We start from the raw sequence: 118,544 nt of genomic DNA on the forward strand, positions 1-118,544 counted from the left end.
AGGACAAGGTCCAACCGTTCAAAGCAACTAATGAACCATATGAATTAGGAATCTGATCTTGACCCCAAAACCAGCTCTATCTTCTTCCCGCTAGTCATATGGATGACCCACCATCCCCTAGAAACTGAACTGGGAGCCAAGATACCACTTTGTGTCTTGTGGTCCTTAACATAATCTACTGCATAATAACTGCTGTTTGTTCTACACCCTGCCTTGCTGACCCTGAGCTCTTCAACATGAGATCTGTGATCTCCTTAGCTTAGTGTTTCCAGAGCCTGGCCCAGTGCCTGGTTCTTCATAGTTAGTTATAGATTATTGAGCTCTGAAGGAATCAATGAATTCCTGAGAGAAAGCATTTCCATTCTCCCTGAGATATACTCATAAGCTAAGTCACCATGGTCCCTGCCTTCCTAGAGTTTATATCTTGTCCTGCAGGATCCTTGTACAAAAAGCCCTTCGTGCAATTCAGCCACTTTAACATAAAGACCCAAGACCCTACACAGTCCACATAAACTCAGAGACTCCTGTGGCCCTATTTCCCAATGCACATTCCCCAGGGCTCTCTAAGTCTGGTACTCTTAAAGATCAGTGGCCATCCAGGAATTAAAGATTCATCAACCCCCACTCTCTCATCCTTCCTTTCCCCAAATCGTATTTTCACCATGTTTCACTGAGTCAAGGTCATTCTAGTTATCTCAGCTGCAAAGTTCACAAATCCCCCAAACCACCCACTTTTGAGATTTATTGTAAGTTTGGGGTTCCTAAGACTACCTTTAGCTTTGATAATTCACTGGAAGTCTTTTTAACAGTAATCATTAACATGTTAAATACATATGCCCTTTGACCTACTAATACCTCCTCTTTGAAATAATCCAACAGAAATACTCTCACTAATGCACCAAAAATACTTTCAAAAATGCCCAAAGAGAAGCAAGTTTCTTCCTTACAGCACGGTCAAGTAAAAAATCAGAAATAACCTAAATGTTAATCAGTAGAAGACAATTTTAAAAATATGGTGTATTCTTTTTACATTACAGTGTATCAAGACGTCTTTAAAAACAGTAAGATAAATGTATACATATTATATGAAAATAGTTCTAAGACATTTACAAAACAATGTACATAATATAGTTGTATTTAGGTGGACAGAGCTAAGTGTGTGTGTATTTATGTTCTCGGAATGGTTATAAATGCAGAGAAACATGCCAGGGAAAAAATTGTTCACGATGGTACCCTTTAGATAAGGAATTTTGAGGAGGGGTGAGTGAGAGAGTGACTTTTACTTTTTATTCCACATACACTTCTATTCAGAACTTTTTACAATGACTGTATTATGTGTGTGATGATTTAAAATATCAGATCTTGAAGTTCCCGGGTTTTCAACTACGTAACTTAAGATCAATCCATCAGTCAGAGCTTTCCAGAGAAACAAAATCAATAAGAGATACATAAACATAGAAAGACAGATGAAGACGGAGATAGAGATAAAGAGACTTATTATAAACAATTGGCTCAAGAAATTATGGAGGCTGGCAAATCCAAAATCTGCAAAGTCAATGTCTCAGCCATTAGGCAGGAGAATTCTCTATTACTCCAGGGAGGGTAAACCTTTCTGTTCTGTTCAGGCCTTGAACTGGTTGGATAAGCCCCTTCCACCTTGGGAAGGACAATCTGCTTTACTCAGTCTACTGACTTAAATGTTAATCTCATCCAAAAATACTCTCACAGAAACACTCAGAATAATGTTGAACCAAATATCCAGGTGTCCTGCAGCCCAGTCAAGTTGACATATAAAATTAACCATCACACTCAATGACCAAACAATCATTGTGATTAATCTATTTATGGACTGGTTTTAAGAAAACAAAACTTTGTAATCCAAATATGTTATTCAAGTGAATTGCTGCAACAGTTTTTAGAAATAATAATCCATTTTTGTTTTTTTAATAATAAGTTTTAATTTTAAAATTCGATTAAATTTAAAAATATCCTTACCCTTTGACACAGCATTGCCCAGTGTTCTGAGTTCAAGTATCATCTCACTAAGCAGTCTGCCCTTTCTGCTTCTTTAGAAAAAGTGAAATACGCAAATCCAGCTCAGAACATTGATTTTTGCTTCAGCCTATCAGATTTTGGAGCCCCACATTCCCCACGTGGTTGTCCTCACAGCTGTTAATCTTAGAACTCTGAAGGATGTAAGTCATGGTGTGGTCTCAATCTCCAAAGTTAGCATTGTAGTCACTAGTTGTGGGGCTGAGTGGTCGGTGATAATGAGGCCGAGGAAGAGGATGAAAGTTTGAGGGTTGCAGAACAAGAAAAATGTTTGAGCCTGCTGGAGGGGAAACCAGGGAGAACGAGTCACGCTAAAAGGTGGTGGGGAAGGAAAGGAGGCAGGAGAAAGGTTCACGACTCTAGGGAGTATGGAGCCTGAGTTGGTACTGGATATGGGGCCATGGAACAAGGGACCTCTAAAGCTTAGAGAAAGATCCAGTGTTTACAAGGACCTCAAGAAGAAAGGGTAAGAATAATGGGTGACAAAAAATTGAGTCCTCATTATGTACCAGACACGCCCATGAATTATCTCATTGCTCACAACCACCTTGAAAGATAAGTACCATTGGTGTCCCCATTTTTCAGATGAGAAAACCAAGTTTCAGGTAGAGCTGGGATGTGAACCCTGGACTGAGTTCAAAGCCTGAACTATTAAGTATGCAAACAAGTAACCACATCAAGAAAACTACTTGAAAATAAGAATGACTTTTATACATTCCTACTGAGAGAGGCCGGTAAAGGGAAGAAAAATATAGGAGTGGGAAGCCTAGAGAAGTTTGCCATCTTGCAGGCTTCTGGAAGGGCTTCCTAAATGCAATGGACCTACAGTATTGATAAACAGGAGTAATGATGCCCACTGCTAGAAGCCATGTCTCTCAGCCTTGCTGAGAATGTCCACCAGAAGTATAGAAAACTCCTTGGGGCCTGTTGATGAAATGCAAGTGTGAATCCCAGAGCCGGTGATGACAGCCAAGCTGGATGGAGTTCCAGACTTGCTTCCTGAGGACCCAGCTCCACAATTTAGAAGAGATGCCAGGCCAAGATGCAAAATGAAACTATGCAATTGGCATCAAGGAGACACAGCAGTGTAACTCCCAGTGAAAACTTAGGGACTCCAGGTCTAGGAGGTGGTGGATATGCATCATCTCCTGAAGTTCCATAACCAATGAGTGATGCAAAACTTCTATCTTTGATCAGCAAATGTCTGAGCAATCTGTGAGCATCCTTTCCTGGGTGCAGGCTCATCCTGGAGAATGGCAAGGAGATTGGCTATAAAAGGGGGATTGGAAAGGGTTTTCAAGGATGGCTGATAAGCAACCAATGAGATGGGAAATTCTGCTTTGGGATTTCAGGAAAAAAGAAAAGATTCTCATTTGAAACTGTATGGGAAAAAGAAATCAGCAGACACCAAAGAGAATACATTGCCTTTATTTCCCACCCATCTGAATATGGCCTGTGTTCCTGTTGGAATGAATCTGTGACTGGGCTTTTAACAAGCAAAGCCATTATTCTAGGCCTTTTCCTGTCTCTCTTTCTCTGAAAGGCAAAAAAACTGCTTCCCCTTCTATGTATATTTCTCCCCCTTGAACTTTCACTTGCCAGAAGAGAATCAGCCAGTTATTGTTTATTTATTGGCTGTGATGACTTTCAGGTTCAGGTTAAATAGGAGGAATGTGATATTCCCATAAGGAAGCTGGAGCCTCTTAAAACAATACATGGGACACCAAATAACCTCATGGACCCACATCTGAGTCAAGAATCAGGAACCAAAGAGTACAATCCACATCAGGGCTCCTCTCAGAATTTCCACGTAACAAGGATTCTGCTCCTCCAGTCTCAGCATGGAGAAACAGCTCCATCGGTGCAGAGAAGCAGAGCCATCTCTCTGACACCAGTGATGTGGGGTAGGAAACAGGGATCAATCTCTGCTTCCCTGTGCCGGAACAAGCTGCTTCTGCATGAGAAACCAATGAAGGAGTTTTCCAAATTGCAGGAGAAATGCATCAATTAATTGCCTTATACAAGTGAAATAAATATAAATTTGTCTTATACAGCAGTATCTTATACATAGTGTAAGTCAGAATCTGATTTAGTGTCAAATTATATACTGAGATTTTTATATCTGATTTAACAATATATCAAAGTGTTTTGGGAAAAAGAAAAAAGGAAACATAATGACTTCTAGGTGCCCTGCCACCTAGTTTGTGAATTACATCTATTTTGTGAATTATAAATATAGAAATATAGAATTTATAGATCTTATAAATATAGAAGATCAAATTTTAGGCTTTAATGATAAGGTAATTTGTGCAAGCCAATGTTCCCTTTAATTTTTTAAGTTGTGCTACATTGGCACTTCTAAGAACAAGTGCAAGTGATGAAAGTTTAGTATTGTGATCAGAAACTTAAAATCAACTTGTCATTTTAATGACATGAACATTCTCAACTAACCACAAAGGAAATTGTTTTGACAAGGCAAAACTTCATTCTGCAGGATTTTTTTCTATTTCCTATTGTTGGGTGTCTGTCATGTGTAATCCATATCAGTGCTGACAGTTTCCCTGATTCTGTGTGTGGTAAAATCTACCACACAGGTTGCACACGTCCACACACCCACTCACTGGACCACAAGAGATGAAGAGCCTAGATTGGATTTCCCGTGCCCCAAAGAGTTCCCCTTTTTCTTGCCCTGTCCCACCTCCCTTCACGACTTCCATATAACGTTCTATGAGTCTTTCTGGCGGATCCTGTTCTAGTTGCCTCTGGTGATTCCTTAGCACATCTGTGTGCTCTCTTCTTGTGAGCATAGAGCCTTGGGGATCTCACGCTTTGACCTCCGCTTGCTCCACTCTCTGCCCTATACTTCTTTCCTGTCTTCCATCCCAGCCAGCACAATCCAGCACAGGCAACAGCAGTCAGATGCACCGTTAAATGTCTAAAAGTGCATCAGCCTCATTCTAACTGATGCTTTCAAAGCATCATTTCAGATTTATAAGTCCTTAGCAAAGACTTTGGTTGCCTTGTGTTTTAATTCTATTAATAATTCTCAGCTTACATCAAAAGCCAACTTTTGGGTCTTAGCTTCTGGAAATTTTACTCTCATTCCCTTCCTCAAGTCTCAAAGGTACCATTTTATCTTTCACATCCAGCTCCCCTATCTTTTCTCAATGCGTTGGTTCTTCCTGCCTTGTTCTTCTTTCTGCTCTTAGTTTGTCACATCTTTAAAAATCTGCTTTTTTTTCCTGGCTGCAGTCCAGTTGCCAATTCTGCAAACACATTTCTTTTGAGCACGGTAGCACCTGTCATATATCTTACATACTTTTTTGTATACATGTATATAGTGACACAAAGTACATGTATCTTTCAAAAGTAGTCTCTTGAGCACTTAATTCCATAAAACCTTTCACCCCACTTGAGGGAAGAAAAAAAAAGTTGGAATTCCATCAGGCTGAACTTTTAGATACTTTAGAACTTTTAGAAATAATATGAGCAATATGTGGTGCTTAATGAAAGACTGTGGAGTTTCCTATTTTTCTATTATTGCAACCATTAGTGGCTTTCCAAGCCTTAGTTGTGTATTTGCCTCATGAAAAGTGAAGCCTGCTCGGTTCCTCCCAGAAGAAGCAGTGCAGAGAAATCATGCAAGAGATCATGGAAGCATAGGCTTGGTAGATGAGTCATTTTTCCCATTCTTTAGGGAATTTGCTGTAGGATCCCACAGTTATTCACTTCCTTGAAATTTCACGATAATGTGAGCAAGAGAGATTGTCATCCTTTCACTTTTTTTCTCAACTTTCTTATGGTCCCAAGAAGATTTCAAGCTTTGTTCCATGTATTTGGCATGTCCATTACCAACAGTTTTACCCAATTTTGTCTCTCCGAGTCATGAAAATCCTGAGGAATGTGGACTGGACTGATCTAAAAATCAGAGTTTTTCAGAGTAAAGCTCAGCTATTTCCAGCAAAAGGTCCTGAGCACAGGAAATATCAGTACCTAATGCACATTATAACACCTTTCTCATTTCCTGAGACTATGCTAATCTTAAAAGAAAAGGTTGAAAATTCTTTAACATTGAGAACTTTTGTTCCTCAAAAGATACCATCAATACAGCAAAAATAAAAGATGCACACTGAGAGAACATATTTGCCACACATATAACCAACAAAGGATTGGCATCAATTGGTGATAATATATAAAGAAATTTTACTGATGAATCAATTGATAAGAAGAAAAAGATAAACATCTAATAAAAAATTTCACAAAATATATGATCAAGCATTTCACACAAAACCCTCCACATATAGCCAGTAAACACATGAAGAGATATTCAGTCTCACTAAGAATGGAGAAATGCGAATTAAGAGCATTTAATTTGGAAAAATAAAGTCTGATAACACTAAGTTTTAAGGTGGATATGTAGTGATTGGAATGGTTATATATTGCTTTGGGGATGTAAATTGGTACAATTTATTTTTGGAAAAAATGATATCTTGTAAAGTTGAATATTCATAAACTCTAATGATCCATCAATTTGAATTCTAGTCATATACTCAAGAAAACTTCAGCACATGCGTACCTGGAGACACTTATAACAATATTCCTAGCAGCATGGTCCTTAATTGGGAAAAAAAAATCCTGGAAACAAAACAAATGCTCAATAACAAATGAGATAGTAAGAAACATAAACGGTGGTGTAGTCACATAATGGAATATCCATAGCCATGAAAATGGATGCATGGATGTGCAACAGCATAGAAGAATTGCAGTTACATAATATCATAGGAAAAAGCATGTCCCAAAAGACAACATTTAATATGATAGTATCTTTATATAGTCTGAAAACAGAGAAATTAATGTACCATTTAGGCATAAGTGTGACGTGCGAGCATGTGTGTGTGATTGTTAAAAAGTAATTTAAACAAACAACAGACGATAAACAGAGATTCAGACAATGGCTGCTTCTGAGGAAGAAAGCAAGGGTGGAGTGATGTCAGGGAGTTCATGGGTAGGTGTAGGTTATTAATAACATCCTAGCTGTAGGGTTATATAGTGGTTTATAAGTGTCCACTGCATTTCAAAAGGAAGGAGAGAAAGAGGTGGGGGAGGGAGACAGGAAGGAAGGAAGTGAGAGATGACTGACCTCGCTTCTATGCATTCCTGCTGTTTGTTGCAACCATAGACAAATGACCACTCATAGCATTTCATCATGAAACTTCTCAGGTAAACATTAGCATTGTTCACTGTGATTCAATTGTCCTCCTTTTGGAGGCACATAGAACACTGTGCTTCTTCTGTCTGAAGTTAAGCAGAGCCATGTGACTTGGTCTAGCCAAGAAACGTAAGCAGGAAGTGTCACTTTCAGGCTGAAATCTTGACAAGGCAGGGCAGGAGTCAAGGTACTCCTTTTCCAGCTTCAGGAAATATCTAAAATAGGCAGCACTGGCTTGTTGGTATGTTTATAGGTGATGAAGAAACTGACATTAGAGGTTAGAAATATGGCGCTTCTGTGTTATGGTGGCATGAAAAATGTGAAATCCATTGCCTGTGGTCTCAGGAAGTATGTTATAAACCTACTGCACTTGAGCTCTAAGAGAAGACATTAGTGAAACAATGTCAGCCCTGTGAGCCAGCTGCCTTGGCTGCCTTTGCTAATATGTTACAAAAGAGACGACCTTGAGAAAAAAGATGATCTGTTTTGCAGGCAGGAATGAAAGGAATACTGACTCTGTGACTTCAGCAGGTAAACGATATGGAAAAATTTCCTTGATAAAACATCTTCGATCAGGCCACACACACACACATATTCACATAAGCACTATATGTATATATGTATGAATACAACTCCCCAAATCCTTCTCTCCATCCATGTCAGTCAACAACGAGTATTTACTATTTGGTGTCTCAGACATGCAACATAGTGACATAGTGACACAGATACAACCTAGCAGCTGAGGGAGCTGAGAAAGATTGTTCCTACACTACATATCAAACTTCTTACATTTGACTAGCAAAATTTAGGGGAACAAAACAGTAAATTTTAAAATTATATTTACATTTAATAATATTCCAGATGTTCGTTCCTTGGGGGTTAACACAGGGCTTTATCCTCTGCCGAATACTGATTCGATACTATCGAGGCTACATGGCCAAAACGTACACTCAGTGACTTCTACCGAAAAGGTGTGTAACTGCTGGGTCAGACCTCTGGCAGTCCTGAAACCCGGGCCTGGCAGGGAGTTGTTGTGATTGCAACACAGGTTTGCCATGTCCTGATGCTCTGAAATACAGCACTGTTATAAGTTCCAAAATAATATTTGGGGTATAATAACATATGTTAGTGTTTTTGAAAAGTATGAAATCTGAATCAGTACATCTTAATATATATCCAGAGAGGTACATTCTGCAAAATTTCAAACTGAATAAAACTGCATTCCTTAAAAATATTTCACTATATCCATCCCTTGCTTAAAAGCCTATCATGGTTTTACCCCAGGAAATACACCGGAATTTCAATCTTGAAAAATATCATGGTGTACTGGAATACTGAAAGCGTGTTTTGTAATCACAACATTCCGGTGGCAGGCCCAGATTTTAGGCTTGGTTCTGGTCTATTCCTGCCATTGTTGTGTTGTTTTTAGTTCTTACTCCTAGACATCTGAATACTCTTTTCTCGTGTTAATCCATCTGGACCTATTGAGTTATTTGATTCATCTGAGGTGGGCAGAAGGAAGACCAAAATCTTTGGGACTGGTGGAAAGAAGCTCCTGGTGGAAGAGATGAGGAGAAGAAAAAAGAAAGGCATAAAATAGGAGGTCTAGTGAGTAGTTGTAAATCATGTTATCATAAAACAAACACTGAGTGAGCTCTGAACTCACATGAGTGCCTTGACCCAGTACCTTGAAATTCTGATTTAAATGTTCCGGTGTGGGGATTGGGTATCTGTATTTTCAAGAGCTCCACTAAGATGCAGCCAGGAATTGGAAGGACTACGTAAGGTCTCAGTCGCCACTATGGAAGTGTCCATGCATGTGACTGCTTCATAGGAGAGCTGAGCATCGGCCAGGGATGAAAGTAGCACTCCTCTCTCAACAGAACTCTTTGTGCAGCCTGGAGAAAACAGAAGAAGAAAAAGATAGACGGATGGGTTAGAAACATGTTCTCTGTGTTGGGAAGAAAGTTTCTCACAGTTTTTATACTAGAAGATACAGAAAGAAAGAAATATTACATAGAAACTCAGTGCACAAAAATGAATACCTCCCCTATTACAAGCAACAGAATTGAGCGCTTTCTTTTCTACTTTTAAAATGAAACCTGCGGTCCAGTACTCACTAAACTGATTTCACAGCTGACTAATTGGTTCAGACTGCAGATTGAAAGAACTATTTTTTATCAAATTTGGCCTTTTGCAAAATCCCAGTAAAGAATCTTAGGTCTCATTCTCCTACGCTGATCCTTTTTCACGCTCTTCTTTACGCTGGCACACAGTGTGAAGAGAGACTCTTCTCTCAGGAGAAGTTGGAAAAAAAAGTGAGGAGACTGTAATATAACTAAAACTAATGCTTTTTCACTTTCACTTCAGAGTTTTGTGGGTCATCTATTGAGAATATTCCTAGATATAGTGTCAGGTGCATCCTGGCATGAAATCACCTTCAAAGAATGCTGGTGTCCCTGGGACGAAAATGAGTGGGGCCCTAGTTACACTCCTTGCTCTCTTCTTGCTAATTCCATTTTGAGTTTCTCCTTTTGAGGTTCTTTCCTCAGTCCCTTTGGAGAAGAATTTCTCTGTAAAGGCTTACTCCTTCCTAGCTAAGGTGACCCAACAGCATCTACTCCTGTTGACTCCTCCAGATCAGAACCTTTCCTCTCACCTTCCCCAAATGGATGGAAAGGGCCTGAGGCCTGGGTTCCAGGGCCAGGGTGGTCAATAACAGGTCAAGTGGCTTCCCTTAGTCCTTAGCCCCTTGGCAGCACAACTCCTCAACTGTAAAATGTGGACTTGGATATATTCTGAGGTCCCAGTTGGCCCTCACATTCTAGGACTCTCCCATGCCTGCCCCTCCTCCTCAGAGCACTGGGATGTGGAGTTAAAGAGGGTGTGCTTCTCTGCCAAGGGTCCTCTCATTCCAACAGCAGTCTGTTTCTGAATGTGGGGGATGGATGCTAAGCACATCCCTCCCTGGGAGGGGTGGGAAAGCCATCACTTTGCTGCAGACTAAGGGGCTTCAGGAGTGAAGTGGCTGCTGAAGAAAGGCTGGTAGGGGTCTGGCTAAGGCTCTGCAGCTGCTCTGAGCTGGGATGTCACCAGGCTCCTGGTGGGGTGAGGACAGGGTGTCCCTCGATGCTGCACCACAGCCTGGATGGAAGTGCAGGGAGGTGTTTCTTCTACCTTGTGGCTCTCACTTTCCCCTTCAGCAGCCTGTGCTCCTCCTTCAGCTCCTCCCCTCAACAGGAGCTCAGCGTCCTGCTGGCCTCTGTCGCCACATAGCCATCCCTCCAGGCTCAGCTATCAGCAGGACCTGACAAAGACTCACATTGGATTTTTTTCCCTCTGTCTCTGTCACATATCAAGTACTTGCGGAACTGAGAAAAGATATTGCTGATTTGAAAGAACCTGCATCATAAAAAGTAGCTTTTCTGCTTGATGAAAAATCTAAAACAGCAAATCAAGCCCAAACAGAACCGTGAAGGGATCCTTTGCTGAGAATCAACATCACAACCACAAAATACTCTTCTTTTTTTGTTTTTTTAATCACCCAAAGGCCATAGTTTACATTAGGGTCTACTCTTGGTGTTGCATAGTCTGTGGGCTTTGAAAAATATATGACATGGATCCACCGTTATAGTTTCATACAGAATAGTTTCACTGTTCTAAGAATCCTCTGCGCTCTGCCTATTCACCCCCCCTCCCCTCAAACTGTGACAACCACTGACCCTTTTACTGTCTCCATAGTTTTGCCTTTTCCAGAATGTCCTATAGTTGAAATTACACAGTTTGTAGCCTTTTCAGATTGGCTTCTGTCACTTAATAACATGTACTTAAGGAACCAGGAGCAACTGGCAGAAGACAACATGACAAAGCGGGCGTTCTGTGCCACCAGCTGGGCTGTGCAAAGAGCAGACAGCACTAACTATGCAGTGCTCTTGCTGACAATGTTCAGCCTGAATTCAGTCATGAGGTAGTTCTGAGACAAGTGCAGAATTTACACCACTGAACAAGACAACTGGCCTCACCTCTACAAACAAGGTAATGTCACTGCCACCTAAAATAGCAAAAGTTTTTTGGTTCAAAAGGACTAAAGAAAGCTTTTTGGTTGTTTAGAACCCAAAAAGTCTCTTGCCCTTTTTGTCATCTTATTTGGGTGACATTGACTGTTTGAAGAAAGACAAACAGTCTACATTGTGTACTTGTCTGACCACTTCCTCATGACTAAGCTCAGGCCGACCCTCTCGCCAAGAGCCCTACGTAGTTAGTGCTGGGTGCTTCCTAGTGGAGCCCACCTGGAGACCAAGAATGTCCGGTGTGTCCACCTCTGTGACTGCCGTACTAGCATGGGTCACGTTGTTATGGAGGGGCCTACGAGATCTGTTCATTGTAAGGGCACATTTTTTCCTTTCTATAATGAGTAAGTAATTTGGTGAGTGGTACTTTGAGAGTGTGTGAATATCCTCTTTTCTAAAGATCTTTCTCTAAAAATTTTACCATCCATTAATGACCCCTCCTGTGTGTCAATTATCATATTCGTATTTGTACATTGGAAATTTTCTAATTCAGTCTTTCCCATAAACATGTATTTGCTGGCATTGTACCCTGAAAAAGAACATTACCACCCCCTTCCATAGCATTAAACTTTTTGTTTTGACTATCACTGTGGACTCATGTATTTTTTAAATTCAGTGTTATAAATCATTATCATCATGAATCATTGGGTGAATACAAATATAAATTAATAAAAATATTCTTTCTCTTCTTCATATTTATATCCCAAACTCACCCATATCTTTTGGCCTATATTAACCATGCACAGTAGATTGTATTTACTATATTTCTTTCTCTACCTTTTTTTTTCTAGAGAACATGTGATTTCTCGATTCATTGTAATGTTTTTATACAGAATATAGACTATCTTAATTGATTTGTATTGAGAAAATGGTTCCCATTGTACAAGCAACTCAAAAATAAATCATCACTCTGCAAACTAGCTTTTCGCCACTGAGGAAGTTCTGGCTAGGACCTCAGAGATGTTTAATAAGCTTGATACATAATTACTCAATGTATGACATTGGTATTAAGGATATTTTTAATAGCACTTGAAATCATTGCAATATGACTTTAGGCAAGTCTCTTAACTTTTATTAGGTTTCAATGACCTCAGTTTAAGAAGCATCTGGATAACTTTTTTTCCTGCGACAGAATATGCTTTTGAGCTCCCTCACACAGCAACATCATCCTGCAGTTTGTATGGGGGTGTGATGGAGGTGGGGTCCCAACTTTGAAAAGTCATCTGCCCGGTCCTTCCTTCACTCAGTCATGAAAGCTTAATGGAACACGTGGAGGTTGTGGCCATCGTCACCCTTGTGAAACCACCAGCCTAGACAATCCCAGCAGAGTTACAGAGACACACACATCAGGAGGACGTCCCACATTTCAGCCTCACCAACCGTGGGTAGGATGTACGTTAGGAGATGACTCTGTCTTGTGCCACACCTCTCTTCCTGACCCCAGATGCTGTGCCACTAAACACCACTGTACATGTGTGGCGTATATTCTTTCTGCGCCTGGTCAGGGCCTGTATTTTCCCACATACTTCAGACAAACACAAACATAGGTCACTGGTGTGTACCTACACAGGCAGATCCGGCAACACTGTTGCACAGAAACTGCCCTTCCATCCACTCCTGTTGAATATATTGCTTGTCCAAAGGCAGATACAATTACATCATCTGATTTACTACATGTATTCATGCAGATATATGTGAAATTTTTATATGCCTTTGACAAGTAGAAGAGATCCTATGGAACTGTAATGAAACTCGTAAGTTACATACACAGAATTCAATTTTTATAGAAAGTAAAAATCAAAACAAACTACACATATCAACGGAAGTTGAAGTAAGTAGACGGAGATGCCAAAATTCACTTCAAGTTATATGAAACCCAAAATGTTGCTGTGGGGGGAAATGGAGTCAACATTATATGGGATATGTTAAGAATAACACTAACAGGTGGTTGGGATAGATATCTTTGGTTGAATTAACTTATCACAAGCTAAGTAGAGTATATTCTCAAATTGACTCCACACTCTCAAAGGGAATGAAAAATTGGTAGAGAGTAAAAGAAAAACGAGTAAAGTTTTACATAATTCTTTGAGGAAAAGCATCGAGGACAATTCAAATTGAAACAGATTGATGCATGACCTCAATAGATGCCTCAGTAAAAGAAAGATGCTGAGAAATGTGGCTGCCTCAATGTTTTTCTCTGCACCTCCAAGCCTGAACAAGGAGAAGTTCTCAGATTTGAGAAAGTGTTTGGAAGGATCAGCACAGGGAAGCCAAAAGCTGAAAGGCGCTGAGAAGGATGGTCTCCTTCCTTAGAGACCTTCACAGAGGATCAGAGCAGCCTTGGAGCTCCAGCATAGAGAGCCTTGTGCTTTGTGGTCAGCAACTCTACGGTGGTGTGGGGTCTGATAAAGCTTCCTGACTTACAGATGACCTCATTTTAGGGGACCTTGTTTCCACCAGAAGAGAAGAATCGCAGCCTCTCACCTCCAGCGTTATTAAGAACAACTTTGTTTTCAATAGATCGGTTTGTTGTTCACTTATTTCTCCTCCCACCCACTTTGGGACCCTCCACTTCCTCCTCAAGGCTGTATCTCTCCTTGCCTCCCACCCACAGTCATCTCCAGAGCCCAAATGACTAAGGAAGCAGTTATCCAGACGCCACGCAGTAGGGCTGGCTCTTCTCTTGGGAGCTGCCTTTGTGGGGCCATGTTCAGATGGGGCCTCTTTAGTGACCTGACATCTTTAAACCATTCTTTCCATTCAGCTCATCCACATGGATCTGGAGAAAACTGGGTCATTGATAAGATGCCTCATGCATCTCTTCCTCATCTCTTTCCATAGAAGAGGCAGTAACTATGCTCTTCCAAGAAAATATTCTGGGGGCCAGCCTGGTGGCGTAGTGGTTAAGTTCGCATGCTCCGTTTCATCTGCCCGGGGTTCACAGGTTCAGATCCTGGGTGCAGACATACACATCACTCATCAGGCCATGCTATGGAAGCATCCCACAGACAAAAGAGAGGAAGACTGGCACAGATGTTAAGCTCAGGGTGAATCTTCCTTAAGCAAGATTGGCAATGGAGGTAACCTCAGGGCCAATCTTCCTCAACAACAACAACAAAAATCCTCCCCTGAGTGCTGAGAACCTCCAGCAGTAAGATGAGAAGAGATAAACCAGAGCTGGACAGAAAGAGCTAAAGGTTCAGATGGAGGAATCTACTCTGGGCCCTCCCGGTAGGATCCCTTCTCTGAAGGAGCGAAGCTTCCTGCCAGAAGCCACCAGGGACAAAGGACTTGCACTACAACTGCTGAGTCCTTCTCCCTTGTTTGGTTTGCTGTATAGGTCTTTACTTTCAGGTAAAATTCACTATACATGCACACCAAGTACATAATTCACATTATAACTTTTGAGGGCCCTGGGCACTTTGTCTTCATGGGTCCCTTCATGCATAAACCATTAAAAAGTATATTCTACCACTGTTGGTATAAAAAAATGTATTATTACTATTATATGTTAAAACATTGTCTTTGACCTAAAAGAACACTGCTTTTCATCTGATTTTAAAATAAATTCAAACATTTTCCTGTGCCTCTGGTGTGGATCCCTATGGCCCCCTGTGTGCCATCATGAGATGGAGGAGGAAGGGGAGGGGGTGGAGAGGGAGGATGTGGGAAGAGTAGGAGGGGCAGAGGAGGAGGAAGAGGGGCAAAAGGAAGAGGAAGCAGAAGAGGATGGAGAGCTCAATGCCAAGGAGATGCAATTCCCTGGCCCCAGAATGGCAGCCCCTGTCTCTCTGGAACTCCCCCTTACCAGATTCTGCACACCACCACCACCCCCCCCCCCCCGCCCCCGACTCTGGTCTCTCTTCCTCCAGCCTCCCTTCTACCCACAGGAGCAGCCTCTCATTCCTCGTCCCACGCCCTGATCCTGAGGATTCTTTCCTTTTCCACTCAGTCTCCCCAAGCTTAGGCCCAAGTCCTTCACCCAGAGCAGGACTGTCCCCTCCCAACCACCGGCTCTCCAGGCCTTTACGTGCCAACCTTTGTCTTGTGGTTCTGCAGAGTCCAAAGCATAAACACCTCCCAGGAGAAAAGGAAGTGTGGGCCAGGTCTCCTCGTGGAGTCATGGGTCCCCCTGCTGAACTGAATCCAGCCATCCCGGCTCTTTCCAGTTGGATTTGTGAAGATGTCAACATTGAATGAGCGGGGAGAAGGGACACAGAAAACACACTGATGAGTACTTTAACATGTACTCATGGATGTACCTTCCATCTGTATATCCAATACATCACCTGCATTCAGTTTTGTTTTATTCCATTCATATGAATTGGATAATCTGCATGCTTTGCTTTATACATTTTCTTTTCTTTTTTCTTTTTTTCCTCAGAAGTCTTGGATAGGCATAACACAGGACCCCAGAATTTTTGTTGTGTAATCTACCATGCCCAGGACACCTGCACAAGAAGGACCATAGGCTTGTTGTGTGAAAGATCCACAGACTATAAACAACCAAAATGTCCACCATCAATAGAATGGATAACTAAGTTGTGGTCTATTTCATTAGCAACCACAATGGAAGAATCACTGATGATTGTTAAATACATAAGTCTTAGTGAACAAAGCCAGGCAGGAGAGAATATATGCTATATGATTACAGATTAAAATCCAGACCTGTGAGGAGTGTGTAATAAACAAAATTATCAAATATGTGAACAAAGAATGAAACATCATGAAAATAAGGTTGAGGTTACTGCTAAGGCCAGGGAGGGAGATGTTATCAGGAAGAGGCATGTGGGAAGCTTCTGGAAGCCTCGTATGTTTGAGGTATTGATCTAGGTGGGGGTTATGTTAATTTATAGCCATAATTTACATTTTATGCAGCCTTCTGTATATTGTGTTACACAATTAAAGAAAAACTATCATTCTGTCAATGTACATCATGCCAGGAAGCGCAAACTATGCTAAGTGAGCAGTTGGGTTATCTTCATCTGCACAACACTGTGAGGTGTGGGGCACCATTACAGCCATGTGACCCACGAGGAAATCATAGGATGTAGCCCCTTGTCCCAACCAGACCAGTGGTGGCACCAGGACTGGAGGAGGCCATGTCTGACAGAGACAATGCTGGCAACCACAGCGCTGACCTATCGTCCCTGGACCAACAATGGTATCTCTGAGGAGCTTGGAACCCAGTGCATTCTAGAGCCATGGAATGAAGTGTCAAGCTTTTTGGAGTAGAGGTAGGAATAGAGAATTTTCCTACCTCGAGGAGCCTTTCAAAGCAGGAAGTGTGTGTGATAACCATGGCAGAGAAGGGAACTTCCCAGTTACCCCCAGGTATTATGAGGGCCCGTTGGGCAGAGCTCCTCAAGGACAGGATTGCCAGAGCATTCCAAATATCTCAGAGCCATTAGACAAGCAATGCCCAAATGCAGAGGTGAGGGGATGGTGGTCTCCAACAGAAGTCAACAACCTGGGAAAGAACATACAGCCAGAGAAGAGGCAGAACCTACAGAAAATGGCCTGAGGTTCCCAGCAGCCACTTTCTCAGGTGTCCCCAAAAGCTCACCCTCCATGGAAGCACATGGGAGAAACACACACACACTCGCTCTCAGAGCAACAACAAAGGAAAAAACAATAGCTGATGCCAACAGTAGCAAAGCAGCAGACAGTGGAGACAATGGACCTGGCCAAGGCTGTTCTTCTTTAGAGTCTGTGGCAGGCTTTACGCAATATACGGGAGAGAACCTCACTGTCCACAGCAGGGAGTCAGCGGAAGAGCTAGAGTGGTAAATTTGAAAGGAAGGAAGAACAGATGGGGAAGAACCAAAAAGTAGAAAACGGAGCTAGAAGCTCGGGATCAAGGCAGCTCTCCTGGACTCCCAAATAGAATAAAACCCATACACCATAACTCCCCACCACATATTACAAAGTCAATTTGGTAGAGTCAGGAAAATGGCAGAGAGAAGAAAATATGAGGGATAATCGAACCAGCTTACCCTCAGGAAGCACAGCCATTTGGGGGATATCTGGGGAATTTGAAAACTTGCTTTCTGCCGCCCTGGCATACCCTTACATTCCTTACGCCGTCCACTCACCTTCTCTAGAACCACCCCCACCGCCCTGCCCCCTGTAGCCCCCCAGAGCTCCTCTACACAGAACTTGCACTCAAATTCATGCAACAGTCCTTGACTCGGTCCCAGTGGCTCAGGAAGTCTCCTAGAGCAGGAGTAACGGACGTCTAAACAGCTGGCCCCGGAGCCGCGTCATCCACATGAGACACGCTCCACGCAGGACAGCGCCGGCGTTACTTTCCTTCCGGCCCATGCCCCGCCCCCTGCCCACAACTTCCCCGCCCACTCCACCTTCCCAGCCAATGGCGGTCAGCAGACATAACAGGAAGTGACGTCCTCACCCTCCAGGTTTTGGCTGCCTGTAGAAGGTAAGGCCTCCTGTCTGTTGTTTTCTCTTCATCCAGAGATAAACTTTGAAAAAGAGCTCTTGAAAATGAAAAGCACAATAGTAGCGTAAGAACAACAACAACAAAGATTTGCAGGATCATGCCGAGGACGTATGCCAGAGATCAGAGCGAAAATTTTAAGGGACTAAAAGGGGAAGAAAGCTACTCGCAAAAGGCGGGTCTGGTAAGTCCATGTTCGAGGAACAGGATTTCCAGGAACAAAGAGCTGTTACCACAGTCACAAGCTCACCACGGAGAAGGAATTGGGAGCAGCATCCCGCAGTTTAGTGGGAAGAGGCAGGGAGGGAAGGGCCACACACCTTTGTGGCAGGAGACCCCACAGAGCATGCCAAGTCCTCCATGCCTTTGGCCTCGGCTGCTGGGCACCAAAACCAGGTAAAGGCCTTTGCTACAGGATCCAGAGAAAAACATTCTAAAACACTATTTAAATTGGGTGGGATAATGACATCTTTATTTTGATTAATCTCTTTAAGAAATTGACACTTAATTTAATTAATTGTTTTATTGTGGTAACATTAGTTTATAACATCATGTAAATTCCAGGTGTACATCATTATATTTTGACTTCTGTATAGACTGCATCGTGTTCACCACCAAAAGTCTAGTCGCCATCTGTTACCATACACACGTGCCCCTTTACCCTTTTCACCCTCTCTCCATCCTCTTCCCCTCTGGTAACCAACAGTCTGTTCTCTGTATCTATGAGTTTGTTAGTTGTATCTTCCACATATGAGTGAAATCACTTCCTTTTGAATGTGGGTACATGAGAGTACTGTAACTTTGTCACCAACAAAAAATTCCAATTCTTATGATATCACGTTATGGTAGCTATAGATATGTCCACAGGATTCTTGGGCTCTTTCTCTGGAGCTGGCCAAATGTGCCAAGGCAGAAGAGCCCTGGCTGAGGAAGCTTGGGGCTAGAGAGACGTTGTCTAGAGGATCAGTGCCTGCCTTCAGCTGGGTAATCCATGAGCTCCTTCATCTGTTAACTGAAGGGTTGGTGGTTCAAGCCCAGTTGGTCATACTGGGTTTTGACCGATTCCAGGTTCTTTTCAGATCTGCTTGGGCTGCACATTTTCTCTTAACTAGCTTGTCTCTTAACCTTATCCTCAATCTCCGTACTTTAAATCAGACGTGGAAAAATCCTGCTTGAACTTGCAAGGTTCATGTTAGTTACTGAAGGGGCTTGGTAGAAAGAATTTTGTTTTAGGGGTAACAGCAAGTTTTGGAGTTCCAGAGCCTACGTTTCTTACAGACTGTGTGAATAATCTTTCTTCCCAAGGCTGGGTTTTTACAGCTGCTCGTTTCTGGAAACCTGATGTCAATACCCTGAAGTTAAACCATCAGGAAGACACGTCTTATTGAACAAGTTGCATTTTTTATTCTTTGCAGCCAGAAAAAACACACCCCGTGGTCTAACCTATGAAAGGACTTGGGCTTCGGTTGGGTGATTTGGGGAGGATGGGAGGAAGCAGAGTGTGCCCCCTAGTGAATAGTGTGGTCCGCACGGGCAGTTCTATGATTGGAGTAAAGAGGTAACAGTCATTTCCTATGGAAAGAGGAGGGTATTTGGGATTTTGTAGATTGCACAGTGAACTTGCCTTTGTCTGTGCCTGGACAGAATTATGAGATAGCATTGTTTTGTCTCATTTTTATCTAGATTTTGGAGTAATCTTGTGTGAGGCTGATGTTCTACGTCTGAGGTGATTTCTGACAGGAGAACTAAACAGTCAGGCTGTGTGTCAGAGCAGTGCAGCTGGGCAGCATAAGCTATTTTCTATCTCACTGGAAATCCCTAAAATAGAGAAGAAGGCAGAACACTCCAGTCTCACAAGCTGTAGGGGCAAACCTGGCTGGGTAACAGTGTGACTTTGACGAAGTTTCTTGACTTGTCTGTGGCTTGATTTCTCCTTTTAACATGTGTCGGATAGGAGTTCTTCCTGCCTGGTTTGTCCCAGGTTTACATGAGACGTGCGGGTGAAGCGTGGAGCCCAGAGCCTGGCACATAGTGAGTACTCAGCACATAGTAGCTCTTGCCTTCCATCCCTATCAGCATTTCTTTGATCTGCCTTGTTCTTTTGAACAGCTGCGGGCCCTTTCAGCGTGCGGATGGAGCATGACGAGTCAAGGTTCTCCAACTGAGGAACATGAAATTGGTTCCAGTGTTTATTTTTACAAACAGTGCTGCAGTGGACGTGTGTAGATCTGTATTTATACATCTCCATCACCGCCTGTGTAAGTGTTTCTCTAGTATATACTCCTGGAAAGAGAATTGCTCAGTTTAGAAATATGTTTGTTTATTCCTCCCCTGTGGCCTTGCAGCGAAGCTTTACCAATTCATATTCCGAATTATTTAGGAGAATATTCTTGTCTCCACCCTCTTGCCAACACTGGATAGCATTTATTTTTGCCAACACCTATCACTTATTTTTGCCAACAATTAACCCCTTATTGAGAGATTTACCCAATAACTACACTCATTGGCATAACTTATCTGACATCCTGGGAAAGCTGAAATCAATATGATTTTTCTCTATGCTCTTCTGTTTTCTGACTGCTGTGTTCTCTCAGATGATCTGGGCCAAGAGCAGTGAAAACATATCCCTCTTACTTGTTGGATGCTACTGCCTGTGGGTTCACACGCTGTTCTGGATTTTGAGGGTGAGGGGCTGGTTCACAGGAGAGGTTTGAGGTTGGGCTTACCTAACTTCCCTTGACAGACAGGCCAGGCTCGAGCAATTGGGAACTCAGTCATTCTGAAAAGTGAGGTTTCCACGATGGGGCTTGAGAAAAATACAAATTGGTAAACAGAGACGTTTGAATTTTCATTAGAATGAGACTTTAAAAAATAGATCTTTTCTGTATTCCCAGTCCAAATAAGTGGGGAGATTGCATTCAAAGGACTTTGTCTGGGGAACTTGCTCTAGCGGCGGCTCTCTTGCTCTCCTTGAATTGGTCCGCCCATGCTGGTAACTGGCACTTGCTATAACACCTTGTCTGGCGAGTTCAGGAGAACAAGGAGCTTAACATAATCTGCAGTAGGAAACAGAGACAGCTGATGGATTCGTAGACATTGTTACGTGGAGTTAAGTGTTGTATCCTCTTTATTCTTTTAGAGGTCTGCTTGGTAACGTGAAAGAGACGTTCGTCCAGTGCCTGAAATACCCTTCACAGTGTGTTCCCATTACAAGGGCTTGGGAATAGTCACCTGAAGTGAGCACACCATTTCTACCGTGGTCTTTGATTTTTTTGCTTTGTAGGGATTAGCATACATGTTTCTGAAAATTGAAAAGTCAGGAGAGTAGAGGTAAGTATCTGAATTAGTTCCTTATTGATGCATATTAACAGATTACAGAAAGAGTGGTGTGAAACATCACACATTTGTTGTCTCACAGTTCTGTGGATCAGAATTCTAGAATGATGTGGCTGCGCTCTCTGCTGACAGAATTGGTTGGTATGTCCTCCCCACCTGAGTAGGTCTGATATCGATCATGTTGTGGTTCTATGTCACCTGAGAGGCTGCCCTCATGATCCATTGTTTATCCCTGTCCCTCTTTATTAATATGATTTCTGGCAGTCACGGCATCTTTCAGCTCACCAAGGTGGCTTAGGAGAAAGCCTAGCTCTGTGGAACCCCAGAACTGACCTCTGCCATATGTTTCTCCAAGAGGAGGCTAAAATAACAGAGGTCTTCATCAAAAATGACTCCTATGAGGGCTGACATCCCCCAGTGATCAGAGCAGAGGAGAAAATCAAAGGACAAGGGAGACACTAAAAGTCCAGACTGGGAAGCAGAGTCCTCTTTGCGTCCCACATCACTTAGGAACTCTTCCTGGACACGGGGACGTTTCCCATTGAAAGGTGACCTTGGACAAGGGACGTGCAGTGCTCAAAGCTGAGTCATTCTTCTTACCAATGGGAGTCTCAGAGTCTCCATCCTAGGCTTTTTAAAATTTTTAAATGATGAGGCTTTTTCCTTGTATGAGAATCTCCTTGGAATTTTTGTCTGAAATGTAGTTTCTTGGGCCTTGTCCCCATAAGTTTTAAACAAGCACCGCGTTGACTCTGACGTAGGGGTTCTTTAGCTCTGCAGCTGGTGCCCAGGGGTTAGAGCCCTGTCTGCTGCTTGATATCACGTTCAATCATCCAAAACTGTAGTGGTCAATGCAGCTTCTGGACTTTACATTCTACATTCTTCTCTCTTGTACAGGTGATAGACGTGCTCAAAGCAGGCAATGAAATCATCCACTGAAGCATGTGTGGTCCACGGTGGAGCTGGTGTTTGAATCTTCCGCTGCCTTTCCTCAGGCTGTGTCTTTATTGCTTCCGCTCACACCTGGAATAGGATTTGAGTGGAAATGTGATTGGAGTAGAAGGCATCAGGGAGGGTTAGTTATTCTTGGAAACTGTTATTTACCCATTTGATAAATATTTACTGAATGGCTTCTCTGTCAGGCCCTTGTGGAGGCACGGGGGAGATGGGGCGAATGGGTAGACAGAGTGCCCGCTCTCTGGAAGATGAGCTTCTGTCACGAGAGCCAGACATTTTACAGATAATCATATAAATAGATTTTAATTTTGGCTGTGATAAATTTTATTTAATATTTCTGTGTTCCTTGGTCCCATGGTGTCAGCCAGGTGTGAAAACTGACTGAATATTAATAATAGGACTAAAGAACTGTGGTAAAAGATTTGTCCCTGGAAAGGTTCTTCAGCCGTTTTTGTTTGAACAGTGGAAATCCTCATGTTTGATCCATTGGCTCCTGAAATTCAGCCGTGGGTTCCTGGAGGGTGTGGCAGGCACTCTGGATGGGAAGCTTGTGACCAAGGCTTATGTGGGGGCTCTGCTGTTGTCAAGCGTTGAGGGAGTGTGGGAAAATCCCCTCTTCCCTCCGGGCCTCACTTTCCCCATCGGTAAGATAAGGTTGTTAGTCAAATTCTCCAATGTCCCTTCCTGTTCAGTTTTCTCTGAGTGCGTGGGAGACTGAGATGTGTGTGGAATGTGCCCTGGGAACTGCGGGTGAGACCTGGCCTTGGTCCCTTCTCTGTGTGTCTCCTGTAGGAGCCTGAGCTGAGACCACATCTTGAAAACACAGAATTGAGGGAGCAGATGGAAGAAAGAAAGTCAGCAGGCTTGGAGGATGATGATAACCCAAAGAAGATTAAGGTGCTGGTGGAGAAGGTGGTTGGCAAAGGAGGTGAGAATAAGGACAAGTTGAGTTCAGAGAAATCAAGGGACACTGAGGAATGAGTACAGCATCCTCCACTCCTCAAGGAGCAACCTAAGCTGAGCAGTGAGGACTGGGAGAGTAACTTACTCCACAGGGAACCTGTGCAACAGCCAGGGAGACCCAAGGATGGATCAGGTTTGGTTTCTCCTGCTGGGGAGCACCAATTCCAAGAGGAGGAGGGTGGGACCCCCGAGGCTCTTCACCAGACCCCAAGCCTGCACTTCAGAGCTGCCCTCACAGTGGACGCCCTCCAAGCAAATGTGGGCTTAGAGGGATAAATGGTGTTTGGAGAAGGGTTGGAGATGTCCATTCTTACCTTAAGCAGTTGTGCCCTCGAGTCAGGAGGGGCCAGGGTAATGGGACCCTTGCATCTGAAGCAGTGGTAGTAATATTCTTTTGCATTTATGGTTGAATAAAGCTTTAGCCACAATATCTCTTAAATATTTGTTGAGTGCCTCATTTTCCTTATGCTGTGATAAGGACTGGGAGTTCGCCTATTGGTAATATTTCCCTAAGGAAATCAAAGCAGTGAGAGGAAGAACACGAACAGATGGTTTCAACAAAATGATAGGTGGTCTCAACTGGGGAGTTGCGGCAGCCCAGATGATGGGAGGGTAGGCCAAGGCCATCTCTTCCTAATGACAGAGTGAACCATTGTCAGGAATCCCTCAGGACAATCCGTTCTCCATCAGAGCTCACCACAGATGAGTGTCCTCAGACATGGAGAGTGTAGGGCAGACCCCATCCTAAGCAAGGTGATTTGCTACATCTTGGGAGAAAGCAGAGCATCCCTGACAGGACATCGGGGACAGGAGTGTTGTTGAGATGATTGATGATTTGCAGCCACTTTTATTCAATCCGTTGCACAAATGTTGCTGAGAGCCTCCTCGAGTGCTTGAGTCGGTGCTAGGGGTCATGAACGCAGAGATGAATCAAAATTATCCCAACTTCCCGGAGCTCTCGGTCTAGTACCAGGAAGTCTTGAGAAGTGTAGTGGTGGTGGATTCCTTGGAGGAAGTGGCCAGTGCTACCCAGAGATGACCTCAGTGGTTTTCCTAGAACCCCTTCTGCTTTTTCTGACAGCTGGATGACCTGTCCTGACCCACGACCCTGAACCTCAGCCAGATTGCAGCTTCTCAGAACCAATGCCTGGACTCCATGTTGGCTCCAAGCCCTTAACACTGCCAAAGTCTCCAGAGGAAACAGCTGATGTCACAGCTACTGACTGTGTCCTGGCCAGCTGGAGAAATAAAGAGGCAAGTTAATCCGTCCTTTTCTTATTATTTCTTATTTTTCATTGTTTCTTGACGTAACTTTGGTTTTGTCACATTTTATAGATTTCAGGTATACATCATTATAACTTGACTTCTGTATATACTACATCGTGTTCACCACCAAAAGGTTTCCATTCGCTACCATACAAATGGATGGATTTTAAAGTCATTATGCTACATGAAGGAACGCAGACATGAAAGAATACAGGTATGGTTCCATTTACATAAAGTTGTTAAAGTGCCAAGCCATCTGTAAGGACAGTGGTTGCCTGGAGCTGAGGGTTGAGGGGGTGACGGACTGCAAAGGGACAAAGGAATGCTGTGAGATAATGGAAATGCCCTGCACCTCGATTGGGGCAGTAGTTTCATTAGTGTTTACGGCTGCTGAAATGCACCGAATTGTGTACTTTAAAGTGGTGCGGTCTATTGTACCTAAGTTGTACCTCAATGGCATTCATATAGCAATGTACTGTATTTCTCCACATTAGCACTGAGTATTTAGAAAATGAAATTCAATAAAACACAATAGAGATTAACATTCACACATTCACAGTCATTAAATGCCTAAGAACACATATAGTGAAGATCCCTGAAAACTGTTTTTGAGAGAAATTAAAGAACACCAGATAAATCGAAAAATGTATATCAATTTCATAGATTGGAAGATTCCAAATAGTAAGAATGTCAAATCAAGATTGTTCCAGTTAATATTGTAGCAGGCATTGGCAGGGGATTTACCAGCTATTTCTAAAATGTATATGGAAATCAAAGTACCTGTAATAGCCAAGACAACCTTGAAGAAGAATTAACTGGAGACACACTTACTAGATTTCAAAAGAATTAGAGGACACACTCTACTAGATTTCAAAACTCACTTTAAAGCTACAGTAATTACCACACTATAGTATTGGTGGAAGTAGACGCCACACAAATGTATCATGTGAAAGACCAGAGTGTAAGAAATTGACTCCCACATATACAATTATTTGATTTTTTAAAATAAAGTCACCAATACACTTCACTGGGATAATAAAAGATGTTTTTGGTAAAAAGCTCTAGAATGAATGAGTATTTATTTAGAAATAAATTAATATTCACAACCACCTTCTACCACACATTGAGTTAATTGGAGATGTGAAAGTTAAGATTATAAAGGTTTTGAAGGAAAAATGGAAATATTCTCATGAACAAGGAATAAGCAAAGAAATCTTAGACATAACACCAAGACACTCATGGTGGATGAAAATTTGAAGGTCAAACGAAACTGGTTTCTAACGCTCACTCCTCTCCTCACTAGACTGTGACCTTGGAGTATTTTTTTAACCTTTTTGAGCTTTTTTTCTCAAAAGGAAAAGGATAAAACCTGGCTAATAAGATAGGGCATAGGATTAAATATGGTCACTTGGACAATAATAGATGCTAAGAACAAATTTGTCTCTGAGTCCTCCTTTACCCACTTTAAATGTGTAGACAGAAAGCAATTGGCAGAGAACGGACAAGATGTTCCAAAATAAGTATTTTTCCACCATTTCTAGAAAGCAGTCATGGATATAGTACAAAGAATTAGAGGGGGGCAAGAGTCTTTTCAACAGCCATCCCCAAACCCAGACGCAAGGCTAGTTTCTCTCTAAGACCAGAGATGGAAGTCTAGACCCTATCCAACCCCCACAGTCTTCTCTGTCTGGAGCGGAATGAGGAAGTCCACTAGGTTCAGAATAACCTGGACCCTTGAGTGTTCCTCAGAAAGACACTCAATCAGTTCTTCAACTCCAAAGATATTGAACAAATTTTGAAACCAGGAGAGGTCAAGGAGAAACTGAAGCACATGACCAGGACTCTCACCTGAGTCAAAGCCAGGATAGTCATAAATACGATTTCCCAGATCTCTGCAACGGCACAGGGATGTTCCTTTGAAGTGACTGGCAGACATGTGAATATCGGTCAGGAGGGATCCATATCAATTTATAGGACTCCAAATTCAAAAATATCCCTGTACCCTAACCCAGGAAAGTTCTTATTCAAAGCAATGTGGCGAAGAAAGCATAGGTGTAAATCTTTGTAGTCTTTGATTAGATAAGGATATCTTAGATGTGACAGCTAAAGCAAGAACAGTCAATGAATAAATAGATAAATTGGATTTCATCAAAACTGAAATCTTTTGTGCTTCAAAGGATGCTAATAAGAAAGTGAAAAGACAACGCACAGAATCAGAAAAAACAGTTGCAAAACAGATATCTGACATGTGTCTAGTATTGACTCTTACAAGTCAATAATAAAAAGACAATCCAATTTATCAATGGGAAAAGGATTTGAATGGACATTTCTCCATAGACGATGTACAAATGGCCAAGTGGCTCATGAAAAGATGTTTAACATCATTGATCATTAAGAAAACAGAACTGAAATCCACAATGAGATACCACTTCACACCCACTAGTGTGGCTGTAATTAAAAGATGGGCAACCACAAGTGTGGAGGAGGATGTGGAGAAATTGAAATCCTCATGCATTGCTAGTGGAAATGTAAAAAGGCGCAAATGCTTTGGAAAACAGCATGTCAGTTCCTCAAAGTTACATACAGCGTTGACATAGATGTAGCAATTCTACTCCTGGGTACATAGCAAGAGAATTGAAAACCCACGGTCACAAACAAACTTGCACATGAATATTCACAGCAGCATTACTCATGGTAGTAAAAGTGGAAACAACCCAAATGCCCTCAGCTGAAGAATGCACAAAATGGAGTATAGTCGTAAAATGAAGTCTTATTCAAGGATAGAAAGAATAAAGTACAGATACCTGCCAAAATGTGGATGAACCTTGGCAACATTATGGCAAGTGAAGAAACACCAAAGGCAACGTGTTTTATGATTCCGTTGAGAATAGATGTCCAGAGTAGGCAAATCCATACGGGGAGAAAGTAGGTTAGCAGTTGCCAAGGGCTGGAAGAAGGTGAGGAATAGGGAGTGACTGCCAATAGGGACGAGTTTCGTTTGTGAGGTAAAGAAAATACTCCAGAATGAGATGGTGGTGATGGTGTCACAACCTTGTAAATAGACCAAAAAGTCACTGAATTGTACACAAAACGGAGAATTTTATAGCCTGAAAATTACATCATCATCGTAAAGCAATGTGTCTTTGCACATTCCCACGTCCTGTATTTTCATTAGCAGCGTGTCCCAAGTTAATAGTCAGTGGCCAGGATAGGATGCTGTTAGCCTGTTGTGAAATACGTCAGATGGAAATATATCGGATGGAAACATTAAAATCAGGAAGTTTTTGGTAGCAATGAGGTATAGGCAGGAAGCACGTACGTGGAAAGACCTGACACAGAGTGAATTGGAAAATGTGGGAGGGGGTTTGGGGTGGAGGGGCACTCTACCTGACACCTGGCTCCAGCACTTAGAGTGAGGGCACTTTGGGCTAGTCTCAGACCCTCTCTGTGTCTTGGTTTCTTCATCCGCAAACCAGGGAAAGGCCACGCTCTCATCACAGATCGATCGTGAGGATTAGAAGTAGTATGTATGTGAAATGCTCATCCCCAAAACTGTGAGGAAGGTCGATGCTATCAGTAGGTCCTCAACCTGACTGTACATCTGAGCAACTTTAACAATAGATTCCAGGCCCCCTCAGCCCACTGAATCAGAGTCACTACAGATGAAGACTCTGGACTTGTATTTGTACTAACTCTTGCAGGTGATGGTTTTTTTTTTTTTTAAAGAATTTAAATAGCTTTAATTCCCCAAACCCAATAAAACTAAATGCAAGGTTGTTGAAGTTGTTTTTACATTTGACCATGGAGTCATCTATGAAAATCAAATGTTTCAACTCAGAACTCTGATACACAGGAGTTCTAATGAAATAGTGAGGAAAGTTGTAAAATGTTGATACAGGAAGGCTCCAGACATAAGAAGCAACGGTGGGCTAGAGTTTGGGCTGAGAGGAAAGATGGCTTCCTGGGAAAGACAGGAATTCCTTCCACATCAGGCCTCAGCAGCCACAGAGTAGAAGGCACTGGCAGGAGAGCTGGCACCGGAGATGGCAGAGATCTTCATCATAGAGTCCTTGGTGGCCTCAGAGCATAGTTGCCCCTCTGGTTATCTGCAGTTACCAGATGACCAAATGGCAGGTGCACCTTGGTGACCAGAGAAGTTTCTGGAATGCAGATTTCAGTCCCCTTGGGGAATTCCCAGAGCTATTTCAAAGGAATTTGAAGAGAGTTGGGGTTCTTAAGAAATTGGTAGGAGTAGAGCCAAGAACATTCGTCTTTGTAGTATCGTTATAAGTCTTCGGTCAAATCCATTCTTCTTGGTTTTTCAGTGATCTTATTACCACTTGTTGTGAGCCTATGATGCTGATAGAATTAATATTCCAGGTAAGCTTAACATTTTAACAGGGTATTCCTGTGGGATGTTTTGATCCAAAGAGGTGAATTTTTAATGGTATAAATTTAGACGCTGCAAGGGTATGCCTCAGCAGAGGACCATTTCCTTGTGACCTCTAATTTCTCGCAACAGGTATTCCATCTCTGCTTGTCATATATTTTCTTTTTCTGTTAAATTAATTTTTATTGCAGTAATACTGGTTTATAACATCATATCAATTTTAGTGTACATCATTATATTTCAACTTCTGTATCGACTCCATCAGATTCACTACCAGAAGTCTAGTTGTCATCAGTCACCCAGCATATGTGCCCCTTTACCCCTTTGCCCTCTCCCCTCCCCCCTTCGCCTCTGGGAAACAGCAATTTATTCTCTGTGTTTATATGTTTATTTGTTGTTGTTGTTGTTGTTTTATCTTCCATGTATGAGTGAAATCCTATGGCATTTGACTTTCTCCGTCAGACTTATTTCGCTTAGCATAATACTCTCAAGTTCCCTCCACGTTGTCAAAAATGGCAAGATTCCCTCTTTTTATGGCTGAGTAGTACTCCATGGTGTGTGTGTGTGTGTGTGTCACATCGTCTTTATCCATTCATCTGTTGATGGTCACTTAGGTTGCTTGCAAGTCTCGGCTGTTATGAATAATGCTCCCATGAAAATAGGGGTGCATAAATCTTTTGGAATTAGGGAGTTTCTGTTCTTTGGATAAATACACAGAAGTGGACTACCTGGATTATATGGTAGTTCTGTTTTTCGTTTTTTGAGAGATCTCCATACTATTTTCTATAGTGGCTGCCCCAGTTTACATTCCCATCAGTAATATATGAGGGTTCCCTTTTCTCTACATCCTCTCCAACACTTATTTTCTTTTTCGTGATAGCCATTCCGACAACCATGAGGTGATATCTCATTATGGTTTTGATTTGCGTTTCCCTAGGAATTAGTGATGTAGAACGTCTTCTCAGGTGCCGATTGGCCACCTGAATACCTTGTTTGGAAAACTGTCTGTTAAGATCCTCTGCACATTTTTTAATTGGGTTTTTCCTGTTTGTTTTGTTGTTGCTGAGTTGTATAAATTCTTTCTATACTTTGCATATTAACCCCTTATCGGATTTATGATTTGCAAATATCTTCTCCCAGTTGGTAATGGTCTTTTCATTGTGTTGATGGTATCCCTTGCTATGCTTAATATCCCAACAAATAAAAGGGGAACAGTTTTGTTTTGGTGTTTTTAGACACACACATAAGAAAGAACGGTGAGAATTATGCTTCGATATTTTTAGGAAACAGGTCGCTATCAGCAGAAGGGCAGACAGCTATTGGGAGTGGTGGCTGAAGGGTGGTCCCCATCAGTGGTGGCCTTTGGAAGAGACCAGGCAGCCTTGGGTATCAGCACGGCCTAGGCAACTGGAAGGCAGGGGCTCCTCAGATTCCATGACACCCCCACCTTCCAATTCTGTTATTGCAACACCAGACCGTTAACTGGCGCACTGAGTCCTCTCTCCATCACTCCTGTCTGACTCTGAGCTACAGGTGGTGCTTGGGGCTCCGAGCTCTGAGATCTTCAACCTTGTTGTGGCAGTTACAGACTCTCAAGTGTTGTGGGGTATTGATCAAGTTGTCCTCAACAGTAAGTTAAGAATTCCCGTTTGGTGTAGTCTCATTTGGTTACTTTTTCGTTTGTTTCCCTAGCCTGAGGAGATATAATACTCAGCAAGGTACTACTAAGACCAGTGCCAAAGAGTGTACTGCCTCTGCTTTCTTCTAGGAGTTTGTGGTTCCAGGTCTTACATTCAAGTCTTTAATGCATTTTGAGTTAATTTCTCTGTGTGGTGTAAGATAAGGGTCTACATTCGTTCTTTTGCTTAAGGCTGTGCAATTTCCCTGGAACCATTTATCAAAGAGACTTTCCTTTCTCCTTTGTATGGTCTCTGCTCTTTTGTTGAAAATTAGCTGTCCGTAGATGTGAAGGTTTATTTCTGTGTTCTCCATTCTGTTCCATTGATCTGTGTGTCTGTTTTCCTGCCACTATCATGACGTTTTGATTAATATAGCTTTGTAGTATATTTTGAAATCAGGGAATGTGATCTCTCCGGCTTTGTTCTTTTGACACAGGATGCTTTGGATCCAGGTGAATCTTAAAATGATTGACTTGGGGGTAGGAAACACTGAACCGTATCACTTTTATGCAAAAGACAAAAGCAGGACAGAGCAGAACAACAAGGATATTTTCGGTCAAGTCTCTAAAGCAGGGGAGAAACTGTTGGAGCACTCGAGAATGGAGAGGACCTGGCCCATCTGATTTCATTTTAATTTCATCCGTTTTATAGCAGAGACATGAACCCTTGGGAAGATATCCTGAGGTAACTGAGAGTCCACCTTGAAAATGGTGGGAGCCCTAATTTCAAATTCTGGCTTTCTTTGAATAGAAGTGAAAATTAGATTTTGCACATGGATGAGACCAGTCTTCTCTGAGTCTCTCACCTTACGAAATAAATCCTATTATTACTCATTAAACATCAACAGTGACATTTAAGTAAGAAAATCTTAGAAATATTCTAGCCACCTAACAAAACACCAGAAAGTTAGCAAGCCCAACTCCATTCGAGTTCAGTACAGTTGGGTCCACTAGATCACAGACTTTGAGATGTAAAGAAAAGAATGTCGGGTCCAACTGACGCCAAAAGAAAGATCTCTTTAAAGCTTTACATGCATCTCAAACACCAAATCCTTCCACAGTGTGGTTGGAGGATGGTGTAGGGTAGAAAGAAGATGAGCTTCAAAAGCGGTTGATGCGGTCCTCTGCCCTTTACCTTGACATAAATGCTCAGTGGTACTTGGGCAGAGGCATCGCACCCTCAAATCAAAGTACTGGAGCAGCTAAACTGAAGAGACCAATGCCACAGGGGGTCTCCCAAGTCTCATCTTCACAAGACCCAGGTGGGAACAGATGACAAGAGTGTGAAGAGGGCGTTCAGGGTACAACTTTCCCTCCCTGCCTGTCCTCCTATTCTCAACCTCAGCTTCTCTGTCTCTGAACCCCATTGCACATGTCCCCTGTGGGTGATCGACCATCCCTGAACCGTGACCTTGAAATTCCACGTTCTGGTAGAGGAATATAACCGCAGGTCAGTAGCATGACGACAGCTCAAAGGGATCTGTCCAGCAACAATCCATCAACACTGCTCCGCATCCCTGATCTGTTCCAAACGTGAGTGAACTGAATGAAGACAAGAAATAGCATCAGGTTGACAAGTGTTTGCAAAAGAAAGGGCCACTACGTGTATTCAGGATATGCTCATAAACCACTGTAATCATTTTCAGAGCTGGAAAAGAGCTCTTGTGGGACTAGAAGGCATAATATATGGATATCCGTAAGCAACAAGTAGGAAAGATAGTGTTTACAGACATTTAAAAAGTAACAACCACAAAAGCGGCCCACACATAGAGAAGGATTTTAGGAGGTAGAGGTGTCACACTGACTTAAGTTTGAAGATAAGCCAACATGCTGCCCTAGTGAGGGGCAAGAAGTCGACACAACACAGGGATGCAGCAAGAGGAGTATTGTGAGTCAGGACAGAGAATAATTTTTTAACGAACTATTCATTCACTTAGTATTACACTCTGCTTTTGTCCCTTTTAATGGATGTAGAAAAAACTGGAGAAAGCCCAGCGAATAGCAGCATGAGAGTCTAAAAGTTTGCCATCTTTCACGTCTGGGAAAACCTTAAGATCGGTTTACATTTAGAGAGAAAGTGGGGTGACTTCGTGACGGTGCTTCAGAAAACAAACTTTGTTGGGACACTGGTTTCTCTTTCTGTTTTGAGATGCACACAGGAATGGGCACTGAGAACTATGCTTAGATATTTTCTGGAAAGAGACAGGTCGGTAGTGTCACCACGAGAGTAGACAGCTGCTTTGGGGTGATGCCCATCAGCAGTGGCCTTCAGAAAAGGCCGGGCAGCCTGGGGTAGCAGCAGGGCCTAGGCAACTGGAAGGCAGGGCCTCCTAAGATTCCATGACACCCCCACTTTCCAATTCTGTTATTGCAATGCCAGACCGTTAACTGGCATGCTGGGGCCTCTCTCCCTCACTCCTGTCTTACTCTGAGTTACAGGCGGTGCCTGTGGCTCTGAGCTCTGGCATCTTGAACCTTGTTTGGCAGTTCCGGACCCTCAGCTGTTGTGGAGTGCTGATCAAGTCATTCTCAACTGTGAGTTAAGAAGTTTTGTTTCACGTAGTCCCATTTGTTTCTTCTTTCTTCTGTTTCCCTTGCCTGAGGAGACATGATAATCCAAAGGATACTGTGAAGACCAATGTCAAAGAGTGCACTGCCTATGTTTTCTTCTAATTTTCTAGTTTCATGTCTTACATTCCAGCCTTTAATGCATTTTGAGTTAATTTTCTGTGTCGTGTAAGATAATGGTCTGCTTTCATTCTTTTCCATGTGGCTGTCCAATTTCTCAGTAACATTTATTGAAGAGATGTTCCTTTCTCCACTGTCCGTTCTTGGCTCTTTTGTCAAAGATTAGCTGTCCATAGATGTGAGGGTTTATTTCTGTGCTCTCCATTCGGTTCCATTGATCTTTGTGTCTGCTTTCTTTCCAGTATCATGATTTTTTTTTGAGGAAGTTTAGTCCTCATCTAACATCTGCCACCAATCTTCACCTTTTTGCTGTGGAAGATTGGGCCTGAGCTGACATCCGTGCACATCTTCCTCTATTTTCTTTTCTGTAGGACCGGTGCCACAGCATGACTTGTTAAGCAGGGAGTAGGTACACACCCGCTATCCGAACTGGTGAACCCTGGGCCGCTGAAGTGGCACATGTGAGCTCAAAGCACTCTGCCTGCCAACGGGCTGGCCCCGTAATGTTTTGATTAATAGAGCTTGTAGTATATTTTGAAATCAGGAAGTACCATACCTCCAGCTTTGTTTCTTTTGTCTCAGGACTGCTTTGGATGCAGGTGCTTATTATAATGATTGACCTGGGGGTAGGAAACATGGAGCTGTATAACTTTTATGCAAAAGACAAAAGCAGGACAGAGCAGAACAACAAGGATACTTTCAATCAAGTCGCTAAAGCAGGGGAGAAACTGTTGGAGGACTCTAGAATGGAAGGGGACCTGGCCCATCTGACTGCATTTTAACTTCATCCATTTTATAGCATAGACATGAGGCCTTAGGGACATACACCTCAGGCACCCGGCACTCCACCTTGACAACAGTGAGAGCCATAATTTCAAATTCTAGCGTGCTTTGAGTAGAAGTGAAATTTACTCTTTCTGCTCATCGATGAGACCAATCTTCTCTGAGTCTCTCACATTACAAAGTAAATCCTGTCATTCTTCATTCAAACTTCAACAGTGAGGTTTGAAGTCAGAAAATCTTATAAATATTCTAGCCACCTAACAAAACACCAGAAAGTTAGCAAGTCCATTCCAGTTCAGGACAGTTGGGCCCACCAGACCGCAGACTTTGAGACATAAAGAAAAGAATGTCACATCCAACTGACACCAAAAGAGAGATTTCTTTAAAGCTTTTCATGGCTCTGACACACCAATAGGATTCCACAGTGTCGTTGGAGGATGGCATGGTGTGGGGAGGAGATGAGCTTCCAAAGCAGTTGATGCGGTCCTCTGTCCTTTACCTTGACATGAATGCTCAGTGGTACATGGCCAGACCCATCACGCCCTCAGCTCGGCCGAGTCCAGCAGCTAAACTGAAGAGACCAATGCCACAGGGGGTCTCCCAAGTCTCCTCTTCACAAGACCCGGGTGGGAACAGATGAGAAGACAGTGAGCAGGGCATTCAGGACACCACTTTCCCCTGCCTGCCTGTGCCTCTCTTGTCAACCTCAGCTTCTCTGTCACTGAACCCCATCACACACATAACACTGTGGGTCATCCACCATCCCTGAACCGTGACCTTGAAATTCCACGTTCTGGTAGAGGAATATAACCGCAGGTCAGTAGCATGACGACAGCTCAAAGGGATCTGTCCAGCAACAATCCATCAACACTGCTCCGCATCCCTGATCTGTTCCAAACGTGAGTGAACTGAATGAAGACAAGAAATAGCATCAGGTTGACAAGTGTTTGCAAAAGAAAGGGCCACTACGTGTATTCAGGATATGCTCATAAACCACTGTAATCATTTTCAGAGCTGGAAAAGAGCTCTTGTGGGACTAGAAGGCATAATATATGGATATCCGTAAGCAACAAGTAGGAAAGATAGTGTTTACAGACATTTAAAAAGTAACAACCACAAAAGCGGCCCACACATAGAGAAGGATTTTAGGAGGTAGAGATGTCACACTGACTTAAGTTTGAAGATAAGCCAACATGCTGCCCTAGTGAGGGGCAAGAAGTCGACACAACACAGGGATGCAGCAAGAGGAGTATTGTGAGTCAGGACAGAGAATAATTTTTTAACGAACTATTCATTCACTTAGTATTACACTCTGCTTTTGTCCCTTTTAATGGATGTAGAAAAAACTGGAGAAAGCCCAGCGAATAGCAGCATGAGAGTCTAAAAGTTTGCCATCTTTCACGTCTGGGAAAACCTTAAGATCGGTTTACATTTAGAGAGAAAGTGGGGTGACTTCGTGACGGTGCTTCAGAAGACAAACTTTGTTGGGACACTGGTTTCTCTTTCTGTTTTGAGATGCACACAGGAATGGGCACTGAGAACCAAGCTTAGATATTTTCTGGAAAGAGACAGGTCGGTAGTGTCACCACGAGAGTAGACAGCTGCTTTGGGGTGATGCCCATCAGCAGTGGCCTTCAGAAAAGGCCGGGCAGCCTGGGGTAGCAGCAGGGCCTAGGCAACTGGAAGGCAGGGCCTCCTAAGATTCCATGACACCTCCACCTTCCAATTCTGTTATTGCAACGCCAGACCGTTAACCGGCGCGCTGGGGCCTCTCTCCATCACTCCTGTCTGACTCTGAGCTGCAGGCGGTGCCTGTGGCTCTGAGCTCTGTCATCTTGAACCTTGTTTTGGCAGTTCCGGACCCTCAGCTGTTGTGGAGTGTTGATCTAGTTGTCCCCAACGGTAAGTTAAGGATTCTTGTGTAAACACCCCTCTGGCCTGATGAAACCTTTTTGTTTTTGCTTGTTTTTAACTCGTTATGTGTTTGGGATTCTCTGCCCAGTCTCTGGCTCTACCTCTTCTGCCAACATCACCATGGCCGTGTGTCCTCACGCTTTGTCTGATCCAAGGGCAGAGGTGACCCTCCAGGAGTCCAACCAGGAATTGCGTTCACAGCTGGCACAAAGCAAGCAGGACTTCCAAGCCCTCATGGAGGAATTCCTTGTATCCGAAGCTGCTGCCTACTCCCTGGCCACCGAGCTGCAGAAGCACAGTAAGTCTCCCAGGGCCGTGCTCCCCAGATGGGTGAGTGATCCCTGTCTGCCCTCTAAGACGCTAAAATTTCTCCAGACTTTATCCTCTGGTCCCTTTGTCAAAATAACTTTCATTCTGACCACAATCCAGGAAAGTCAGAGGTAGGTATTTTGCCCTCATTTTGCTGGGGATGGAGAAACTGATGCACAAAGAGTTTAGCAACTTTTTCAGATTTGCAGTGTGGCATAGGGCGGCTTTAGAATTCGAGTCCCAGACATCGATTGCTGGTGCAGCCACACAATTGCGTCTTCCTCTCAGGAAAGGGCTGCACTGTTTCTCTCAGCATCCTCTCTGTCCTTTACCACATCCTGCATCGCTCTTGGCCTAAATGTCTGGGACAAGTGAACTCCCTCAGTTCAAGCTTCTCTGAGGTCCCATGGGCAAAGCACTGTGCTACTTACAGTGGGAAAACAGATGATAGTAGCTGCTTTATAGGAGCTTAAAGATGAATATGCTCCTCACCGAAACTGTGCTATCCAGGAGTGACACCATCAAGACAGGGAATGCCCTGGTGAGAGGGAAGCCCTCTCTTCCAGGGCACGGGCTCTTCTTCCTGAGTCTGAGGAAGACGTTTGACACCCTGTGGTAAGGTTGGGGCTGTTTCTATGGAAACCAGAGAATCTGTCCCACCACCTGTATCTCCCTCTCAGCTGGTGAACCCTCAGGGATGCAAGGCAACCAACAGGTCCAGGTGACCTTGAGAGTCTGGGCTATGAGACCTGTGGCCAAATTGAGGCCACAAAGTGAGGTAGGTGGGGGAGACCACCAGCCCCAGGAAAACTCAAGCCAGTGTGTGAGGCAGCCCCTTCCCTGCCCCAGTCAGCCTCAAAACTGGAAGCTCGATTGCCTGCTCAGTGAGACTGGGCTGTAGTGACGACAAGAACCGTGACAACCAGGGCATGTGCACAGCAGAGTGTTTAGAAGGATCTTGACAACTCGGAGCCTGAATTGGGGTCGTTTCCTACAATTGCTTTTCAATAAGCCATTGAGGGGGGAGTAACTAAAATGACTGACACAGAGAAAATCAAAGCCTGCCATTTAAAAACTGAAGAGATGAGCTTTCAGGAAAGGACAAACGAAGTTTTATTTACATCCTGCCTTAGAATCACAGCGTAACTGTAGGAAACACATTTTGAAGCTGATGAAGAAGAAAGATATCACTTAAGACCTGGGTGTCAATGTAACACGGTGCAGTGGTGAAGAGCATGGACTCTGGGCCAGTCTTTCTGGGCTCCAATCCAAGCTGTGTGTCTTTCTGTGCCTCAGTTTCCTCCTCTGTTAGTACGGTGCTGTCATGGTACCTACTTGTTTGAGTTGTTGCAATGCATCACATGGATGATTTCTGTAAGTCCCTGTCACAGGGCCAACACTATTTGTTAGTTCTTCCTTCTATTGCTTTTAATTTAACACAAACTTTCTTAGTATCTGTGCACGTTTCCTTCAGAAATTTATGGGCAAATGCATAATATTTTACAGGGTTGAATCCATATAAATGTCTTTATCTTGGATGTACTTGACCTTGAAATTCTGAGCTCAAGGGAACCAACAGTCAGTAGAGTCCACCGGGCCTTCCCAAGCACAGCGCCTGCTTGGTGTTTTCACTTAAGAGGCTGCGAGGCTTGGTAACGTGACTAAGGCCCACGACTCAGGGTCAGTCTCAGGGGATGGGAATTCTGCCTTTGTCAAATAGAAGTTAATGTATCTAGTTACTTTCTGTGCCTTGGAGCTTCTCTTTCCTCAGCTCTAAAATGGGGAGTAACCCAATGCTGTGTAGTAGTTTGGAGGCCGAGGAATAAGATGCGGAAATCCCAGTGTGGAGCCTGGTACTGGGCATGGACCCTGCTTCCTCCCTTGAAGGCAGTGACCACAGCAGCATGGCCAGCTTTCCACTGAGGCAGGGCTCTCTGTCCTTTTTCAGAGTGTGGAGAGTGCAAAGACATCATTGAATCCGTGCTTGGGGACAAGCTGCCTTTTGAGGAGGGGAAGCTGGCAGAGGAGTCAACGCTAGCCAAGAAGCTCAGGTAAGGAGGGCTGTGTGGGGGTAGGCTGGTGGGTAGCTGTGGGAAAAGCTGAAGTGGGGCAGGGAGCAACTTTGGGCCAAGAGAAGGCAGAAATGTACACGGCAGGCACTTGTGTTCAAATGTTTATAAAGCAACTAGGGAAAAGTAATTGGAAAATTATGGACTCCAGTTATCCAGAGGCTCACTTACTCTTTTTTTTCAAAACTATAAATTTTTGAACTGAAATTCACCAAACACGAATTTGCACAAATTGAGGTGAACAATTCAGTGGCATTTAGTACGTTGACAGTGTTGTGCCATCACTCGCTCATTTCCCTTTAATCACAATCACCGCCTGTCTCACGAGGGCTTGTTGTGTTTTCTTTCTAAAGAATTCTGTCTCCTTGACCCTGTCATTCTCGTGTTCTTTCCAGCTAACCCAGCTGTGCTCGTGCACATTTCTGTGTGTGGCTTTGTGTCCATTCACTGCAGAATGCACCATGTGTATTTCAACATAGAAGCGGGCATGGCTGAAGGGGGTAACTGAAGAGACACGTTTTTAAAACAGGTTTAGGAAGACACCTGGTTTTGTTGACAGCAGGAACAATGAGTAGGATGTCCAGGAATCTGACAGGAGCTCTCTCTGATACAGAGGAAACCTGTGATTTACCTTCCTCTTTCTCTTTGCCACAGGCAAGTCGCCACACATCGGCCAGAATTCTCTGAGGACTCCTTGGGGGCAGTTCTCACAGAAATCTTGAAAATCTTTAGAATCTGTCACTCATCCCTTTGGACTCTCAAGTTTTCTCTTCTGTCCCACCTTAGGGAATCCAATCTCCTAATTCAAGAGCAGGAGCAGCAACTGGCCTATCTGCGGCACAAGTTACAGGAAGGGCGAGAAGTGTGGGCCCTGCTGAGTCAGCACCTCAATGACCTGCTGACACACAACGGCTCTGATGACCACCAAGGGCAGGCCTTCCGCCAGCAACTGGCTGAGGGATATAGGCTGGCCAAGCACCTTGCCCACATACTCGGCCCAGGTAAGGTGGCCACAGGCCCTCACTGCACTGAACTTCTCCAAGGTGCCTGGCTCACAAGACCCTCTACACCTCCCCTCGTAATGTTTTGACTAGCTGTCCCAGTTTGCGTGTTGCACTTGGGACCATGGTAGGACCAGGACTGGCTAGGTGGGCGCAGAGAGCAGATATGCCCAGGGTGGAGGTCATAGTGGTGCAAGTGTCGGCTTCCTTCCTGATGGACTGTGACCTTTAGGGCAGGAGGCCACACCTACCTACTGTCAGAGGACACAAAAGAGGATGTGACAGGAGGCAGCTTGTTTGAGTGAAAAGAGCCTTGGACTAAGGGTGGCCATTCCCAGGCTCCAGCCTGAGAGCTGACGGTACTAACACTGGGTGAGAGATTGATTTTTACTTCATCTGTATCAATCTCCTCAGCAGTAAAATGGATCCAATAATCTGTTCACGGTAGCTGTAGTCATCAAACGTAGGAATGTCTATGAATGCACTTGAGAACAAAGCAAGCCTCTCGCTCTGTGGGGTTGGGCAAGGTACTGGATGTGGTAGAACTTGGTGGTAGAGAGTTTAGACTGGAGACCTTTCCGTAGAGAGAATTTCCCTCCACAACACACAGAAGCCAACTTGGAGGGCCCTTAAAGTCCCCAGATGAGGGATGTTGGCTTGGGTTCTTTCTTGTCTCCTTAGAGAAAGGACGAGGTTCTCTGTGAGAGCTGGGAAGGGATATAGGGCCTGTGCCTTTGGCAGGATTTGTGGCAGAATGGAGCACGCAGTCGCAGAATTCAAGATGGAAGCTGGACAAGTACCCAGTGATATGAGGAACAAAAGACAGCTTAAACTTTTGCCCAATTTCAGGCAGAGTCTGCAATGATGGTGATCCAGCGGATCACAGACACACCGCCTGGTAAATCAGAAATCCATGCTGGGGCAATGCTTTCAAGACAATGCACTAGGACTTCAAGACCATACGGACTCCTGCATAGATATTTATGTCTCTATGGCTGTTGAGGTCACTGCGTTTATAGAGGTTAAAGTGGGAAAGAGCTAACTGGACATTTCTGAATTTATTTGCAGGGAATAACGAAGACAAGGAAGATGAAAAGACACAAGGCACACTGACTCACAGGTGACAATGAATAATCTGGTGCCGGTAATGGGTGGGGAAAATGTGGAGACGGTATCAGAAAGAACAGTAAGTGAGGGGAACAAAGTCACAAATGCCAGAGGCAAGAGAAGGAAACGTGGAGGTTGTAATGATTTAATTCACTCAACCAACAAGGAAAAGGCTCTGTTAACTTCAATGTTACTCATCTCTATGGACCTGTAAGTCTGACACAAGAGAACGCAACACCCTTAGGAAATCATGCACATAGAGAAAAGCTCTATTCTCTCCTGCAAGAAAAATCAGGGTGAGACGCATATCTAACTGCTACACATTAATGATGGTCTCTGGAAGGAAGTAAACTAGCAGTGCAAAAACTAAAGGGATGATTAACCGCATTAAACAACAAAAATGGAGTGAGATGAGAAAAATGTACCTGTTCTGTAAACAGTCAGAGAAAGAAGCATAGAATGGAGACCATCATGGGGATTATACAATGAAACAAGAAGGGACTTCATTTGAAGGGGAAATGTGATGATCTCAGGTATAGGGACATCAGGAAGTGCTCGCTATCCCCGTTTCCCCATGCAGACAACCACCAAGTGTCCCTTTCCCAGAGTGCTCTGTGTTTCTCACCGTGGTCCTCAGATGGGCCAATTCCGTGATCTCTCTTCAGTGTGGTCACGTGCAGTCAGATGCCGGAGGTGTGCTCATCTGTCAGCGGATGGCGTGCGCTCTCCCGTTCTCTCTTTTTTCCGTCACCCAGCGGAGGACGCATGTCTGCCTCTGCCCAGTTGCCATTCCCACGGTGGCGGCTATTTCCCGGCCAAGACGGTCATTCGTGACCAAAGTCCGCATCATGCCCCAGTAGGGAGAGAGGCAGACCTTGCAGCTTCCAGATTTCTAGGAGTCGACAGTGGTGCCAGAGCCCAGGCAGGGTTCACTTGGCAGCTGTCTGTGCATTTCCACCAACTGGATGCAAGAGTGTTGATGCCGCCTTTAGGGTCCTCTGAGTGGGTGGGTGTGTGATGACTCTTGTGGAGTGGAGGCGCTCGTACTCCTTGCTCAAGAGCTCATTTTCTGCTCGGTGCTCTGAGCAAGCTCTGCTCGCTCTCTCCTCCTCTGTCTCTGTCTGTGTGTCTGTCTCTCTCCCTCTCTCTCTATGTGTCTCTCTCTGTTTGTCTCTCTGTCTCTGTCTCTGTGTCTGTGTCTGTGTCTGTCTGTCTCTCGTCGGCTCACGCTGGATCGCTCGCTCTCTCGCGCTCTCTGTCTCTCTCCCTGCGCGCCCCACCCCCCGGCCCTCTCTGTCTCTGTCTTTTTCCAGCTCTCTCTCCTGTTCCCACTTCAACTGCAGCCTGGCCCGAGCCAGAGGAGGATTGTGTGATCTCCCTGGCTGAGCCCTTCCCATTGCTCTTCTGCGAGCAGACCCTTCCACCTTCCAGGGAAAGCAGCTCTAGGAATGTGTGTTTCCCAAAGCCGCTTGTCTCCACTTGAGCCCTCCCTCCCCCCACAGGCTCGGCGGGGATGTGCCGCCCACGGTCGAGCCTCCGCTCCCGAGAGCGTGCCTGGAGGAATACTCCTGGACATGTGCCACGGATGTCGGCCAGTCCGAGTCCTGCTGGACTCAGTCGAGCAGTGCCGTCTTCTGCTTCCAGGGCCTGGCCGTCTCCTCCCTGGCAGACACCCCCAGTGAGTATTGCCGCTGTGCAGGGGATAAGGCTCCAGCTGGACTCCCTGGGCGGTCCGTGTCCTTGGCATGCCAGCCCTCTGGCTGTGCAGACAGACACATTGAAGGGAATCAGGCTGGAGGACGGAGTTGGAAGCACAGACGGGAGACGCTTGAGGGAGCTGCGCTCCCTTCCTTCTTGCCAGGATACGCCCAGGTGCCCCTGGCCCCAGTGACACATCACGGGACCCAAAGCCGGCAGGACAAACTCAGCTCCCCTGTGCCGTACGTAGCGCCAGGGCAGGTGTCTGTCAAACGTCCCCACTGGCGTGAAATGTCTCCTCGCACCTTCAGTGCTCTAACTTTCACGCCTGAGGCGTGTCCCTCCAGATTCTAGGCCCACCCCGTGCGCCTGGCCTCCTTGTGGACATCTGCCTCCGAGACGCCTCCCGGGCTTCACTCTTCCGGGCCCCACTCTCCGTCTCCGTCACGTTGGCCTCTCTTCCGAAGCAGTCCTCGGAAGAACGCCCCTAGCCACCTGTCCCGTTTCCCGTGCTCCCGTGTTTCCCGCGTGCGAGCCTAGGCCTTGGCCTTCTCCCAGCCCACAGGGTGGCCAGTGTTTCTGCGGAGCAGGGGGCGACGATGCCTCTGGATGCCAGGGTTTGTAGAGTGCAGCCGGCCTTCTCCCCTCAGGCGATGAGTTCGACTCGAGCCTCCACAACTAGTGTCCCCGCGCAGAGAAGGCTGAGTAGCGCGGCACTTGTGCGAGCAGGCACTTAGGCTGGTGCCCCAGAAGGTGTGAGCCCTGTGAGCCCCACGCCTCTTTGGCTGTTTTCCCAGACTCGGGAGAGCCTCCTGGGCTGAGGGCCTCCCCGATCGGGGAGACGCGGCCCGCTGGCTCAGGAAAGCCAGGCCGGCGCTTTCACGAGACACCGCCTGAGGTCTCCTGGCAGATTGCTCTTCCCGTCTGCCGTTGTCACGCTGAGGATGTGGAGGTCCCTGGGCTGGGACTGGACACTGGATTCCCAAGGGTCGAGTGGGGATCTGCTTAGTGTGACTGGCCCCGTGCGAATTTCTTTCCAGGCCAACACACCGATCCGGAGGACGACGGGGGCGTCCAAGACGGCCTGTGTTGCAGGTAACTCGGAAGAATCCCGGGACTCCATTGGAAGGGGCCATCTGGGCATCTCCGATCGAGGGAATTCAGCGAGCGCTGACTATCCCCGTTTCCCCCATGCACGCAACCGCCAAGTGTCCCTTTCCCAGAGTGCTCTGTGTTTCTCACCGTGGTCCTCAGATGGGCCAATTCCGTGATCTCTCTCCTGTGTGGTCACGTGCAGTCAGATGCTGGAGGTGTGCTCATCTGTCAGCGGATGGCGTGCACTCTCCCGTTCTCTCTTTTTTCTGTCACCCAGCGGAGGACGCATGTCTGCCTCTGCCCGGTTGCCATTCCCACGGTGGCGGCTATTTCCCGGCCAAGACGGTCATTCGTGACCATAGTCCGCATCATGCCCCAATTGGTGCTAAAATACATCCGAAATTCCAGCTTTCTCTTCGTTTACCCTCATGCCAGAGTCAGTTTACCCTTGGCTGCTTCGTTTATGTCCTGCCCACTTTATGCAATACTGTTCATGCCACCCTTCTTCTTTTCTGGGTTTACGTTTTTCATGTCTCTCGTCTCCTGGTATACTCAATCCTCTTTCTCATCACATTTTTTCCCTCTTTCTCATAATCTTTTCTTTTCCTCCATCCTCTAAGCTATGTCTGCTGGGTCCTTGTTCCACTTGTCTTTCCCTCTTTCTCTTTTTCTCTCTAATGATCTCCCTCTCTCTCCTGTTCACTTTCCAACCACACTCTCTTCCTAGACAGGGCAAGTTTCCTTTTTCTCTCTTCATAGGTGCCTTAATTCTGTTTTAGGTGATCCCACTCTCATCCTTCCCATCCAAACCGTCCCTTGGTTTTTGTCTTTCCTAATGCCTTTTTTTTATCTTCACTCATCTGTACCCCAACACCCTCAGCAGCAATCTGCTCTATATGAAAGATAATGGATTCCCCAAGGACGCTGTGAATAAATATTTTGTTTGTTGTTCCACTGAACATGACGTGTCCTCCTCCTACAGACCTTACAGTGATTCTTCATTGTCATTTGACAGACACGAAATCTTCCAAACCCTGGATGCAGAGGGTGAGTACTCCCACTGTAAATGGCAGAAATTCCTTGAGGTTTTCTGGTAATGTCTATGTTCATTGAATCCAGCACCCTGCATTGGCTGAGAGGTGCATCCCTGCCAATGGGTTCTGTAGACTCCTTCCAGTTTGAGTTGTGCTCCTGAAGTTAATTTTAAGAAGCATCCTGTGGTCAGATAATTTTCTTCTTCTAGTCTCAACTCCTGTCACCTGGCATTTCTCACAACTGCAGACTGTTCCTATCAAGTCAGGTTCAAGAGGGGAAATAGAGGGATAATGGAAAAGTCTCAGCCATCATATTGTTACCTGGAGGAATTTGTGAAAAACATCTCTTTTTCATCCTAAGAATTCTCATACTCATGGAATGATGTTGCTACTTGTATTTCCTGAGTAGTTTTGTACAAACTCTCTGGCTTTCCACACAGGTTTGCAGTCTGCTCAATATTTGCAACATGTATTACATGGTTCCCAAGCTCAAAGTTTTTCCCCTGGGGTGCCTACCCGCTTCTGAAGCATTTGGATATGAGATCCTGAACACCAAATCCTGCCTGTTTCTGTGTTTTCAATGAAGCCAAAGCTCTCATTCTGATTTTTCATCCTCCACCAATGGCCATGGGTTTCGTCCTTTGTGCAACACCATTGATTTATTCCGTGTGGAGGTTGTAGTTTCAATCACGTGTCTAGTCTCGGCGGTATCATCTCATGTAAACTATCAACAGCCTGTGTACCTGATGGGGGTATTGGCCTAATTTATGAGCAAAGCACACAAGCTTCCCTATCCTTTATCTCCAGAAAAGTCCTCCCTGGTGAGCAAGATCCCACTGGGGCCGCCATTTCCTCAAGCAGGGAGATTCAAACACAGTTTTCATCTCCTCTCCCGGAGGCGATCTTACGGACTTCTCTTCTGGCCGAGGCGGTTGGATTGTTAGGAGCCTTTACTCATGAAATCATCTTGTAGGAAGAGCCAGAAACTCTGTGGTGTTCCTGACTCTCTCTGACTATTTTATAGTGAAATCGACCATGAACAATTTGTCCTTCAACCTTTTCGGGTCAGTAAGTGCCTTTTCACACTGGACCATCCTCTTTCCTGTTTCCCGTTCTTCCTGAGGTGCAGAGAATCGAAGGCTTTCTGAGGATCACAACAATTCATGACTGAAAATGTCACACAGGTCTTTTGTGTCTGTTGTGTGCCACGCCCCTCAGCAAGTGAGCTCCGTGGACACTATAACCCATTCGGTCCTCACAGAGCCACTCTCAATAGGTGAGGTATCTCACGTTGGAGCCGAGGGCACTGAGGCTCAGCAAGGTCACTTTGCTAGCCCCAGACCCCCAGTCAGTGCACAGTGTGACTGTGGCCCCCGTTTGGCCTGACTCCCCTGCTCAGGCTCTGTCTCCTGCTCTCAGCAGTCGGAACATCAGGGACTAAGCGGGGATGGTGCTCACCCTCTTCCTTGTGCTTTGTTCCAAACTATGTCAAATAATTTTAAACTTAAACAGAAAAGTTGGGAGACTCATCCAAAGAACTCCTGTTTCCACTCATGCCGATCTGCCAGCTCCTACCCTCTCAGAGCACTCCGTCCTGTGAGCAGAGCCAGCGGCTCACCCAGGCCCTCCCAGGGGAGCTGCAGCTCCATGAGGAGCTCTCTCCATGGAAAATCAGCCAGGGCTGAGAGATCTGTCTCACCAGCCCCTGCCCTCGGGGCTTTTCTGCTCTCACTTAGAGTTGTCCTGCCGCCGTTGTAAAGCTGCACATCTCTGTCTCGGTTACCCTGACAGCCAGGTCTCGGTCCCCATGAGGAGGATGAGAAATGCTCAGACACACGTCAGAAGTGAGATGTGTGTGATGGGGCACGGCCTTGCCAGGCCATCGTTCAAAATGCAGCAGGAAAGGACAAATTGCCCCATGCAGATGGGCTGAGATAAGTGAAGAGATCACCTAAATTCTACACGGACCCGTCCTGTGTTGGGGTTCGCTGATGACAACATGTAAACACTGTGTATGGCAGCAGAGGGGCTACAGGCAGTACAGGGTACAGCCCGAGAGAAGTCCTTGTGGAAAAAGACCTGGAAGCCAGAAGAGGCATGTGGTGCAGGGCTGGGGTGGGGGCTGGAGGGCAGGCTGATTCCAGAGGATTTATCTAAGGGAGGTGTGGGAAGCGATGCTGTAGAAGAAAGAGGGGCCAGAAGAGAGAAGGAGGGAGTGCAAAGGAGGTGCAGAGTTGAGAGTGTGTAGCAGAGAGGGGAGAGGAAGTTCCCCCAGCAGAGCAGGCACAGGATGGGGCAGGATCTGGGGTAAGAAGGCGGGTGAGACATTTGCTGGTGAGAGAGCATGGAACCAGGGAACGCACCTTGAGGGAGGCTGGATGGAGCACGGACAGGAGTCAGGAGAGTCTGTGATCTGGAAGACGAAATGGCAACAGACACACAGAGACATTTCTATGGAACAGTGAACCCTTGGTGAGAATGAGGATGGCTAGAGGGCAGGAGAGAGGGGAGCCCTCGCAGTGCAGAGCAGGCCCTGCGGGCCAGGAGCCCGCCTGAGTCTGACCTGGACTGGCCTGAGGCTATTTGAAGTCTTTGTTAGCCCCCTTTCTGAGAGTATGTGTTCATTGCACAGTCAAAATATACACGTTTATTAGGGAGAACTGCCCAGCCCCCACCGAGGGGTGTGGGACACAGGATTGAGCGCTCTCTTACCTCCCTGAAGAACCACAAAGTCTGACTCTGTGGCACTTCTCTGTCCCTAAGTTTCCAATCGGGGACTCAGACCTCTACTACATGTCCTGTAGCTGCCGGTGCCCTGCGTGGCTATAGATATTTACATGTGTGGGTGGGTGGAGGGCAGTCAAAAATTACAGACAAAGCTGCTCAAAAGGCCGCAGAACTTTACAAAACTTCGGATAACTCGGTCCCTGTTCTACGTTTTCCCAAATGTGTCTTCTACCGGACCTGAAGACTTGTGGCCGTACTTCTCTCCCTGTTCTTTTATACTGTGGGTACACATCAACATCGCTTTCTCCCCCATGTCCTAAGGCCTCTCTAGAACCTTCTCTCTAAGCTATAGGACTAAGTTAATGAGAACAGATTCACAGGCATGACTTCATCCTTCCATCCAAAATCCTCTGGACTCAGTGGGTTTCTCACTTCTGGGACACTGCATCCTGTCACCTGCCATCTCAGCATCCCCAGGGACACACGTGAAGCTGACAGCTCCTTCATGTACATGAGGTCTGCCTTTTTGCTTTGGGTTGCTGGGTGGTCTCACTGACAGGCATGGACATTAGAAATGGGTGGGCTCCCAGGGCTGAGGAAAGGAAAGCTGGGATTGGTCCCACTGAGCCCTCTTCTCCTGTCAGCTCCCACCCTGGAGGCCAGTCACCGAGGGCCTTTGAGGACAAACTGGAGTTTCCAAAGGCCAGAGCTGCAAGCTTCACAGACACAGCTGCAGCCAGGCACCCAGGTGACCAGTTATCTGCTGCTGCAGCTGGACCAGTTGGACTGTGGTGATGGCAAAGCCAGGCTTGGCCTTTGCTCCACCACCTGGAGCTTTAGAGCCCACGATCCCTTCAGAAATCAGTGGCCGCTCTTCCAAGGTGAGAGAGAAAAGGGGAATACGAAGCTCTGGTCCATTGTTAGTCGTCAGAGGGTGGGAGCGGGGAGGTGATGGGCCTCTCCCACACCTCCTGGCAATCTCATCACTACTGGGTAGTGTGAGTAAGATCAAAGAAAGAGAAAATATGAAAGTGTCGCCATTGGCCTCACCTCACCCATGGACTTTCAGTGGCCTTTCTTGTTCTGGCCACTCTGCTTATTTGATGTCCCTCCTGGGTGGAGGATTAAGTCCCAGTACGATCAGGAATAACAATGGATCCTGTTGGCTGTGGTTTTATTTTTCAGGACTGGGTTTTGATGCTTCCCTCAGAGGAAAGAAAGCTCCCAAGCTGGAGGGTGATGCTCTTGAGGGCTCAGCTGCCTTAAGTGCCCAGAAACAGAAGATTATCAAAAGAAAACTGCTCTTCAACAAGTGGAGGATAACATGCAATTTCCCCAGCCTTCAGCTGAGGGTACTGAGGTAATCACATCGGTGGCTCTTAGATGCACTTATGCCTCATGGCTCTCTAGCTAAGATTCTAGCTCAATCTCCCGCTGTCTCTTCTCTTCCTCATTTGTTCACGCCAACAGCTGATGCGACCTCTGTCTGGCCTTCCCTCTGTTTTCCATGGGGGCTGCCACCCTGCCAGGCCCTTCCAGCTCCATCTCGTTTGCCCTCTGAACTCTGCTGTGTTCCTGCCGCTGCTGTCCTGCTCTGCTTTCATCTTAGCCACGGGGAAGCCTCAGCCCATGGTCCTCCTCATCACAAGAGCATCACTGATGCCGCTGAACACAAGGCACTTTGCCTGAAATCACACACTTTCTTCATTTCTTTGCCTTCCCTTCCCAGCTTCCCCAACTCCACTGCCTCTTTCTTCTCAATGAATCACTCACACATGGATCTTCCTCCTGAGTCATTTCGGGAATCTGACCTAGGACAACCCTTAACTGTGGACCTCTCCATGTGAAGAAGAAGAAGAAGTGTTAAAACTGAGGACAAAGAGCCCAGATGACAAAAACCAAATGAGAACCTGGGTCACAGGTGGGAGTGCTGGACTGGCCTGGAGCCAGCTTTCTCCTCGGCCCACATGTGCAGGCCTGTGCTAATGTGCATGGGGCTTCCAGGGACTCAGCATCCTCACGTCAGGGCCTCATTGGAGCTGGCATTAACACTGCCCTGTAATAAGCACCTGGTGAAAATTTAATTAAGATCAGTGCCTTGACCTCCCACCTGGCGATTCTCATTTAAATTGTCAGGAGTGGGGCTTGGGCTTCAGTAGATTTCAAACGCTCCCCAGGGATTCTAACATGCAGCTAGACGTGACAAGGACCATTCCTCTACGATGATCTCAGGTTCAGAATAGAAATGCCCAGAATGTGTGGCTGCTTCATTAAAAAGCCTGAATATCCATCAGCCATTGAGGGGATTTGTATGCCTCTCTCAACAACACTATTTGTACAACGTGGAAAAAAGTGAGAAGATAAAAGAGGTAGATGAATGGATTAGACTTCTGACCTCCCTTCTTTGAGGAGAGTTTCTCCAACTTTTCTGAAGACAAGCTAAAACAGGAAACGAGCATTTCATTGAAACCCAGTGCACAGAAAACAATACCTCCCTTATTACACATAATAAAATTTAGTATTTTCTTTAATATTTTTCATATAAAACTAGAAGTTCCTATTCCATCCAATTGATTTCAAGTCCCATGCGTTCAGCACTCCAGTTTGAGAATTTTAGTATTGATCAATTTTTGTCGTTAAGTAAAAGCCCCAAAGAGAATCTTTATGCTCATTCCCGTAAAGAGAACGTAATAGTAAGTAACAGCTGAAAGTCAGGAAAAGATTGCATGTTTATGCTTCTTATGCCATTCTTTCCACTGGCATAAAAGACTAAAGGAGAATCTTGCCCTATGCAGTGCTTTGTGGGGAATAAAGGGGTGGGGTGGGAGAGAACATAGTCAAACCAGGTGCCTCATGCTTCCCCTTCGGAGTTTTTGGTCTAGATCTTGAGAATATTCCTAGAAATGCCCTAAGGTGCATCCTGTGTGGAATCAACGCTAAAGAATGAAGGAAAATGCATGGGGCCATGGTTACCGTCCCTGCTCTGTTTTTGTTAATTCCATTTTGAGTTTCTCCTTTTTTGGTTCTTTCCTCAGTCTCTTTGGAGAAGAATTTCTCTGTAAAACCTTTTTTCCCGTTGAGCCAAAGTGATGCAACAGTGTCTGTGGACACCTCCAGATCGGAGCCCTTCCTCTCACCTTCCACAAATTATGGAAAGGGCCTGAGGCCTGGGTTCCAGTTCAAGCGTTGTGCCCCTCCTCCTCAGAGCACTGGGACGTGGAGTTAAAGAGGGTGTGCTTTTCTGCCCAGGGTCCTCTCGTTCCGTTCCGACAGCAGTCTGTTTCTGAATGTGGGGGGTGGATGCTAAGCACATCCCTCCCTGGGAGGGGTGGGAAAGCCATCACTTTGCTCCAGACTGAGGGGCTTCAGGAGTGAAGTGGCTGCTGAGGAAAGGCTGGTAGGGCTCTGGCTAAGGCTCTGCAGCCACTCTGAGCTGGGATGTCACCAGGCTCCTGGTGGGGTGAGGACAGGGTGTCCCTCGATGCTGCACCACAGCCTGGATGGAAGTGCAGGGAGGTGTTTCTTCTACCTTGTGGCTCTCACTTTCCCCTTCAGCGGCCTGTGCTCCTCCTTCAGCTCCTCCCCTCAACAGGAGCTCAGCGTCCTGCTGGCCTCTGTCGCCACATAGCCATCCCTCCAGGCTCAGCTATCATTGGGACCTGCAAAGACTCACATTTCATTTTTATTTTCTCTTTCTGTCTCTCAGATACCAAGATCTCTGGAACTAAGGAAAGATATTACTGATTTGAAAGAAACCGCATCACAAAAAGTACCATTTTCACTTGATGAAAAAAATCTGAAACAGCAAATCAATTTAAAACCCAAACAGAACAGTGAAGGGATCCTATGCTGAAGATCAACATCACAACCACAAAGCACTCTCCAAGGTTTTTACTGCAAAGCCTGCTTTGATGGGAAAAATCCCAGCCCTTCAGCCTCCAACTGCGCTAAGTCACTGAGGAGACCACCGCCTAGACCCACACACGGTTATGAGAGACCTTAACCCTTGCTGCTCTCAGTTCCCGTCCTGCACATCAGCGGAATCAGGAGCAACTGGCAAAAGACAACATGACAGACCGGGCGTTCTGTGCCACCAGCTGGGCTGTGCGAGGAGCAGACAGCACTAACTATGCAGTGCTATGGTGACAACGTTTAGCCTGAATTCAGTCATGAGGTAGTCCTGAGACAAGTGCAGAATCTAGACCACTGCACAAGACAACTGGCCTCACCTCTACAAACAAGGCAACGTCACCACAAGTAAGATAACAAAAAGGAGAAGAGACTTTTGGGCTGCTAAACGACTAAAAAGATTTCTTTAGTCCTTTGGATCCAAAAACCTCTCCTCACCTTTTGTTGTTTTTGGTGGTGGTGACATTGCCTTGTTTGTAGAGGTCAGGACAGTTGTCTGGTTCAATGGTCTACATTGTGTAGTTGTCTGACCACTTCCTCATGACTAAGCTCAGGCCGACCCTCTTGCCAAGAGCCCTACGTAGTTAGTGCTGGGTGCTTCCTAGTGGAGCCCACCTGGAGACTAAGAATGTCCGGTGTGTCCATCACTGTGGCTGCCGTACTAGCATGGGTCACGTTGTTATGGAGGGGCCTACGAGATCTGTTCATTGTAAGGGCACATTTTTTCCTTTCTATAATGAGTAAGTAATTTGGTGAGTGGTACTTTGAGAGTGTGTGAACATCCTCTTTTCTAAAGATCTTTCTCTAAATATTTTACCATCCTTAATGATCCCTGATGTATGTCGATTAACATATTTGCATTTATACATTGGAAGTTTTCTAATCCGTTCATACCTATAGCCTTGTATTTGTTGGCATTGTGCCATGAAAAAGAACATTCCTTCCCCTTCTATGCTATTAAAATTTTTGTTTTGACTGTCACTGTGGACTCATGAATTTTTTAAATTCAGTGTTATAATCAGCATCATCGTGACTGACTGGGTGGATATAAACATAAATTAAGATAAACATTCTTCTCTCTCTTCTTCATAGTTACGTCCTACAGTCTCCCATACGTTTTAGGCTGTATTACCCACCTGTAGTAGATGGTATTTACTATTTTCTGTTTCCATGTTTCTGTGTGTGTGTTTCATTTGATATTTAAGAACTGCGTAGCTAGTGCTGTATATTTCACTAAGGGTTTTTGATATCTTAGTCCCTTACTAACTTGTCAAACTTCTAATAATTGCTTTACGAGTTTGAAATGACATCTTTCAACTGCAAACTTTTACCACTGTGACCATCCAGGACATTTGTTCTGTTTTTCTCGTTTCTTCCATCCTTCCTGGCCACTTCTCATAGAATTATTTCAACCCAGTTAAAGGAATACCATTGACACACTGTTTTTCTCCCCTTGGCCCCTTCCAGATTTCTGCTTTAGATCTACAGTTAAATACATTCAATGACGACCAGCTGTTCAAAAGTCCCAATTTCCTCAGTCCTCTCTTGTTGGGTGGAGTTCATCCTGAAAAGACTCCTCAAGATGGAAGCAGGACTCCCTGAGCGTTGTATGTGCCACACTCTTTTCTGCTGCCTTGACACAGGGACAGCTGGGTGACTATGAAGTACTTGCCCACGATGACTGTCACTGAGTTTTTATAGGGTATTGTCCCGCATTGTTGTTCTGTTGAGGTGTAGACGTAGATTGATTTTCTCTCTATTGTATGTGAATTGGCTTCTTTGAGGAGCAGAGAGGGGTCTGGAGCTTCACAGGAAGTTGTTTCCTTTCCTTTAAATCTGTCAGTTCCAGGAGGCGAGGTCTTAGCGTTGACCACCCCAGTTCTGTTTCTCCCCGGGATCTAGACTTTCTCTCTGATCCTTTTGCAGCATCTTTTCTTCATTTCTCTTCTGTTTGATGCTTCCATTTCTTTATTCTGTGTCCCTTATAGTATTTTTAGACAGATATGTTGCCCTTATGAACCTTGTCATTTAGCCTATTTTTCAGAGAATTTTCTTTTTCTCCCATTTTCCCCTAATTTCTGCCAAGTCTAATTTCTCATTTTCTGTTTCTTGTCCACTTCTCTTTTGAGTTGTGTATTTCTTATGTGGTTTTGTTTTGTTCGTGTGTACAAATGCTTTGTTGGGCACGTTTAACTCAGATTCATTGTATGTCATTTTAGAGTTTTCCTATGCTGTGTGATTGATCTGGAGAGAAATCCTTTCATGAGCTGAAATTTTCGACTCTCTATTTCTGTTCTTCTCTTCTGTCACCTTGGAACACATGTCTGCTGTGTGATTTGCATGTCAACATGCCTAAGTTTCCCTGAACGAGAAACCAAAGTTCTATGTAGGAAGGTTGGGTGCTTTGAGTGGCTAAGTTGATTTCTCAGGTCTGGGTCTCTCTCTTTGGGGCGATTCTAACGGACATAAGGTCTGAGGGGACAGGCGTGGCGTGTTCTGATTCTGAGGTCCTATTTTCTTCCAGGAGGACCTTTAATTCATACCAGTTGCTTCAAATAGATTCGCAAACACTGCCAATTCGAATTGAGAACCACAGGGCTTTTACTGAACGTTTGTTTTTCATCTAAATCTCCTCCTCTAACACCAAGCATTGTGCGTTAAGGACACAGGGAGTAGTAGAATTAGAATATCCCACAACGTTTGCTTTTCCCACATTATACAGACACACGAATAAAGATGATAGCAGCAACACCACTAGCAACACGATTGAGAAAAGTAGCTTTTGGTTTTCTTACTGTCCTGGGGTATAGATAAATTATTGTTTTAAAGTCTCGTGGAATAGTTCTAATCCATTTGGTTGTTCTATAACATTTTTGCACAATTAGGTTCATTTGTTACATTGTGTTTTCAATGTCTAAAGGCCAAATGTTAAAACTTTAATTCGGTTTTATATGGTTTGCAACTCATACCTAACCAAACAAAGTATATTCCAAATAGTCTAGCCTTGACACTCAGATCTGCAAACTCCTCCACGGCCCGGGTGGAGGTGAAGTAGGGACTCCTGGTCTCCACAGAGGCTGGAGTCTGTAGCCAGGATTCCTCTCTCTGGCTGAGTTTGGGAGGAAAGGATGAGATTTCCCAGAGTCAGTTTCAAAGCTCAGCCTAACAGCAGTCCTAGTGTCCAATGGAGACTCAGGAGCTAGAAATTCTGCATAAGATCTGAACAAGTTAGACTAGAATATGTTAAAATTCTGAATAAAATAGACTATTTGAATAAACTACAGTACTTCCAATTCAGGTCTCGACCTGTCCACCCCAAAACTAAGACACAGTCAGTAATGACCCAGTTAGCGCGATCACAGGTTCTTGTACCTACAATGTCCTCACGAACGGACCATCAGTCCTGTGAACACTCCTCGTGGTCCAGGATGTAGTGGACGCAGCTTCTGCCTTTTACCCTGAAGCCCCGGGGTAACCCTGACGACGGGGTGGCACTGGCTCGGTCGCTGGGTCCCTTGATGGCGATGCAGAGGCCTCCGATGCTGAGCGGCTGGGCAGAGCCCCACGAGGCCCGCAGGGGCACCCCAGGCTCCGGTCACCCTGATATGCCAGCATTGTCCCTGTGGACGGCGCCACTGAGAGAACCCGCCTCCTGCGTCCCCGCCGCCTGAGGAAGAGGCGGAAGAGCGCCGGGACATGGCTGGGAGGCGCAAAGGACGGCAGAAGCAGAAGGGATGCGGGGACCCAGAGCGGCCGGCGGCACGCGGAGCTCCCTTCCCAAGACGGAACCTTCCTCTCCCGAAAGCAGGAGGGAGGGGGACACAGGGCGGGACACCGCGTCCCCCTCCCTCCGCGTCTAAGGCGCGAGTTTGCTTTCCAGGGGACCCTCTGTCTGCGGGCCGCTGGAGGAAAAGTGGCGGGGGCTCGGCCTGATGGGACAGTCCCGCTGAGATGTGCCCTCGGGTCGCTGGAGGCCGAGTCCTGAGTGCGCGCGGCGAAGGCACCGAGCGGACGCCCGGGGAGCGCACGGCCTTTCCAGTCCCCGCGGCCGGGACCCGCGCCGCCGGGCGCCGCCCTCCCCCCGGCCCCAGTGCGGTTCCTCCGCGACGGAAGGGGTCGCCCTGACTCCCGTGCTCTCTGCCGTCTCTCTGGGTTCGCACGTCGGGGAACGAGATAAAATCCATCATAGCGACAGGGAAGGGCTTTTAGGCTTCCCCGAAATCCACCTGCTCTGCCTGGATCACTAGAGTTTCCTGCTCTGCGGTAAATTATCTGGCAGGAAAGAAAAAGTTCCTTTCCTTTTCTTTGCAGTTGCCCTCTTCCCACTGCCCTGGGAGCTCTGATGATCCCCAGAACAGGACCTGGGACTTCCTAGAAGTGCCTCTCCCTCCTCCTCTTGGCGCCCGCGCACCCCCCGCGTCTTCCTTGCTGTCTCCCTCACCACCCCTTTTCTCCAGCTCCCTCCATCTCCTCTCCTTCCTCCATGGTACCTCTCCTCCCCCTCCCCCTCCCCCTCCGTCTCCTCCTCGTCCTTCTCATCCCTTTCTATTCCTCGCCCGCCCTTCCTTGCTGTCTTCCTCACCACCCATTTTTCCCTCACTCTCTCCATCCTCTCCTCTCCTCCCTCTGCTCCTCTTCCCTCTCCTCCCTGATCCACCGCCCCTGCGCCCCCACCGCACACGCTGTCCAAACCAAGGTAGGAAGGGGCCACCACAGACCACCACAGACTGAGAGGGCGATGAGGGATACATGTCTCCTTGGTGAGAGCCCTCTGGGGATTCTTGCTGGAAGACAGAGTGAGGTGGCCCCAGCTGAGTGGCGGAGCGTCCACAGCCAGTCCTCGAGGCCTGGGGAGGACGGGCTGATCCAAGGTGACCCCGTGCCTGGGGTGACCCCTATTTAAATAGGCAGCCTCTGAGGGACATTGAAACCAGTGGGAGACCTTGTCCTCGGCCAGCCTTTCCGGTGGAAAGCCCACGGCGCCTCCTTGTGGCCTCCGCAGGGACGGCGTGCTGGGATTCGCCTCGCCCAGGATGCTGCAAGGGCTGGTCCAAAGAAAACCCATCCTAGCGCCCCATTTAGACGGAGAAGGTCCGCTTGGACAGAGGGGCTCACCAAGAGACTGTCTCCAACTGCCCTGCTGGCGGTGTTGGGAGCTTGGTCTCCAGACCGGGGGCGCTGCCGACTCCCGGGTACGAGAACCTCCGGCGGAGTCTCAGTGCCTCTGACTGCTGAATCGTCCTCCTGTGGCGCGCCAAGAGCCGCCTTGCCCAAGGGAGAGCTCCCAGTCCAAAGGGCAAAATCACACGGAATTGCCGGCTTCTATCTGAGACAGACAGGCCTCCTCTACTGTGAATGGGATTCGGGATTCGAACGGAAGCTGCCAGAGCCCCTACACCTCGCGCCGTGAGCACAGCGCCACCCACGACCTGCGGCGGTGTGGTTGGGTGTACCCAGGTGACAGCGTTTTCTTCTGGGCTCTTTCCGTAGTGGCTGTATCTGCAACACTGTCTCTGTTTCTCTCTCTCCCCCGTCACTTTCCCTCCCTCACCTTCTTTCTCCTCTTCAATTTCCGGGTTCACCCCCACTCGCGCCCACCGCATCCCCCAGACTGAGGCCCTGCAGGGTCCTGGGTGGGAGCTCAGTGCGGTTGCAGGTGGTGCCCTCTAGATGTTTCTGCAATCGGAACATTTCTATGATTCAGCTGCCAGCATTAAAGTTTTAAACAACGGCCACTTTGGAAAGCCTTTCCCATCCTCCTGTCCCGGGGTTCCTCTAAGACTAAAAACACGTAGTCCACAGTGAAATGTTTGGTCCCTCCCGGCACCCTGTGGCGAATGCCTTCCTTAACTGAGCATGTATTGGGTACCAGGCCCTCCTCCAGGCGAGGGTCTGCATGGTGAGCAAACTCCAGTCCCTGCCCCGTGGAGCTGTCCTCTGGAGGCCAGGAGAGGGCGACAGCGCTTTGGCGGCACAGCCCGCTGGTGTCCTTCCCACGTGTGTCTTCCCCTTCCCCGGGCCTGGGGGGAATCCAGGTGAGCGTGACAGGTGAAGTGCAGGGAAGAATGGCAAATGGATGACTTCGGCGCAAGAGGCTGTGGTCTCACCTGAAGCGAGGCGGCTTCAGAGGTGGTGCTTTGACCTTTCAGGCAGCAACCTCATCCTTTGTCTCTCACTTTCTGCCCTCGCTCTCCCTTGCTCCGTGGGCGCAGGTGGGGCAGCGGCCGGATCTCAGCCCTGAATAGTCACCGAGTTCTGCTCTGCGCGGTGTTTTCTCCTGGTCCTTATCAGATGCCATTGGTCTCTCTGCAACATTTGGGGCACCAAAGCCAACTTGACCTGCCTGATGCAAACATCTGGATTCCAGGGGAACTACCAGGGCCAGTGGCTGAAGGCACAAGCATCGAATCACCAGCTCTTCAGACTCCAGGTTGGTGCCACTCAACACTAGTATTAACCACACCATTACAGGATGCCACCCACACGTAGATTTGTGGGTGTGGCATCCTTACTTTTGTTTTTTAATTAATAGACATTTTTTATTGAGGTAACTGTTTATAATATTGCATAATTTAAGATATACATCATTATGTTTCGATTTCAGTGTACACTACATCATATTCACCACCCAAAGACTAACTACCATCTTTCACCCTACACATGTGGCCTATTACTCCTTTCTCCCTCCTCCCCTCTGGTAATCATACAGTATTTGACTTTGTCTGACTTATTTCGCTTAGTATAATACCCTCAGGTTCCATCCATGTTATCACAAATGGCAAGATTGCATCATTTTTTACAGCTGAGTAGTATTCCATTGTGTATATATATACCACATCTTTACCCATTCATCCATTGATGGGTGCTTAGGTTGTTTCCACGTCTTGGCTATTGTGAATAATGCTGCAATGAATATAGGGGTATAAATATCTTTTTGCATTTGTGTTTTCATGTTCTTTGGATAAATACCAAGAAATGGAGTGGCTGGATCATATGGTAGTTCTATTCTTAATTGTTTTAGGAACCTCCATGCTTTTTCATGGTGGCTACACCAGTTTACATTCCCACCAGCAGTGCATGAGGGTTCCCTTTGTTCCACGTCCTCTCCAATACTTGTTATTTCTTGTCGTTAATTACAGCCGTTCTGACGAGTGTGAGGTGGTATCTCATTGCAGTTTTGATTTGCATTTCCTTAATAATTAGCAATGTTGAACATCTTGTCAAGTCCTTTTGACTGTCTGTGTTTCTTCTTTAGAAAAATGTCTGTTCCGATCCTTTGCCCACTTTTTAATTGCGTTGTTTGTTTTTCTGTGTTTGAGCTGTATGAGTTCTTTATATAGTTTGGATAGTAACCTCATATCAGATCTAGGATTTGCAAATATCCTCTCCCAGTGAGTGGTTTGTCTGTTTGTTTTGTTGATGGTTTCCTTTGCTGTGCAGAAGTTTTTTAGTTTGGTCCCATTTGTTCATTTTTTCTTTTGTTTCCCTTGCTTGGTCAGACACGCTATTCAAAAAGATACTGCTAAGTTTGATGTCAAAGAGTGTACTGCCTAGGTTTTCTTCTAGAAGTTTTATGGCTTCAGGTCTTACATTCAAGCCTTTAATCCATTTTGTGTTAATTTTTGTGCATGGTGTAAGATAATGGTCTGCTTTCATTCTTTTGCATGTGGCTGTTCAGTTCTCCCAACACCATTCATTGAAGAGACTTTCCTTTCTCCATGTATTTTCTTGGCTCTCTTATTGAAAAGTAGCTGTCCATAGATGTGCAGGTTTATTTCTGGGATCTCAGTTCTGTCCCATTGATCTGTGTGCTGCTTTTGCGTCAGTATCACGCTGTTTTGATTACTATATCTTTGTAGTATGTTTTGAAAGCGGGGCATGGGACACCTTCAGCATCATTCTTTTTTCTCAAGATTCTTTTGGCTATTCAGGGTTTTACATTGTTCTCTATAAATTTTGGTATTCTTTGTTCTATTTCTGTAAAAAGTGTCATTGGGACTTTGATAGGGATTGCATTGAATCTGTGGATTGCTTCAGGAAGTATGGATATTATAACTATGTTAATTCTTCCAATCCATGAGCATGGAATTTCTTTGCATTTCTTTATGTCTTCTTTGATTTCTTTGAACAATGTATTATAGCTTTCACTGTCTAGGTCTTTCACCCTTTTGGTTAAATTTATTCCTAGCTATTTTATTCTTTTTGTTGCAATTGTAAATGGGATTGTATTCTTAATTTCTCTTTCTGCTATTTCATTGTTAGTGTATAGAAACACAACTGATTTTTGTCTGTTGCTCTTTACCCTGCAGCTTTACTATATAGACGTTACTTTTTAGAACAGTTTTGTGTTGACAGATAAATTGAGCAGATAGTATAGAGTTCTCACATACCCCCTGTTCTCCCTCACACAATTTCCACTATGATGGCATCTTGCATTATTGTGGTACCCTTGTTACAATTGATGAACCAATATTGATACTTTATTATTAACTAAAGCCCATAGTTTACATTAGAGTTCATTCTTTGTGTCACACAGTTCTATGGGGTTTGACAGATGCATCGTGTCACGAATCCACCAGCACAGTGTCATACAGAATAGTCTCACTGCTCACCAGTCCCGGCGCTTCCCTTGTCCACCCCTCCTCTCCTCCTCACAAACCCACGGCAACCACAGACCTTTCCACTGTCTCTGTGATTTTGCCTTTTCCGGAATGTCCTACAGTTGGCATCATACAGTGTGTAGACTTTTCAGACTGGCTTTGTTCACTCAACACTATGTGTTCAAGGTTCCTCCACGTCATTTACGGCTTGATGGCTCATTTCTTTTTATTGCTGAACACCATTCCATTGTACAGATGTACCTCAGCTTGTTTATCCAGTCACCTAAGGAAGGACATCTCGGTCCCTTCCACTTTTTGACAATTATGAAGAAAGCTGCTATAAGCACTCATCTGCAGATTTTTGTAGGAACATAACTTTTCATCTCATTTGGGGAAATACCAAGGACTGTGATTGTTGGATCAAATGAAAGAGTATGTTTAGTTTTGTAAGAAACTGCCAAACTGTCTTCTAAAGTGGCTGTGCCATTTTTGTGTTCCCATCACTAATGAATGAGAGTCCTATTGATCCACATCCTTGCCGACATTTGGTGTTATCAGTGCTTTGAATTTGAGTCATTCTAATGGGTATAGAGAGATATCTCACTGTCGTTTTAATTTGCAGTTCCCTAATGACAAATGATTTTATGCATCTTTCTGAGGTTTCTTTGCCATCTGTATTTCGTTTTTGGTGAAGTGTCTTTTTAGATCTTTTGTCCATTTTTTAATGGGGAAGTTAGCTGTCTCATTGTTGAGTTTTAAGAGTTCTTTGTATGTTTAGGATACCAGTCCTTCATCAGATATGTGTTTTGCAAAGATTTTCTCCCAGTCTGTGGCTTGCCTTTAATTAGCTTAACAGTGTCTTTCACAGAGCAGAAGTTTTTAATTTTAATGAAGTCCAACTTATCAATTTTTTCTTTCATGGATTGTGCTTTTAGCATTATATCAAAAAAGTCATCACCAAACCCAAAGTCACCTAGATATCCTTCCATGTTATCTTCTATAATTTTTGTGGGTTTTACACCTTACGTTTAGGACTATAATCCACCTTGTGAAAGGAAGAAGGTCTCTGTCTGGATTCTTTTTTTTTTCAGTGTAGGTGTCCAGTTGCTCCAGCATCATTTGTGGAAGAGACTACCATTATACTTTCTCCATTGAATTGCTTTTGCTCCTTTGCAAACATTAATTGACTGCATTTATGTAGATCTATTTCTGATTTTGTTCCATTGACCTATTTTCTGTGTTTTCACCAGTTCCACACTGTGTGGATAACTGTAGCTTTCTAGCAGGTCTGGAAGTTGCTAGTGTCAGTCCTTTGGGGGTTTTTCTGATCTCCATCATAAGAACCTGCTCAAGCACCTGCAGATAAAACTCACAGAAGTGTGGGGACTCACCCCCAAGTCTGGGCCCCCAGGAGTTTTAAACTCTCAACTATTCCACACTCAGCAGCCAGCAATTGGTCAGTTACCATTTAAGTGTCCCTAACAGTTGCTGGCTCCAGCAGCTCTGTTCCCAATGAGCTGTCATTCTCTGCATTAGCCTGTCTCGCTAGTGTTTGGGTGGCATCTCCTTGACGTTCTCAAAATAAAAAATATTAGCTTAGGAAACTTAGGAAGTCACCCAGTTTTTCCTAAGACTTTCTAAAAAAGACAGACCTTTGAAATGCAATGCTATCAGTTGCATAATAAAAGCTCTCCCCCACAATAGGAAAACACATAGGAAGAAAGGGTTGATTCTATTATTGGGAGAGGGAGGTAAATATTTCTTACAGAACTCGTTAACTCTAGGGTAGGAATGATGTCAAAGATTTTAATCATCAGAGGGGTTTGTACTGAATGGAAGGTTCCCAAATTGCCATCCAAAGGTTGCAGCAGGTCATGACACATTCCTGTGGTTGGCAACAACAAAAAAATAGAAGAATGAAAGTGTGGCTTTTGCTTGAAACTAGATATATTCAAGCTAAAGAACTATAATTAGTCTGCGATTGTGTCCTTTCTATTTTGTTGTCATTGAAATATCTTTCATGTGAAATGATATTGATAATAGATGTTTGATTTTTGCTTTTTAACCTCTAGTTGGCTAATTTTAAAATTTTGTAACTTTATGTTGTTTCCCACGGAAGGAAATGAACTTGATGATAAGTTCTAAGTCTAGGATTCTGTGTTGAGCCTAGGCTCTCCCTGAGAAAACTGAAGTTCTCATCTCCTTTGGGCAAAGAATGTGGACAGAGGACACCGCTGGGCTTTCCTCATAAAGGACTCAGCAGCAATCCTCAGAGAGTTTGAAAAACAAGCCCAGGATCCCCACATAGCAGTGAATTTTTCATTCCAGGCAGTCGAGGAAGAAGGGAGGAGTAAGAGAAAGCTCCTATACCCCTGTGGAAGGAGAATTCAGGGGCTGTGATCAAGTCGATGATTAAGTCTCCCATCCCTTTCTCTTTGGGGTTTAATGCTCGAAGGGGAATAAAAAGTGATCATTAGGACAATGACTTTCTGCATCTCGGTTTTATCTTTTCAATGACGATGACCAGATTGTGTTCTCTGCTAGTTTTCTTCCTAGCCAGGAGAGGGGTCAGTGCCCATGAGTCACTTTCTTAGGAGCAGCAATTCCTTTCTGTTAGTGGTTCAATGGAGAAGAGGTAACAGAGCTGTGCTAAGATATTCCCAGCAGCAGGGTCTACCCTGCGTCGCAGTGGATGTCTCTGAGCTGCAGAAACCCTTCAGCATGCTGCGGGCTTCAGACCTGGGGAGATCATTTCTGAGCCTCTGGTAGAGTCTTTTACTGTTACTCCTTTAAGTGGTCTCTCCTCTCACACCCAGTCATGTGACATCCTCTTCTTCCCAGCCTGACTGTCCAAGGATAGGACCCTCCGAGGAAATGAGGGTGTGGAGAGGAAATAAGAGGAAAAAGCAAGAGGGCGCCAAACCACCTAGCAGAAAAGTACAGAGAAGTGGGGAAAATAACTGTTTTCCATCACAGGGGTGCTGGGACAATTTGAAATCAATATAGGAAAGAAAATTAAACAACTCTTACCTCATAATAAATACAAAACTTAATTACAGGTGGATTGTAGATTTATATGTGAAACATAAAACAATAGTGCTTCTAGAATATTACATAGCTGAATATCTTCATGACCTAAGAATAAGGAAAGCTTCAATAAGACACAAAAGGAAAAAGAAACAATAAGTTGCAATTCATTATAATTAAGAACCTCTGTTCACCAAAGATACATAAAGAGAGTGAAAAAGCAAGCCACAGAGTGGGAAAAGATTTTGTAACACATAGCAAAAGGCTTGTCTCCAGAACATATAAAGAACTCCTAAAAATCCCACACGGCATTATCATTGTTCTGTGCGGTCGAGTTGGTTGTCAAAGGAAACAGTCTCAGAAGACCTGGGTCTTTAACTGTGGAGTCTGACAGGCTGGCTCCCTAGAACGTCTGTCAGCGTGCTTCGTGGGCACCTTCATCTTGGTTATTCCAGGTCTGCGCCATTGCCCTCCTCAGAATCTTTCAGTGTTTACAGGTTGTCGTCTAGATCTCACACATTACTTGTTAAATTCATCTCCAAATATTTCATCTTTTATTGTTATTGTAAATGGAATCTTTTCTTCCATTCTGTTTTCTAGCTTGTTATTCACGTATATAAGAAAGTCATTGATTTCTGTATGTGCTGTGTCTCATGGCCCACTGTGATGGGTTTGCTCTTGGTGCTAAAGGGGCAGGAACAGATGTACAAGGATGGAAGGGTTTCTCCTCTAAAATTACAAGAAAGTGGAACCAGAAGCCAAAGTCCACTGCAAGCCTATGGTATAAAGGAGAACAAAGGCATCCGATAATTCAAGTGGCCCAGGCCAGGCCAGGCCTGCAGAGAAGGAAAGGACAGACTTGCCCGTGATAATGCTCAGTGTGCTGCTTAGTGAATTGTTCAGCCGAGTGGAGACCAAAATATCTAAGGGACTTGTTATCAGTTGAATTGTGCCCCAAAAGATGTTCAACTGCCAACCCCAGTACCTCAGAATATGACCTTATTTGGAAACAGGGTCTCTGGCGAGGAGAAGTTCAGACGATGTCATTAGGGTGGGCCCTAATCCAGTGTAACTGGTCTCCTTATGAAAAGGGGAAATTTGGGCCCAGAGACAGAACGTCATGTGAGGATGAAGGCAGAGATCAGGTGCTGCATCGACAAGCGAAGGAACGCCAAAGATTGCCAGTGAACAACGAGAAGCTGGGGGCGAGCCGAGGACAGACTTCCCCTCACACCCCTCAGAAGTCAGCCCTTCTGACACCTCGATCTCGGATTTCCAGCCTCCAGGACTGTGACACCAATTTCTGTTGTTTAAGCCAACCACTGTGTGGTATTTTGTTACAGCAGCTTCAGCAAACTAGTACAAGATCCTAAGTGGGAAATAGAAATTCTAGGACAGTGGTTCTCAGTTGTGGCTCCCAGACCAGCAGCATTAGAATCACCCAGGAACTTGCTGGAAGTGCACACTCCTGGGTCCCTCACTATATCTGCTGAATCGGGAACTCTGGGAGTGGGCTCCAGCAATGTGTTTTAATAAGCCTTTCAGATTATTCTGATGCACGGTACAGCTTGAGAGCCACTGGTCTGAAGAAATTCCCTATTCTTGGGCAGCTGGAAGGACTCTGAAAAATGGGAATCCGAAACTGTTGAACCAGACATAGCTTTATTCACAGTGGGCTTCTTTCTCAACGTTTTTTATTCTGGTATAATACACATGACATAAAATTTACCATCTTAACCATTTTTAAGTGTACCATTCAGTGGTATTAAGTAAGTTCTTACTGTTATGCAACCGTCACCATCATCCATCTCTGTAACTCTTTTCATCTTGCAACACTGAAACTCTATACCTATTAAACAATAAATCTCCATTCTCCCCCGCCCCAGGCCCCGGCAACCACCATTCTACTTTCTATCTCTATCATTTCATTACTCTAAGTACCTCATATTAGTGGAATTATACGGTATTTGTCTTTTTGTGACTGGCTTACTTCACTTAGCGTAATGTCCTCAAGGTTCATCCATGTTGTAGCATATGTCAGAGTTTCCTTGCTTTTTAAGGCTGAGAAATATTCTATTGTATGTATACACCATATTTTGCTTATCCATTTATTAATGGACATTGGGTTGCATCCACTTTTTAGCTATTGTGAATAATGCTGCTATGAACATAGGTACACAAGTATACCTCTTCAAGACATGCTTTGAAATCTTTTGGGTATATACCCCCAAAGTGGAATTTCTGGGTCATATGGTCATTCTACTTTTAATTTTTTGAGGAACTGCCTTACTGTTTCCCACAGGAGCTGTGCCATTTTACATTCCTACCAACAGTGCACAAGTGTTTTTCTCCACATCCTCTTCAACACTTGCTTTTTGTATGTTTTAATCATGACCATCCAAATGGGTTTGAAGTGGTACCTGCGTTTATCTAGTGATTAGTGGTGTAGAACATCTTTTCATGTGCTTATTGGCCTTTTGCATATTTGTATACAAATTTTTTCTCCCTTTTTTTAATTGAGTTGTTTGGATTTTTGTTGCTGAGTTTTAGGAGTTCTCTGTATATTCTGAATCTTAATCACATATCAGATATATGAGTTGCGAATATTTTCTACCATTCCATAGGTTGTCTTTTTCTCTGCTAATAGTGTCTTTGGATGCACAAAATTTTCCCATTTTCATGAAGTACAATGTGTCTGCTTTTTCTTTTGTTGCCTATGCCTTTGGTGTCATTTCCAAGATACTATCGCAAATTTCAACGTCATGAAGATTTTTCCCTCTGTTTTCTTCTAAGAGTTTTATGGTTTTAGGCCTTACATTTAGGTCATGGATCTACTTTTAGTTAATTTTTGAATATAATGTAATGTAAGGGTCCAACTTCATTCTTTGGCATGTGAATATCCAGTTTTCCCAACACCATTAACTGAAAAACTTGTCCTTTCTCCATTGAATAGTCTTGGCATCCTTGTCTAAATCATTTCACCACATGTGCAAGGGTTTATTTCTAGGCTCAGTGTTCTATTCTGTTTGTCTATATGTCTGTCTTTATGCCAGAATCACACTATTTTCTTTTTAAAGATTTTATTTTTTCCTTTTTCTCCCCAAAGCCCCCTGGTACATAGTTGTATATTCTTCATTGTTGGTCCTTCTAGTTGTGTCATGTGGGACGCTGCCTCAGTGTGGTTTGATGAGCAGTGCCATGTCCGCGCCCAGGATTCGAACCAACGAAACACTGGGCCGTCTGCAGCGGAGCGTGCGAACTTAACCACTCGGCCACGGGGCCAGCCCCGGGAATCACACTATTTTGATTATTGTAGCTTTGTAGTATGTTTTGAAATCAGGAAGTGTGAGTCCTCCTGTTTTCTTCTTTTTCAGGATTCTTTTGGCTCATCAGGGTCCTTTGAGATTCCATATGAATTCGAGATGGTTTATTCTATTTCTGAAAAAAAAATATCATTGGGATTTTGGTAGGGAATGCATGAAATCTGCAGATCACCTTGGGCGGTATTGACGTCTTAACAATATTAAGTCTTCCGATCCGTGAGCATAAGATGTCCTTCATGTCTTCCTCAATTTCTTTCAGAAATGTTTTATAGTTTTCAATGTACAAGTCTTTCACCTCCTTGGCTAAGTTAATTCCTAAGTATTCTATTGTTTTTGACGCTATTGTAAATGGAATTGTTTTCTTAATTTCCTTTTCAAGCTGTTCATTGTTAGTGTATAGAAATGCAACTGATTTTCCTGTGTTGACTCCATATCCCACTTCCTTGCAGAAATCATTTATTAGTTCTGACAATATTTTTGTGGAGTCTTTAAGGTTTTCTACATCTAAGATCATGTCATCTTAGATGTCGAAAATTTTAGAAATTTTACTTCTTCCTTTCCAATTTGAGTGCCTTTTATTTCTTTTTCTTGCCAAATTTCTCTGGCTAGAACTTCTTGTACTATGTTGAACAGAAGTAGAAATGCATCCTTGCCTTGTTTCTTATCTCGGAGGAAAAGCTTTCAGTTTCACCACTGAGTTTGATGCTCACTGTGGGTTTTTCATATATGACTTTCATTATGTTGAAAGAGTTTCTTTCTATTCCTGTTTTGTTTTTATCATGAAAGGGTGTTGATTTTTGTCAAATGCTTTTCCTGCATTGCTGGAGATGATCATGTAGTTTTTATCCTTCATTCTGTTAATGTGGTGATTACATTGATCGATTGTTGTATGTTGAGCCATCTTTGCTTTCCAGGAAGAAATCCCCCTTAGACATGGTGTATAATCCTGTTAATATACTGATGAATTCGATTGCTAATATTCTGCTAACATTCTGGGGATTTTTGCATCAATGTTCATAGGGATATTGGTCTGTAAGTTTTCTTTTCTAGTAGCATCTTTGTCTGACGTTGGTATCAGGATGCTGCTGACCTCATTGAATGAGTGAGTGTTTCCTCTTCTTCAATCTTTTGATAAGTTTGAAAAGGATTTATGTTATTTCTTCTTTAAATGTTTGGTAGAATTCACTAGCGAAGCCATGAGATCCAGGGTTTTTCTTTGTCAGGAGATTGTGATTATTGATTCAATCTCCTTAGTAGTTATAGTAAGATTATAGTAAGACCTATAGTTATAGGTCTATTCAGATTTTCTATTTCTTGGTGATTTAGTTTTGGCAGGTTTTGTTTGTCTAGGAATTTGTCCATTTTATCTCAGTTATCCAACTTGCTAGCATATAATTTTTCGTAGTTCACTCTTATACCCTTTTGCTTTCTGTAGAATCAGTAGTAATTCCCCTCATTTCATTTCTGATTTTAGTAATTTGAGTCTTTTCTCTTTTTTCCTTAGTCCACCTAGCTAAAAGATTGACAATTTTGTTGAGGTTTTCAAAGAAACAACTTTTGGTTTCCTTGGCTTTCTCTATTCTTTTTCTATTCTCTATTTCATCTATCTCTGCTCTAATCTTTATTTCCTCCCTTCTGCTAGAGTTTGGTTGAGTTTATTCATCTTCTAGTTCCTTAAGTTGTAAAGGTGGATTATTGATTTGAGACCTTTCTTCTTTTTCAACGTAAACATTTTCAGCTATAAAGTTCCCCCTTAGTGCTGCCCTTGCTGTGTCTCATAAGTTTTGGTATGTTGTGGTTTAGTTTTCATTTGTCTCTATGTATTTTTAATTTCCCTGGTGATTTATTCTTGATCAATTGTTTGCTTAAGAGTGTGTTGTTCAATTTCCACACATTTAAAAATTTTCCACTTTTCCTTCTGTTGTCAACTTCTAACTTCACCCAGTTGTTGTAGGAGAAGATACTTTCTATAATATCTATCTTTTAAATCTATTGAGACTTAATTTGTGGCCTAACCTATGCCTTTCGTAGAAAATGACCCATGTGCACTTGAGAAGAATGTGGATTCTGTTTTTGTTGGGTAGAGTACTCTGTATATATCTGTTCAGTAAAGTTCATTTATTGTGTTTTCAAGTCCTCTATTTCCTTATTTCTCTTCTCTCTGTTCTGTGCATTATTGAGAGTAGACTAGTAGACTATGAGAGCAGACTAGTAGAGTATCATTGAATAATAGTTTCCAAATATTACTGTAGAACTATTTCTCCTTTCAATTATGTGAATCTTGGCTTCATATATGTTTAATGGGCTGTTATTAGTTGCACAAATGTTTATAATTGTTATATATTCTTGCTGTATTGAATCATTTATTAATATATAATGTCCTTTGTCTCTTGGAATTTTTTTATTTAAAGTCTATTTTGTCTGATATTATTAGAACCAGTCCTGCTCTCTTTTGGTTACTATTGGTATGGAATATTGTTTTCCCTTCTTTCACTTTTAACTTATTTGTGTCCTTGGATCTAAAGTGAGTCTTTTATAGAGAGCAAACAGTTGGAACATGTTTTTTTAATCCATTCTGCCAATTGGAGAATTTAATCGATTTATATTTAAAATAATTGCTGATAAGGAAGGACTCACTTTGTTTTCCATATGCCTTATAGCTTTTTTGTCCCTCATTTTCTTCATTACTGTCTTCTTTTGTATTTAGTTGATTTTTTGGTAGTGAAAATTTAAATTCCTTGCCTATTTCCTCTTGTGCATGTTCTATGGCTATTTTCTTTGTGGTTCCCATGGAGATTATATTTAACATCCTAAAGTCATAACACTGTATTTGAATTTATACCAGCTTAACTTCAATATCATACAATAACTCTGCTCCTTTAGAGCTCTGTCCCCATCCATTCAGTTGTTGATGTCACAGAATTACATCTTTATACCTTATGTGTCCAAACACGTAAACTAATAATTTTGGAATGCACTATTCTCTTAAATAGAAAACAAAATGTATTGTCAGTGTTTGAATAATTTACATATATATATGTGTCTCCCCCACCATCCCCCTCACTTCACCCTCCCTCCCGCTGCACTCTTTGAGTCGGGGAACGTGTCTTAGTTTTCTTTACATCTGTTGCAGAGTTTACCACAATGCAGTGATTCTTCAGCAAAAGTGCCTGAAAACTTCTTTTTAATGAGTGTGTGAAATAGAATTGAAGTAGACTTTTTTAAACCCTTGAGAATGCAGTATAATAAAAGCTAACAGGTATTAAGCAGTTAGTATAAGTCAGGCATTCTTTTAAGGGCTCTATATAATATTTCATCTTATTTTTATGGAAACCACATGTGAGGACTTTACTATTATTATCTGTATTTTAGTATTATATTCATTATCCGTATTCAGTAAAAGGAACTGAGACTCTGATATATGAATAGCTTTCCAAGGGTCAGGTGATTTTAGGGAGCCATGATGTGGACTAATTTCATCTAAGTCCAGAGCTTAGATCTTTAACCACTTCACTCCACAGGTGTGGGGCACAATGAAAACAATGACGGGTGAAAACTTTCCCAGTTCAGAGATCTCTGTGGTCACTCCAGGGTAGAAGGGAGAACAATGAAGGCAAGGTCACCTTCTCAGAAAGGTCCTTCCTGACATTCTTTTCTGGAGTTTGGGCTGCTCCTCCAGATGTCCTCATCTGAGCGCTTATCACCTTGCACCAAAATAGCCTGTGGATTCCACCACTGGCAGCTGTAGAATGGGGCTCATGGGTCTCCTCTATCACTGGACCCCCAGCCCTTAGCCTAAAACCTAGTACACATTCAATAAATATTGTTGGAATGAACGCATCAAAGAATACGTGAAAAAGAAGAAATGCTCCCTCATCTGTCCCATCACTGGTCTGTGCACTCCCACACAGGAGGCGAGTCACATACAGGGGAACACCAACCAGAGCTGAAAACTTATTCAGGTTCCCGGACATCTTCTCCATTTGGAGGAAGGGCAGCTGAGTGCAATGAGGGGCAGAGATGTCTGTGTTTGGGGATAGAGAATGCAGACAAAAGGAAAAAATAGAGGAAGAAAGGTGGTAGAGAGCTATTAACAATTTCTGACCCAGGGCCACATCAATCAAGTTTAAACCAAGATAAATCTCCCAGATATTTTCAAAGCAAACTTGCTCCCCTTCCTCATCCCCTTCTTCCCATTTCTGTCCTTCTTCTTCTTCTTTCCCTTCTTCTCTTTCTCCTCCTACTGTTCCTTCCTGTTCCTCCTCTTCTTCTAATTTCCCCAAGGCCTAAGGACTGTGGACTTCATGTTCTAGCCAGTGAGTAGTAATTGACACTTGGGGTGGAGAGAACTGGAGGGGCTTGTTACATCAGATTTGCATCCTAGAGGAAAACACAATAACATGTCTAAGATTTAGTCATGGGTCAGGACTGATGTCCCCAACATCCTATCTGCACTGATAACACATTTGAGATGATTTGGCTACTTGGCTCCTTTTGTATAAGCACCTGACGATAGGAGCACAGGAGCAGTCAAACCACAGCCCAGGAAAAGTCACCATCATCACAGGACTCCCAGTCCCATCCATCCCCAGGGAGATTCCCCCACAACTACAGCTAGAATATACCAGATCTGGTTACTGGGAGTATCTCTTTCCTTATGTAGTGCTCCCCTTAAAAGAACTCGTTCTTTTTGAGGATCTTCAGGTTAAGGATGCAAATGGATCAGTCCATCTGGATGAGTTAGGAAGGGTTAGGATAAAGTGCTTCCCCCTGCCTTTAATTCCTCTGGCTATTTTAATGGCTACTTGAAGGAGGGGTGAGGGTTGACCTGCTCCTCTAGCAAGATTCCTGAGCCCTAACATTCCAAGCACACAAGTGGTTAAAGTAGAATCAACCATAAGAGTAGACATTCTTTTGAACTATGTTACAGTGCTTCATCCTCTGCAGGAAAAGAGTTCACAAAAACACCAACCTTGAATTAATGTGATTTATTTTCCTATCCTCTGCCAATAACATTCTACTTACTAGGTAAGTTGTTCCCCATCCTTGGGATCCCATGGTTGGGAGAAGACGTCTGGGTCCCATGCCAAGGAGCTCTCACTGATAGATAAAAAGCACAGCTGCCTCAGTTGTCTCCAGCCTGTTGCTAAAACTAGCATGAGTTCTGTATCTATGCCAATCAAAACCACGGAAATCCACCCAAAACTGCAAGGGGTCAGCTCTGGGGAGAATCCTCCTCCACCAATGCAGTGCTGGGAAATAAGGAGAGGGAGACATGGTAATGAGAGATCTGTCAGTGAGGCCAACGACATCTTAGTGGGAATCTCTGGTCCTCATCAGACTTTCCATTGGCAGCATTGATCTATTCCTCACGTAAAAACCTCTCTTCCTTTAGCTCTAGTGATTTCATTATCTCATGACTTTTCTTCAACTTCTCTGAACATTCATCCTCAGGTTCCTTGGCTGGGTTCTTCCTTCATGAATTCCGTAAGTGTTGTTCCCTACTAGAGGACACATCTCTCTCTCCCTTGTAGATTGCATGACCCCTTTGGCTTCAGTTACTAATAATTAACTGATGGCCCCCAAAATCTCTACTTCCAATCCAAATATTTCTTGTGCTGAAGACCTCAAAATCCGGCTGCCGCCTAGATGTCCACACAAGTACCTCAAGCTCTACATGACCAAAGGAGAGTTAATCATATCCCTCTTTACCCCAAAACCAGTTCATCAAGCAGACATCCTGACTTGATAAATGACCATCAGTCACCCGAATGAAGATCATGGGGCTATTCTAAACTTATTCCCTTCCCATCTTCTGTATTCAACTGGTCACAAATTTAAAATCTTTAGGATTCATCATTACCCACCATTCATCCCCAAGCACACTGCTCTACTTCAGGCTTTATCTGGACTATTGAACCTAACTCAATACTGGTCTGCTTGTCCCTACTAGAGTACGTCACCACTGTGCAAACAGCATGATCTTTGTAAAATATAAAGATGACCAGGTCAGTCTTCCCTTTAAATAATTTAATGTTCCCATCATCTACAGCATAAAGTCCAAAATCATCGTCATGATGTAAAAAGTCCCTCCATGATCTGGCTCCTGTTACATGGCCAACATCAGCTCCTGCCTCTACCCGACATACGTCCCATGCTCCAAATTTACAAAACAGCTTCCTGCTCCTACAACATTGCATGCTCTCTCTAACAGTAATGATTTGGAATGTGCTCTTCCCTCAACCTAAATTGCACTGATACAGCCTAAACTTTTGGACACCACTCAAGACATAGCTCAGAAGTTACCTTTCCTGCAGTTGCTACCCCTGACACCCCAGCAGAGTCAGGGCTCCTATAGCCCCTCATTAATATTTCTATATACCTTGGATGCATCAGACTACAATTGTGTGTTTGTGTGAATGCCTGTCCTACTACATACTGAGCAAGGAACATGCCATATTCATGTCTCCCACAGCAGCACAGCATAGGTGCTCACTGCGTGCTTTGTTGAGGTGCATGCAGGCACATGTACACACTATATTACACATGCTTTGGGCCACGGTTGAAAGGACCCATGAGAGCCAGGTTGTCACAAAGAGAAGGAAGGCACAGAGACCCACTTGTTTAGTGTCCCCACACTCATCATTCCCCCATCGGATCCCAGGTCCTCCTAGACAGCAAAACTGCCTCATCCTGAGTGAGAGAGGGACAAGCTGATGGCTGAGGAAAGAAAAACAGGATCTTCAGCGTCAACTGCCAGCAGCTAAGACTCAGAATACATGGCTCTTGACCCCCTCCCAGTGGCAATAGGTGGTAACTGTGACCAAATAACACCAAGATGCAAAAAATCAGAGTCACTCCCTCTAGCAATATCAAACATTATATTAGATCTCCAGACCAGAGAGAAGATGACAAGTCTCCAGAAATCAGTCCTGAGGACACAGAATATATAATCGAAATGACTAAGAATTCAAAATACTATCAAAGATAGACATGTTGAAATGCTCCAGATAGTGGAGAGAGAACTAAGACTAAAAATAAGTGAAGAAAGTCTCTGAGAAATATCTGATTCAGGAAATGCAACACAAGAATTATAGGTATTCAAGAAGGAGAAGAGAAGCAGAATGAAGTAGAAAGCTTGTTCAAAGAAATAATAGCAGAGAACGTCCCAAACCTAGGGAAGGAAATGGAAATCCATGTGGAAGAGGCTATCAGATCTCTTAAATATGTCAATGTAAAAAGACCTACTGCAAGGCAGATAGTAGTGAAACTGGCAAACGTGAATGACAAAGAAAGAATACTAAGGGCAGCAAGGCAGAAGAAAATAACCTACAAAGGAACCCCCGTCAGGCTTACAGCAGATTTCTCTGCAGAAAACTTACAGGCTAGGAGAGACTGGAATGACATGTTCAAATCTTTGAAGGACAAAAGCTTTCAGCCAAGAATACTCTATTCAGTGAAAATATCCTCAGATATGATGGAGAAATAAAAACTTTCCCAGACAAACATAAGCTAAGGGAGTTCATAGCCACAAGACCCCCGCCCACAACAAGAAATCCTCAAGAAGGCCCTCATACCCGAAAAAAAAAAGGAGAAGAGGGTTACAAAGCACGGAGTAAGGAGTTAAATGGGTAGACAGAATAAGAGCAGGGTTGCCAGCACTCAAGTATAGCATGTAAGAGAAAGGGAAGGAAAATAGCAAAAACAAAGATAATCTCGTCATTTTAACCAGAAACTCATAACACAAGGTGGAATAAGATGTGAAAGAAACAACTTAGGGGGAAGAGGAAAAGGACTGAATCGATTTAGTCTAAGGAAATAAGAGGCCATCAGAAAAGGGACTATCTCATCCACAATATTTTGAATACAAACCTCATGGTAACCACTAAAGAAAAAAGCAGAACAGAGACACAAATAATAAATAAGGAGAAAACAAAGAAACACAACATAAACAATTACATATCTCGGCTGGTAGACCAAAATACACAGGATGAGAAACAAAGGAAATGCAAGAAAACTGGAAAACAAGTGATAAAATGGCAGCATTAAGCCCTCATATATCGATAATCACCCTAAATATAAATGGATTGAATGCTCCAATAAAAAGACACAGAGTAGTGAGTTGGATTAAAGAACAAGACCCAAAAATATGTTGCTTCCAGGAAACACATCTCAGCTCCAATGACAAACACAGGCTCAGAGTGAAGGGATGGAGGATGATACTCTAAGCCAATGGCAAACAAAAGAAAGCAGGTGTTGCAATACTTATATCAGACAACGTAGACTTCAAGATAAGACAGGCAAAGAGAGACAAAGAGGGGCAATGTATAATGATCAAAGAGACATTCCATCAGGAAGAAATAACACTTATAAATCTCTATGCTCCCGACACAGGAGCACCAAAATACATAAAGCAACTTTCTCCCTCTTCTCTAATTGTACCTTCTGATTCCAGCTGCACCATGGTGGTGACCCAGATGAGCAACCGTGGAGATCCTGGGAGGGTTGTGGAGGATCCTTGGGGTTACAATTGATAATTCTTTACAAACTTACCCAGGAACAGATTGTTTTCTAGATTTTGCAGAATCAAGTATTTATAAGTCAAACAATCGTTCTTTTTATTTTTCTGTCTCTCATAGCAGAACTTTACTGCCTAATTATCCTAAAGTGCTGCCTTGGCAGGGATGACTGGCCCCCAAATTTGTGCTCCCTTCCAAGCTGAAGAGTTACTGCTGGCAAGCAGCTGTCCAGCCACAGACCCCGGGTCTCAGTGTCTAGTGCACGTGGGAGGGACCATGTGACTAGTCCTCACCAAAAGATCTTGAGCAGAGGTGATGTGTGTCACCTCTGGCTGAGCCAGTGAAATTCCAAGTACATGGCCTTTCATCTCTCTCTTTGATTGTCATCTGTCTGCACGCAGAGGATCCGGCATTGATGACAAGGTAGAATCACAAGACAGAAGGAGCTTGGATCCTGAGTCACCATTTCAGAAGAGAGCTGCCCAGAAGAGCTGCCTGACCAGGAATATCCACTTCAAATTTTCGTGAGTGAGAAATAAACGTTAATTGCGCTAAGTTGCTGAGATTCAGGATTGTTTGTTACAGCAGCTAGAATCAGTTACTCTGACTCGAAAACTTTCTTCCTTAGAGTGAAGATGAGGGTGAAAAAGACAATGGGGGTAAAGGAGAGGACGGCCCCATTGGTCACATATGTAAGAAGAACACAGATAACTAGAAACCCAAGTGCCTAGAATTCCATACTTCATATGTGGAATCAGCATCTCTAATTGTCCTGCCTAAAACCACGGTGCTCAGATCTAATACTCATCAAGCTGCAGTGTGCAGGCCTGCACAGAGGTTTAGAGACAAATGAGTGAGGGTCCTTTAAGTTTCTTGTGGCAGCAGAGTGCCTGCCAAATAGAAGCACTCGATAAACGTTTGTTGAATTGGATAGTTTGAGAGTCAGATGTGAAACGATTACTCACAATACAAGATAAGTGTCCAAGCAGGGCTACCGGAACAGATGATAGAACAACCAATTTCACTTACACATGTCAGTGGTTGGAGAAAAGCTCACAGTTTCTGGCTGTCTCTACAGAACAAACACACAGCACAGGGTTCCTTATACTTCTTGGGTAGAAATGAAGCCCACAGCTTGGGCCTCACCTCCTGTCAGTGCTACTCTGGGAATTCCCAGGCCTCCCTGACTTTTCTGCTGGTGGTCCCATCCGAGTCACCCTTTGCCGGCCCCCTTTCCTCCTTCCTCCTCCCCTCTACCCCCTGCTGCATCCTCGCACTGCCCCTCCCAGCACCTCTGCTCTAGGAAGGCTGGGGCTTCTTGCCCTCACCAGGGAGATGTTCTTGCCTATTTCCCTGCTTGGCTGCCAGCCCCCACTGCTCACCAAGCCCTCTGAGCCCTGTGCTTGTCTTCTCCATCCTTTGATGAGAGGGCTGCACTGTGGCTCCTGGGACCAAGAGGGAGGAAACCAGCACCCCTCTCTCCAGCTGACTGTCATCTCTCCACTACTGCCTTCTGCTCACACTTTTCAAGTTCACTGAAGAGGCTCCCTGGGGAGCAGGCATTTGGCATGGCCTGTGGGCTCCCTACTTCTCATAAGAAGTCAGGCCTGGGTCCAAGGAGTCAATGCCTTTGAGATCTTTAGGGGGAGTTTGGGTTTAAAACACATTTTGATATACTCAAACATGTCTCATGATCTTTAAAATAAAAAGGTGAATCCAAAGTATTCTGTAAAATTGGGGTGGAGGACGGGGCCGGCCCAGTGGTGCAGTGGTTAAGTTCGCACATTCTGCTTTGGCGGCCCAGGGTTCATCAGTTCAGATATGGGGTGGGGACATGGCACCGCTTGGCAAGCCATGCTGTGACAGGCGTCCCACATGTAATGTAGAGGAAGATGGGCATGGAGGTTAGCTCAGGGCGAGTCTTCCTCAGCAAAAAGGAGAGGAAGATTGGCAGCGGATGTTAGCTTGGGGCTAATCTTCCTCAAAAAAAACGATTGGGGTGGAGGTGGCCCAGGGGGTTCATTTCTCAGGCTGTTTCCTGATCTTGTCTTCTCAGTGGAGCAGTTCACCACTACTCACTTCGGCCCCTGGAGGGCACCAGAGACTGTTTGCTGTACAAAGAACAGCGCCTAGATGGAAACCAGATAGGTTCTGGGGCAGCAATCAGCTGTGTGACCAATGGCCAGAGTCAGCGTTTGGCCAGCTCTGGAAGCCCAGGCACAGGCATATCCCTGCAGAGTTCTGCACGGCAGGTAGATGATAACTGGGGTACCAGGACGATGACAGGACCCAGAAGGCAGAGTTCTAGCTCCAGCTCCACTATCAGCTAGCTGTGTGGCTTTGAAAAGTCACTTAACTTCTCTCGACTTTAGTTTCCTCTTATGTAAAAAGATGAGGTGGAAGGAGGTGACCCAAAAGGTGTCTTCCAGCTTTAGAGCTTTCAATTGCTCTGAGTAAGAAAAAAATGGGAAATGATAGAACAGCACGGATTCTTATTTCCTGGAACCTTTGAAAATGTCCCTGTCCTGGTCCCAGACCTCAGTGTGACCAGGAACAGGCATGGCAAGATGGCTGGGATGGCAGTAATGTCAGAGCTGAATGACAAGGGAGGAGAATGAAGCTCAGGAGATAAATTGGGGCTGGAAATCTCATGAGGTCTCCCTAATCCAGGATCCTGGCCATGCTAGGAGCAGGATCTGGAGGAAGATCGGGTAACCTTTCTGTAACCATCCCCACTTATCCAGCTGTGTATGAAATAACAGCCATGAAGCACAGTATAACCCAGACCTGCTCGGTAGTGTTCAGCATCCCTCACCAGCCTGGTTGAAACATGGGTGGTCATCTCGATAGTACTCTGAGGCACAGATGAGCTTTCCTAGACAAGTCATTTCCACACTCGGGTTGTGCATGGTATTTTGGTTCACACCAACTCATTGGGGTAGGGAGATGAAATGCACATATGTAGCATTGTTCCTAAATAAATGAATGAAAGAGTGAGCACTGAGTGGGAGAGTCTTGGCTGTGAGGATAGTAAAGGCAATTCTGATCCACGCACAGCTCTTCAGAGTGTCAGTCTCTCGCTCCTGAGCAGAGAGAACACAGTGGCTGGTCAATGGGGTTTAGTCCAGTGTCCCAAGTGGTGCTCGTATGTGGGTTAAACTCAGAGTCCAGGCTGTCACAAAGGACTCTAAAGAGACTGTGGCGAGTGGGGAATGGGGAAAGGTGGTGTCTTATGTTGCAAATGCCAGAGGGAGAAGTAGAGGCTGCATGAGATGTTCTGAATGCAGGGAAAACATATTATCACTCTGTTGGGGGCGATATCAAACATTTCACTCCTCGTCTTGCAGGGATGTCATGTGGGACATAGGTCAGTAAAGCAAGATGGCAGTGTGGGGAAGAGGATTACTTAGCAAGAGGCATCACGGCAGTGGATCCCTGGACGCCTTTCTGAGAGGGCACTGCCCTCCCAATTTAGAGTTCCCCACTCTCCCGAGGAGCCATAAAGAAGGCAAGGAAGGCAAGCACCCTGTCTTTGCTCTTGGCTTTGCCTCTTTCCAGAAAACCCCTTCCATCAAGGGAGCCACTGGCAGATAGGTCTACAGTGGAACGGGGTAGAGAGTCAAGGACTAAAGGGAAAGAATGCACAGAAGGCGTGGGTAGGCATGGAGGGCTGGCCTTCAGGCCTGGCTCCACTGCTTATGCTTATATGATCTTGGGAAAACCCCATAACCTCCCTGACTGATCCCTAGTTTCCTTACCTGCACAATGGGAACCATACTCAAACCTGCCTCAGAAGGTTCGCACGAGGATTAGGTGAGATGATGTAAACAAAAGGGCTTTGCAAACTATACGGGAATGGTAAGAAAATAAACTATTTTTATCACAACAGACAGAGGTGGTGTGTGTGTACCCAGAGCACCAGGATTCTTACTATTCTTGCTTGGTGGGTCTTTGGAGACCCCTGCAGGCTTGCCAGAACCACTTCTACTGGGTGACTGCAGGTGGTAGGGAAGTAAGTTTCTGAGTGGGCTCAAGAGCATCCGTGTATGGCCTGAATCCTTGCATTGTCACCCCTAAGCCTGGTCTGGTCTGCAGAAATCACCTTTTGTACTGGCTAAGAGGAGACATGGCGAGGTTCCTGCAGATTTTCTGCTCATTCTGTATATTAGCACAGGAGACCTACTTCTATTTTTGCCATGGTGACCCACAACTTAGTTGACAGCCAGCAGTGGTGACAAGAAAACTTTATTGCTTTGTAGCCCACAAGGCCATGAATGCCTCCCTGGTGCCAAGAAATCCCGATGCCATGGTCGTAGGTCCAGGCAATACAGACAGGCACAGGTGTGGACGCAGAGTCTGGAGGAAAAATCCTGGGGGTCAGACGAGACAACACAGTCCCAAAACATGTCTCCGAAAGGCTAGATGGGTTGTCTTGTCTCAGTGCACCACCAGAGCCACTGTGATGTGCATCTGAGAATGATAATGAATATTTATTGAGAGTTCACAATTTTTATTGAGAGTGCCTGGAACCACTAGCACTTCACACGCATGATCTCATCATTTTCAAAGTTTTATTTTTTTTATTGTGGTAAAATACATATAGCGTAAAATTTACCTTCTCCATTTTTAAGTGTACAATTCAATGGCGTTAAGTACATTCACAGCATTATGTAATCACTACCATGCCCCATCTCCAGAACCTTTTCATCATCCCAAACAGAAACAATGTACCCGTTAAAATGTAATTCCCCATTACTCTCTCCTCCCGGCCCCTGGCAATCTCTGTTCTACTTCCTGTCTCCATAAATTTGTCTATTCTGGGTATCTTATATAGGTGGAGTCACGCAATATTTGTCCTTTTGTGACTGGCTTATTTCACTTAACATAATTCCTCAAAGTTCACCCATGTTGTAGCATGTGGCAGAATCTCATTCCTTTTTTTGTTTGTTTGTGTTTTTTTTTTGGTGAGGAAGATTCACCCGGAGCTAACATCTGTGCCAATCTTCCTCTATTTTGTATGTGGGTTACTGCAACAGCAAGGCTTGATGAGTGGTGTAGGTGTGCGCTGAAGATTCAAACCCATGAACCTGGGCCACCTAAGAGAAGTGCACTGAACTTAACCACTAGGTCACGGGCCGGCCCCCAGAATTTCACTCCTTTTTTTTTAAAGTTGAATAATGTTCCATTGTATGTATATACTACATTTTGCTTACCCGTTCATCTTTTGATAGATATTTGGGTTCTTTCTACCTTTTGGCTCTTGTGAATAACACTGCTTAAAACTTTTTGCTTTTACTTAATGGAAAATTCCAAACATATAGAAAAGAAGACAAAAAAAAAATACAATGAACTTCGATGTACAATTCAACAATTATCAACTCATGGCCAATCTTGTTTCATCTATAGCCCCACCTAAGTCCTCCATCCCATATTACTTTGAAGCATATCTCAAACATAGATATACCATTATTGTTTCCATTTTACAGATGGGGAAATGAAGGCACAGAGAGCTGAATTATCTTACCAAATTTTCAGAGTTTATAAGTGATGGGGCCAGGATTTAAACTCAGGCAGTGTGACAGCTGAGCCCATACTCCTAAGTCTTTGCTACAGCTGTGTGGATGTGTGTTCACATATACACACACATGCATCAGGTCAACTTTGGGCAAAATTGTACATTTGGAAAAGTTTTCCTCTTCCTACATCTTTTCCCACACTTGGATGCCATGTGGAATTTGCAACAGATAGGCATGAGTCTGAAGTCTTAGTTCTTAGTCACAAGTAGAGTCAGTGATCCCCAGCCTCCAGAGTTGTTGTGAGGATTATATGAGATAAAGTCAGTGAAAGTGCCAGGCACCTCCTAGCATGTGCAGGAGATCATTATGAATGCATTCTTCTCCCCTCCTCGGGGGTGCGGGTGGGGGGCAGGCCCATCTTCTCTCTAAAGAAGTAGACCTCAAAAAAAAACATGTACTATCAGAATAACTGTCAAATGTCAATATGTAACCACTGCTGGGGGATTTGTGTTGTAAAATAAAGGATTTTACCTTTTTGCCTTGTGGTGTGGTGCGGGGTGCGAGTGAATACAGAACAGAGGTGAAGCAATTACTTCTTGCCCCTGAAATCGTGTAAATGAGTGTATGCATGCATGTGTATGTGCACAAGTGTGTAAGACAGGCCCCTGGATAAGTTCAGGCTTCATTCTCTGCACACAACATTACACTGTCTTTCTTTTCTATAAGGAATGGTGACCCTGAAACAAGTAACTACTTTTTCTATCTCCTTTTCCTCTTTTTGGCTAAAACAGGATCAAAAGTATTTTGTTGGGACCCCCTGTCATTTTTCTGGCCCAAGGATACAAAGCCACAGGATGGAGGTCTGAGCTCAGACAGATCTTGGCAAGCCCAGCTCATCCCCTTGTAAACCTCTGTGGCCAGGCCCTTTGGGTTAATTTGGGGAGAGCCTGCAGAGCTCAGTGGACAATTGAGCAGGACCCACAGGCTGACCACAAAGAAGTCTCAGGTAACCTCCAAATGCATCTGCAGAGGAGGCTGGAGGGGCCCTACTGCCTCAAGTACATTAAGTGATGGTCAGCAAGAGTCGGACTGGCTGTGTCCTCTGCCTGCAATGCCCTTTTCGGATCTTGCCCATGGAAGTAACATAATCCTTTAATGCCAAGCTCATATACTGCCTCCTCCATGAAGCTTTCTCTAGATCCCCTCTCACTTCCCACCCCCATCCATCCCTGGCTGCCATACAGAGTGATTTCTCTCACTCTGAACTCTGTGGCATCACTTTTATACCCTTTGAGGCACTTTTATTGCTTTATTTTTGTACTCCCTGAATACCAGTCTTAACTCCTTGATGGAACAAAGTGAGTTCCTCGAGATCAGGAATCATTTCATCTATTTCTTTGTACTCTTCTGAGCTGTTCTCAGGACACACCATCAGCAACCAATAAAATCTGTTGAATAAATGATGTATCTCGCAACAATGGCACACAGTAGGCACTCAAGAAATGCATGCTGAATGAAATAACATCCATCCCCAGTAGCTGGGAAACATAAGTCTTTTTACCCTACTCTTGATGTTCAGATGGAAAGTAGTTTCATATAACCTTTCAGGCTCTAAAATCTGTCAAAACTTCCAAGGAAATAACTGTAAAAACTGCCTTGAGGGAGCACCTGAGATGGTCTCAATTGGGGTTTCAGGTATGCTAATATCCCAAAGTGTGTCCTTTTTCTTTGTCTGTCTGTTTAATATCCCAACTGGTCTCCAGAAAACCTCGAAGGCTCATAAGGTGGAGTCCACGTGTGATGATTTAAGATAGTCTCAATTAGAACATCCGATTAATTGGAAATTTCCTGCTCATCAGCAGCATGATTACTGATATTTGTAGCAGTGACCCTGCAGTCCTCCAAGAAACCGAAATACATCATTTAAAGAAGTATTACAATATCTTCAGAAACATGCTTTTTAAAAACAATTTAAACCATTTGGAAATGGACAATTCAGTGGCATTAAGAACATTCCTGGGGCCAGCCCCGTGGCCGAGTGATTAAGTTTGCGCCGCTTCAGTGGCCCAGGGTTTCGCAGGTTTGAATCCTGGGCGCAGACATGGCACCGCTCATCAAGCCATGCTGAGGCGGCATCCCACATGCCACAACTAGAAGGACCCACAACTGAAAATACACACCTATGTACTGGGGGGGCTTTGGAGAGAAAAAGGCAAAATTTTTAAAAAAATCTTTAGAAAAAAAAGAACATTCCTGTTGCTGGACAACCATCTCCAGAACTTGTCATCATCCCACACAGAAACTCTGTACCCATGAAACTGTAACTCCTCATACGTCCTCCCTTCAACCCCCGGTAATCTCTATTCTACTTTCTGTCTCCACAAATTTGCCTATTCTAGGCACCCCGTATGAATGGAATCATATACTATTTGTCCTTTTGTGACTGGCTTACTTACATAACATCCTCAAGGTTCATCCATGTTGTAGCATGTATCAGAATTTCATTCCCTTATGGCTCAATAATATTCCACTGTATGTATATACCACATTTTGTTTATCCGTTCACCTGTCAATGGACATTTGAGCTCTGTTTCCCTTTTGGCTATTGTGATAATGCTGCTACGAACACAGGTGTATAAATATCTGTTCAGAAGTATGCTTTTTATCATAGACTTGTTCTTATTCTCATAGGTGAACATGATATCCATGGTAACTTCCCACTAACCAGAAAATTTGACTAATATGCCATTCCACCATTAGGCTTGATAAGGACTTTTCTTGGAAGATGTGGTGGATGCACAATAGACAGCGATAGGAATGACGCCTCTGTCTCACGGATGGACACGGGCCACAAGGAGGCAGATGACTGGGCCACAGTAGCACATTAGTAATGTGCCCAGCACATTAGCATGGACAGTCAGAGCTTCATTAAGAAACTCCACTCCACCCCCAGCCTCACCCTGACCATGTCACTGTTCTAGCTGGTAGACTGGGCTGCTTTTCCAAAAAGGTACGAACTTGAGGAACATTTGTTCTGAATTAAACTTGGCTGCAGTTAAAGTGTTATCATGTATATGGAGTTCAAATTACAGAGGCCTCCCTTGGCCAGTGAATGGCACAGCACGGCTGCTCAGAGAGGTGGAAAATTCTGAGGCCCCCTCCAGCACTGTTTCAGGAAAAATGCTCTGAGTGGTGTGGAGAGGGGCCAGCTGGTGATGTCAAGGGATTTATAAAAGAGATTACAAGACCTTTTAAGGGAATGAGGCAGTTACTAATGATGGAAAACTGCTAAAGCTAGATCTGGATAACGCTCAACACTTAATTTGCTAGTTATCCTGAAATGCTTGTAATTTTTAAAAAACATATTGTGCCACTCCCTTTGTGTGTAGTTCAAGAGACAACATTACAGTACTGTGAGAAGAACCTGTTATGCTAATCAAAGTCTGGGGTAACTGAAACTGAGCTTGCTGAACACAGAAAGCCCAAAGTGGGCAATCCAGGACCCGGCAGGGAAAATTAAATGCCCAAACACACCTGGATGCACTGTACATCTATATTTTCCCTTCTTCCTTGTTTTCTGGGGTTTTTTTGAAAACACACTGGTGGGGGGTCTGGATGATGCCTTATTTTTTAAGCAGCAACAAAGCTGCTTAAAAGCTTTACACCTCCAAAGAGAGATCTGAAAATATTTACTTATATTGCATTTCCAAGTGTTTCCATAGGCTTTTCACAACCCTCCTGTCATCTTATCTTAAGAATGCGCGTTTTATAAAGAGGAACCAAAATCAATTACAATGACAGGATAGATTTAGTTGAGCAGACAAGCTTAAACTTTAATAGCTGGGCTTACTTTGGGATTTAAATAGATAACTAATGAAAATAGTCCCAGTTTTAGGACTAGAGATCTAAGTTTGCAGGGGTAAAAGTGAGGGCCTTAAAATCAATTTTTGGCAGAGCTGCTAAACTTCTTTGCCATTATGGAGCACTCAAACAAATGAACAAACAAACAAATAAACCAAACAAAACCAAAAAAGGACCATATAACTAATACTGAAATTGTCCCCCAGTAAAAAGGCCCAAAAAAGTGGGCTGGAAGCAAGAATTAAAAAGCATGTGGAAGTGAGCAAAGTGGAGGTACTTTGGGACCTATGATCCTGAGGCATAATTGGTTGCAGCTTTATCTGTTTTCTTCACTCTCTATCTGCGGGTACAGGAGAACAGTGCAAAGACTATATACTCTTAGAACATGGAAAATCCAATTGTCTGCTTTAGCGCCAGACATTTTTCAATTGTAGCTTAAATAAAAGGGTCAGGGAACATACATTGTTTTCTATTCTATTTTGGGGGGAGGGGTGGTAGGGGAGTAATCTTTCTGAATTAGCACCCTGGGTCACATCCCAGTTCAAACATTTCCCATGGAGTGCAGTCATCCCAGCCTGGTGTTGAAGGCATCCCCTTGCTGCCTCCAGACTCGCTGCCAGGCTCATCACCAACTGCGCTCCAGTAGGAACGCTCTAGCCTATAAGCCTACCTCCTCACGGTCCCCTGAAGGCACTGTGCAGATTCTCCACGTCTTCTGCTTTCCTCCTGCTGTGTTAGTAAAATCCTCTTTTTCAAGCCCAACTCAAGCCTCACCTCCTTCTTGAAGTCTTTCCGGACTACGCCAGTCCCTACGATCTTTCTCTTTCCCTTACCTCCCATGACACTTACAAATGGTGCCTTTAATTTTTATACATAGATCGTACCTAGATTACCTCCTGCGCTTAAAGGTGTTCATCTCATTAAGGGTGTATACCTCTGTTATTTGCCCTGCTGCCTCTGGGAATTACAGCAAGAATAGGTGTTAAATATGATCTTATTGTCTTTGACCAAAAGGCTTTTTGACCAAAAGCTGTCGAATCAATAAATATTTCTTGCCTGAAATATTAAGCAGGGCCAAGAAACACAACTATTAACTTTAACTTGAAAAATAATCTTCTGAATTAGAAAAGCAGGGGATGTTTACACTATCCAGGAGAGATTATTAGAAGAATCTCCTTGAGAAATGGAGCTCGAACCCTGTCAGAAACCCAGTCTTCTTTCTCCAACACAAAATTCTTCAGCCCTTGCTCCTTTCTCTAGATCTCCTAATTCCTCACAAGTTTTTCAGGGGAAAGAAGGCTGTTAGGTAGCCTGCAGACCCTCTGAAAATGGCCATAACCTGCGATACTGTTGGTTTGTTTGCCTTTCTGGTCCAGGGATGTTGGGGAAAGGTACAAAAGGAGCCCCAGCGACTGCTTCCCACTCAACCGGCTTCCTTCCTTCTCTAATTTTGTCTGCACTCACAAGCTGTTGAGGAAAGATTGGAACCCAAAAGGCATTCCCATTTGGAAGTCAATTTGAAAGAACACTCAATTTATAAAAACATAATATGCAAATTTGGTAGACAGAGAAACTTACCTTTAAAACAGAAATAAACGCCTCAATAGGAATTGCGGCTTGCCTTTAGTATAGAGGCATAAGTGGGGGGAGTCAGTTACAATTAAGGGAAAAAAATAGGCAGGCCAGCATCAGAATATGCAATACCTTTTAGAATAAGCTTTCTTATGGGGCAAACGTCTCAAATTATTGCTTTATTACTTATGTGATAAAAGATCATAATAAGGCAAACTTGGAGTAGAGACCATTAGTGATAAAGGATGCTATTTTTCTTTTTTGTTTTCTGCAAAGAAATCACTTAATATCTTTATCACCACCTTGTAAAATGGGCTAATTTCTAACTCTGTATGCCTCAGGGAGACACTGTCAGGGAAAAATGGTGCCATGGGAGGAAATCATTATGTTGTTAATATTTAATATTATTTACACAAAGATGTTGTGAGTTCTATCCATGTGTGTATCTGAGCAGTATTGAGAAAGCTGACAAAGTCCTCGTTCTTTGTTGGTTATACTCAAGCAAGGATTCCTAGGATTTATTGCATTGAGCTACCCAAGTTACTTCCCTCTCTCAGCCTCAGTCTCCTCAGCTGTAAAGTGGGAATACTGACAGTACCGACCTCATACAGTCAAGTGAGATGATGCACAGGAAGCGCTTAGCATAGCAAAGCAGGCATTTTACGACCAAAAGCCAATTAATTTCCTCAGTTACAAATATGTGCTACATATACAGTTTGCCGTCAACTTATTTATAAACCATCGCTGTGTGATGAAAAGATTACTGAGTTAGGAGCTCTACTCTATAGTGATGACTAGGCAAATTAATCAATCTCTCCAGGTTTCTATTTCCTTGTCTTTATAATGAAGGAGCTGGATTAGAGGATCTCTGAGTAACTTCAGTTCTAAAGTTCTGTGATTTAGGATTCTTTTCACTTCCTTTCTTTTTGAAGATTGGCACCTGAGCTAACATCTGTTGTCAATCTTTTTTTTTTCTTCTTCTCCCCAAAGCCCCCCAGTACATAGTTGTATATTCCAGTTGTAGGTCCTTCTAGTTGTGGCATGTGGGATGCTCAGCAGGGCCTGATGAGCCGTGTCATGTCTGCGCCCAGGATCCGAACAGGCGAAACCCTGGGCTGCTGAAGCTGAGCAAGCGAATTTAACCACTTGGCTACGGGGCCGGCCCCCTCAATTCATTTTTAAGCAAAGTTTTAACGAAATTTAACACAGGAAGTATTGTCTGCTTTAGCAATTTATATGTTAATGAAATGTACTTCAGATTAAAATTGCATTATGCAATATTTAAAATACAGAAAGATTTGGAAAATGATGCATGTACCTGTCATTCACTTTAAGAAATAAAACTTCATTTTCCAAAAAAAATAGATGATTTGGAAATGCTGCGGGTGAAATTCAGTTATATTTAAAGGTACAAAAATAAGATTGAAATCACTGCTTAATAGAAGGAAATAACTTTAGTTGCCCATTGTTTCTGAAAAAAAGGTGTTTTTATGTCTGAGTGCCTCTGACGTTACACTAGATGGAGGCCAAAGCAGAGAACAGGCCTCTCCTTTTTGGAACATTTCATTTAACTAAAATGCAATGAATACAGTTTAGCAACAATACACACCTAAATCAACCATCGCCCCTGAAGTTGATATGCGTCTCATTTGCAATGAGAAGCCTTTTATGGCAATCCAGGCCATGATGGAAACACCTCTTGACATAGCATTGGATTCAAATTCTGGCTCCTTTCCTTTCTAAGTGTGTGACCTTGGGCAAGTTATGGAAGCCCTCTGGGCCTCAGTTTCTTCATAAAATGGGGCTAACCTTAGGGTTGTTGTGAATATTAAATAAGATTGAGCTAAGGCTCTAAGAGCAAGGCCTGACACATGGAGAAAGCTCAATGACTATTAGCTATTTATTATTACCCAATTCCATAAATAATTACTGGATTTCTACTATATAGCAATCTCTGTACCAGACACTGAAATACCTTTGGGGCATCAGCATTTTGTGTCTCATCTACAAACAATGTGTTACAGAGTTAGATATGAAATTCTGGTAAATTCAGCAGTCCAGTGGGACCCAAGTTAATCTAGAAAAAAGGCTGGCTGGAGTCAGAGGGCTTTTTAAATTCAGGCGAGGATATGAAATGGAAATGAAATAGTTACTTAAGGTCTTGCCTTTAAGTTGAGTTCCTGTGCCAGGTCTCAGAGAGCGCATTACGATGCATACTAACGCCCCCGTGACATTCAAAGAGTCAAACATGCCTGATTAGACTTTCATGTCCTGTATCTATAAAAAGGTTATCGGTGCCTTTTCTCAGTGCAAATTATTTTTGGCTCTTACTAATATTTATGAATATAATAAAGTCCGTACAGCATAATGTATGTGATTACTTTGTTCCAGTCATCAGCTTGCTTTTATTTAAGGACAAATCCCAGAAGATGCTGCATCTTGGCCCATAATTTCAGCAGATAGGGAGTAGGCAATACATAGGAAAGGACAATTGTACTTTAGCACTATGGGACAAAAAGAGAAGCATAATCATGGCAATAAAGCATTCTCTTATACTATCAATTTATCACAGAAATGATGTAGGAAGACATGCCTTTGCAAACAATTTCATTGTGATGCTTCCTGGTGACCCCAAGCCTTGCCTATACAACAAGCAATCAATGTTTGGTTTGCAAATTGCAAACCTTGGGTGGACGTGCCCACAGGGCATTAAAAGTGGGTTTAAGGTGAATTCAACAGGAGCTGACCATTTGTTCAGTGACATCAGGGTGGACTGGCTTTGGCACCGGCCTGTTTGGTTGCTTTTGGTGACTTTGGGGTAATATTAAGGAAATCGTAGCCGTCATGTACCTCTCTCTATGGGGTTTTGACAGATACTGAATATTTGGTCACTAACTCCTCCTACCGCCCCTTCATTTGCACATTTTTCACAGTTAAGAAACTGAACGTATAGTTTATAACCCTTCCATGCTACCATCTCTTTTAAGTTTGAAATAATTAGGCAACTTTTCTCAAAAACTCTTGATGTAAAGGAGAAAAGCGAATGTCTCTTAATAACAGGCATCTTGAACTCAAGCACTTGCTAAGATAGAAAGAATACTCTAACAGCCAGAATTAACTTGGAACCTCATGTATCCCTACCCAGTACAGAAGGTTGTTGGAGCAGAATAAAAGGGTTCTGGATTCTCTTGTCCCTAGGTATCCTTTTTTGCCTACCCCACTTCCACAAGGCTGAAGGCTTTTAAATATTAAAATCATCCCAAAAGGCATCCCCTCCACCCGCTATTACACAAGTCACAAATCACTGCTCAAAGGAACAAAATGCGCCTGCGATAGTCCCCCATTTGGGTGCAGTCTTGATTCTGCAGAAAAATGAGACTCAGAATTCATGATCTGGATATATTTGGGCCCGGACTTGGGCCTTCCTGCTAAAACATAAAAACCAAAATAATCCACACCGCCCCTCGCCACCGCCAAAAACAAAAACAAAAACGCCCAGGCGCTGCGGCTGCTAACTCTTAGCAGCCCGGCTCACAATTTGACTGCAACGAACAAAAACAGGACTGAGCCCGGCTGCGTCCGAGCCCGGCCTCCGGGCGCCAGGCCGAAGTTCCCCGGGCCGGGCTGCAGGCGGCGCGGGCACGGCCGGGCGCGGCGCTCGCGGGGACTTTCACCTGCTCGGCGGGCAGCGCGGGGGCGGCCCGGCGGCGGGCGGGGCCTCGGCGCCCCGCGGGAGGAGCCGGCCCGGGCCCGCCCCGCAGGAGGAGCCGCTCGCCCGCGGCCGATCCGGCGTCTCCGTGACAGGCAACCCGCTCCGCCGCCGCCGCCGCCGCCGCCGCCGGCTTTTCTTCCTCGTCCGGGGCCGTCCTCGCCACTGCTCCGGGGCCGGCGCCGCGCCCAGTCCCGCTCGGGGCCGCGCGCCCTCCGTCCCCTCCACCGGCCGGGCGCCGCGCCGCCCACTTCCGCCGCGCCTCCCCCGCCGCCCTCCTCGCCGGCAGGAATTGCGCGGCCACAGCGCCGCTCGCGTCGCCCGCATCCGCGCCGCCCGGCCCTCGGCGCCGCTTCGTGTCCCGGCTCCCGCGGCCCCGGTGCGGCCAGGGCGTCCCCAGCCAGGCGCCCCTCACTCAGCCCGTGCTTCCTCCACGCGCCGTCGCGCCCGCCTCCCGCCTCCCCTCCCCGGGGTCTCGCCAGCCCCTTCCTGCCGTCGCCGCCTCCGGAGGAACGGGTCCACCGCGGGTCACCATGCCCAGCAAAACCAAGTACAACCTTGTGGATGATGGGCACGACCTGCGGATCCCCTTGCACAACGAGGACGCCTTCCAGCACGGCATCTGCTTCGAGGCCAAGGTGAGGGGGCCACGGTGAGGTCCTGCGCGGGAGGGGGCACGTCTGAGTGGATGGGATACACAGACATCCTGGACGCAGAGCTGATGGGTTAGGCTGATTTGGGGGCCTTTCTGTCAGGGAGGGTGACTTCCCCTTCTCAGTATAGAATTCCGCGGGCTCCTGCCCACAACTGCCAAAGAGCACCTGCAAAGTTTGAGCGGCATTGCTTTACCCCCCTCCGCCCACCTGCAGACTCCCCCATCCTTGCCCGCCTGAGACTGATGGAGTTACTTTCCGGGTCCCTCTTTCTGAGGAGGAGAAGCTGGTGAGTGAGCACAGCCTGGATGTGGTTCTTCAGAATAGGTTTAGGGAAGCCCTGGTGTTATTTACCTGCTGGGATCCCATGGGAGAGGTGCTTTCAGGAAGGTCTTTTAAACGGGGAAATTCCCGCTTCCTGATGGAGGAAAATAATACAGGGGTGTGTTTTTCGATTCCAGGTAATCAGGTCTAGGTGTCAGAGTCACTTCCTAAATGCCTGATTTGCCACGACTCTTGCAAGTGCCGGTCGTTGAAAGGTGGTGGGGAGTGAAAGCTGCCCATTTGCTAATTTTTAATTTTTTTTATTAAGTTATTGATAGGTTACAATCTTGTGAAACTTCAGTTGTACATTAATGTTTGTCAGTCGTTGTACGTGCACCACTTCACCCTTTGTGCCCATCCCCCACCGCACCTTTCCCCTGGTATCCACTAAACTATTCTTGGTCCATAGTTTTAAATTCCTCCTATGAGTGGAGTCATACACAGATTATCTTTCTCTCGCTGGCTTATTTCACTTAACATAATCCTCTCAAGGTCCATCCATGTTATTGCAAATGGAATGATTTTGTTCTGTTTTGCAGCTGAGTAGTATTCCATTGTATATATGTACCACATCTTCTTTATCCATTCGTCTGTTGATGGACACTTAGGTTGCTTCCACGTCTTGGCTATTGTAAACAGTGCTGCAATAAACATTGGGGTGCACAGGACTTTTGGGATTGCTGACTTCAGGCTCTTTGGATAAATACCCAGTAGTGGGATGGCTGGATCTTATGGTAGTTCTATTTTTAGTTTTTTGAGGAATCTCCATACTGTTTTCCATAGTGGCTGCACCAGTTTGCATTCCCACCAGCAGTGTATGAGGGTTCCTTTTTCTCCGCAACCTCTCCAACATTTGTTGCTATTAGTTTTAGATATTTTTGTCCTTCTAACGGGTGTAAGGTGATATCTTAGTGTAGTTTTGATTTGCATTTCCCTGATGATCAGCGATGATGAGCATCTTTTCATGTGCCTATTGGCCATCAGTATATCTTCTTTGGAGAAATGTCTGTTCATGTCTCCAGCCCATTTTTTGATTGGGTTGTTTGATGTTTTGTGGTTGAGTTGCGAGAGTTCTTTATATATTAAGCATATTAAGCCTTTGTCAGATATATGACTTGCAAATATTTTTTCCCAGTTAGTGGGTTGGTTTTTTGTTTCAATCCTGTTTTCATTTGCCTTGAAGAAGCTCTTTAATCTGATGAAGTCCCATTTGTTTATTCTTTCTATTGTTTCCCTTCTCTGAGAAGGCATGGTGTCCGAAAAGATCCTTTTAATACTGACGTCAAAGAGTGTACTGCCTACGTTTTCTTCCAGAAGCCTTATGGTTTCAGGTCTCACCTTTAGGTCTTTAATCCATTTTGAGTTTATTTTGGTGAATGGTGAAAAAGAATGGTCAATTTTCATTCTTTTACATGTGGCTTTCCAGTATTCCCAGCACCATTTGTTGAAAAGACTTTCTTTTCTCCATTGTATGCCCTCAGCTCCTTTGTAAAAGATAAGCTGTCCATAGATGTGTGGTTTTATTTCTCGGCTTTCAGTTCTGTTCCATTGATCTGTGCACCTGTTTTTGTACCAGGACCATGCTGTTTTGATTACTGTAGCTTTGTAGTATGTTTTGAAGTCAGGGATTGTGATGCCTCCCGTTTTGTTCTTTTTTCTCAGGATTGCTTTAGAAATTCGCGGTCTTTTGTTGCCCCCTATGAATTTTAGGATTCTTTGTTCTAATTCTGTAAAGAATGTCATTGGGATTCTGATTGGGATGGCGTTGAATCTGTAGATTGCTTTAGGTAGAATGGACATTTTAACTATGTTTATTCTTCCAATCTATGTACATGGAATGTCTTTCCATCTCCTTATGTCGTCATCCAATTCTCTCAGAAAGGCCTTGTAATTTTCATTATATAGGTCCTTCACTTCCTTAGTTAAATTTACCCCAAGGTATTTTATTCCTTTTGTTGCGATTGTGAATGGTATTGTATTCTTGAGTTCTTTTTCTGTTGGTTCATTACTGGAGTATAGAAATGCTACTGATTTATGCAAATTGATTTTATACCCTGCAACTTTGCTGTAGTTGTTGATTACTTCTAACAGTTTTCCAATGGATTCTTTGGGGTTTTCTATATATAAGATCATGTCGTCTGCAAACAGCGAGAGTTTCACTTCTTCCCTCCCTATTTGGATTCCTTTTATTCCTTTTTCTTGCCTGATTGCTCTGGCCAGGACCTCCAGTACTATGTTAAATAAGAGTGGTGATAGAGGGCATCCTTGTCTCATTCCTGTTTTCAGGGGGATGGGGTTCAGTTTTTGCCCATTGAGTATGATGTTGGCTATGGGTTTGTCATATATGGCCTTTATTATGTTGAGGTAGTTTCCTTCTATGCCCATTTTGTTCAGAGTTTTTATCATAAATGGCTGTTGGATCTTGTCAAATGCCTTCTCTGCATCTATTGAGATGATCATGTGGTTTTTATTCCTCAGTTTGTTGATGTGGTGTATCACGTTGATCGATTTGCAGATGTTGAACCATCCCTGTGTCCCTGGTATGAATCCCACCTGATCCCGATGTATGATTCTTTTGATGAATTGCTGAATTCTGGTTGCCAAAATTTTGTTTAGAATTTTTGCATCTATGTGCATCAGTGATATTGGCCTATAGTTCTCTTTTCTCGTGGTGTCCTTGTCAGGTTTTGGTATCAGCGTGATGTTGGCCTCATAGAATGTGTTAGGAAGTGTTCCATCTTCCCTAATTTTTTGGAATAGCTTGAAAAGGATAGGTATTAAATCCTCTCTGAAAGTTTGGTAGAATTCCCCAGGAAAGCCATCTGGTCCTGGGGTTTTATTCTTTGGGATGTTTTTGATTGCTGTTTCAATCTCTTTCCTTGTGATTGGTCTGTTCAAATTGTCTGCCTCTTCTTGAGTGAGCTTTGGGACATTGTAGGAGTCCAAGAATTTATCCATTTCCTCTAGGTTATCCATTCTGTTGGCATATAGTTTTTTGTAGTATTCTCTTATAATCTGTTGTATTTCTGCAGAGTCTGTTGTTATTTCTCCTCGCTCATTTCTGATTTTGTTTATTTGAGCTTTCTCCCTTTTTTTCTTTGTGAATCTGGCTAGTGGTTTGTCAATTTTATTTATCTTCTCAAAAAACCAGCTCTTTGTTTCATTTATCCTTTCTACTGCCTTTTTCGTTTCAATAGTATTTATTTCTGCTCTGATTTTTATTATTTCTCTCCTTCTGCTAACTTTGGGCTTCATTTGTTCTTTTTTCTCTAGTTCAGTTAGATGTGCTTTAAGGTTGCTTATTTGGGATTTTTCTTGTTTGTTAAGATGTGCCTGTATTGCGATGAATTTTCCTCTTAATACAGCTTTTGCTGTATCCCATATGAGTTGGTATGGCAGGCTATCATTTTCACTTGTTTCCAGGTATTTTTTGATTTCTTCTTTAATTTCTTCAATGATCCATTGTTTGTTCAGTAGTGTGTTGTTTAGTCTCCACATCTTTGTGCCTTTCTCAGCTTTTTTCTTGTAATTAATTTCTAGCCTTATAGCACTATGATCTGAGAAGATGCTTGTTATTATTTCAACTTTTTTAAATTTGTAGAGGCTTGCCTTGTTTCCCAACATATTTTCTATCCTAGAGAATGTTCCATGTGCACTTGAGAAGAATGTGTATTCAGCTCCTTCAGGGTGGAGTGATCTATATATGTCTATTAAGTCCAATTGTTTTAGTTTTTCATTCAGCTCCACTATTTCCTTGTTGATTTTCTGTCTGGATGATCTGTCCATTGATGTGAGTGGGGTGTTGAGGTCCCCTCCTATTATTGTGTTGTTTTTAACATCTTCCTTTAGGTCTGTTAATAGTTGCTTTATGAATCTTGGTGCTCCTGTGTTGGGTGCATAGATATTTATAAGCGTTATTTCTTCTTGATGAAGTGTCCCTTTGATCATTATATATTGTCCCTCTGTGTCTCTCTTTACCTGTCTTATTTTGAAATCCACTTGGTCTGATATGAGAATTGCAACACCTGCCTTTTTTTCCTTGCTCTTTGCTTGAAGTATTGTCCTCCACCCCTTCACCCTGAGTCTGTGTTTGTCCTTGGGGCTGAGGTGTGTTTCCTGGAGGCAACAAATTGTTGGATCTTGTTCTTTAATCCATTTTGCCACTCTGTGTCTTTTTATTGGAGAGTTCAATCCGTTCACATTGAGAGTGATTATTGATGCATGTGGACTTAATGCTGTCATCTATCGCTCATTATCTTGTTTTCCTGTGTTTCTTTTCCTGTGTGCTTTAGACTACCCATTTAATACTGCAATTTCTTATGCTGGGTTTCTTAGATTTTTCCTTATCTATGATTTGTGACTCTGTTCTGTACTTTATTTTAGTGTCTACCTTGAAGTTTGTATTTAGAGTCTCGTGTATAATATAGTCTATTCTCTGGTGGTCTCTTACTTACTCGACCAATACTGATTTAGACCCTTTGCTCTTCCCCTCCTAAATACTTATTTTCATTTTTTATTCCAACTCGTCTTATTAATTTGTAGTTAGAGTGCTAAGATCGTCCTTGTTTTGGTAGTTTCCTTATTTTTGCCCTAATGCTATAGTTGAATATTTGCTATCCTGTTCTGGTTCTATCCATCGGTCTCCCTAGTCTGTGGCTTGTGTCCCCTTTCTTCCCTTTTTCTTTTTTCAACTATGAGAGCCTTCTTGAGGATTTCTTGTAATGGAGGGCTTTTAGTTACAAATTCCCTTAACTTTTGTTTGTCTGGAAAAGATTTAATTTCTCCCTCATATCTGAAGGAAATTCTTGCTGGATAGAGTATTCTTGGCTGAAGGTTTTTATCCTTTAAAGCTTTGAATATATCACTCCATTCTCTCCTAGCTTGTAGGGTTTCTGTAGAGAAATCCGCTGACAGTCTGATAGGGGCTCCTTTATAGGTTATTCTCTTTTTTTCCCTTACTTCCCTGAGTATTCTTTCCTTATCATTCCTATTTGCCAACTTTACTATTATGTGCCTTGCGGTGGGTCTTTTTACATTGACAAATCTAGGAGATGTAAAACCCTCCTCTACACACATTTCTCCATTGATCCCTAGATTTGGGAAGTTCTCTTCAATAATTTCGTTAAGCACACTTTCTGCTCCATTTTCCTTTTCCATATTCTCGGGAATTCCTATGATCCTTATGTTCTTACTCCTCATTGAATCAATTATCTCTTGGAGATTTTCCTCATTTTTTTAAATTCTTAGTTCTCTTTCTTCCTCTGTCTGGCACCATTCAGCCTGTCTGTCCTCGATTATGCTGATTTGCTCCTCTCTGTGGTCTACACGGGCATTCAGGGAATCCGTATTCTGTTTTATCTGGTCCATTGTGTTTTTCATCTCAAGTAATTCTGTTTGATTCTTCTTTATGATTTCAATCTGTTTTGTGAAGTAACTCCAGAACTCGGCTTGTTTCTCTATCTTTCTCTCTACCTCATTGAGTTTTTTGATTATAGCTGCTCTGAATTCATTATCACTTAGTTTACCTAATTCCAAGTCCTCAGGACTTAATTCTGTGTTTTTATTGTTTTCCTTCTGGTCTGGGGCTTTTATAAATTGCTGGATGGTAGAGGAGCGGTTTTTTCTCATGGTGGTAGAATTCAGTTGCAGTTACAGCCTGTCGCCACTAGATGGGGGTCGAGAGCGGCGTGTTAGCTCTCTGCCTTGGGGCAAGATGGCTGCGCCCACTGGCTTTGCTGGGGGGGAGGGGCTGTTACTCACACGCACCAGTCTGGGTTCAGATCAGTTCTGTTCTCTGGTCTCCCAAGGCCCTTGATTTATAGGGTCCCCGTGGACGGAAGCTTTCCCCCCCCGTCAGCGGGTCTCCACTGAATCAGCGGCAGGAGTCCTGGATGATCCCCCGGTCCCGCGGCCCCTCCCCTGCTCCTTCCCGACCCGCGCCGCAGCGATCCCAGACTCTAGGGGACAGAGCGATGTTCTCTCCTACCGTTCCAGCGCCTCCGAAGGTGTAAAGCTAGGTTTATGATCTCCTCCCTCTTGGTATTGTAGGTCTCTAATGAGCTGGCATTATGTTTATTCTCTGAAATTCAGTTCTTCCAATCTTTTGTTGTATTTTGGAGGGGAGAGAATCCTGGGTCAGCTCACCCCGACATTTTGCTCCACCCCGTAACTCTATTTGCCATTTGCTAGTTTTGTAGCGCAATGTTGTTAGGGAACCGGTGCTGGAGAATTTAGCAGGGATGACTGGAATTTTCAGCGCTGAGACCAGAGCTCCCAGTCTTGGGGGAGGGGGCGGGGCGGGAGCCTCGGTGCTGGACCATCAGGTGTGAATAAGGCTGGCCCCGTGTGATGCGCTTCCCAGAGTGAGGACTTATGGTTTCTGAAATTACAGCTGGGGTTCACGCTGCCCATTCCCTGGGAAAAGTGCTTGGGCTCTTCCTTCATGCCACCACCCCTCTCCCCCGGTGCCATAAAGACCGGGGGACGCTCAGCACCTTCAGTGTGCCTGTCACTGATAAGTGATGGAAAGTATTTCCCTTCCAAGTCGATTGTGTCTTGCTGCTTTTGGAACGGAAGTTTTTTCGGTATGGAGACGATTTTACACTTCGTTCCCTTTTTCTCCTTCGTGACTGTGTAGATTCAGGCAGTTAGCATCTCATGCAAGGATTATTCCATCAGGTGGCTATTCCCTTCAATTTGTGACATATCTTTTGAGTGTCTGATGTGTGCCTAATGAGGTTAGCTATCTTAAGATCTTTTCCTTCTCATGGAGATGTGTGAGTTGGTGAGTCTTACCATTTTTTTTCCTGAATAGCCTTCCCCCACCCATATTTGCTAGAGCTAGAAGGACACCCCTTGTCCCCCTAGACATCAAATCCTGCAGTGGAATGCAGAGCTGAATTACTGGGTATGGCTGGGACCAGAGTGGGGCTGTAGCCAAGATCTTATCTTGCTTCTCTCAGAGTAGATCTGGATGGTCTGAGATGGGATGTTTGGGTTAAATTTTGTCCGGGCCTGTTGCTTTGGTGAGCAGGTTTTTTAAAGTATGAGTTTTTATCACAGTCATGATTTAATTTTCATGGGCATACTTAAACTGGGAAATTGGCTTTTGTCTTGTTTGGCTCACCAGTGCTCTGCTTTGCAAGAATGAGGGTAAGAAGAGAGATCAGAATTAAAGTGCTTTTAAGCCTTTTTAGTCTTTTCTCACAGTCTGCATTTGGTCCCAACTAGGTCTCAAACCCTAGCATGCACAAGACTCACCAGGTAAGGGCATGAAGTCTGATTCTTGCCACCCACAATTCTAACTTGATACATCTGTGGGGAGCCGGGGGCTGTATACTTTTCACGAACCTTCCAGGTGACTTAATGCAGGTGATCGTCAGACGGAGAAATGCTGGTACTGAGGCTTGCTTCCGACTTGCTGGAGCTTACCCTCCCTTTCCCAACATGCAGTTTCTTTTCTTAAGCGAATGTCTGGGGGCTGCGGGATATAGTTGCTATAGTAACTTCCCTGAATTCACAGACAGTGGCACTGGGTAAGAGGAGGGGGAGCCACAGGTGGTCTAGGCAGTGTTCCCAGTGCAGATCTGAAACACAGGGGACCCAGGGTTCTGCTTTGAGAGTGGTGAGGTAGAGAGGAAAGGATAGGGCTGACTTTGAGGACTGATTCCTAACGCCCAGCTCTTTGTAATTGATGCTGGACACCAGCACGTTCAAACCACGTCAGCCAGGATCTGAGCAGAGGGAAGCAGAAGCTCTTCTGTCCCATGTGTACCCGGCGAGCACTCCTCGGACTGGTTTCCACATCCCTCTAGAGCAGCGTCCGTGGAACTGCCATCACTGGGATTTCAGGGTTAAATCCACTCCACACTTGGCCAGTGTTTTGGAAAAGCACAGGCTGTAAAATAGAAATGTATTATAGCTGCCTTGTCAGGTAGCGTTGGAAAATGAGCCCAGGTCCTTCTCTCACAAGGGCTGGCGGTTTTTCAGAATCAACACTGTATGGAATGACTCTTTGCATGGATGCTGCTCATTTTCAGGGTTCTGCAGAGATTGAAAGGGTATAGGTTTGGTTGAAGGGCATCTGGGTGTCAGAGGTTCTGTGCGTTTAATTATCAAGCAGCATCCTAGATGTTTTTCACCTGCCATATTTCATGTACTTCTCACTGCTTCCCCGGAGGTGGGTCTCCTTATGTCTTTTAAATGAGGATATAGGCTCAGGGAAGTTGCTGCTTGCTTTAGTGCACACAGCTGTGTATAGCAAAGCCAGGGTTAAAGCTGGGAGCTTTGACTTCAGGCTCCCAAATCCAGTGCTCATTTAATAATTTTTATGGAGTGTTCACTGTGTTGGGCAGTGGTCTGATTCTTGGCTCACCGGTGGGGCACCCTCAGGTTGCTGGCCTCTTGGACTCTGATGCAGGAAATTATTCAAACTTTTAATGCTGGGCTGTTTGCAGATATCCCCTTGGGCTGGGAGCTGCTCCTAAGAGATACCCACTGTCCAAGTTCAGCAAGGGGGCCGGCCGGCTCACTGGTGGTTGCTGTTAGATGGGTGGTAAAATCTCACTTGGCTTGAAAGCTTGTGTGGCTCTGTGTACCTGCCTCTCCCCCTGCCAGAATGCCTTCCTGCTGGCTAGTGCCATCAACTGACTGTCTCTACTCCTGGATGAGAAGGAGACTTCCAATGATGATGATGCAAAGGACAGTAAGAATATTAATAACATGGTGATGATGCCTTATATTTGTAGGTGATTTTCTTTTTTTGAGGAAGATTAGCCCTGAGCTAACTGCTGCCAATCCTCCTCTTTTTTTCTGAGGAAGACTGGCCCTGAGCTAATATCCGTGCCCATCTTCCTCTACTTTGTATATGGGACGCCTGCCACAGGGTGGCTTGCCAAGCAGTGCCATGTCCGCACCCGGCAAAGCGGAACATGTGCACTTAACTGCTGCACCACCGGGCCGGCCCCTGTAGGTGATTTTTGATTTGCATGGGACTTGCACATATGAAGGATTTTCCTTGTATGGAAGCAGGAACATTAGCGTTGTCTCCGTTTTTCAGATGACAAAATTGGGGAGCAGAGAGATTAACTTGTCCAGAGTCTCAGAAGTGATAAGATGAGAAGATAATGATTATAGCTGATATTTAGTGAACACTTATTATGAGCCATGTATTGTTCCAGGTGCAGCCCCATTTAATCCTGGTGCATGGTTCTTTTCCCTGATCCTGAAGTGGTTGCTTCCTCTGTATTCATAGCACTCACTGCCTGGCCCATTCGCTGATACCTGCGCGTGTGGTACAGACTGTCAGAACTGGAAAGCACCGTAGCTCACTTGATTTTACAGATGAGGAAATTGAGGTCCAGAGGGGAAGTCATTGACCCAAGGTCACACAGCTAGATAAGAGCAGACTCAGGACTCCTCCCAAGTTTCTTGCCTCAGTTTGGTTTCAGTTACCTATTGCTGCTTCATAAACTACCTCCAAACTCAGTGGCTTAAAACAACATCTGTTTAATTTGCTCATGATTCATGGATCAGGAATTCAGGCAGGGCTTGGCTGGGTTGTTCTTCTGTTGCATGTGGTGTTGACTGGATCACTCAGCTTCATTCAGCTGTGGCTGGACTGGGCTGGAAGGTCCTAGAAAGCTTCACTCACATGGCTGGTGCCTTGGTGGTCCTCCATGTGGCAATTCTCTCCACTGGGTAGCTTGGATTTCCTCATAGCATGTTGGCCCTTTGATTTGGCAGCTGGCTTTCAAGAGGGAGCATTCCAAGCAGTGAAGGCAGAAGCTCTTAAGGCCTGGCCTCCAGAGTTACACAGGGTCACTTCTGCCGCATTCTGTTGGCCAAAGCGGGCCATAGGCCAGCTCAGATTCTAAAGGAGGAGAAGTAGATTTCACTTCTTGATGGGGACTGTCAAGGTCACGTTGCAACAGTGCACATGGGATGAGAGAGATTGCCAAAGCCATCTTTGGATCCCAGTCTAACACAAAATTGTGTGTTCTTTCCCCTCTGTATATCCTTCTCTGACGATATCAAGTGTTTCTTGAGGACTTTGTCTTATGCTTCTTTGTATAACCCGCCCCCCGCCAACATCAGGTACATGTATAGTCAGCAGTGACCGATGATTTCTCAAGTGGAAGAAATGACCAGTTGTAGAAATCTGAAAGCAGTAAATATATTGTCATATTGCTGAGTGAATTCGTGGTTTGGGAGTTCTTGGTCAAATCTGACCTGACTTCTCTGGCCATATTTCCCTCTTTGCTAAATGACTTCCCTGGTTGATGGTTTCCATGATGTGGATTTTAGAGATTCTAATAACCCCACATGGCAGGCTGCCTGTCGATGTCTCTTGAATATACTGTCTTGAGGGCTTCCAGATTAGGACGTTACCTACATCGGCTCACCATAAATGTGGTACTCTCACTCAAGCCTAAGCTTCTAGTCCGTGGTAAAGAGCTCTCAGAACCGACTCCACTATATCCTGGGTGTATGCACTCCTCACCCCACCCCAAACCAAGGGTCCTGTTTTCCAGGATTCTGGACCAGCAGGGCCTCAGATAGAGGATCTGGCGTATTCACTGATGTTATCCTTGACGTGGAGGTTTATTTCACCTTATTATGTATTTGTCCAGATGCTTTTAAATCCATTGTTCTCTTCTGCCCAGATCACTTTGGGAGGACAGTGAGTCTCAAAGCTATAGTGCTGTCTGAAATGGGTGTCCCAAGGCGTTCCTCAACAGCCGATGTTTTGGGATTTGATGGGCAAGTCTATTTCTCCCTTAGTGGTACATTTCATGGTTTTATGGCTTTCAGTCACATCTCCTTTACCCAAAAGGTCGCACTTCATTTAATGGTCAAAATCACACAGTCACATGTAATACTGACCTTTGCCTGTCATCTATGTCCAAGACCCTAATCAGACTTATTGTTTATTATTGCTTACTCATAATGCTGCTACTTCTAAGAAGTCAAAGTCTCAGAATGCTTTCTCTATTTTACCTGCCTCCTCATACCTACATTGCCTTGAGGCTGCCCTTAGCACCCCGGTGACCTTTTTGTTGTCCTCATCCTGCCCCCTGAACAGCATGGGCCATGCCCATGACCCTGTCTGTCCCTTCCACTTTCCTGCCCTACACTGCAAACTTGGTCTCTGCTACTTTTCCTCTTCCTTCCTATTTTTGGAAAAAGGACTTTCTTCCTTCCTCCCTCCCCTGCCTTCTTCCTAATAACTATTGAGATATAATTCACGTACCATACAGTTCACTAATTTAAAATGTACAATTAAGTACTTTTTAGTACATTCATATACACGTGCAACCATCACCACAGTCAACTTTGGAACATTTTCATCACCTCAAAAAGAAACCCTATACCCTTTAGCTCTCACCCCTGTATCTCCCCATCATCCCAGCCCTAAGCAACCACGAATCTACTTTCGGTCTCTAGATTTGCTTGTTCTGGACATTTCTTATAAATGGAATCATGTAGTGTGTGAGTTTTTTTGTGACTAGCTTCTTTCACTTAGCATAACGTTTTAAATGTTCAGCCGTGTTGTAGCATGTAGCAGGACTTCATCCCTTTTTGTGGTCGTGTTCCATTGTATCGATATAACACATTTTGTTTATCCATTCATCGGTCGATGAACATTAAGGTTGTTTCTGTTTTTTAGCTATTGTGAATAATGCTGCGTATAAACCTTCATGTAAAAGTTTTTTGTGTGATAAATGCTTAGATTTGTTATGGGTAGCTAGTCAGCAGTGATATTGCTGGATCCTATGGTAACTATATTTAACCATTGTGGAACTGCCAGATTGTTTTCCAGTGTGGCTGCACCATTTTACTTGTCCACTAGCGATGTATTAGGATTCTGATTTCTCCCCGTCCTCATGGACACTTGTTATCTGGCCTTTCGATTGTAGTCATCCCAGTGGGTGTGAAGTCATTTCACTGTGGTTTTGATTTGCATTTCCCTGGCGAATAATCATAATAGAACATCTTTTCATGTGTTTATTGGCCATTTGTCTATCTTCTTTGGAGAAACGTCTGTTCAGATCCTTTGCCCCTTTTTAAATTGGATTGTCTTCTTTTTTTAATTATCACTGAGTTGTAAGAGCTCTTTATATATTCTGCATTCAAGTCCCTTTTGTAGATTTGCAAATATTTTCACCTATTCTGTGGGTGGTCTTTTTACTTTCTTGATATTGTCCTTTGAAATGCAAAAGTTTTTAAGTATGATGAAGTCCGATTAACTTTTTTTCTTTTTCTCTCTCTCTTTGTAAGACCCATCTGCCCTCCATCCCCTGCTAGCTGGCCTCTCCTGAGTCTTGATTCACTACCCCCATTGCTCCCCACCCCCACCTTTGCATTGTTCCATCCTCCTCCCCACCAGCTCACTCCTCTCTTCCCGGGAATATGCCTTGGCCTTCCCTACATGAAAACTCTTCTCTCCACCTTTTTCTTTCACGTGTTGTCCTCTTCCTGTCACCGTGGTCTGTTCTCCGCAGTTGCTCAGTACTCATTCAGTCCCTGGCCGTGTCCTTCTGACTTCTATCCTGGCTACCATATAGAAGTTGTTCTGTTACCCGTCTCTGTCCTCATCCTTTTTCATTTTTATTCCTGAGCCTCCTGTCCTTGTCCTTCTTGGAAGGCCTCGTTTGGCTCTCTGTGGGGGCTCTCCCTTGGCCGTGGCCGTGGCCAGCCCCTCTGGTGGCACCTCCTCCTCCTGTGCTGAGTGTTCTTTCCCCTCCCTTTGACCTCTCACGGGAGTGCTCCAGTGCTCCCCTCCCACCTCTTCTGTTATGCAGGTTGGCTCCTGGGTCTCTGGCTCCAGTCCAGACTCGGCTTCTTCATTTCCAGCTTCCTTCTGGCTCTCTCTACCCCAATGAACTCGTTGCTGACTCGATCTCTCAACAAGCTTGAAATCAAATCTCTCTGCTGACTTCATACTTCTTTTAACAACCCCACCATCCTCTCAGGCACCCAGGCCTAACATTTTGGAGCAGTGCTTGAATCTGGTCATACAACACAGACTCATTAGCTGTTAACTGAGTACCTATGGTGGCCGGGCTCTGCTCTCCCATACCCCCACATCAAGTCAGTTGAATTTTCTCAGTGACATCCATCCATGCATCCTGCCTGTCCCATCTCTTCCCACCTCTGGCTAGTTTAGATGCTCACCACCTCTCACCATACTGTTTCAGTATCCTATAAACTTTTGCTCTGTTAATTTTCCTGAAATGTAATTATGTTATCCTCCAATTCAAAAGCTAAGCCTACTATATTAGATTCAAAATTCTTAGCATGATGTTCAGGGCTCTCTGTTTTTTGAATAATTCCCTTTCATTGCCCTATGCTTCAACCCAGCCGGAGTATTCACCATTCCCTAAACCCATCCTGTGATTTCCCACCCGTCTCTCAGACCCAGTCCTCATGTCACGCAGTGAAGTGGGTGCTACCAGTCCCTCCTCCATCAAAGGGACTGACCAGACCCTGCTATGGATTAAAGCTGCTTGCTCCTGTCTGATTTTCACCCCCCACTGTCCCTGTCAGGGTCCCTGTCCCTTTGCCCCTGTGTCTTCTGTAGTGCTGAGTGCATATGGAAAATGTATTTTGAATGAATGAACGTTATTTCTAAGGTGCTCCCTACACGGACTGCCAGGGCCCTCTATGTCACCTAAGAGGGGGGATGCCTCATTTGGCTCCAGTCTCCTCCCGACCCTTTCTCATGCTTAGGCCTGCAACTCTCAGTCCCCGGTGACTTGAGGGACTCTCCAGGTATCCCAGGAGGTATCCCCACCCCTACCTCAGAGAGAGCCACTTCCTTCCAAAGGAAGTGTTGAGCAAGCACTTTCCCTGAATTAAATAGGGTTTCAGTGATGGACGTGCAATAGAGTTGGAATCTTTGATTATAGAACCTTTGGCCAATTTTGGGAGTAGGTAATGGTCATTAGTGAAAAACATTTTCAACCAGTTGTGTTCTGGTTAATGAATTGATGCCTTCCCCCCATTCATTGTTTTATTTCCTTTAATTTGCTATTTTATAGTTTTTAGGACATGAATTTGGTTGGCAGCGTAACAGCAAGGATTCAGGAGGCCAACTGTGTTTGGGTTCGAATCCCGGCTCTGTCTCGCACTTGCTGTGTGACCTTGTGCCAGTTACTTAACATCCCTCATTTAGTATCCTCATCTGTAAAAAGAGGAAACCAGTATCACATACCTCTTAGGGTTAATGAGAGGAGTAAACGAGTGATATTTGCAAATGCTGAGCACAGTGCCTGGCACAGAGTCCGTTGCTGTTCTTATTGTTGTTATTTAGTCTTACAAGTTGCAATTTGTTTCATCTGTGCATGGTTTTAACCTCTGGAATTGTCGTATGCTCTGTTCTTTTATAAATCAGAGGCCTAGTAGTGTATTATCTTCATTTTACATGCCTGCTTAAAAAAATCTAGCTGTCTGATTCCCAAAGTTGCAAATCAGACAGCGTGACTACTTTGTGGGCTTAAAATAGCTGTCAGCCTTGTTGGGAAGGAATAAAAAGGGGTTAACTAGCTTCTGGTGCATGCCCCCATCACATTTGTTCCAGCCCTTTTAATCCTCGTTAGGATTAAAAATCACAGAATCTTGTTAAGTACAGTATGTTGTCTGTCTTCCCTGTCGTTCTCTGAATTTCTTGGATAAATATTTCTTGAAGCAGAGGTAATCTAAGCAGCAGAAATCTTGCATCATGGGATTAATTAATACCTTGCGATGCTTACGTTTCCCTTTTCAATTTTTATATTCAGCATCATGTTTCCTTTCAAGCACTGGAGCAGCTGGCTTTAAAAGTTACTTAAAATGGTCCTTCCAGGAAGTTCCGAGCCCAAAGTGTTGACACACTGTAGAACGCCTGCTCCTCTAGCTCCTGCGTGTGACCCGGTTGATTTTCTGTAGCACTTTAATGAGACTTGTGAGTCTTATACCCTTCTGGTCCATCCATGAGAATGGACGGTGGCTAACCCCGTTTATTCTTGAAGCTACAGTGCTTTCCAGGAGAACTGTTGAAATGATCAACCTTGAGAGTTGAATGAGACCTGGGACTCCGAACGTAGGGGTGGGCAAGAAGAGGGCACTTGCCACCCGGTGCACCCTGTATTCGGAACATTCTGAGCTCCGTTAGCCTGTGCGTGAGCACCTTAGAGAGAAATGCTATTTGCACGCTTGCAGAATTAACATGTGTCCCGTATCCTGTGCTGCTCTTCCTGCTCGTCCTGGGTGTGCATTTCTTGTCCCTGATCTAGGCTACAAGCTTCTCAAGGGCCAAGGGGACTCCCCACGTACCTGCCTCGTGCCATCCACATCACAGAAAGCTAACAGAATAATCGCTATTATTTAAAAAGCACTTACTATGTTCCAGGCACTATGCCAGGCTCTTTCTGTGACTTGATCAGTCCTCCCAACAGCCGTGTGAATTAAGGTACTCTCACTATCCTAGTTTTACAGATGGGGAAACCGAGGCATAGTAACTTGCTTACAGTCCACATTTAGTAAGCGGTAGATTCGCTGAGTCAAAGCCAGGCATTTTGGCTTGGGACATCTACTCTTAACCACTGTGCTGGGTGTCTTTCAAAACACCAGGAGCTAATGTTCATCAAGTGCCCACCGCAGTCTATGGTCTATGCGTGGTGTTCAGCATTTTACATGTTAACTAATTTAATCTTCACAGTGGCCCTGTGAGGGTAGGTGTTTTTGTTCCCATTTTGCTGATGAGGAAATTGAGGCACATCTTCCTTGGTTGGATTGAATGGGCAAATGGTCCATTAAAGGGGGTGGTCTTAGCCCCTCCCGTCAAGGTTATGCCTGTGACCAGAGCCTGGTCTGCTGTGGTGGGCCAATGGGCAACAGACCACCTGAGAAGACCCCTCTGGTGGGGCGTGTTGATGATCTCTAGATAGGGGGATGAGGCGATAGTGAGTAAGTGAGAGAGCGGCAGGCCTGGCAGGAGGGGAGCTTGGGGAGGCCCTTCCTTCCTGGAGAATGTTCTCTTTGGGCTCTCGCCTATGCCCTTCCTGTCTAACGGTGGCGGGGCGTTCCACTCCCCCTCAGTGCAGCTCTTCTTCCTGTCAACTTCCACACCTTCTTCCTTGCTTTTCCCAGCTCCATTTCTGAGGACCAGTTCTCTCTGCTCAGAGCCCCCAGGGTTCCTCCAGGAGAGTAGAAATGCTAAAAAACTTCCAGCCCAGAAGATGTCGCCTTTTGGGTTGGAAACTTCAGCCCACACTGCACAGTGGAAAAGCCCCTTGGTTGTGTCTTTTTTTTCTATCTTGAGGATAAACTCTTCCCTTTTTGTTTTGGTCTCTTTGGATGGGAAGAGGCACTCACACGAAGCATTTTCTTTTTCTTCCAAGAGGAAGATTAATGTCTCCCATAGGCCAAGTGACAGGTAACATATTATCTCATTCCCATGCTCTTTCCTGTAAACACACATAATCTTTACTGTAACTACATTTTCAAACTGGCCCTCAATGTGTGTGGATTTTCTCTGCTTAGATTTGGCAGCCTGAGTTAAACACATTATATCCTGCTCACCCATGTCCAAAGTATGATTGAAACTTTTTTTTTTTTCAGTACTATTGAAACTTTACCTGTTGCTTCAAGGTCACTTAAATGCAGCTCTTTCCTCCTTCAGGTCAAGAATTTTGCAGCATCCTCAAGTGAGGGAAATCACTGGCAAATTCCTTTGATTGGATAATGCAGCTCTTCTCAAACTTTGTCATCTATCAGAATCACCTGGAAACTAATAAAAATACAGAAACCCAGGCTTGTTGAAGTCACATGGGGCCTGGATCTGTGTCTTTGCTGTGTTTTCTGGTAAGAATAATGGAGTTGGAGCACTGGCTGGCAAACTTGGCTACTCATTGGAATCACTCGGGAGTTAAAAAAAATTACCGAAGGCTGGGTACTCTCAGCGATTTTAATTCAGTTAGTCTGGGGTGCAGCCTGCATGTTACAATTTTTATATCTTCTATTTCTTTGCTGAGACTTTGTTTTTTTCATTTGTTTCAAGCATATTTGTAATTGCTTGTTGAAGTATTTTTATGAAGGCTGCTTTAAAATCCTTGTCGGATGATTCTAATTTATCTGTCATCTTGGTGTTGACGTTGGTTGATTGTCTTTTCTCCTTCATGTGGAGAGACTTTCCTGGTTCCTGGAATGATGAATGGATTTTGATTGAAACCTGGAAGTTTTGAGTATTATGAGATTCTGGATCTTAATTAAATTTTCTGTTTTAGGAAGACTCCTCTGCCAGTGCGCTGGTTGGGGAAGGAGAGTGCTGCCTCATTACGGTTGGGTGGCGGGTGGAAGTCCAGATTATTTATGGCGTCAGCTGATACCCCTCTGGGATGCGGCAGGAGTGCCTCATTACTATTGCTCCGTAGCTTCCACTGATGCTCTGACTTATTATTGCTGGGTGATGGTGAAAGTTCCAGCTTGGCACTAGGCCTCCTCTTGACACCCCAGCAAGGAGGGGAGGAGGCCTTTTCCTCTCCCAGGTTGGGTGGACATCCCAGTGTCCTGGCTTCCCATTCAGCCTTCTGTGACACCACCTGGATGAAGGTAAGGTTGGAACATCTCTTTACAACCGGGTGAGAGCAGAAGTCTAGTTTCCTGACTTGGCCGATAGGGGTGAGGTTTGGGGGCATGGCTTTTTTCTGCGATGTTTGGCTGGAGTAGAGCTGTTGTTGTCTAAAAGTTTTCTGTCGTGTGAGGCTGCCTCTTTCTTAGTCCTTTGGCTAGAGAAGGCTGGCTTTCCTTGGACATTTTTTTGTCTGTGTCTCTGGGTATTTCTGGGTCTCTGGCTTCTCCAGCAACCAGTCTGGGATCTGTGAGACAAAAAGAAAACCTAGGGAACACAGCTGCATGTCGTTCCTTGCATGCTGAGGTCCCTGGCTGGTCTGCCTTCTTCTCTCCGTCTTTCTGAGTCTTCTTATGCTTGTTTTCTGGATAATGCCTGGAGTTTTTGTTGTTAGGAGGAACAGGGAAAAGTATGTCTACTCTGTCTTTCTGGAAATGGGAGTTCCCCGGAGATTGGGAGTTTTAAAAGCTCCCCAGGTGATTCAAATCAAATCAAGGTGCAGAATATGAGAATCTCAGGGTTGGAGCACTGGAGCAGGCAAAGGTGGTTCTGGTGGAAGGACCAAGAGGACCTGGAATCTTCCCCAAGTGGTGGTCTTTATGAAAGATTATGTACTCCTTCATAAATTCTTATCACTTAGTCACTTTCCTTCCATAGACTTAGATTTTTTTTTCTGTATGGCCCTGAGTCTGACTTGTGTTCCCTGAGTATACATTCTTAAATGCAGGTGTAGAAATAGTCTAATTGTAGAGGAAGTATTTAGTGTGCTTCTACTGTGTTTAGGGCACGGTGCTTGGTGTTAAAGTTCAGAGAGAGATGAGGCAAGATGGTGACTTGAAGGAGATCACTGTAGCTGGGAGATACTGATATGTGGAAAGATAAACACAATGATAGTATTATGTATTGAGCACACGTGTGCTGGGTATTCTCCTAGGTGTTTTATAAATGTTCATTTAATTCTTCCAACTACGCTGCATGATAGATGTTATTTTCTCCCTTTCATCATTGTGATTTCAAAGGCTCAGCATTAAGTGCCTTGTCCAAGGTCACTCCATATCCAATTCAGGGACAAAATTGGACCTCGACTTTGGCGCTGGAATGAGGCCTTGCTTTTTTCACCTGGACGTGTCCCACTAAGCTTTCTTCATGAGTGTGTCATGGGGGTACTGCTGAGCTCATCCATTTATATTTCTCCCTGGACCCAGGACAATTTTGGAGGCAGCTGTTATTAGTGGCTTAGTCTGTGACTTTGGAATGGACCTTGTAGGGACTTGAAATGATTCTTGAGACTTAAAAATATCACTGTAGTAATTCTGTGGAGAGTGGGGTGGGGGGCAATAATAGACCTGGAGAGACTGTTCGGGAAGCTCATCCTGTACTTCAGGCAAGGGAGGGTAGTCGCTGGAATTAGGGCCCGTCTTCCTCTCTGGAAGTTGCCAAGAGGTATAAGGCATCTTTTAGTTTGGAATGAGCACATGTGTAAGTAAAGAAGGGAATGGGCAGCTGTGAGGTAAGCGAAATGGAGGAAAAGTGTGGTCTTGTGACGTGAGTGGGCGAGAGGAGGGTTTATATGTAGGCTTTTAGTATTTTTTTTTTAGGGGGAAGGAGATAAGAAAACTATAGATAATGAAGAAATGACAGAGAGGTAGGACGACCCGTACCCCAGGAGGCTTTAAATACCAGGCTCGAGAGACATGACTTCATCTTGCCAATAGTGGGGAACAAAAATGTGTGTTCCTAGGGGATGATATAAATATATATATTTACATAATGTATATATGTGTCTACTCACACACACACACAGAGTCGTGTATTAGGAAGAGGAAATGGATAAGAGCTGCTGTAAAAATAGAAAAGAGTGCTGAGGACTAATGCTGAAGTCCAGGTGTGAGGACCTGAACCAGGACGACGATGGCGGGTGTGGAAATGAAGGGATGGATGTAGGAGAAATTACAAAGACTCGATACAGCAATCTGTCTTGTGTTCTTAGGGCCAGGCTGCATTTGGGAAGGAGAATCAGAAATTGAAAGCATCAGAATTAAATAGCCTTTGCTTCCAAGGAGCTTGTGTCTTAGTGAGTCATCGCATCTCATGTGACAAAGCTTTAAACACCGCCTGTTCGACGGACACTCTAACATGTCAACTGCCTGAGCTTGAAAGCTAGTTTAACTTGCCTCATCTCTGTGTCTGGTCCTAAGCTGTTCATCATGGGTTGGGCCCTTAGCTACACTATGTCCTAACGTCCTATGTGAAATTTTGCCTTTTTAGAGCAGCCCTGATACCTTATACTAACTCAGAGTTTAGGAAGCATATTATTAGGCTGTCGATTTTTGGCAGTTTTAAGGTCTGTTTGTCTAAAATGATGAGAATGAAACTGTGTCCATATGAGCCCCTCTGTGAAATGAGAAAAGGGCTGAGTGGGATGCTGGTAAAGGTTATGAAAACATAGACCCTAGATAATTGGCAGTCTCAGCAAGCTAGGATTAGGAGGCCCCTTTCTCCCTCCCAACCTCTTCTTGGAAATGGAAGTTGCTGAAATATGAAAACTTGAGGCAGGGATTCTACCAGTCAGTGGTGACAAATTCATAATGGGTTTCCGAGGCTAATTAGATTGTTTGGGATATTAGCAACTTCATTCGTGTCCTTAGGCTTTCTGTCAATGCTTACTGCCTATATTGTGATCACTTCTGTCTTCTACAACCCACCCCCAACCCCAGGTGGTACCCTCTTGCTTTTGAGATCCTGAAACAAACACCGCATCTGATTGACTTGAATTTCCAGGACATAGCATAGTGCCTGACACATTATAGGTGCACCGTTGACCTTGAATGAATAAGTGAATGAAGGAAGTTGATGTCACTGAGTATACACTGCTTCTCTACTCATTACATTTACCTGGGGGTAATGCTAGGAGTGGGATCCGTATTCTGCTTCTCTTGCCCAGCCCAATTGTCATCCAAGTCGTGTTGGTTGTAGTTCACAAAACTGTTTTGTGGAGAGAATGTGATGTTTAATGACTTTGCCCTCCTAGCCATTCCCTTGGCAAGATGATAAAGATTTTTATAGTGTTGGTCTCAGTTTTCTTCTACTGAAGGTGAGCTAGCCTATGGCCTGAAGCTGGCTTTGTAGTTGTGCGATTCACCTACGGTGAATACGTCAACGCCATACTCATTTGATGAGGCTTAGCTCATCAAATACTAGTTTCTGCCCCTGTCTTCCAACTCTCTCGGGGTTCTTCTTCCTTCAATTGCTGTAGCGTCATTTGATTTGTAATCTTAGCATTAACTGGGTACTTGTTTTAGCATAGGCCCCATAACAGGCGGTTGAACTGTCTTTTTTGCAGTGCTGGCAGAGGGCCTAGCCATAGTAGCTGCTCAGTAAGCACGTGTGGGGTTCATGGAATTCAGCAAGGGTTTGGTTTGTCAGGGTGAGGCTGACGTTCTCAGTGTCCTGTGAATGTCAGGTGCCTCATGACAGTGATGCCTTCTAGTGATTCCTTATTTCCTCTTTCCAGCAGTAGCTTGCAGTTGTTTTTCATTAGAAATATGTCTGAAGCACACACTTGAGGCTGCTGACTCACCTCTTCTACAGGAGAAGCCTTGATGCATTGGATCTGCCATGTGGGAGATGCAGTCACTCCTCTCACCTCCCCACGGCAGTGTACTCTTTTCTTCATGATGGTCTGTTTACTCATCGCTCAACAGGGAGGCCCAGGTCTGAGAGACTAGAATGTGGCATGGAAGAGTTCTGACTGGTTGCAGGGCCAGTCCTACACTGGATCAACAGCCTTGAACAAGTCACTTTCATCTCTTTGTCCTTCAGTCCCCTCATCTGTAAAATAAGGGGGTTGACTTAGAACCTGTATCTTAGAGGATCTCTGAGGTCCCTTCCAACTCCAACACTCTAATTGTACTTTAGTTGTAGTCTTCTCATGTCTTCTGCAGACCATGCCCCTTTCCCCAGTGAAGTCACATTCCAATTACTTAATGCCCACATCCTGGTTGACAGATCAGTTAGAGCAAACAGCCAAACGCAGCAAGACTGCACGTGGCGCTCACCATGCTCCGGGCTGTGGAAGGTGCCCTCTCCCTTGGAGGCGTGGGAGGAGCGGCCTTGTGCTCTTCCTTAGCTGTTCATCGACATGTTGCTCAAGTGGAACCCATGTAAACAGAACTTATTCATTACTTGTCTCTGTTCTCAAATGTTTACACCTTTTGCTGCTGTGAAAAAAATCTTTTAAGTCTTAGTTATCAATTTTTCCCTATTGCAGCCGAAAGAGGAGAGTTTCGAAAAGCAGTAGAACCCTATAGGGTCACATTCTGCAGAAAGGCACAGGAGAAAACAAAATGCGCTGCAATCTTGGATTTTGTAGAAATTCAAGCAGGAAGAGGCCTCCGTGTGCTTGACAGTGCCAGGGGTGTCCAGCAGGCTAGGGGCTTTGCCTTAAGGGGCGGCATTTGTTGCCCACTGTTCAAGGGTTAACCCTTAGCCTTGCTGCCGCAGAAACCTAGTTTTCTATGGCGACAGTGCTTTGCAACCCAGCTGTACCTTAGGATCGCCTGGATAACTTACAGAATGTAGATGCCCACTACCCCTAGGGATTATTTCACATGTCTGGGCTGGGGTCCCACCATCATGGTAATTTTAAAAGCTCCCAGATTATTGTCGTGTGCAGCCAGGAGAACTGACATACACTTACAGTAGGGACATTTATGAGCAGCTCTGGGATATTCAGATGGACAAACCTGATTTTAGGCCAGAATGCCTTTTTATGGATTTAAAATGAGATATGTAATTGAATGAGTGACTGGATGTACTTGTGGATGCGAACCCAGCATTTACCTCCGGGCAAGAGAGTTGGGGTTGGAGCAGCGTAGATCTGCACCCGAAGGTTGGCTGGTGTGTTGAATGGCAGCAGGCCAAGAGGGTTTGAGGTGTTTACCCACATGATGGTGATGGTTTCCCCCAGTGAGGCCAGAATGTTGAAAGTCTGCAGGTCAGACTGTCCCCCGCCTACAAAATATCTGGCTGGACACAGCCAGCGCTTGCCTTTCTATGTCATGCGTGACCATGTCCAGGGCTCAACAATGTCTCCTTCCCCTTCCTGTGGTTCCTTCTTTCTGTGCCTTTATGCGTGCACACATTCTGGTACCTGGCGTGTCTTTTGGGCCTGGGAGATTTTCTCTCTTCCTCCTCTTCTTGCCTGCTCTCTCTCTTGCTGCTCTCTCTTGCCCTTCTCCTCTCTCCTACTCCTCAGATATTTTCCGCCTCAGACCTGAATCAGCCATTTCTCCAGAAAGACATGGTATCTTTTAATGCAAAATGGTGTTTCTAGACCACCATCTGGGCACTTGGGATGCTAGCTTTATTGGGTTGACCGTTGTTTCTAGACCTTTTTCAGTAGACAGAGCTGAGAAAACTACATATAAAGAGGGACTGTGAGAATGAATGTGGTAGATTTAAATGTACTGGTGAATCCATACTGATATTTCCAACCAGAATTCACGACTACAAGGGTTTTACTTAACCTCTCCTATCATCTGTTCTTTCTTTCACACCAAGACTTCTGGTTTTCAAGTACATAGGGAATGACAGAATTGAATATCCCCTAATTACTCATTTACTTTATCTCACACTACACAACTGGCAGTCTCAGAATAACAACACTAATACCAGCATCAAGTATGATACTGAAAACAGTCCCCAAACTTTCTTTGCATATGCTGTCCCTATCCTCCACCGTTTAAAAAAAAAAAAAAAAGGTTGTACTAGATGATTGTGGTAGGCTGAATAATGGCCCCTCAAAAGGTATCCGGGTCCTAACCTCTGGAACCTGTGAATGTTACTTTAAAAGGTGAAGACTTTGTATACGTGATTAAGTGAAGGATCTTGAGATGGGAAGATTACCCGGGATTATCTGAGTGGGCCCTAAATGCCATCACAATGTCCTTATAAAAGGGAGGTTACACGCAGAAGAGGAAAAGCCAGCGTGATGGAGGTGGAGATTGGAATGATGCAGCCACAAGCCAAGGAATGCTGGCAGCCACCAGAAGCTGGAAGAGGCAAGGGATAGATTCTCTCCTAGAGCTTTCCAAGGGAGGGCAGCCTGCTGGCACTTTGATTTCTGTCTACTGAAACTCATTTTGCACTTCTGGCTTCCAGAACTGTGAGAGAATAAATTCCTGTTATTTTAAGCCACCAACTTTGTGGTAATTTGTTATCACAGCCTTGGGAAACTAATATAGTCATGTGGCCATTACGTATAATAATCTCCGTTAGTTCCTCAATAACTACATATTTAATACTGACTAATACTTATATGCATGTCTCGAGTCATTTTGGTCATCTCACGTTCATTGTCTGGTATCTTTAGGAAGGGATCACGGGAACATTATTCCCTGATTTTTTTTTTTCACATGTTGGCAACCTTTTGTCAAAACCACTGGATACAGAATCCTTCACATTTTCTTTATCTTAAATGTTATTACTCCATCTCTTTCTGGCATGAAGCTTGTTGTAAGTCTGATGATAATCTAATTTTTTCCCTTATAATTTGTATATTGTTTTTCTTAGATGCCCAAATGATCTTTTTCTTTCAAGTCCAGTAATTTTCCTAGAGTATATCTTGATATCCATCTGACTCAGTATTCTCAGGTACACAATATGCTCTTTCAACATGAGGTTTCAGATATTTTCTTCTTTGGGAAAGTTTCCATGAATTGTTTTTAGAATTCTGTTCTTGCTTTGGTTTTGTTCTTCAAGAAACCCTCTTAACCGTATGTTGGCTCTTCTCTGCCCATCTTCAGTATTTGTCACTTTCAAATCCCTTTGATCTGTTTCTACATTTCTTTTTCATTTTAAAATCTTCCCTACTTTTCAGTATTTGTTAGGTTTATTTTTTCTTGCATTCCTTCTAGTTTAGCTTTCATTTCTAAAATTTTATTTCTGATTCTTTCTTGAATTCTGTCACTTCATTTCTGAAGTTTCATAATTCTAATTTGTTATTCTTTCTTACATAATTTAAAATATTTTTAGCTCATTTTGAAATCACATGTTATATTTTTCTGTTTTTGAATATATATCTTTTTGGCATCCTTTCGTTGTCACATCTCTAGAGATGATATTTTGCTCCTTCTTCTTTTTCTTATAGAAGTGCTTATGGAGTTGACTTGGGTACTTTTCTGTTAATTTTTAGGTGAACTTGTTTTCCTGACTTTTTTAAAAATGATGATAGGTTCAGTGGCATTTTTAACTTGACAGTTCCTCATCTGTTTTCATGTAGATTAGAAAAATGTGGTGGCTCAGTTTCCCTCTCCCACTTCTATCTCAGCCTTCTCTTTCCTCTGTCTCTGTTCCTTATCCTCAATTTTGGTTCTACTCCCAGTGGTTTCTCCTCAGTGTGGGATCCTATGCTGGTGAGTCCGATTTGAGAGTTGGTGGATGCTAGGGCTCCAGCCCGTCAGACCTGACGGTGGACCCCTTGCCCTCCTAGTTGCAGCTGCAGCTCTGCGATCTTCCCACTGTGCACTTTGGGGAACACCTTGGTCCTTTGGCTTCTCCTCTTTCAGGTTCATCATGTGCCCCATTGCTTCCTTTGTTTCCTCCCACGTGGGCACCAATATCGTGCTGGCTGTTGGAGATTTGTCCCCATCTGCTGGTATTCTGGGGTTTGGGAGGATGCCTTGTCACCAAATTTTGTTGAATGTTGTCCATGAATTTAAAATTTTTCTGTTTAGTCACTCTATTTTGGTAGGAATTTGCAGAAGGTCCACTAATTATACTGCTACCATTTTCCAAGAATTGGGATATCACCATCTTATTTTCACCACAATAGGGCACATTGGTGACTGGGAATTAAAAGTTTTTTTTTTTTTTTCCGCATGGAGCAGCAAAATGTGTAAATATTTGAGAACAGAGACAAGTAATGAATAAGTTCTGTTTACATGGGTTCCACTTGAGCAACATGTCGATGAACAGCTAAGGGAAGAAAGAGCACAAGGCCGCTCCTCCCACGCCTCCAAGGGAGAGGGCACCTTCCACAGCCCGGAGCATGGTGAGCGCCACGTGCAGTCTTGCTGCGTTTGGCTGTTTGCTCTAACTGATCAGTCAACCAGGATGTGGGCATTAAGTAATTGGAATGTGACTTCACTGGGGAAAGGGGCATGGTCTGCAGAAGACATGAGAAGACTACAACTAAAGTACAATTAGAGTGTTGGAGTTGGAAGGGACCTCAGAGATCCTCTAAGATACAGGTTCTAAGTCAACCCCCTTATTTTACAGATGAGGGGACTGAAGGACAAAGAGATGAAAGTGACTTGTTCAAGGCTGTTGATCCAGTGTAGGACTGGCCCTGCAACCAGTCAGAACTCTTCCATGCCACATTCTAGTCTCTCAGACCTGGGCCTCCCTGTTGAGTAATGAGCAAACAGACTATTATAAAGTGAAGAGGGCTTTTGTCGAGTAAATTGAAGGGTATTCACTCTTTTGTTTTAAGAAGTTCACTGTTTCAGCTCGTGGGTTTTCTTAAAATAGAAGCACACATAATTGGGTGTTTGTGTGGAGTAATTGAGGGGCAGAACAGAGGATTTCATCAGCAGTAGCACTGCTCTCCCAGGGCAGAATCAACAGCAGAACCTGAAGGCCTGATTTCCTCAGTCTCAGTGAACTTTTCACGCCACCAGGTGATGAATCTAGTGTGTGTTTGACATTTCCAAGAAAAGGAAGTATTTCTCTGAAAACTCTCTTATTCGTTGTATAATAGTTTACGACTGACTTAATAAATTGACATTTATTCATCTAGACATATATTCCCTTGATGGTCTTCCTGTTTCTTTGGCCGAGGAGATAGTAGTTCACATTTGAATACCCAGGGCCTGGTACATGATTTGTGTTACATATATTTGCATTGAGTGAATCTGTTTGCAGAAATGGGATTAATACATAAAAAGCTGAACAGACTCAAATACCATGCATTGCTGAGTAGTGAGTAATACGCCACAAATCCTGAGAAGAAGGTGCAGCATGGGAAGCCTTCCTGGGTGAAATGGTGAGGGGGTGTGAGTACTAAGCCCTCTTCTCCTTTGCTCATGGGCACAAGCCCTTTACTACAGTACTGTGATAGTAACAGCAAATGGGGGAAGACTGTAGGAAAAGTGTATTTTGCCATCAGAGAAAAACGGTTCCTTGAAGAGAAGGAAATATTCATCTACTTCTTTCTCATCTCTTACTTCTGTGACCCCTACCCCAGCCTCCTTTGTGGTTTCTCAAACACTTTCCTTACTGTATTTGGTCTTCTGATCCTTTATTTGAGATAGTTGTTGTTTCCACTTACAGGTAGGGAAATTAGGTCCTAGTCTCTAAGTGTCATAACATCCCTTGGCTAGTGACAGGCAGTTCCACTGGGGCTCTAGAGCCCCTGCTGTCGTGCATGCCAGCTCTCAGAGCTGGTTCTGATAAAATATATCTAACCCCTCTGAGTAGACGATAAGTGGGGATGTGCCAAGATAAGAAGAGGATCCTGAAAGATAATTTCATTATTGCAATCAGTAGGTCATTTACTGAGTTCTGTGGCACGTCAGGTCCCATGCGAGGTTTTAGGGCTGCAGCCTTGAACAAGACCCTGTTGGGTGCAAGGGTCATGTGATGTACTGTGGTATCCTGCAAGCTTGGTATATCCTGTGGACTTTCAGAATTATCCAGGAACAGATGTGCAAAGGGGACTTTTTCACGTGCAGGCAGTGTTTTTGGTGGCGAGGGCTTTAGGTGTGTATTAGGCATTTAATCTCTCCCTCAGGCTATGTACAGATTAGTGGAGCACATACTGTGGACACTTCTGAAAAAATTAAGCAGCCGTACAGAGTTATGCAATATGAACGGGGCCCACAGTGTAGTTTTTTGTCTTCTGGGACTTGTGTTTCTGCTAAGTGTGACCCAGAAGATGCACTCTAAGATTCCTCTGGCAGCCCAGTTATTCTCTGACTGATTAAGGCCTCAGTAGGTGTAAAGTGCTCATCCATGACCTTCCTGACCTTCCTCAAAGCGAGTTATATCAGTGTACGTATCGTAGGAGAGACCTGTGCCAATGGCAGAGTACGTAGCTTGGCTCTCAGCTGATGGGTGGGACTGAGTTGTTACCCCGCAGGAGGGGAGGAAGGCCTTGGCCTACTCTTGCCTCACCCTGAAGGCAGACTTGGCTGTCTGATGGGGTGGCCCTGATGGCATCATAAACATGGATTGGTTCTGCTCCTTCTTTCTCGTCCTCGTAGTTCCACTGACTCTAATCTTCCACTGGGACAGCAGATGGGTTGGCCGGCAGGGTGATATTTGCTTGTTTTGCAGACTCTGGTCTCATTTAGGTTTTGGTGGAGTGTGTCGAGTCAGCCTTGGTAAACTCTTGCTTGATTCATTCTTCCCCTGGAGCCCACAAAACCCGTCAAACAGAATTAGAGAACCAGTCCCTAATCATGCTTGTTAGGGCTAACCATCAACACAGTCTTGTTGATGGATGGATGGTTTAATAAACATCCGCTGAGCATCTGAGCTGAGTCTGTAGGTGTGTCCTGGGCTTGTCCTGAACCTGGCCGGGAGGTGGATGTGGACGCGTGGCAGATTCTTGGACATTTCGAGGCCGTCTCTTCCTTTCTTTTGATTTAGTTGACACCCAGGCTTGAATGAGTTTGGTGATTTATTCAAGATCACACAGCTGGTTTGGGATTGAGCCTTGACTTCTGTCTTGTTATGGTCCCTTCCAAACTGCTCCAGCTGTCCAGGTGTGGGTGGGGATGAGCCAGGTGTCGCTGTCCATTCCAGCTCTAAATCCTGCACGAGGGAGGCAGCTACAGGTCATCTGCTGCTGCTCTCAGTGCTTCTGGGAACATGGTCTGTTTGCTGTAAGGGGGACCTAAGGAAGGGGTGTGAAGCAGCTTTCCTTAAGTCCAGTTGAGGCTCCACCATGGGATTCTGCAGGGGTTTTATGTCGTGAACGTGAGTCTGACCTAACTTTCTTTTTTCATAGCTCACTGCAGGCTTCGGTAAAAATTCTAGGAGCTGTGGCATCAAGACTTATTCGAGTTTCTTAGTGGAGACTGATTAGTGACTTAGAGATGGGGCCTGTGGGT

At 44.4% G+C, this 118,544-nt stretch overlaps 1 protein-coding gene and 2 long non-coding RNA genes across 4 annotated transcripts; 2 read left to right on the forward strand and 1 right to left on the reverse strand.

Annotated features, from left to right (window-relative positions):
• Window positions 1–5,558: 5,558 nt before the first annotated feature.
• LOC123280706 (uncharacterized) lies at window positions 5,559–17,574 on the reverse strand. Of its 2 annotated transcripts, XR_011498260.1 has the most exons (4): window positions 17,328–17,574; window positions 15,370–15,492; window positions 8,949–9,159; window positions 5,559–8,816 (listed from the first exon to the last, which is right to left on the reverse strand). It is a non-coding gene; the product is annotated as an uncharacterized lncRNA (long non-coding RNA). The 2 variants fall into 2 exon arrangements; XR_011498259.1 differs by having other exon boundaries at window positions 5,559–9,159.
• An 877-nt stretch (window positions 17,575–18,451) lies between these two features.
• LOC123280657 (putative NBPF family member NBPF5) lies at window positions 18,452–51,693 on the forward strand. Its single transcript, XM_070497512.1, has 20 exons — window positions 18,452–19,819; window positions 19,898–20,046; window positions 20,928–21,118; window positions 21,207–21,265; window positions 22,022–22,199; window positions 22,874–23,009; window positions 24,126–24,298; window positions 24,380–24,524; window positions 28,636–32,913; window positions 35,704–35,751; window positions 35,852–36,061; window positions 38,021–38,123; window positions 38,928–39,142; window positions 40,211–40,262; window positions 41,752–41,927; window positions 42,988–43,042; window positions 44,025–44,089; window positions 47,448–47,684; window positions 47,989–48,163; window positions 50,510–51,693. Exons 11-20 carry the CDS (start codon window positions 35,884–35,886, stop codon window positions 50,529–50,531), a joined length of 1,278 nt encoding a protein of 425 aa, XP_070353613.1. The 5' UTR covers window positions 18,452–19,819; window positions 19,898–20,046; window positions 20,928–21,118; window positions 21,207–21,265; window positions 22,022–22,199; window positions 22,874–23,009; window positions 24,126–24,298; window positions 24,380–24,524; window positions 28,636–32,913; window positions 35,704–35,751; window positions 35,852–35,883; the 3' UTR covers window positions 50,532–51,693.
• Window positions 51,694–55,714: 4,021 nt separating this feature from the next.
• On the forward strand, window positions 55,715–74,733 carry LOC139041978 (uncharacterized). The gene is made up of 3 exons (XR_011498110.1): window positions 55,715–56,169; window positions 56,925–57,142; window positions 74,583–74,733. It is a non-coding gene; the product is annotated as an uncharacterized lncRNA (long non-coding RNA).
• The last annotated feature ends 43,811 nt before the right edge of the window (window positions 74,734–118,544 follow it).

This window comes from Equus asinus, chromosome 25 (genome assembly GCF_041296235.1).
Source record: "Equus asinus isolate D_3611 breed Donkey chromosome 25, EquAss-T2T_v2, whole genome shotgun sequence".
Lineage (NCBI taxonomy): Eukaryota > Metazoa > Chordata > Mammalia > Perissodactyla > Equidae > Equus > Equus asinus.

Bases quoted from the DNA above. Each gene is read 5' to 3' on its own strand.
- LOC123280657 (XM_070497512.1), top strand. From the start codon at position 35,884: ATGGCCGTGTGTCCTCACGCTTTGTCTGATCCAAGGGCAGAGGTGACC. The intron at 38,124-38,927 runs GTAAGGAGGGCT...GTCCCACCTTAG, and splicing joins ACGCTAGCCAAGAAGCTCAG to GGAATCCAATCTCCTAATTC. The intron at 44,090-47,447 runs GTGAGTACTCCC...TTCTCCTGTCAG, and splicing joins CCAAACCCTGGATGCAGAGG to CTCCCACCCTGGAGGCCAGT.